Raw genomic sequence first — 133,731 nt, 5'->3', positions numbered from 1 at the left:
CCATTCCGGGATTTCGGGTTATTGAAGTAGACCTGATAGTTTCTGATGCTCCGCTTTGACCTTAGAATACGTCAAACATTCTCCTACATATTTAGCAACATCGGCTTTCATACCGGGCCACCAAAAATGTTTCTTGAGATCTTTGTACATCTTCCCCGTTCCAGGATGTATTGAGTATCTGGTTTTATGAGCTTCTTTAAGTATCATTTCTCTCATATCTCTAAATTTTGGTACCCAAATTCTTTCAGCCCTATACCGGGTTCTCATATCTCCGATCCTTTGGGTATTTCATCCTTTAAATTTCCCTATTTTAAAACTTCTTGTTGCGCCTCCTTTATTTGAGTAGTAAGGTTATTGTGAATCATTATATTCATAGCTTTTACTCGAATGGGTTCTCTGTCCTTTCTGCTCAAAGCGTCGGCTACCACATTCGCCTTCCCTGGGTGGTAACGAATCTCAAAGTCGTAATCATTCAACAATTCAATCCACCTGCGCTGCCTCATGTTCAGTTGTTTCTGATTAAATATGTGTTGAAGACTTTTATGGTCGGTATATATAATACTTTTGACCCCATATAAGTAGTGCCTCCATGTCTTTAATGCAAAAACAACCGCGCCTAATTCCAAATCATGTGTCGTATAATTCTGCTCGTGAATCTTCAATTATCTAGACGCATAAGCAATTACTTTCGTTCGTTGCATTAATACAAAACTGAAACCTTGCTTTGAGGCGTCACAAAATTTCACAAAATCATCATTCCCTTCAGGTAATGACAATATAGGTGTCGTAGTTAACTTTTTCTTTAACAATTGAAACGCTTTCTCTTGTTCATCTTTCCATTCAAATTTCTTCCCTTAATCGTTAATGCAGTCAAGGGTTTTGCTATTTTGGAAAAATCTTGGATGAATCTTCTGTAGTAACCAGCTAGTCCTAAAAATTGGCGTATATGTTTCGGAGTTTTCGGGATTTCCCACTTTTCAACGGTTTCAATCTTTGCTGGATCCACCTGAATACCTTCTTTGTTCACTATATGACCGAGGAATTGAACTTCTTCTAACCAAAATGCACACTTTGAAAACTTAGCATACAGTTTTTCTTTCCTTAACAACTCTAGCACTTTTCTCAAATGTTCTTCGTGCTCTTGGTCATTCTTTGAGTAAATAAGTATGTCATCGATGAAAACAATGACAAACTTGTCAAGGCATGGTCCACACACTCGGTTCATGAGGTCCATGAACACAGCTGGTGAGTTAGTCAACCCAAACAGCATAACCATAAACTCCTAATGACCGTAACGCGTCCTAAAAGGAGTCTTTGGAATATCATCCCCCTTCACCTGCATTTGATGATACCCAGAACGTAAATCAATCTTCGAATAAACCGACGAGCCTTGTAGTTGATCAAATAAGTCGTCAATTCTCGGTAGTGGGTACCGGTTCTTGATGGTAAGTTTGTTCAACTCTCGGTAGTCGATACACAACCTAAATGTACCATCCTTCTTCTTGACAAACAAAATAGGAGCTCCCCACGGTGATGTGCTTGGTCGAATGAAACCACGCTCTAAAAGTTCTTGTAATTAGCTCTGAAGTTCCTTCATTTCGCTGGGTGCGAGTCTGTATGGAGCACGAGCTATTGGTGCAGCTCCCGGTACAAGGTCTATTTGAAATTCAACGTATCGGTGTGGAGGTAGTCCCGGTAATTCTTTCGGAAATACATCGGGAAATTCTTTTGCGACGGGAACATCATTGATGTTCTTTTCTTTGGAATTGACTTTCTCGACGTGTGCTATCACAGCATAGCAACCTTTTCTTATTAGTTTTTGTGCCTTCAGGTTGCTAATAAGATTTAACTTCGCGTTGCTCTTTTCTCCGTACACCATTAAGGGTTTTCCTTTTTCTCGTATAATGCGAATTGCATTTTTGTAACAAACGATCTCTGTTTTCACTTCTTTCAACCAGTCCACACCGATTATCACATCAAAACTCCCTAACTCTACTGGTATCAAATCAATCTTAAATGTTTCACTAACCAGCTTAATTTCTCGATTCCGACATATATTATCTGCTGTAATTAATTTACCGTTTGCTAATTCGAGTAAAAATTTATTATCCAAAGGTGTCAGTGGACAACTTAATTTAGCACAAAAATCTCTACTCATATAGCTTCTATCCATACCCGAATCAAATAAAACATAAGAAGATGTATTGTCAATAAAAAACGTACCCGTAATAAGCTCCGGGTCTTCCTGCGCTTCTGCCGCATTAAAATTGAAAACTCTTTCGCGGCCTTGCCCATTAGTATTCCCTTGGTTTGTGTAATTTCTAATAATGTGTCCCGGTTTTTCACATTTATAACAAACTACGTCGGCATTATTTGTTCCGACCTTATTTGTTTCTTTATTTTTGTTGTTCTTTGGTCCGTAAACCTCATATTTTGCCGCGCCATGACCACTTCTCTTACACTTGGTGCAAACTGTTGAGCAAAACGCATTCGGATGGTACTCTGCACACCTGAAGCATGGTTGTTTCTGTTGTTTGTTGTTATTGGGATTGTTATTGTTATTGAAACGGTTGTTGTAGTTGTTGTTGTTGTTGGGACGTTTGTTGTACTTATTGTTAGGATTGCGGTTATTGTTGCGATTGTTGTTGCGGTTGTGGTTGTAATTGTTATTGTTGTTGTACTGGTGACTCTTGTCACCGTTTTCCTCCCATTTCCTCTTGAGTTGTTTCGTGTTGGCTTCTTCGGCCACCTGTTCTTTAATTCTCCCCTCAATCTGATTTATGAGTTTATGAGCCATTCGACTTGCCTTCTGTATGGAAGCGGGCTCGTGTGAACTCACATCTTCTTGAATCCTTACTGGTAACCCTTTTACAAACGCGTCGATCTTCTCTTCTTCATCTTCGAACGCTCCCGGACACAATAGGCACAACTCTGTGAATCGTCGTTCATATGTGGTAATGTCGAATCCTTGTGTTCGTAACTCTCTAAGTTCTTCCTTGAGCTTATTGACTTCGTTTCTAGGACGGTACTGCTCGTTCATCAATTGCTTGAATGCCGACCACAGTAGTGCGTAAGCAGCATTTTGTCCTACCTGTTCAAGATAGGTGTTCCACTACGTTAACGCAGTACCTGTGAAGGTATGCTTAGCGTATTTAACTTTGTCCTCTTCAGTACACTTACTTATGGCAAACACCGATTCGACCTTCTCGGTCCACCGTTTCAATCCAATTGGTCCTTCGGTTCCATCAAATTCCAAAGGTTTGCAGGCAGTGAATTCTTTGTAGGAGCATCCTACACGATTTCTTGTGAAATTAGTTCCACTGCTAGATCCAGAGTTATTGTTATTATTTTGCATTGCGGCCTGCACTGCGGCTATGTTCGCAGCAAGGAAAACACGGAAGTCTTCCTCACTCATGTTCAAGTTTTGACGAGTCGTCGGTGCCATTTCCTTCAAAAATCGCCCAAAAGAATTAAGTTAATCATATAGAATTTTAAGAGTAGTCAATAGTATTTCGTAGCATAGTATGAACAAATTTATAAAAGCTTTTTCTTCATATTAGCGTTTTATAGTTTTAATTCGGGTAGTACCTACCCGTTAAGTTCATACCTAGTAGCTAATATACAATTCAACTACTACAATTCTATATGAAAAAACTGATTATAATAAAATTTCGCGTTCAAATTTTATACAATATTTTATAAACTTACAATACCGCTATTATACATATAGGATGAAATATAGCACATAATAACTTTGCTACTCGGTAGCTATAAAGGCAATTCTAGTTAATACGCAAGTTGTTCAGCAAAAGAAATAAAGACACGTAATTCATAAGTCCAGAAACAAGTCATGCATTCTGGTTTTACTAAGACGACTTCCCATCCTTGGTCTTGTGCAAAGTAACCGTTATGACCATTGACTAGGCAGCATGTTGTAATGTCGTCAAAAGGATGAGGGTTTCGTAATGTCCAACAGCCCCGTAATAATCTAAAAACCTTGTTTCTCACCCCAATTACTGAATCCGTCACTTGTGGGAAGGTTTTATTTAAAAGTTGTAATCCGATGTTCTTCTTCTCACTTTGGTAAGAAGCGAACATCACTAATCCGTAAGTATAACATGCTTCTTTATGTTGCATGTTAGAAGCTCTTTCTAACTCATGAAATCCTATGTTGGGATATGTTGAGTCAAAATAGGTTCTTAACCCGTAGCGTAAAATTGCATTTGGGTTCCCCGCATTTAACGCTTTAAAGAAAACACGGCGTAACTTACGGTCTCCCCAATGTGATATACCCCACCTATCAAAGGAAAGCCTTTTATAAACTAAGGCATTTCTGGAAAGTCTTTCAAATGTTTAACAAGTTAATTTCACCATAACTAAATGTGCTGATGAATTCTGACCGACTCTAGACAAGATTTCCTCAATCATATCCTCTAGTAGGTCTTCTAAAATATTCGGTTGTCTACCCTTAATGTCCATTTTGTTTTTATACTGTAAAATAGACAAGGACTAGATTCGTGAAAGATAATTAACAAACAATACAAACAATTTTTACATAGAACATAAAAGTACAAGCACACTACAATACATATAATACACAACATGATTACAAACCTCTAATCTGAATCACTGGTTTCTTCTTCTTCGGACTTGGTTCGTTTTCTTAATTTTCTAGGGACATATGGTGTTCCTCTAATACGAGCCGTCGTTTTCCACAATGGTTTAGAAAAACCTAGTGGTTTAGAGGTTCCCGGTTTATTGTTACAATTTAGGAAATACGGACGTTGTCGATACATATAAAGTTCATCGGGGTTGGAATCATGTTTTTCTATTTTTATACCTTTTCCCTTATTATTTTCTTTTGCTTTATTAAATTGGGTCGAGGTAATTTCTATAACATCATCGGAATCCTCATCGGGATCCGATTCATCGGAAAATTGATAATCTTCCCAATATTTTGCTTCCTCGAAGGAAACACCATTGACCATTATTGACTTTGGTCCGTTGGTTGAGGATTTTCTTTTATTTAATCTATTTACAGTAGGTATCAATATTTCTTCCTCCGGAACCTCTTCTTCTTCCGGTTCCTCTTCTTCCAGTTCCTCCTCTTCCGGTTCCTCTTCGGGAATTTGTGAATCTTCCCAAAGTATATTCGACTCTTCATTATTATTAGGTGAGTCGATGAGATTTGTACTAGAGGTAGACATCTATCACACAATATCAAACACGTTAAGAGATTAATATATCACATAATATTTACATGTTAATAATATATAGTTTCCAACAAAAAAATGTTAAGCAATCGTTTTTGAAGAAAAACACGGTCGAAGTATAGACTCACTAATGCATCCTAACAAACTCGGTAACACACACTAATGAAATTTTCTGGTTCTCTAAGACCAACGCTCTGATACCAACTGAAATACAGTGGGGACAACTACCGTCCCACCCAGTGCCTTCCCAGCTAACCGCCTGGTGACCACTGAGTGTACCTCAGATACTGATTTTAGGGTCTGCCTCTCGGCTACTGCCAACCCTCGTAAGGGATCGCAAGGAGTAAGAGCCAATGCTTCGTCACAGGTAACACCGTGAAAACCTCCTTTACGACTAACCCGCCACACATAGATGGCGTTATACCAGCTCTGATACTAACTGAAATTTCCCGTTCATATTGATTATAAACGTTCCATATTAATTGATTTCGTTGCGAGGTTTTGACCTCTATATGAGACGTTTTTCAAAGACTGCATTCGTTTTTATAACAAACCATAACCTTTATTTTATCGACAAGGTTAAAAAGTCAACACCTAGATTATCCAGAAATGATAATCTAAAATATCACACTTACACACTACCAATACATATTGGTTTACAATATTAATATGTTACAACAAAGTAAATCTCGAATGCAGTTTTAAATAATATTATACAAGCATGCTGACACCAAATCTTGTCCATATTTTAGCATGCAACAGCGGAAGCTCTTAATAATCACCTGAGAATAAACATGCTTTAAACGTTAACAAAAATGTTGGTGAGTTATAGGTTTAACCTATATATTTATTAAATCTTAATAATAGACCACAAGATTTCATATTTTCAATATACATCCCATACATAGAGATAAAAATCATTCATATGGTGAACACCTGGTAACCGACCTTAACAAGATGCATATAGAATATCCCCTATCATTCCGGGACTCCCTTCGGACATGATGAATTCGAAGTACTAAAGCATCCGGTACTTTGGATGGGGCTCGTTGGGCCCAATAGATCTATTTTTAGGATTCACGTTAATTAGGGTGTCTGTTCCCTAATTCTTAGATTACCAGACTAAAAAGGGGCATATTCGGTTTAATAATCCAGCCATAGAATGTAGTTTCATTTACTTGTGTCTATTTTGTAAAACATTTATAAAACTGCATGTATTCTCATCCCAAATTATTAGATTTTAAAAGTGGGAGTGTGGGACTATAACTCACTTTCACAGATTTTTACTTCGTCGGGAAGTAAGACTTGGCCACTGGTCGATTCACGAACCTATAACAAATATGTACATATATATAAAAGTATGTTCAAAATATATTTACAATATTTTTAATACGTTTTGTTATTTTAAGTTTATTAAGTCAGCTGTCCTCGTTAGTAACCTACAACTAGTTGTCCACAGTTAGATGTACAGAAAATAAAGCAATATATATTATCTTGAATCAATCCACGACCTCGTGTATACAAGCCTCAGGCTAGATCACAACTCAAAGTATATATAATATTTTGGAATCAACCTCAACCCTGTATAGCTAACTCCAACATTACTGCATATAGAGTGTCTATGGTTGTTCCGAAATATATATATAGATGGGTCGATATGATATGTCAAAACATTGTATTCGTGTCTATGGTATCCCAAGATTACATAATATATTAGAATACATGTATAATACAATATGAGTTAGCTAGGATATGATTAATATAGATTTGTTACCAATTTTCACGTAGCTACAACAAGAAAAATTATCCAATCTTGTTTTATCCATAACTTCTTCGTTTCAAATCCGTTTTAAGTGATTCAAGTTGCTATAGTTTTATATTGAACTTAAGTTTATGAATCTAAACAGAAAAAGTATAAGTTTATAGTCAGAAATACAGGTTACGAGTCGTTTTTGTAAAGGTAGTCATTTCAGTCGAAAGAACGACGTCTAAATGACCATTTTGAAAAACATTCTTTCACTTTGAGTTTAACCATGATTTTAGGATATAGTTTCATGTTCATAATAAAAATCATTTTTCCAGAAGAACAACTTTTAAATCAAAGTTTATCATAGTTTTTAATTAACTAACCCAAAACAGCCCGCAGTGTTACTACGACGGCGTATATCCGGTTTTACGGTGTTTTTCGTGTTTTCAGATTTTAAATCAATAATTTAGCATATCATATAGATATAGAACATGTGTTTAGTTGATTTTAAAAGTCAAGTTAGAGGGATTAACTTTCGTTTGCGAACAAGTTTAGAATTAACTAAACTATGTTCTAGTGATTACAAGTTTAAACCTTCGAATAAGGTAGTTTTATATATATGAATCGAATGATGTTATGAACATTATTAATACCTCAGGTTTTGTGGATAAACCTACTGAAAATGAGAAAAATAGATCTAGCTTCAAAGGATCCTTGGATGGCTTGAAAGTTCTTGAAGTAGAATCATGACACGAAAACAAGTTCAAGTAAGATTTCCACTCGAAATAAGATTGTTAATGTTATACAAATTGAATCAAAGTTTGAATATGAGTATTACTTTGTATTAGAAAGATATCTTACTATAAATAAGAAAGATTTCTTGAGGTTGGATGATCACTCAAAGTGGATTTGCAAGATTGGAAGTAAGCTAGCAAACTTGGAAGTGTTGTTGGTGTGTTCTTGAGTAGTTGTTTTGTAACTTGGTTTATGTATGGATTTATGAACTAGATTGAGCTAGATTTTGATGAAGATGATGAAGAACACTTAGAACACTAAGAGAGTAATTGAGAGAGAGTAATTTGATTCAAGAAAATTGAAATGGAAATGTGTTTGTGAGTCTCCTACTTCACGTGAATATGTAAGTCCCATACAGGCTCCATTAGTTTGTAATTTTGTGAGATATTTCATGCTAGATGTTAAATAATGGTTCCCACATGGTTAGGTGACTCACATGGGCTGCTAAGAGCTAATCATTGGAGTGTATATACCAATAGTAAATACATTTAGAAGCTGTGTATTGTACGAGTACAAATACGAGTGCATACGAGTAGAATTGTTGATGAAAATGAATGAGGATGTAATTGTAAATACTTTGATAAGTGTCGGTACTTTGATAAGTGTATTGAAGTCTTTCAAAAGTGTATGAATACATATTAAAACGGTACATGTATATACATTTTAACTGAGTCGTTAAGTTATCGTTAGTCGTTACATGTAAGTGTTGTTTTGAAACCTTTAGGTTAACGATCTTATTAAATGTTGTTAACCCATTATTTATTATATCTAAAGAGATGTTAATTTATTACATTATCATGATATTATGATATATTAATATATCTTAGTATGATATATATACAGTTAAATGTTGTTACAACGATAATCGTTACATATATGTCTCGTTTCGAAATCCTTAAGTTGGTAGTCTTGTTTTTACATATGTAGTTCATTGTTAATATACTTAATGATATGTTTACTTATCATTTATCATATTTATATATAGTGTATCAATATCTTAAAATGATACATATGTAATTAGTAAGACGTTGTTATAACGATAATCGTTATATATATCGTTTTCAAGTTTCTTAATTCAATAGTCTCATTTTTATGTATATAACTCTTTGTTAAAATACCTAATGAGATACTTACTTATCATAATATCATGTCAACTATATATATATATATCCATATATATGTTATTATATAGTTTTTACAAGTTTTAACGTTCATGAATCACCGGTCAACTTGGGTGGTCAATTGTCTATATGAAACCTATTTCAATTAATCAAGTCTTAACATGTTTTATTGCTTAACATGTTGGAAACACTAAATCATGTAAATAACAATTTCATTTAATATATACAAGCATGGAAAAGTTCGGGTCACTACACCTAATGCATAAACAGAGCATCAGATTCAAGAAGTTTATGTCCTGGAATTTGCCTTGGAGCCGCGACGCGGCCCTTTCTAGGCGCGGCGCGGCTATGCCTGACGAGGAAGTTTCCAAAACGCGTTTTCTTGTTCCCACAGCTATTTTCTTGTTGAGGTTTTGCCTATTTAAGCATCTTATTGTAACCCATACATGTATCCACGAAATTTATCAATAAAAGAACTCTCTTTGGTGGCCGAGGATTAAAGTAATCATTCGTGATTACATATAACCTCGTTAAATTCTCTTGTCTTTATCGTTTTTGCTAGTTTCTTCATATACATCAATTATTTTCGTTTATTCTAAGTGGGTTTGATAACCTAGGTTTATCAAGTCTTGTTAGAACTCACGTACTTTATTCCTAACATCTTTATTTCAAAAATAAAACTCTAAAACACAGCCTTGAGCCCTATTGTTCCTACATTGTTTGAAAAAAAAAAGTATAACATAAATAAAGATATTGTGGTGAAATGACTTCTCTTTATTCTAGATTAGAGGAAGAATTGTCTACGTTTGAACTCTCTCATACTCCATATATGTGGGAATGAGATTAATAGCCAGTATGGGAGTTGATACCTCCAACAATGATTTTGATAGATCTACCAAAATTGACTAAACTACCATTAAAAATGTGTTACACAACTTTTAGTGTTATAATTTATTTGAGGGTATTACTGAAAACTAGTCACAAATGTTGGTTGATATATATCAAAAACTATGTTGGATATATCACTACCGGGTATTAGGTATTGTTTTATTTTATTTTTTTTAGGAAAAAACATAGAATTAAATTGATAACAATTTTTCACAGATATTGTGGGAGAAAATAAAATGAGGAGATGACAATGTCAAAGGACTAAAGACAAGCCGACAAGAAGGGGTCCAATAAAGTCTACTCCTAAGGCTGTATGTCTACAACTTCATTAAGACTCAACCTGACACAAGTAATTTTGTTATTTATCCTTTCTTTTTTTCTTTTTAAAAAAAGAATAAAATTAATATTAATACTTAATTATATTATATTATTATTATACCTATACACTAAAATGCGTGGAGAATGTGTAGTTTCCGTTATTTTAGATTGTCGTTTTGAGTTTGCGTTCACACTAACGACCCCTCAAATTCGGCTCAATTTTACACAACGGTCCCTCAACTTTACACTTTTGAGGGGTAGAAAGCGTAAATATATATTTTATTAAAATAAAAGAAACTAATTCCACCCGAATTTTTAACGGACCCTATCTTCTCGCTCGGTGCGAGTTAAATTTTTCCTAAATCACCGTTCAACTCGAAAAAATCTAGCGAACACAACGGAACTAACTACGCGCGAAATGGACATCGTTAAAAAAATACTAAATATTTCGAATTATATTTCATACATATACATACACAGAGGCGAAACTAGGATTATTTTTTATCGGGGGTAAAAAAAAAATTTTAAACCGTAGCAATTTTTTTTGGACAAAATTTGAAGATTTTGGGACAAAAATTGGAGATTTGGGGGCAAAATTTGAAAATTTTGGGGCAAAGTTGGAAAATTTGGGGCAAAATTTGTAGTTATGAGGGCGAAAAAAAAAAAAAATTCACCGGGAGCAAAGTCGAAAAATCCAAAATTTTTACATTGAAAAAAAAATCCACTGGGGACAGCCGCCCCCTCTGCCCCTACACACTTTCGCCCATGTACATACAAGTACAACAAACAACTCAACATATTAGACATATTAGATACCAAACAACATATATCCAAATTCAACCGCGCGTTGAATACAACCGCAGCAACGCGCGGTCGAATTTTTTTCTATTATTATTATTATTATTATTATTATTATTATTATTATTATTATTATTATTATTTTATTATTATTATTATTATTATTATTATTATTATTATTATTATTTTATTATTAATATTAATTAATATTAATTAATACTAATATTAATATTAATATTAATATTAATATTAATATTAATATTAATATTAATTAATATTAATTAATATTAATTTAATATTAATATTAATATTAATATTAATATTAAATATTTAATTTTTTACCATACTAATCCAACTGGCTTTCGATGTCATCCAAGGCAAAAAAATTGCCGCTTCCAACCTTGTGTTCACACCAACAATTTACGCCTTTCCTCCTCACAATTTCAACAAATACAACTTTTTTGGGGTTTAACATGTAATTTTTTTTTATTTAATTCAAAAAACATAACTCACCATTAATTTCAACGGATCTTATCTTCCTACCCGACGCGAGTTATTTTCCACCGCTACCACCATTAAACTTGAAATAATTTTTCGAACAAAATGAGACTAACTACGTTCGAAACGGACAACTTTCCAAAAACGTATAAGCACCTACATTTAAAACGGGTCTGATCTTCCAACCGACGCAAGTTATCTTTCACCGCTACCACCATTAAACTTAAAATAATTTTCCGAACAAAACGAGACTAACTACGTTCGGAACGAACAATTTTCCAAAAACGGTACGCGCATCTACATCTAAAACGGGTATTAACACATGGGTCGTTTCCCCTTCTGTACATACACAACGCTGCGTTAAATATGAATATGCAGGCCGAAAGCCCCAGCCGCATCGCGCGGGCCGAACCGGGCTAGTTAAATATAAAGGTAGACCAACAAAGTAATGGCCCAGCCCAATATTGAAAAAATAAAGAGTTTTCTAAGAGCACGATAACGGGTAAGGGGCCTTTTTCAGTGTTCGTTCAATCAGAAAAATATTAAAGGCGAAAAAGTAAATGAGTGAATGTTAATATTTTGATCCGATCAATGTTTAATGTCCAAGAGTTGAAACAAGATAAACGACACATAGTATGATGTAAAGTGATACAACTAATCGATCAAATGCCAAATCACATGTAATTTGGCTTTTCATAATTGTTCTCTTGCGATTTATAAAATTTTGAATTAAAAAAAAAAAAAAAAAAAACAAACAAACAAAAAAAACATGTAATTGTTTCATCAATTTGAAGCTTGAATTTGGTGCCAAAAACTGAACTGATTTTATTGGTTACATAACCATATTGTTTTTTTGAACCAACTACTCGTATGAAATATGTAATGTACGATTTTGACAAAGACCCTTAACCCAGGCCCGGCCCAATGACTGTGCAGGCTGCTCAACTGCACAGGCCCCATCAAAATTAGGGGCCCAAAAACGATTATCCAGCTTTCTTTTTATTGAGGCCCAAAAAATTCAAGGTGTATTTAGGTATATATTTTCACGGGAAAAAAATGAAAGGGAATATTTTATTTTTTAGAGGGGCCCACTTTTATGATTTATTCACAAATTTTTAGTGTACCAGTGAGGCCATTTTATCATGTAGTGATATATTTTTTATATATAGATATATAAATAGAGAATTTCTTAATTAAAGGGGCCTATTTTCATTTTTCGCACTGGGCCACTGAATTTCACGGGCCGGCCCTGCCTTAACCATATACCAACTGAAATCAACCAAAAGAAAGTGATCCATCGAACGCTGATAGACCTAAACTAGACAACAACCAAACTTAGTCTAGACCAAATTAAGTAAAACACTATACGTACGTGGTAGTTACAAATCACTACGCTTTCAAACACTTGAGTACAATAGAAAATGAAGCTACTCTTAACTTCAATTTCATTAACAGTGGCGGATCTAAGATTTATAGTCACTAGTGTCACCAGTTAAATCCCCCAAAAAATTTCTATTAGATGTCTTATTTCAATGGTGTCACTAAAAAATGTATACTATCCAGTGGTGTCACTAGTTAAAACTCAAAAAAATTTCCACTATATCGCGTATTTGAGTGGTGTCCCGTGCCAGCACTGGGTACTATATAGATCCGCCCCTGATTTCGTACTAATTCGAAACAAAGTGAATAACATACGTTGGATAGGGATATCATCAGTCTCAAAATAAATATAATGCGAATTTTTATTGTTTAATCTTCGGCGTTCGTGCAAATTAGATCGTGATTAAAATACGCTATGGTGTTAAACAATGAATCGATTAATCAACTCAATTAGATTGAGTAATTATATACCTATATCTAAAAGGCAAAGGCCAAATGAATAGTCCTATTCTTTTTTTCACTTTTCGCAAACTTAACCCCCAACTTTTATTAAAATACAAATCGCACCCCCACTTTATACTCTTATTAAAATACAAATCGCACCCCCACTTTATACGTATATTTTTTTCCCAAATTTCACAAACTAAACCCCCTAACTTTTATTAAAATACAAATCGAACCCCCACTTTACTAATTTTTTTTTTTTACTAAGATTCAATTTTCACAAACTTAACCCCCTAACTTTTATTAAAATAGAAATCGAACTCTCACTTTATACGTATATTTTTTTTTCAAATTTCACAAACTTAACCCCCTAACTTTTATTAAAATACAAATCGAACCCCCACTTTACTAACTTTTTTTTTAAATAAAACCCGAACGCTAAAAGAAGCAACTTTCACAAAAGGAACAACCCTTCAATGTAGATGTCGAAATTTTTTTTTTTTTACAAAATAGATCAAGACTTTTTTTTAACTCGCATTCAAAACGGAGCCCCGGCGCGAAGCGAGGGCTCCACAACTAGTTAATATCTAAGAATGTAGAGAGGAAAAGTAGATCTCTCATTGATAAATATGATCAGAGAAGAGAAAGTAGATCTCTCATTTCATTGCCTCATATATGTAAAATGTGAATAAGGGATATTAAGAACAATAGTAGATGACCTTATTTATAGGCAAATGTGGTACTACAAAGTGTAGTACATATGTGGATGACGTGCCACACACGTTCGTCTTGTCCAGATCATGGGGCTTACATGTAACACAACCTCGATATCGTCAAGTGTTTCTATCCAGCACGAGCTCTGTTCGGCATGACTCCTGCCCAACATGGATCCTGTTCGGCCCGAATCATATTGGGTCAGATCATATCTGACACGAGTCCTGTCCAGCTCAGTTCCTAGTTCCTATCCGGTCCAAATCCTCACCTGCCCAAATCCCATCCGACATGGATACTGGCCAGTCCAGATCCTATCCCGCCCAAATATGTGGAGACCCGTTTGGGGATACATCATTAGGGGGAAAACGACAGACATATGGAACTTATTATTATTTTCTCCATTTTTTCTTATTCTTTTCTTTTATGTGTATAATAAATGTATTATTGATAAGTGTATGTCCAAGGACAGTCCTTCGATCATCGAATTATTGACATTCATATAAAAATGTTTTTCATTAAACTAACGGGAAAAAAAAAAAAAAAAAAAAAAAAAAAAAAAGGCCATAAAATCTAACTCGATTATTACAACCAGATATTAGTCAATTCCAACCTCCCTTTTCTTGTCTTCAATCATTATCATTATAAGCTTCCACGCTCCCCACTTGAGCACATACCACTCACACTCACCTGGGGACATCTTTTGTGTCTAATTGTCAAGTTCCATGATTTCAATTTACTACTTTTATTTCATGCTTTTATTCTTATCATGAAACCAAGAAATGTTAGGATTACATAAAAAGGTTAGAGAATAACATATGAATTGCTCGGAACAAAGTTTATTTCCAACATAAAAGAAACTTCATGAGCCTAATTAGAAATTTATAGTGAAAGGTTCTTTCTCTAGTTGCTAAAAAAAAACACAAAAGAAAAAGAAACATATTAACACAAAGCATATATAAAGAAACTTCTTGTAATCTACACATTGTAGGTGCTAGCAAATATTTCTTTCACAGTTTCACATATCAAAAATATTTCTCTTGCACTACCATAATATCGTGTAGAGTATATATATATATATATATATATATATATATATATATATATATATATATATATATATATATATATATATATATATATATATATATATATGGGCATGATCAATGGGGAAGTAACCAATCGGGGGGAAGCAAATTTTTTTTTTTCATTTTTTTTCATTTTTTTCCCGGCATCAAGATCACACGAAAATATGAACATTTAGAAGAGACACTTCGTGATGAATGTTATTATTTAGGCGGGAAAACGATCGACAAAAATAACATTCAAGATAATATTGTTCGTGAAGAATATGAACGTTTTTTTTTCATGTTTTGTGAAGTAAAATTTAGCCCGATTTAGAGTTTAGGGTGTAGGGTTTAGGGTTTAGAGTTTGGTGTTTTGGGTTTATTCCATAAACCCAAAACACCAAACCCTAAACCCTAAACCCTAAACCCTAAACTCTAAACCGTTCGTGTTAAAAACTCAATCTAAATCCTAAATCTAAACCCTAAATCTAAACCCTAAACCCTAAATTTCTAAACCCTAATATCTAAACCCTATAAACCCTAATATCTAAACCCCAATAGCTAAAATCTCAAAATACGCTCGAAAAACACGATAATTGTTATATATTACTTCTTCGAGCGTTTTCCCGCCAAAATAAAAACATTTATCACAAAGTGTCTCTACTAAATGTTCATATTTTCATCTCATCTATAATGTTCGTGAATAAAGTTTTTTCAAAAAACGGAAAAAAAAAGTTTTTGCTTCCCCCCGCTTCCCCCGAATGGTTACTTCCCTCTTGATCCTGCCACTATATATATATATATATATATATATATATATATATATATATATATATATATATATATATATATATATATATATATATATATATATATATATATATAGTGTTGTTAAGGACATCAAACAAATAAACGCAAACGATAAAGTATAAACAATCCAAAGAACGTTATTAGTTGTATGTACTTGTATGAGATGCGTATTCTTAAGAAGCAAAATGTTGACTGAAAATAGAATCTGAACAAATAGTACCTAGTTTGTTTGATTTATGTGTAGAACATGCAAATAAGTGAATAACTAAGTTGCTTGAGGAAGTTCATTTTGAGAAGGATCTAGTTCATGAGTTCAAGTAACCTTACCTATTTGTAGAGGTCTTTGGCTAATTATGATTTATGTGCAATCATTTAAGTAGCTTCTTATCAGAGCTTTATAAAATCGGGTTATCGAAAATCACAGGTTTTGGTGTTTATCTATAACCAGATTGCTTAGTTGAGACCCTATGTGATTCGAGGTTATACATAAGAAAGAACAAAACGAAATATATTTTCATGCCACAAGCTTATCAAGAAAGGCAAAAATTCTCAATATAAAAAGGTATAAGGTTTTCTCCTGTTCGGGCTATCCGGGAGCGGGAGTAATGTACGCAGCCTAGCAGGATTACTCTCTGGTTGTTTCCAACCCTTCCCTGGCCACCACATGTAACGACCCGACCAAAACCGTTATTGACGGCGCCGTTAACTTAGGGTTTTGGTCGGGTCGTTACAAGTGGTATCAGAGCGTTGGTTGTAGAGAACTAGGATGCATTAGTGTGTCTAACAGAGTCGTTAGGACGCATTAGTGAGTCTAGACTACAACCGGATAGTTAGCCATTGCATTCTGACATACATTTGCTATAGATAGCACTTACTTGACTACTTGTGCATTATACTTGAATCATTCTTAGGCAAACTTTTTAATGGTACCCAACCTTCATCATACGAACTCGTATTCCGCCACTTTTTGGTAACACACGTAAATTCATGATTCATACACGTATGGATGACGACGACTTCATTAGTCACACTTGTTAGGGAACTCTGTCTCCCGGATTGTTATTTGCCACCGTTTCAACTTACTATCGGTTTCCCACTGGTGTTTCTTACTATCTACTTTTTGGTGTTACTACCATCACTACTCTAGGTGAGTATCGTCATCAACATTTATCACTACGGTTGCGTGCTACTCGTTATCATGACTCGTTACTCTTTTCATACCTAAATACATTATTGTTTGAATCGAACCGATTTGACGTTAACAATCATTTATACATTTCCCGCGGGGAAACGCTTCTTTAGAGTTGTAGAAACTATTTCGATTTAATACGAGTCACGTTTGAGACGTCGTTACATTTTGTTCATTTTAGATTTTCGCGATGACACGAACTTGAATCTATAGAGTGATGTGGGAATGGAGGTATGAGTTAGCGTAATATAACGACACTCGATCAACGTGGTTATATTACGGTAAGACATACCAAAGTTCTAGTGACACGTGATGGTGGTTAGACTCGATCAACCTAAACACCACCATGTGCCATGTACATGACTTCATCTTTTCATGTTTGGACATCCGAAAACTCCGAGAATATTGATAACAACCATACCGGGGACACCCCTTCGACTTTTGTCGAACTGTACTTATGCTTCCGAATGAATTACCGATTCCTCTCGACTTCAACCGTATGTTACACGTGTATACTATCTCGTCCTCGCACAGTCTTATTGACTAATTACGATTTACTCGTTATGCTCGCACCGAGGCGGAAACTTCTCTCTCATCACACTCGTACTTCCGGTTCAGGAAATCTTTACTCTAAACTCTCAATGGGGGGAGAGACTCTCCACGTTATACTAGTATTCACCTCGAGGGTGAATAGTTCCAACGAACGTTTTTTTTCTTTCAGAAACCGATGAGAACTTGCCCCGACGAACGTTTTTGGAAACTGATAAATCTTCCGCGACGCGAATTTTCTTGAGAAACTTGTCCTAACAAACTTGTGCAAATATACCTCACGGAATGTACTTTGTTTCGGATCGAGATCCTCGTTTCACTTCTAGATTTCGGAGTGCCTTACAAAAAGCCTCGGGACCACGTTTAGACATGAGTACCGCGTACCATCCGCAACCCGACGGACCGAACAAACATACGATTTAAGTCTTGAAAACTATAATACGAATTTGTATTACCAACTTCAAATTTACTTGAGGAAAGTATTTTCCTTTAGCTTAATCCTCGTACTACGATGATCTTCATTCGAGTTTTAACGTCACTCCTTTTGAAACCACATGTGACCGGAAACGTCATTCTCCTTTGTCGAACCAAGTAAACGATGATCAATTCATCGGGGCCGAGGTTATTCATGAGCAACCGAGAAAATTTATTCATATTCAGGTAAAACCCTACGCGACTCGTAATCACCAAGAGCTACGCCGATGTTAGACGTAAACATTTCAAATTCCACGTGGGAAACCGCGTCACGTTAAGAGTCGCACCTTGGAAAGGTGCAATCCGTTTCGGGAAACGTAGGAAGCTAAATCCGCGATATTTTGATCCTTTAAATTCTTGGGGTGTTTTGGACCCGTCGCTAGCCGTTTAGACTTTTCCGACTCATTTTGGGTCTCCGTTATCCTACATTCGATGTATCAACTCAAAGACGTGTTTTGCGAAACGAGAACTTGTTATCTTCTTTGATGAACTCACTATCGACGATAAACCTCACTTCCTAGGAGGACCGGAAACCATAAAATCATGGAACCAAACCTTAAAACGACATACGACCCCGACCTTCAGGTTCGTTGAAATACCCTAGAACGTACTTCTCCTTCATTCGTAGAATTGGCAACACAAAATCTCGAGGAAGATTCAACAACTACTACTTCCAACTAAATTTCGGGACGAAATTTCTTTTGAGACGTGGATAATGTAACATCCCGCGTTTTTCCATTAAATTTAATTTTAACACCGTCTTTTTTTTTTAAAACATAATCTTTCGTATTTAAATTAATAGTTTCCGTGAGTAACGTTCATTATATTCCCGCTATTTAATTTTGACATCACCCGTTTACTCGAGCGTTTTAAAAATATTCGTTTGGTTAATTACCGCACCCGCTTTGAAACTTGAGGGACCAATCTCGTCACTTGGCCAAATTGGGGCAACTAGTCACCACCTCCCCACCTTCCTCACCATTCAATCACCTCCATCTCTCTCTCTTTCTCTCTAGCAAGAACACACACAAACACCCAATTCAAACATTCATCATCTAAATTCGGATCGGGAAGCAAACTTCAAAACAAATTACATATTCGTGATCCTCTCTTCATCCTCTACAATTTGATACCAACTTCATCTCGTTTGGGTAACATTTCTAAAACTCCAGATTTCTCTAAATTCGTGTTTTTGACTTGAAATGGTGTTAGTTAGTGTCTATGGCTCGTGTATAACATGAATATATGTTTTGTTTGTTCGATTTGTTGTTTTGAGTAACTAGTTTGAACACTTGAAAATGGGTTTGCTTAATCTTTGATTTTGGAAGATTAAATGTTGTTAAATTGTTAAAGTTCATGTTTTAATTGTGTTACTAGTATCACTAGCTTCATTTTGATGTGTAGGTTGATTTGTAAAACTTCAAAAACATGATTAATGATTTTGTGATTCTTGATTAGGGTTTGATCGTTCTTGAGATGAACTTTTTTGATGCTTGAATACCATGAAATGTTAATTGTTAGTATTTAGTTGTAATGCATGTTTCATTACCTTCAAAACGGCATATCATATGTGTGAATTGAATTCCCGAAACTTAAAATGCATTTTGTGAACTTGAAACTTTGAAAATGGACTTTTAAATGATCACTTGACGAGAAATCGGTTATGGAAAATGTTGTTTTTGTTTGATGAAACATGTTTAGTTGTGTTCCTTGTCAAAAGAGCTTTCCAACGGTATAAGATACGCTTTCTAATTGTTTACGGTTTGAGTTTTGCGTTTGTTTGAAATTTTACCAAGCCTTGAACAAGTGAAACAGGCCTGGGACCAGGCCACGGCCATTGTCGCGGCGCGACAGGCCTGGCCGCGGCGCGACATAAGCCGCGTCCAGATTCTGTTTCCCTTGACCTTTTTACTAAAAATGTTTGACATGTTCTAGACCTCCAATCTACATGCAACTTGTTTTAACATGCTTATATATGAATAACTAGCATAGAAAAATAGTTCGGGACCCGACCCGAACGTGTTGACTTTTTCGTTGACTTTGACCAAGTTTGACTTTTAGTCAAACTTAACCAAACTTTTATACAATCGTTCTAACATGCTTTTATACTTGATTCTTGCATGAAACTTGACAACGTGATTCACATGCTATACTTAATCGAGTCGTAACGAGCCATAGGACTAATTGAACACATTTCACCCGACCTTGTGTCGTAACCGGTTAATTGATATAACTTACTTGTTTAGGTCAAGGCTAAGCAACTTTCATGCACACGTTTACTTGTTGAAGTACTTTTATACTCGTGCACTCGAGGTGAGATCATAGTCCCACCTTTTCAACAACTTTTATTCTTTTAAATCGTGGGCTGAGAAACATATACATTACATACTTATATACATTTCACATGTATATATACTTTTCATACTTTTATACTTTGAACACAAATACGAATACAAAGATACAGACGAGTTAGAACAAAAGTCCTCAATCCAATTATCATTAGTTCCACTTGCAGGGTGTAAGTGTAAGCGAGTGATTATGTTGTGTGGCCATACGGGTTTAACGAACCCTCATTCAGACGGTTCGCTACCGTTAGTGGATGAAATATAATTTCAACGTGCATAGTATATGTTCTAACACTATATTCAAAATTCAGAGGGAAGATTCAGTTAAGCTTTGGTAATTGGGTGCTCGCAATACAAACTACATTCTTCGGAATAAATACGATTTGGATAATCATCTATACAAACTATTGTGGTTCAAAAACAACGTTTACAAATACATCTATGATTTCACCAACGTTTTTCGTTGACAGTTTTCTATATGTTTCTCAGGTTCATACTTGGCTATTTGATACATGCTTCCGCGTACATTCATACTTGCTTGGGGTCAAGCATACATGCATACACTCTGATTTCATGCTTGGAGTCAAGCATACATACGTGCATACGCTAGTGATAGCACCTTTGGATTCAAACATATTGTTTACATACTTACGCTATTTATAGCAACTGTGTTTTTAAACTAATTATGTCGCAAGTTATTTCATTTATACTTTATGACTTTTGTAAACTTAGACTTGTTGTCGAATGGTTTTGTAAACTAAACTTGCAAGTCTTGTACCTTTCAAATGAATGCGACATAATTTTGGTCAAACGAGTCTCATATAGGGACTACGACCACGCAACGGGACCTAAGTTAACGGCGCCGTCAATAACGGTTTTGGTCGGGTCGTTACACCACAAAATATTCGTCTAAGACATGATTCAAACCTGAGACCTCTTGCAAGAAACTCTAGGCCCCAACCATCGGACTATCTCAATATGCATCAAGATAAGAACATTATTCGCAAAGTTAAAAACAGAATCAGAATTTGAAGATGATTTTTGAACCAAAATTATGATCCAACACCCAGAAACTGGTCAAGTTCATACTAGTAATTACGGTAGCCATTGCCCTTTCCATTAGTAACGCCACCATACTAGTAATTACGGTAGCCCACACCCAGAAACTGGCCACGTTCATACTAGTAAGTTTGATCAGCTAGCATAAGCTTATTGCCCTTCTAAAGTCTCCACATATATATTACGACGAGCAATAGCATTTTTCTTTACAGTTGATGACCTACTCTGTAAACACACATATCTAAAGGTGGTTTCTATTTCTTAATCAACCGGCCTTTTTCACTTTTGTCATAATTAAATTCTATTGTTGTAATTCATCAAAGAATCATTGAATATATCATGAGACGTATCGCATAGTTCTCTCGAAAGTTTGATGTTGTAGGAAAGTGCAGAAGAATCAATCGTCCTACCATTCCCTCCAAAAAAGTATAATCCCGATGTTCCCTGCATTCACTTCAATTATTTTGATGTTTTAGGTGTCTAAATCACAGATTTGAAAGCGATTTATTAGTTGATATTGAATAACTAGAATCATAAATTAGTGGTAATACTTAGATCAGTCTATCTAAATGATAGTTTATGTATGTGCTTTTTTGGATTACACTTATTATTATTCAAAACAAATTTATTAAGTTGTAAATAAATAAAAAGAGTTTAGAAAGTTGAAATGAGTTACCGAAGGGGCAAGGGCCGCGTCGAGAACTGAAGAGATACCAGCCTCGGGTGACTTTGTCAATGATGAAGATAAAAATTTTAAAGCACGTTTTTGGTTATAATGATGAAGTGAAGATAAAAACAGGAGGAATCTTTGTCAACCGAAATCAATTTTATTTTTATTTACGATTATTAAGTGAAAAACAAATAGAACCCGGAAAATTGGAAATACATACATTACTGAGATCGGTTTAGAAGATTCTTGTGTGAGGTTAACTTGTCGATGGAGTTCGTACGAGAAGAGAAGTATACATACTTAAGCAAAACAGTGTGTGTGTTAGACCACTCCCAACCATGACGCCGTCATGGGCATTTCCTCAGCGCCACATCAGCTTTCTCTCTCCTCCTTTCTCACCACTTCCTCCCATAACACTCCCATAACACACCATTGCCAACCATGACATACTTTCTCAATTTTTTTTTTATTTTTATTATTATTATTTATTATTTTATTATTATTAATTATATTTATATATTTATATTTATATTTATTAATTGTATTAGTTTTATAAATTATTAATTTTAATCAAAATTAGAAAATTTCTACGGAGTAAAATGTAAAACTGTATATTTTTTTTGTCTAGTTTTAAACACCATTCAATAGTCACCTACCTCACCTACCCACTATATATATTATATTATATATACTGAATATTGAATAATATTAATATAAATATATATAAAGATGCCAAATGTTCATCTTCAACCTTCCATTCCTTCATTTTATATTTTCTCAAACCTGCAACAAAAATTAACAAAAAAATTCGGAGGTAACAAAAAAGCAACAAAATTCGTTTAAACAGTCCAAAAAAGCAACAAAATTCGTCCTGGAATATGCTTGTGGAAGAAAACTTGCAGCACGAAATGGAGAGAGAAACATGAGGGCGGCCGAGGGCGGCAGGAATGCCATCGGCGCCCTCGGAGGGAGTTACCCATGACAAGGTGGAGGGCGGGCCGCTGGGAATGGTCTTAGTGCTAAAAGGGTGAAATATAAATTATTGTATTAACTTTAAAGATGTTTCACATTTTCTTACATTTCGAGTACTCGTAGATCTGAGCACAAGGGTAGTGGTTAAGTTCTGAAAAACATGTGCCAGAAATAATCTCATTTTTTGGCCGAAAGCCGCTAGTAACTGGAAATTAGATAAAGAAAATTCATTAACTCCTCATTATTATTATTTAAAATTAAAATTACTATATTAACTATTAGACAAAAATTATAAATAGTAATTAGAGATATTTTCGTTCTTTCACCTTTTTTTTTTCTTCTTATTTTAACTAAATTTTATTACACCAACAAAGCTTCATACACTTTTTTCAAAAATTCAAATCGACCCCTACACTTTTTCAAAAATTCAAATCGATCCCCCAAACAGGGGGTAACGTGTCAAATAACCATTTTCATAAAAAATCTTAAATAAATTCCACCCAAATATTCAACAGGTCATATCTTCTCTATAGCAACGAGTTAAATTTTCCCGACACCATCGTTAAACTCGAAATAATTTTAGGAATACAATGTCACTAACTATACGCAAAACGGAGGCTTTTAAAAAAACGCTAAATATTTAGGGTATGTTTTATACATGTTGATTTTGCGTTAAATTTTTAAAAGTCGACAATTCCATAGCGAAACGCGGAGATGCACATATATTGTTAATTTAAAATAACATTTAGATCTTTCACGGGTTATACCTTTTAGTTCGACTCGAGTTGCCCTTCAACGACATCATTATTAACCACGAAATAATTTTACAAAATTAACGCAATAAAATACATCGAAAACCAAACCCCCGGCGCGAAGCGAGTGTTCGAAAACTAGTTAAAACTATAGTAAGAAAACGAGCTTCAATTAGATCAATCAGTCATAAAAACTCACCATTGCGATGCGTAAATGATGTGAGATTAAGTATACGTGAAGGAACTGGACTTTCCTTTAGAAGGGGGAGTAAGAGATGGGTCAGAGAGAATGCACCGATGTAATTAGTCCCATCATCCTGTTAAAACAAACAACAAAATACTACATACTTTGCCTTTGTTTTATTATTTAATTTAAATAAATAATAACAAAAAAGGGTTACCGATCATGTCCTTCAGAAGTGAGACGACCTGCTGTTGCAAGTATCCCAGCATTATTTATGAGAAGCTGAACAGATGGATGAATTTTCGAGTCCGAAAGCCATTTTTCAAGAGATTCTTTGAATCTCATCATAGATGAGAAAGATGACAAGTCAACTTGAAATGCTTCTAAATGCGCCTCTTTGTTCTGTTTTCTGATGTCGGACATTGTCAAAAAAAGAAGCTGACAACGAGTGTATTTGAGTCAAATGACATAATTACCCTCTAGCAACAGGCAATATTGAAGATTTCCAGCCTACAATCTAGAAGCCCACCTTCTAGATATTCAAAATAGGCAACCTTGACAACTCATATGAAAGTAGCAAACTTGAACACGATGACGGCCGCCAACTTCCGCCAACCTTCTTCGTTCACACCATTCACCGCCATAGAATTTTTGCTATAAATAGAGATGCAAACTTTCATTGTAAATCATCCTAAATCACTCAGAGAAGTGTAATCACAACTTAGAGAGTGTGTGTGAGTTTTGAGAGTTTTTTTTGTAAGAGTTTTGTAATACTCTGTAAATCTATTCTTGTGAGTAATAGAGTTGTTTTTCTCTCAAATTTATATCTCCCAACGTCCAGGCGATCCCCTCTTCCTAACAAGTGGTATCAGAGCTTGGTTAGAGACGTTGGTTGAGTTTTTGAGTTTTCTGAAGTTTTCTCAAAATTCAATTTTTAGTGTACCATTGGATTCATCTCGTCGAACCGAGTCCAAGACAAAAAACGGCGACTTAAACGGAGTTATAACGAGCCCAGAAAACGCGGTCAAAGTTTGGTCAACTCGCTGGAATCTCGCCGGAGAAGACGTCCGGTGCCGGAATTTTTGCCGGAGAAGACGATCACTGTAGCAATTCACTGTAGCAGCTGGCGGCACTGTAGCAGCACTGTAGCAGTACTGTAGCGGTACTGTAGCAATTCTGAAATTTTACAATTTGGTCCCTGAAATTTTCAGAATTTCATTCTTGGTCCCTGAAGTTTATAAAAATTATAATTTTGCCCCGTAAGTGGAATTTAAGCCGCGAAGTGTCTATTCCACCATTTTCAACCGTTCCGGACGTAACGGTGATCTCTGTTTTCTACAATTCAACCCCGTTTGTGTTAAAAAATTATTTGTAAGGTGATAATGTTCACAGAAGAGTCAACATCATCTTCCGGAGCTATGATTATGCTCACAGCCAGAAACTACACGCTGTGGAAACCTCGGATGGAAGATCTCCTCAGCTGTTAGGATTTGTTCGATCCTATTGAATTGAAGGGTATAAACCCTGATTCTGCCAAAGAGAAAGAGTGGAAGAAATCAAACCGAAAAACTATTGGTCAGATCCGTCAATGGATTGATCATAGTGTCTTCCACCATGTTGCACAAGAGACAGACGCATATGTCCTCTAGAAAAAGTTGGAGGACATGTACCAGGCCAAGACTGCTCGGAATAAAGCCCTGCTGATGAGGCGTTTAGTCAACATAAAGCTCAAAAGTGGAACTTCAGTTGCCGAGCATACCAGTGAGTTCCAGAACTTGATCAACCAGTTATCGTCTGTAGAGATGCCGCTTGGCGATGAAGTTCAGGCGCTACTGCTACTTAGTTCCCTTCCCGATAGTTGGGAAACGCTGGTAGTAACACTCAGCAACTCAGCCCCAAATGGCAAACTTACCGTGTCAATGGTCAAGGATGCCCTATTTAGTGAAGAGGCAAGGAGAAAAGACATGGGCACAGATCAGACCCATGCCTTTGTCACAGAGAATCGGGGGAGACAGCGAATGAGTAGCAAAAATAAATGGAGAGGCAGAAGCAAGAGCAGGGGCAGGTCAGCTGATGGCAGAAAACCAACATATAAATGCCATCATTGTGGATTAGAGGGACATATGAAGAAGAACTGCTATAGATTGAAAGAGGAACAAGGTCAAAGTAGTTCACAGCCGAAGAATAAGGGTGGAGAAACATTAGTGACTATCTCTGGTGATGTAGCTTATTGTTCAACCCATGATGAGACATGCCTTCACGTCTCACGAGAAGAAGCGGAATGGGTGGTAGATACTGCAGCTTCCTACCACGTGACTCCATATAAAGAATACTTCACAACATACAAAGCTGGTGACTTTGGAGCTGTGAAGATGGGAAATTCCAGTTCCGCTGAGATTGTCGGAATTGGTGATGTCAAGATAAAGACAAGTTCCGGGAGTACAATCACTCTGAAGGATGTCCGCCATGTGCCAGATCTTCGGCTGAATTTACTTTCTGGGATAGCTCTCGACAAACAGGGCTATGATAGTCATTTCAGTAAAGGCACATGGAAATTGTCAAGAGGCGCTATGATAGTCGCTCGAGGACACATTTGTGGCACACTGTACAAGACTCATGTGAAGATCTGCACAGACAGTATTAATGTTGCAGAAAAGGAGGCTTCACAAAATTTATGGCACCAGAGACTCGGTCACATGAGTGAGAAAGGGTTGTCTACCCTAATAAAGAAGGAGCTTATCAATGTAGATAAGGATGCTGCACTAGATCCTTGCAATCATTGTCTGTTTGGTAAGCAGCATAGAGTCTCGTTTAATTCCTCTTCAACGAAAAAATCAGAGTTACTTAGTCTGGTACACTCTGATGTTTGTGGTCCCTTGGAGGTTGAATCAATTGGCGGCAATCGATACTTTCTGACATTTATCGATGATACTTCTCGAAAGGTGTGGGTATATTTCTTACGGACGAAGGACCAGGTGTTCGATTACTTCAAACAGTTCCATGTCATGGTAGAACGTGAGACAGGAAAGAAGTTAAAGTGTCTTCGATCCGACAATGGCGGTGAATACTCTTCCAGGCAGTTCAATGCCTATTGCAGATCATATGGCATCCGACATGAGAAGACGGTCCCACGTACCCCTCAACATAATGGTATAGCAGAAAGAATGAACCGAACAATCATGGAACGTGTTCGGAGCATGCTCAGTATGGCTAAGCTGCCAAAGCCATTCTGGGGAGAAGCAGTCAGAGCCGCTTGTTATTTGATCAACCGATCTCCATCAGTACCACTTAATTTTGAAGTTTCGGAGAAACTTTGGTCTGGAAAGGATCCATCATACTCTCACTTAAGAGTATTTGGATGTTTGGCGTACGCACATGTATCCAAGGAGCTCAGGCAGAAGCTGGATGCAAGGACCACTCCATGCATATTCATAGGCTATGGAGATGAAGAATTTGGATACAGACTATGGGATCCAAAGGAGAAAAAGGTGATCAGAAGTAGGGACGTGGTGTTCCATGAAAGCCAGACAATAGAAGATATTGAAAAACCCACAATATCTCAGAAGTCAAATGTTGCTGCTCAGGTGCCAGAGGCAACAACGGAATCATTCATGAGAAATGAATTTTCAGTGCAAGAAGAAATGCCAGAAGTAGAAGATAATGAGGAAAATGACGGTGCTGAGCAGGGGGAGCCACAACCCCATCTGCCAGACGTTCCAGCACCATCACAAGGTCAAGATGATGGTGGATCTCCTCAGAATGTTCCAGAAGTTTGTAGATCTGAACGAGGTCGGATTCCATCGAGTAGATATCCAGAATCCGAGTACCTTCTACTTACTGAAGATGGAGAACCGGAGAGTTTTCATGAAGCAGTAACTCATAAGGATAAAGAAAAATGGTTGCTCGCAATGCAGGATGAGATGGATTCTCTGCAGAAAAATCAAACTTATGAGATTGTAGAACTTCCACGCGGGAAGAAGGCACTGAAAAATAAATGGGTGTTCAAGCTGAAAAAGGATGGTAGTGGAAAAGTGGTGAAATACAAAGCACGACTTGTAGTCAAAGGATTCCAACAGAAGAAAGGGATTAATTTTGACGAGATATTTTCACCAGTAGTCAAGATGACTTCAATTAGAGTCATACTTGGATTGGCCGCAAGTATGAACTTGGAGCTTGAACAGATGGATGTAAAGACAGCTTTTCTTCATGGAGATTTACATGAAGAAATTTACATGGAGCAGCCAGAAGGTTTTGAGGTTTCAGGAGATAATCTCGTATGCAAGCTGAAGAAAAGTTTGCACGGTTTAAAGCAGGCACCTAGGCAGTGGTACAAGAAGTTTGACTCGTGCATGGTGAGTCACGGGTACAAGAAAACTGCAGCAGATGAGTGTGTCTACATTCAGAAGTTTTCTGAAGGAGATTTCGTTGCTCTTCTACTTTATGTAGATGATATTTTGATCGTAGGGAAAGACGTAACGAAGATCAACCAGCTGAAGAAGGAACTCTCTAAGTCTTTTGACATGAAAGACTTAGGACGGGTGAAATGTCCCGTTCTTATTGATTAAAAACGTTCCATATTAATTGGTTTCGTTGCGAGGTTTTGACCTCTATATGAGACGTTTTTCAAAGACTGCATTCATTTTAAAACAAACCATAACCTTTATTTCATCAATAAAGGTTTAAAAAGCTTTACGTAGATTATCAAATAATGATAATCTAAAATATCCTGTTTACACACGACCATTACATAATGGTTTACAATACAAATATGTTACAACAAAATAAGTTTCTTGAATGCAGTTTTTACACAATATCATACAAGCATGGGCTCCAAATCTCGTCCTTATTTAAATATGCAACTGCGGAAGCTCTTAATAATCACCTGAGAATAAACATGCTTAAAACATCAACAAAAATGTTGGTGAGTTATAGGTTTAACCTATATATATCAAATCATAATAATAGACCACAAGATTTCATATTTCAATACACATCCCATACATAGAGATAAAAATCATTCATATGGTGAACACCTGGTAACCGACATTAACAAGATGCATATATAAGAATATCCTCATCATTCCGGGACACCCTTCGGATATGATATAAATTTCGAAGTACTAAAGCATCCGGTACTTTGGATGGGGTTTGTTAGGCCCAATAGATCTATCTTTAGGATTCGCGTCAATTAGGGTGTCTGTTCCCTAATTCTTAGATTACCAGACTTAATAAAAAGGGGCATATTCGATTTCGATAATTCAACCATAGAATGTAGTTTCACGTACTTGTGTCTATTTTGTAAATCATTTATAAAACCTGCATGTATTCTCATCCCAAAAATATTAGATTTTAAAAGTGGGACTATAACTCACTTTCACAGATTTTTACTTCGTCGGGAAGTAAGACTTGGCCACTGGTTGATTCACGAACCTATAACAATATATACATATATATCAAAGTATGTTCAAAATATATTTACAACACTTTTAATATATTTTGATGTTTTAAGTTTATTAAGTCAGCTGTCCTCGTTAGTAACCTACAACTAGTTGTCCACAGTTAGATGTACAGAAATAAATCGATAAATATTATCTTGAATCAATCCACGACCCAGTGTATACGTATCTCAGTATTGATCATAACTCAAACTATATATATTTTGGAATCAACCTCAACCCTGTATAGCTAACTCCAATATTCACATATAGAGTGTCTATGGTTGTTCCGAAATATATATAGATGTGTCGACATGATAGGTCGAAACATTGTATACGTGTCTATGGTATCTCAAGATTACATAATATACAATACAAGTTGATTAAGTTATGGTTGGAATAGATTTGTTACCAATTTTCACGTAGCTAAAATGAGAAAAATTATCCAATCTTGTTTTACCCATAACTTCTTCATTTTAAATCCGTTTTGAGTGAATCAAATTGCTATGGTTTCATATTGAACTCTATTTTATGAATCTAAACAGAAAAAATATAGGTTTATAGTCAGAAAAATAAGTTACAAGTCGTTTTTGTAAAGGTAGTCATTTCAGTCGAAAGAACGACGTCTAGATGACCATTTTAGAAAACATACTTTCACTTTGAGTTTAACCATAATTTTTGGATATAGTTTCATGTTCATAATAAAACTCATTTTCTCAGAATAACAACTTTTAAATCAAAGTTTATCATAGTTTTTAATTAACTAACCCAAAACAGCCCGCGGTGTTACTACGACGGCGTAAATCCGGTTTTACGGTGTTTTTCGTGTTTCCAGGTTTTAAATCATTAAGTTAGCATATCATATAGATATAGAACATGTGTTTAGTTGATTTTAAAAGTCAAGTTAGAAGGATTAACTTTTGTTTGCGAACAAGTTTAGAATTAACTAAACTATGTTCTAGTGATTACAAGTTTAAACCTTCGAATAAGATAGCTTTATATGTATGAATCGAATGATGTTATGAACATCATTACTACCTTAAGTTCCTTGGATAAACCTACTGGAAAAGATAAAAATATATCTAGCTTCAACGGATCCTTGGATGGCTCGAAGTTCTTGAAGCAGAATCATGACACGAAAACAAGTTCAAGTAAGATCATCACTTGAAATAAGATTGTTATAGTTATAGAAATTGAACCAAAGTTTGAATATGATTATTATCTTGTATTAGAATGATAACCTACTGTAAGAAACAAAGATTTCTTGAGGTTGGATGATCACCTTACAAGATTGGAAGTGAGCTAGCAAACTTGAAAGTATTCTTGATTTTATGTAACTAGAACTTGTAGAATTTATGAAGAACACTTAGAACTTGAAGATAGAACTTGAGAGAGATCAATTAGATGAAGAAAATTGAAGAATGAAAGTGTTTGTAGGTGTTTTTGGTCGTTGGTGTATGGATTAGATATAAAGGATATGTAATTTTGTTTTCATGTAAATAAGTCATGAATGATTACTCATATTTTTGTAATTTTATGAGATATTTCATGCTAGTTGCCAAATGATGGTTCCCACATGTGTTAGGTGACTCACATGGGCTGCTAAGAGCTGATCATTGGAGTGTATATACCAATAGTACATACATCTAAAAGTTGTGTATTGTACGAGTACGAATACGGGTGCATACGAGTAGAATTGTTGATGAAACTGAACGAGGATGTAATTGTAAGCATTTTTGTTAAGTAGAAGTATTTTGATAAGTGTATTGAAGTCTTTCAAAAGTGTATAAATACATATTAAAACACTACATGTATATACATTTTAACTGAGTCGTTAAGTCATCGTTAGTGGTTACATGTAAGTGTTGTTTTGAAACCTTTAGGTTAACGATCTTGTTAAATGTTGTTAACCCAATGTTTATAATATCAAATGAGATTTTAAATTATTATATTATCATGATATTATCATGTATGAATATCTCTTAATATGATATATATACATTAAATGTCTTTACAACGATAATCGTTACATATATGTCTCGTTTAAAAATCATTAAGTTAGTAGTCTTGTTTTTACATATGTAGTTCATTGTTAATATACTTAATGATATGTTTACTTATCATAGTATCATGTTAACTATATATATATATCCATATATATGTCATCATATAGTTTTTACAAGTTTTAACGTTCGTGAATCACCGGTCAACTTGGGTGGTCAATTGTCTATATGAAACATATTTCAATTAATCAAGTCTTAACAAGTTTGATTGCTTAACATGTTGGAAACATTTAATCATGTAAATATCAATCTCAATTAATATATATAAACATGGAAAAGTTCGGGTCACTACAGTACCTACCCGTTAAATAAATTTCGTCCCGAAATTTTAAGCTGTTGAAGGTGTTGACGAATCTTCTGGAAATAGATGCGGGTATTTATTCTTCATCTGATATTCACGCTCCCAGGTGAACTCGGGTCCTCTACGAGCATTCCATCGAACCTTAACAATTGGTATCTTGTTTTGCTTAAGTCTTTTAACCTCACGATCCATTATTTCGACGGGTTCTTCGATGAATTGGAGTTTTTCGTTGATTTGGATTTCATCTAAGGGAATAGTGAGATCTTCTTTAGCAAAACATTTCTTCAAATTCGAGACGTGGAAAGTGTTATGTACAGCCGCGAGTTGTTGAGGTAACTCAAGTCGGTAAGCTACTGGTCCGACACGATCAATAATCTTGAATGGTCCAATATACCTTGGATTTAATTTCCCTCGTTTACCAAATCGAACAAAGCCTTTCCAAGGTGCAACTTTAAGCATGACCATCTCTCCAATTTCAAATTCTATATCTTTTCTTTTAATGTCAGCGTAGCTCTTTTGTCGACTTTGGGCGGTTTTCAACCGTTGTTGAATTTGGATGATCTTCTCGGTAGTTTCTTGTATAATCTCCGGACCCGTAATCTGTCTATCCCCCACTTCACTCCAATAAATCGGAGACCTGCACTTTCTACCATAAAGTGCTTCAAACGGCGCCATCTCAATGCTTGAATGGTAGCTGTTGTTGTAGAAAAATTCTGCTAACGGTAGATGTCGATCCCAACTGTTTCCGAAATCAATAACACATGCTCGTAGCATGTCTTCAAGCGTTTGTATCGTCCTTTCGCTCTGCCCATCAGTTTGTGGATGATAGGTAGTACTCATGTCTAGACGAGTTCCTAATGCTTGTTGTAATGTCTGCCAGAATCTTGAAATAAATCTGCCATCCCTATCAGAGATAATAGAGATTGGTATTCCATGTCTGGAGACGACTTCCTTCAAATACAGTCGTGCTAACTTCTCCATCTTGTCATCTTCTCTTATTGGCAGGAAGTGTGCTGATTTGGTGAGACGATCAACTATTACCCAAATAGTATCAAAACCACTTGCAGTCCTTGGGAATTTAGTGATGAAATCCATGGTAATGTTTTCCCATTTCCATTCCGGGATTTCGGGTTGTTGAAGTAGACCTGATGGTTTTTGATGCTCAGCTTTGACCTTAGAACACGTCAAACATTCTCCTACGTATTTAGCAACATCGACTTTCATACCCTGCCACCAAAAATGTTTCTTGAGATCCTTGTACATCTTCCCCGTTCCAGGATGTATTGAGTATCTGGTTTTATGAGCTTCTCTAAGTACCATTTCTCTCATATCTTCAAATTTTGGTACCCAAATCCTTTCAGCCCTATACCGGGTTCCGTCTTCCCGAATATTAAGATGCTTCTCCGATCCTTTGGGTATTTCATCCTTTAAATTTCCCTCTTTTAAAACTCCTTGTTGCGCCTCCTTTATTTGAGTAGTAAGGTTATTATGAATCATTATATTCATAGATTTTACTCGAATGGGTTCTCTGTCCTTCCTGCTCAAGGCATCGGCTACCACATTTGCCTTCCCCGGGTGGTAACGAATCTCAAAGTCGTAATCATTCAATAATTCAATCCACCTACGCTGCCTCATATTCAGTTGTTTCTGATTAAATATGTGTTGAAGACTTTTGTGGTCGGTATATATAATACTTTTGACCCCATATAAGTAGTGCCTCCAAGTCTTTAATGCAAAAACAACCGCGCCTAATTCCAAATCATGCGTTGTATAATTTTGTTCGTGAATCTTCAATTGTCTAGACGCATAAGCAATCACCTTCGTTCGTTGCATTAATACACAACCGAGACCTTGCTTTGATGCGTCACAATAAATCACAAAATCATCATTCCCTTCAGGTAATGACAATATAGGTGCCGTAGTTAGCTTTTTCTTCAAAAACTGAAACGCTTTCTCTTGTTCATCATTCCATTCAAATTTCTTCCCTTTATGCGTTAATGCAGTCAAGGGTTTTGCTATTCTGGAAAAGTCTTGGATGAACCTTCTGTAGTAACCAGCTAGTCCTAAAAATTGGCGTATGTGTTTCGGAGTTTTCGGGGTTTCCCACTTTTCAACAGTTTCTATCTTTGCCGGATCCACCTTAATACCTTCTTTGTTCACTATGTGACCGAGGAATTGAACTTCTTCCAACCAAAATGCACACTTTGAAAACTTAGCGTACAATTCTTCCTTCCTCAATACTTCTAACACCTTTCTCAAATGTTCACCGTGTTCTTGGTCATTCTTTGAGTAAATAAGTATGTCATCAATGAAAATAATGACAAACTTGTCAAGGTATGGTCCACACACTCGGTTCATAAGGTCCATGAACACAGCTGGTGCATTAGTTAAACCAAACGGCATGACCATAAACTCGTAATGACCGTAACGTGTTCTGAAAGCAGTCTTTGGAACATCATCTTCTTTCACCCGCATTTGATGATACCCGGAACGTAAGTCAATCTTTGAATAAACAGACGAGCCTTGTAGTTGATCAAATAAGTCATCGATTCTCGGTAGTGGGTAGCGGTTCTTGATGGTAAGTTTGTTCAACTCTCGGTAGTCGATACACAACCTGAAAGTACCATCTTTCTTCTTGACAAACAAAACAGGAGCTCCCCACGATGATGTGCTTGGTCGAATGAAACCACACTCTAAAAGTTCTTGTAATTGGCTTTGCAGTTCTTTCATCTCGCTGGGTGCGAGTCTGTAAGGAGCACGAGCTATTGGTGCAGCTCCTGGTACAAGATCTATTTGAAATTCAACGGATCGATGTGGGGGTAATCCCGGTAATTCTTTCGGAAATACATCGGGAAATTCTTTTGCAATGGGAACATCATTGATGCTCTTTTTTCAGTTTGTACTTTCTCGACGTGTGCTAGAACAGCATAGCAACCTTTTCTTATTAGTTTTTGTGCCTTCAAATTACTAATAAGATGTAGCTTCGTGTTGCCCTTTTCTCCGTACACCATTAAGGGTTTTCCTTTTTCTCGTATAATGCGAATTGCATTTTTGTAACAAACGATCTCTGCTTTCACTTCTTTCAACCAGTCCATACCGATTATCACATCAAAACTCCCTAACTCTACTGGTATCAAATCAATCTTAAATGTTTCGCTAACCAGTTTAATTTCTCGATTCCGACATATATTATCTGCTGAAATTAATTTACCATTTGCTAATTCGAGTAAAAATTTACTATCCAAAGGCGTCAATGGACAACTTAATTTAGCACAAAAATCTCTACTCATATAGCTTCTATCCGCACCCGAATCAAATAAAACGTAAGCAGATTTATTGTCAATAAGAAACGTACCCGTAACAAGCTCCGGGTCTTCCTGTGCCTCTGCCGCATTAATATTGAAAACTCTTCCGCGGCCTTGTCCATTCGTGTTCTCCTGGTTCGGGCAATTTCTAATAATGTGGCCCGGTTTTCCACATTTATAACAAACTACATTGGCATAACTTGCTCCGACACTACTTGCTCCGCCATTACTCGTTCCGACACCATTTGTTCCTTTCGTTCTATTAACCCCTGGTCCGTAGACCTCACACTTCGCCGCGCTATGACCATTTCTTTTACACTTGTTGCAAAATTTGGTGCAGAACCCCGAGTGATACTTTTCACACCTTTGGCATAGCTGCTTCTGATTGTTGTTGTTGCGGTTATTATTGTTGTTGGGATGATTATTGTAGTTGCTGTTGTTATTGTTGTTGTTGTTGTTGGGCCGTTTGTTGTAGTTGCGATTGATGTTGCGATTGTTGGGATAATTGTTGCGATTATTGTTGTAATTACTGTTGTTGTTGTATTGGTGATTCTTATCACCGTTTTCCTCCCACTTTCTTTTGACTTGCTTCACATTAGCCTCTTCAGCAGTCTGTTCTTTAATTCTTTCTTCAATCTGGTTCACTAGTTTGTGAGCCATTCTACATGCCTGTTGTATGGAGGCGGGCTCGTGTGAACTTATATCTTCTTGGATTCTTTCCGGTAATCCTTTCACAAACGCGTCGATCTTCTCTTCCTCATCTTCGAATGCTCCCGGACACAATAGGCACAATTCTGTGAATCGTCTTTCGTACGTGGTAATATCAAATCCTTGGGTTCGTAACCCTCTAAGTTCTGTCTTGAGCTTATTGACCTCGGTTCTGGGACGGTACTTCTCGTTCATCAAGTGCTTGAATGCTGACCACGGTAGTGCGTACGCATCGTCTTGTCCCACTTGCTCTAGATAGGTATTCCACCATGTTAACGCAGAACCTGTGAAGGTATGCGTAGAGTACTTCACTTTGTCCTCTTCAGTACACTTACTTATGGCAAACACCGATTCGACCTTCTCGGTCCACCGTTTCAATCCGATCGGTCCTTCGGTTCCATCAAATTCCAAAGGTTTGCAGGCAGTGAATTCTTTGTAGGTGCATCCTACACGATTTCCTGTACTGCTAGATCCAAGGTTATTGTTAGTATGTAGCGCAGCCTGTACTGCGGCTATGTTTGAAGCTAGAAAAGTACGGAATTCCTCTTCATTCATATTCACGGTGTGTCGAGTAGTCGGTGCCATTTCCTTCAAAATAGTCAAATGGAACAAGTTAATCATACAGAATATTAAGAGTAGTTAATAGTATTTCGTAGCATAATATGAACTCATTTATAAAAGCTTTTTCTTCATATTAGCATTTTATAAGTTTAAATTCGGGTAGTACCTACCCGTTAAGTTCATACTTAGTAGCTAATATACAATTCAACTACTACAATTCTATATGAAAAACTGATTATAATAATATTTCGCGTTCAAACTTTTACACAATATTTTACAAACTTACAATACCGCTTATTTTACATATAGCATGAAATATAGCACACAATAAATTTGATACAATATGGTTGTGAAGATAATTCTAGCTAGTACACAAGTCGTTCAGCAAAGGCAATAAAGACACGTAATTCATACGTCCAGAAACAAGTCATGCATTCTGGTTTTACTAGGATTACTTCCCATCCTTGGTCTTGTGGAACATAACCATTATGGCCGTTGATAAGACAGCGTGTTGTAACGTCGTCAAAGGGACGAGGGTTACGTAATGTCCAACAGTCCCGTAACAATCTAAAAACCTCATTTCTTACCCCAATTACCGACTCCGTCACTTGTGGGAACGTTTTGTTTAATAGTTGTAGCCCGATGTTCTTGTTCTCACTTTGGTGAGAAGCGAACATTACTAATCCGTAAGCATAACATGCTTCTTTATGTTGCATGTTAGCCGCTTTTTCTAAATCACGAAGTCCAATATTCGGATATATTGAGTCAAAATAATTTCTTAACCCATTGCGTAAAATAGCATTTGGGTTCCCCGCAATATATGCGTCAAAGTAAACACATCGTAACTTATGGATTTCCCAATGTGATATCCCCCATCTTTCGAACGAAAGCCTTTTATAAACCAAGGCATTCTTGGAACGTTCTTCGAATGTCTTACAAACTGATCTCGCCTTAAATAGTTGTGCCGAAGAGTTCTGACCGACTCTAGACAAGATTTCATAAATCATGTCTCCGGGTAGGTCTCTTAAAATATTGAGTTGTCTATCCATTTTGTGTTTTTATACTGTAAAATAGACAAGAGTTAGATTCATAAAAAAAAATACTTATTAATACAAGCAATTTTTACATATATCATAAAGCATAAGCACACTATATTACATATATTACACCACACGAATACAACTATCTTATTCCGACTCGCTTGTTTCTTCTTCTTCGGTTTTGGTTCGTTTTGCCAAGTTTCTAGGGATATATGATGTTCCCCTAATACGAGCCGTAATTTTCCACATTGGTTTAGAAAAACCTGGTGGTTTAGAGGTTCCCGGGTCATTGTTACAACTTAAGGACTTCGGGGGTTGACGATACATATAAAGTTCATCGGGGTTGGAATTAGATTTCTCTATTTTTATGCCCTTTCCCTTATTATTTTCTTTTGCCTTTTTAAATTCAGTTGGGGTAATTTCTATAACATCATCGGAATTCTCGTCGGAATCCGATTCATCGGAGAATTGGTAATCCTCCCAATATTTTGCTTCCTTGGCGGAAACACCATTGACCATAATTAACCTTGGTCGGTTGGTTGAGGATTTTCTTTTTCTTAACCGTTTTATTATTTCCCCCACCGGTTCTATTTCTTCATCCGGTTCCGATTCTTCTTCCGGTTCCGATTCTTCTTCCGGTTCCGACTCTTCTTCCGGTTCCTCTTCGGGAACTTGTGAATCAGTCCACGAATCATTCCAATTTACATTTGACTCTTCATTATTATTAGGTGAGTCAATGGGACTTGTTCTAGAGGTAGACATCTATCACATAATATCAAACGCGTTAAGAGATTAATATATCACATAATATTCACATGTTAAAAATATATAGTTTCCAACAAAATTTGTTAAGCAATCATTTTTCAAGTAAACACGGTCGAAGTCCAGACTCACTAATGCATCCTAACAAACTCGATAAGACACACTAATGCAAAATTCTGGTTCTCTAAGACCAACGCTCGGATACCAACTGAAATGTCTCGTTCTTATTGATTAAAAACGTTCCATATTAATTGGTTTCGTTGCGAGGTTTTGACCTCTATATGAGACGTTTTTCAAAGACTGCATTCATTTTAAAACAAACCATAACCTTTATTTCATCAATAAAGGTTTAAAAAGCTTTACGTAGATTATCAAATAATGATAATCTAAAATATCCTGTTTACACACGACCATTACATAATGGTTTACAATACAAATATGTTACAACAAAATAAGTTTCTTGAATGCAGTTTTTACACAATATCATACAAGCATGGACTCCAAATCTCGTCCTTATTTAAATATGCGACAGCGGAAGCTCTTAATAATCACCTGAGAATAAACATGCTTAAAACGTCAACAAAAATGTTGGTGAGTTATAGGTTTAACCTATATATATCAAATCATAATAATAGACCACAAGATTTCATATTTCAATACACATCCCCTACATAGAGATAAAAATCATTCATATGGTGAACACCTGGTAACCGACATTAACAAGATGCATATATAAGAATATCCCCATCATTCCGGGACACCCTTCGGATATGATATAAATTTCGAAGTACTAAAGCATCCGGTACTTTGGATGGGGTTTGTTAGGCCCAATAGATCTATCTTTAGGATTCGCGTCAATTAGGGTGTCTGTTCCCTAATTCTTAGATTACCAGACTTAATAAAAAGGGGCATATTCGATTTCGATAATTCAACCATAGAATGTAGTTTCACGTACTTGTGTCTATTTTGTAAATCATTTATAAAACCTGCATGTATTCTCATCCCAAAAATATTAGATTTTAAAAGTGGGACTATAACTCACTTTCACAGATTTTTACTTCGTCGGGAAGTAAGACTTGGCCACTGGTTGATTCACGAACCTATAACAATATATACATATATATCAAAGTATGTTCAAAATATATTTACAACACTTTTAATATATTTTGATGTTTTAAGTTTATTAAGTCAGCTGTCCTCGTTAGTAACCTACAACTAGTTGTCCACAGTTAGATGTACAGAAATAAATCGATAAATATTATCTTGAATCAATCCACGACCCAGTGTATACGTATCTCAGTATTGATCACAACTCAAACTATATATATTTTGGAATCAACCTCAACCCTGTATAGCTAACTCCAACATTCACATATAGAGTGTCTATGGTTGTTCCGAAATATATATAGATGTGTCGACATGATAGGTCGAAACATTGTATACGTGTCTATGGTATCTCAAGATTACATAATATACAATACAAGTTGATTAAGTTATGGTTGGAATAGATTTGTTACCAATTTTCACGTAGCTAAAATGAGAAAAATTATCCAATCTTGTTTTACCCATAACTTCTTCATTTTAAATCCGTTTTGAGTGAATCAAATTGCTATGGTTTCATATTGAACTCTATTTTATGAATCTAAACAGAAAAAGTATAGGTTTATAGTCAGAAAAATAAGTTACAAGTCGTTTTTGTAAAGGTAGTCATTTCAGTCGAAAGAACGACGTCTAGATGACCATTTTAGAAAACATACTTCCACTTTGAGTTTAACCATAATTTTTGGATATAGTTTCATGTTCATAATAAAACTCATTTTCTCAAAATAACAACTTTTAAATCAAAGTTTATCATAGTTTTTAATTAACTAACCCAAAACAGCCCGCGGTGTTACTACGACGGCGTAAATCCGGTTTTACGGTGTTTTTCGTGTTTCCAGGTTTTAAATCATTAAGTTAGCATATCATATAGATATAGAACATGTGTTTAGTTGATTTTAAAAGTCAAGTTAGAAGGATTAACTTTTGTTTGCGAACAAGTTTAGAATTAACTAAACTATGTTCTAGTGATTACAAGTTTAAACCTTCGAATAAGATAGCTTTATATGTATGAATCGAATGATGTTATGAACATCATTACTACCTTAAGTTCCTTGGATAAACCTACTGGAAAAGATAAAAATATATCTAGCTTCAACGGATCCTTGGATGGCTCGAAGTTCTTGAAGCAGAATCATGACACGAAAACAAGTTCAAGTAAGATCATCACTTGAAATAAGATTGTTATAGTTATAGAAATTGAACCAAAGTTTGAATATGATTATTACCTTGTATTAGAATGATAACCTACTGTAAGAAACAAAGATTTCTTGAGGTTGGATGATCACCTTACAAGATTGGAAGTGAGCTAGCAAACTTGAAAGTATTCTTGATTTTATGTAACTAGAACTTGTAGAATTTATGAAGAACACTTAGAACTTGAAGATAGAACTTGAGAGAGATCAATTAGATGAAGAAAATTGAAGAATGAAAGTGTTTGTAGGTTTTTTTGGTCGTTGGTGTATGGATTAGATATAAAGGATATGTAATTTTGTTTTCATGTAAATAAGTCATGAATGATTACTCATATTTTTGTAATTTTATGAGATATTTCATGCTAGTTGCCAAATGATGGTTCCCACATGTGTTAGGTGACTCACATGGCCTGCTAATAGCTGATCATTGGAGTGTATATACCAATAGTACATACATCTAAAAGCTGTGTATTGTACGAGTACGAATACGGGTGCATACGAGTAGAATTGTTGATGAAACTGAACGAGGATGTAATTGTAAGCATTTTTGTTAAGTAGAAGTATTTTGATAAGTGTATTGAAGTCTTTCAAAAGTGTATAAATACATATTAAAACACTACATGTATATACATTTTAACTGAGTCGTTAAGTCATCGTTAGTGGTTACATGTAAGTGTTGTTTTGAAACCTTTAGGTTAACGATCTTGTTAAATGTTGTTAACCCAATGTTTATAATATAAAATGAGATTTTAAATTATTATATTATCATGATATTATCATGTATGAATATCTCTTAATATGATATATATACATTAAATGTCTTTACAACGATAATCGTTACATATATGTCTCGTTTAAAAATCATTAAGTTAGTAGTCTTGTTTTTACATATGTAGTTCATTGTTAATATACTTAATGATATGTTTACTTATCATAGTATCATGTTAACTATATATATATATCCATATATATGTCATCATATAGTTTTTACAAGTTTTAACGTTCGTGAATCACCGGTCAACTTGGGTGGTCAATTGTCTATATGAAACATATTTCAATTAATCAAGTCTTAACAAGTTTGATTGCTTAACATATTGGAAACATTTAATCATGTAAATATCAATCTCAATTAATATATATAAACATGGAAAAGTTCGGGTCACTACAACGGGCTCAACAGATTTTGAGAATACAGATAACCCGAGATAGGAAGAATAAAAGGTTATGGCTATCTCAGGAGAAGTATATTGAACGAGTGCTTTCACGTTTCAATATGAACAATGCCAAACCTGTTAGCATTCCATTAGCTAACCATTTCAAGTTAAGCAAGAGTTCTTGTCCCTCATCCAAGAAAGAGATCGGGGAGATGTCGTCAGTACCATATTCCTCAGCAGTTGGAAGTTTGATGTATGCGATGGTGTGTACAAGGCCCGATATTGCTCATGCAGTGGGAACGGTGAGTCGTTTTCTCTCGAACACCGGGAAAGAGCATTGGGATGCAGTAAAATGGATTCTCAGATATCTTAAAGGTACAAAGAATCTATGTCTTTGTTACGGGGGAGCTGATCCAATCTTGGAAGGCTATACAGATGCGGATATGGCCGGAGATCCTGATAGTAGGAAATCTACTTCAGGATTCATTTACACTTTTGCAGGAGGAGCTGTTTCATGGCAGTCAAGACTACAGAGGTGTGTTGCATTATCCACAACTGAAGCAGAGTATATTGCTGCCGCAGAAGCTGAAAAATAAATGTTGTGGTTAAAGCGTTATCTCCAAGAATTTGGAATCAAGCAAAAGGAGTACAAGGTACATTGTGACAGTCAGAGTGCTCTAGATTTGAGCAAGAACTCCATGTACCATTCCCGTACAAAATATATTGATATTCGCTATCACTGGATACGCGAGGTAATTGATCGACAACTGTTGAGACTAGTGAAGATCCATACAAAGGAGAATCCTGCGGATATGTTAACAAAGGTGGTGACTCGAGAGAAGTTGGAGTTATGCAGAGACATAACTGGAATGTTTGTGGATTCGGCTGGAGGGGGAGAATTGAAGATTTCCAGCCTACAATCTAGAAGCCCACCTTCTAGATATTCAAAGTAGGCAACCTTGACAACTCATATGGAAGTAGCAAACTTGAACACGATGACGGCCGCCAACTTCCGCCAACCTTCTTCGTTCACACCATTCACCGCCATAGAATTTTTGCTATAAATAGAGATGCAAACTTTCATTGTAAATCATCCTAAATCACTCAGAGAAGTGTAATCACAACCTAGAGAGTGTGTGTGAGTTTTGAGAGTTTTTTTTGTAAAAGTTTTGTAATACTCTGTAAATCTATTCTTGTGAGTAATAGAGTTGTTTTTCTCTCAAATTTATATCTCCCAACTTCCAGGCGATCCCCTCTTCCTAACAAATATACTACCTTCGATAATTTTGAAGGTTTTTCGTATGCCCGAGAGGCATATTAATTTAATGTGGCTAATATGTTATGATCCAAGTCGGGTCATACCCAATAACAAGCTTACCGACACCCTAAACATATTCAAGCTTAACGATTAAATCATTAAGTAAATACGCGACACTTGGATTTTAGAAAAATCGGTTTTCTAAAATATTATCACTTGAGATAAATTATTTGGATAATTTATATATAATTGTTTATAAGTTTTAAATGATTATATTGTGTTATATTTTATAAAAGGTTTATAAAATATGAAAGTAACATAAAAATATACATGTTTTATATATATATATATATCAAGTTTATATATATATGTAAAGACATTATTATATAAAATATATGGTGGCAGATTTTGGGTCTCCAAGACTCATAGGCATGCCATGTTATTGTTACTTTTAAGAACATAAAAAGTCCATATAAGCATGGGGAACTCTTGGACCAAAGCTAGACTTATTCTCTCAAGTGTAACTAGTGTTTCAAAGCTTGAAAAAAAACTGATTTTCAGCATCCTGCTGCTGTCCAAAACCGTGAGGTTTTATACATCAAAGGAGGTTCCAAGTTTGATTTTCAAGCTCACATTAAGTGTCTAATTAAATCCTAACTAAAGGCTAGGGATTTGGTCATAAGTTTGGGGTATAATCTCTTGAGGTTTCATTGCTTTGAAGCTCCATTTTCGCATCATCTTCATCCACATTCTGCTGTCCATTTTCAGCCCTCAATCTACATTGAGGAGGTAAATTCTTATTCCCTCTTTTAGTTTGTAAGTATATGTTCAAGGCTTGATAACACATAATGGAATTCACTTAAAAGGGTTTAACATATACACTTGTTTATAAATAATATAATGCTTCCGCTTGTCTTAATATTCATGAAATCGGTTTTGTGATTATATACACATATGAATTTGTTGTTATGTTGAATTCCATCAATGGTATCTAGAGCCGAAGTCTTGAAATATGCTTCGAGATGGTTTTTTGAACTCACCATAACTTTGTATTTTATGTACATGCATGAAAATAGAATGCAAATATTATTGGTTTTGGGTGGGTTAATCTATGTGCCGAATTGTTTGGGGCTCCAAATATGGTTTTGGTTTGCCATTTGGTTCATATTTTGTTCATATGTTGTTGTTCACAATCATAGCCAAGACCTTGTGATTGAATGCATGTGTGTTTGAATGATTTGTATTATTCATTTGGTATGTAATAATTAATTCATTCATTTGGTTGTAATATTCATTCATTTGGTTATGTAATTTATTTTATATTTGGTATGTAAAATAGATTAGGTTGTAATTTCATTTTTAGACAAAATGTATTAGGATATATTTTTTGTAAAAATGAAGATACAAGATGAAGACTTGGAAGATGCATTTGGATGCAAGATTAAGTGGGAGATTTTGAAATCTCCTACTTAGTGTTATAACCCTTAACTGGTGACATTTGTTTTCGGCTAAACAAATGTCTACCAAATCGGCTTGATTGTGAACACATTTGTTTGCATGCGTAGTTGTTTTATTTCTTGTATGATTGTGGATTGTGTATGTTACTACAACAAGTTATCACACAAGTTAACAACAAGCACAACTACAATTTAATTGGTTAAAATTATTAACGACATGCAAAACGTCAATTTAAATGGTTAAATTAAAAAACGGCTAAAAGGACATTAATAAACGGTTATTAAGAACATGATAAGGATCATATATATAAAATGGTTTATATCAAGTAATTGGTTAAAATTATTAGACTTGAAAATGGATTTCAAATAAATCATACACTAAATGCATGTTGGTGTATGGCATATATGTTTTCTTAAACTAGAATAAAGAAAGCCCAAAATCCCTTTAAAACTAAAACAAGGCAAACAAGTTTAACGCCATCCTTTTGTGGGACACTTAAACATAGTAGGGAACTCATAACGGGATAAAGGTCACCTAACCGTTATGAGCTAACTAATATAGTTAAGGTAAAATTCGCATGCTTGTGGGATAAAGGTCACCTAACCACTTGTATGTTAATTTTACATGTTTACACAAGTAGGACGACTTGATTTAGGAATCATGAACTTAGGGTCACCGAAGCATGAGGAACAAATAGGCGTTGATGGGATAAATATGCCATGCAAAAGGATTGCATGATCCCATAATTTAGAAGTTGCAAAAGGATTGCAATTGTCATATAAATGACTACCTAGCTAAATCAAATAACGGGATAAAGGTCACCTAACCGAAATTTGATTTACCGTTGGATTCTAATATTTAATAAGTCAATTAAAATTTAAAAGGGTATTGTTTATTAAATTTAAAATCGATACTTAAATGAACTTTGTTAAATTTTGTAGATGGCCGCCAACAACAACAACATGCAAAACGCACCTATTAACTTGAACAACCTATCATTAAGGTCTCTCCTCGAGAAAGACAAACTCAACCATACGAACTTTATGGATTGGTTCCGCAATCTTAGGATTGTCCTCAAACTTGAGGATAAGGCGTATGTGTTGGAAGACCCCATTCCCGATCAACCCGACGAGGATGATACGGAAGGCATGGCTTATTGGGATAAGTATTGCGCCGATTCGGTGCAAGTCGCTTGCCTAATGCTTGGGACTATGATACCCGAACTCCAAAAGGATTTCGAGCATCATACTGCATACGACATGATCACGCAGTTGAAGGAGATGTTCCTTCAACAAACACGTGTCGAGCGCTTCGAGACCGTTCTAGCGCTTCATGCATGTCGTATGGACGACTCCCAATCCGTTTCGTCTTATGTCCTTAAGATGAAAAGTCTCATTGATCGCGCAAACCGTCTTAATCTCAACATATCTAATGAGCTAGCCACGGATCTTATCCTAAACTCCTTGTCAAAGAGGTTTGACCAATTTGTAATTAATTACAATATGAATGGGATGGATAAGACCATTGGCGAACTTCATGGCATGCTTAGGACGGCGGAAACTAGCATGGGTAAGAGGGCTTCACCCGTGCTAATGATCAATGATGGTGGGTCCAAAGGTAATAACACCTCCAAGCCAAAGGCGGCTAAGAGGAAAGGACCCGCCCATAAAGGCAAGGGAAAGGGGAGGATGGTTACCCCAACCAAAAACAAGAACAAGAAGCAAAAGGTTGCCGGACAAGCAAACCCCAAGGAAGACCCGTGCTTCGGTTGCGGTGAAATGGGTCACTGGAAACGCAACTGCCCGGTCTACCTTAAGGAGTTGAAGGAAAAGAGGGATGCGGGGCAAACCTCAGGTAATATATATATGGTATATATAGAGCTTAGTATTACTTCTTCTAATACCTGGGTATTAGACACTGGATGTGGAACTCACATTTGCAATTCTTTGCAGGGATTCAAAAGAAGTAACAAACAAACGGGAACATCAAGTCTCTTTATGGGTAATGGAGCCAAAGTGCAAGTGAAGGCTCAAGGAGACTTTGTATTAAAGCTTCCAAGCGGTTTGGAACTTATTTTGAACAATGTTTTGTATGCACCGGATTTATGTCGAAACATTATTTCAGTTTCCCGTTTAAAACAATGTGGTTTTTATCTTAATTTTGTTAATAATGATATCCACGTTTATTTTGATAATGTATTCTATTTTAAGGCTTCGCCTTCAAATGGAATTTATGAATTGGTTCATGATGATACATCATCTAGTAGCTCAATATACCATACTAGCACGAAGAAACTCAAAAGAGATTTGAGTGATTCCTACTTATGGCATTGTCGCCTTGGTCACATAAACAAGAACCGAATGCATACACTTCAAAAGAATGGACTTTTGAAATCAAATGAGATGGACTCGTTTGATGTATGTGAATCTTGTTTACAAGGCAAAATGACTAAAGCACCTTTCAAAGGGACCTATGAAAGGGCTAAAGACTTATTGGGATTAATACATTCGGATGTATGTGGACCTTTTAAGCCCATGACTAGGAATGGTGAAAGATACTTTGTTACATTCATTGATGACTTCAGTCGTTTCGGATATGTCTACTTGTTAAGGCATAAGGATGAAACTTTTGAAGCATTCAAAGAATATCAAAACGAAGTACAAAATCAACTCAACAAAACAATCAAGGTACTGCGTACCGATAGAGGAGGTGAATACCTAAGCGATGCTTTCCAAGATCATCTTAGGAGTTGTGGGATTATCTCACAACTTACTCCACCAGGAACACCCCAACTTAATGGAGTTTCCGAAAGGAGGAACCGAACCCTAATGGATATGGTTCGATCTATGATGGCAAGAAGCTCGTTACCTCTATCATTTTGGGGTTATTGTCTATGCTCCGCGGCTCGTATTTTAAATATGGCCCCAACCAAGAAAGTGGAACGAACTCCTCATGAGATGTGGTTTGGAAAACCTCCATCTCTATCATACTTAAAGGTATGGGGATGTGAAGCTTATCCTAAGCGTTATGTCCCTAATAAGTTGAATGCTCGATCCACGAAGTGTATCTTCATAGGATATCCCAAGGATGATATGGGATACTATTTCTATTATCGAACCGAGCAAAATGTATTTGTTGCTCGAAAGGCTGAATTCCTTGAAACTAAATTCCTATTGGAAGGAAATAGTGAAAGGAAGATAGATCTTGAAGAGGTTCAAGATCAAGTAGATGATACACAATTGGTTAACACTAGCACTCAACATGAAAATGTTGAGAATGATCAAATGGATGATCAAAGTATACAAGACATTCGCAGATCTGGTAGGATTAGTAATCCTCCTGAGAGATATGGGTTTCTCATGGATGGTTGCTATGTGGTTGATTTGGACGAACCAACAAACTACCAAGATGCTTTATCAAGGATTGATAAAGATAAATGGCAGGAAGCCATGAACGCTGAGATGCAATCCATGTATGACAACCAAGTTTGGGAACTAGTTGTACAACCTGCTAACTCCAAGTTAGTTGATTGTAAATGGATTTTCAAGATGAAAACCGACATGCATGGAAACTTAAATATATATAAAGCTAGACTTGTAGCAAAAGGTTTCACTCAAACTCAAGGGGTTGACTATGATGAAACCTTTTCGCCTGTGGCAATGCTAAAGTCTATTAGGATATTATTTGCCATTGCTGCTCATTATGATTATGAAATATGGCAAATGGATGTCAAGACCGCTTTCCTAAATGGATATCTTGAGGAAGATGTCTATATGGTTCAGCCTGAAGGTTTTGTCGATCCGAAACATCCTAACAAAGTATGTAAGTTAAAGAAGTCAATCTACGGATTGAAACAAGCATCTAGAATGTGGAATCATCGTTTTAATGAGGAAGCCAAGAAGTTTGGCTTCATTAAAAATGGTGATGAAGCTTGTGTATACAAGAAAGCTAGTGGGAGCACTATCATGTTCCTTGTATTATATGTGGATGATATATTGTTATTTGGAAACGATATTCCGACAATGCAAGGTGTTAAGACTTGGCTAAAAAGCTGCTTCTCCATTAAGGATCTTGAAGAAGCACAATACATTTTGGGGATTAGGATCTACAGGGATAGATCCAAGAAATTGATAGGTTTGAATCAAAGTGCATACATTGAAAAGATCTTGAAAAGGTTCAAGATGGAAAACTCTAAGAAAGGTTTGGTGCCTATTCAAAGAGGAACGCTCCTTAGTTCATCTCAGTGCCCCACCACGAAAGATGAACAAGAGAAAATGAAGAAAGTCCCATATGCGTCTGCCATTGGGTCAATCATGTATGCAATGATATGCACTAGACCGGATGTGTCATGCGCTCTTAGCCTGACAAGCAGATACCATAATAACCCAGGAAACAGTCATTGGATTGCTGTTAAAAGTATATTGAAATACCTTAGGAGGACTAAGGATATGTTTCTAATATATGGGTCTGGTGAGGAGGAACTCGCTGTAAGAGGTTACGTGGACGCGAGTTTCCAAACTGATCGTGATGATTCTCGATCACAATCCGGTTATGTCTTCACATTAAATGGAGGTGCGGTCTCTTGGAAGAGTTCAAAACAAGATGTTGTTGCATTATCCACTACAGCGTCGGAGTACATTGCCGCCTCATTGGCAGCTCAGGAAGCTGCATGGATGAAGAAATTCATCGACGACTTAGGAGTAGTCCCTTCCATTCAGGACCCTCTTGAGATCTTTTGTGACAACGTGGGTGCGATTGCTCAAATCAAGGAACCTCGTGCTCACCAAAAGACCCGTCACATTGAGCGGAGATTCAACTACATAAGGGATGAAGTTGAAAAGGGAAAGATATGTATTCGCAAAGTTCACACAGATCTTAATATAGCGGATCCACTCACGAAGCTCTTACATGGTGCGAAACATCAAGGGCATGTTAGCGCATTAGGGCTTCGATATTCTAGTGATTGGTTGTGATCTGTTTTAAGTATTGTAACGGAACGAAATTGTTCAAACTCATCAATATAATTATGGTATTAATTTATTTTGAGTCAAGTTCCTATTTTGCATATTTTATCCATGAATAAGTAATTATTCTAAATTTCGTAGTCGATCACATTTGTGGGAACAAGTGTTAGGTTTAGACTATTATGAACTTGGATTGGTATACATTCAAGGGATGAATGTAGGGCAAGGTTGCAACCAAGGTTCATAGATATTTGTGGGATACAAATATTGAAAGACCCGCCCTCAAGATTTACTAAATGGAGCCTTTGTGGTTGATCACATGTAATCTTGAGTAAAGGCGAATATCATTGTATCCTCTGACCTGAGATACATATTGGGTTCGGATATTTACCAAGTATCGTGCCTTGATTCTTTCCTTCGCTATTCTGAAATATGGTAGTTCACAAGGAAGAGCTCAGGCATAATGCAAGGTACATATTTAGGACGTATGTAGTCAAGATGGAATTTGTCCCTATTATTCGTTGAGAGTCAGATGTCTAAGGCCTGATAAAGTTAAATCTAAAAGAGAGTGATCATTCTGTGTCTCTTGGGTTTAACATGACATCTAGGACGAAAGGACATAATGAAAAGATTCACCTATTCATATTCGAGATGGGAACTCGAAAAGGATGATGTTATTGAATGGCACAAAGTCATAACATATTGGGGGTGATGGACGGTCGTTAGGTGATATCCATCACTTGCATTAATTTCTTATGTTTCTCGTGCAAGTGGGAGATTGAAGGTTTTTCGTATGCCCGAGAGGCATATTAATTTAATGTGGCTAATATGTTATGATCCAAGTCGGGTCATACCCAATAACAAGCTTACCGACACCCTAAACGTATTCAAGCTTAACGATTAAATCATTAAGTAAATACGCGACACTTGGATTTTAGAAAAATCGGTTTTCTAAAATGTTATCACTTGAGATAAATTATTTGAATAATTTATATATAATTGTTTATAAGTTTTAAATGATTATATTGTGTTATATTTTATAAAAGGTTTATAAAATATGAAAGTAACATAAAAATATACATGTTTTATATATATATATATATATATATATATATATATATATATATATATATATATATATATATATATATATATATATATATATATATATATATATATATATATATATATATATATATATATATATCAAGTTTATATATATATGTAAAGACATTATTATATAAAATATATGGTGGCAGATTTTGGGTCTCCAAGACTCATAGCCATGCTATGTTATTGTTACTTTTAAGAACATAAAAAGTCCATATAAGCATGGGGAACTCTTGGACCAAAGCTAGACTTGTTCTCTCAAGTGTAACTAGTGTTTCAAAGCTTGAAAAAAAACTGATTTTCAGCATCCTGCTGCTGTCCAAAACCGTGAGGTTTTATACTTCAAAGGAGGTTCCAAGTTTGATTTTCAAGCTCACATTAAGTGTCTAATTAAATCCTAACTAAAGGCTAGGGTGTTGGTCATAAGTTTGGAGTATAATCTCTTGAGGTTTCATTGCTTTGAAGCTCCATTTTCGCATCATCTTCATCCACATTCTGCTGTCCATTTTCAGCCCTCAATCTATATTGAGGAGGTAAATTCTTATTCCCTCTTTTAGTTTGTAAGTATATGTTCAAGGCTTGATAACACATAATGGAATTCACTTAAAAGGGTTTAACATATACATTTGTTTATAAATAATATAATGCTTCCGCTTGTCTTAATATTCATGAAATCGGTTTTGTGATTATATACACATATGAATTTGTTGTTATGTTGAATTCCATCAAATTTGTCACAAGATCTTCCAGCTGCAGGCCATGCAATGAAAACTATCTCATTATACATCTCTGGCTGGGTATAATTTATAGACAAAATTACGCGGTTGGTCCCTGATATTTTTGTCGGATATTGCATAGGTGAGCTTTTATTTCAATATTGATCTCAAATCTCAATGACCTTAATGTTTGCAATTGTAACATGGATGACCCGTACACTGATGATCGTTAGTGTTTTTCCGTTAAGTACGATCATGTGTGTGGCACATGAGGGCATTTTCGTCAATCACATCATTTTTCCAACAATGTCATTCAGTTTCGTCCCAGTAATTTCTTCAAACAAAATCTTAAAAGATAGGTAGGTCATAGGTGTACACTAATTCCGTATACTAATGCTCCTAAGATACTAAATCGTTATCTCAGATTACAAATACTCCATAGCAGAACCAAAAAATGCATTCATTTGTAGCTAATATAGTATGAGGAAGATAACATACCAAGAATAACAAAGAAACCTTCTTTTGAAAGAGCCAAAACCGCTGCAGCACCCAACCCAGACGTTGTCTTCAATCAGTGACCCGTATACACATAAAAACATACACTAAAATCAGATGCCTTTTGACAAATAAAATTCTATATAAGTGGCAAGAATGGAAGGTTCGGGCACAATGAGTAACGAATTAAAGTGCTGTTAGTTTGAAACAGTTAAATTTAGTATGGGTTAAAACAGGTTGGGTCGGGCTGGGTTGACCTGCAAACTAGATACGTTGCATTTGATAAAACTTAACAACGATACTTTCATAATAACAATTTAATTAATGCTTTAAATATTCAACAGGTTGTATGCATTATACTTGGATTATATTCATATTCTCAATTTATATTTATTTGGCCTATCTGGTATAAAAGAAGACCAAATTCGACAATAGCTTGACGTTGCAGCTTGTAAAAATTAAACTTCAAACATTCTAAAAGAACAAAATAAAAACAAATCAACTTTTTTTTCTTCGAGTTCATCTTTTTCTAATGATATCTTGATAAGAATTGTGTCAAATTTTCTTACCATTAACTAAATTATTATTATTATTATGAGTTAATGTATCTCTCCATCCACTTTTCTTTTTTCGAAAAAGTGTACCGATCGTAATTTAAAAAAAAAAAAATCAATCAAGTACTTACACAGTTACACCAGTGATGATGCAGATTGGTAGCTGTCTGAAAGATGTTGTTGGAGGCAAAGGTAAAACAGCTCAACGATTATATATCGGTTTCTTGGAAAAAATACTTTGATTGAGCAGCTTTATATAAGAAATTATAAGGGAAAATGTCCATAAAAAGACCATTCTCTGTTAAAATACAATGCAAATTTAGAATAATATGAAATTAGTAAATGTATATGGGTAAAATATCTAGATATTAATATGTATAAGAAAATATCTAGATATTAGAATATGAGAGAAAAATCTAGAAATTGAAATGTAAAAGAAAAATCTAGATATTTATAGATTTTAGAAATATCTAGATATTTATATATTCATGTAAATATCTAGGTTCTAGAATGTTCCATGGAGTAGTATAAATATGGGAGGAGATTTCATTTGTGTTGTGTGAAGTTGTGAGAGTGAAATAAGAAGTGAGTTGTGAAGAAGAGAAGAAGAGTGTGAGTTAGCGAAAGTAGAGAAGAGAAAGCTTGTAAGTAATATTGTAATTGTAATTTAATATAAGTGTTTTTGTTAAGTTTCCCGATCAAGCCTTAGTTTGTGTTTAAGTTCTTAGTGCACTTTTGTTGTTCTTATTATATGGTCGGCTCTGTCGCCTAAGTAATACATGGTCAGTTATACCGCCTAAAGATATATGGTCGACAATGTCGCCTAAGTACATTGTGCACTAAGGATTTATAAAATTAAAGGCTAACCAACGTCAAAGTGTTGGTGTAGTGAGTCTAGTATAGTCTAGATCCTCTATAGTGGGTGTGTTGGGCTCGTCGAAGCTTCCAACAATTGGTATCAGAGCAGGTCGTTGGGGATCATTTCTAGTGGAGGAAATCGGTAAACGTTGGACGTTTACATCGACTTGTTAACACCAAGGCTTTAAGGGAGATTCTGTCGGAGCACAGTTAGGAACTGTGAAAGCTCATCGGTCTGGGACCAAGCTTATTGGACGTTGGACGTCATAATGGCAGATCTTGCAAGTACGAGCAGTGGAATCAAGAGTCTCAATAACCACAACTATGGTTATTGGTGGACTTGTATAGAATCTTACCTACAAGGACAAGATTTATGGGAAATAGTTGTTGGTAGTGACACAACGCCTCCACCGAAAGAAAATGCTGAAGCCTTGAGAAAATGGAACATCAAGGCCGGGAAGGCTTTATTTATATTGAAGACTACAATCGAGGAGGATCTATTGGAGCACATCCGTGACGAGAATACACCAAAGGCAGCTTGGGAAACTTTTGAAAAATTATTTTCAAAGAAGAATGAAGCACGCCTCCAGCTCTTGGAAAATGAGCTCGCGGGTATCTCACAAAGAAGTCTGTCTATTTCTCAGTATTTCACCAAGGTGAAATCTATCTGCCGTGAGATATCTCAACTTGCTCCTGAAGAGAAAGTGAGTGAATCAAGGATGAAGAGAATTATCATCCACGGCCTAAGATCCGGGTATAATGGATTTATAGCCGCTGTGAGAGGATGGCCTACTCAACCATCATTAATAGAGCTGGAGAATTTATTGGCTAACCAAGAGGCATTAGCCAAGCAGATGAATGAAGTGAGCATAAAAGGCGAAGAAGAAGCACTCTTCACCAATAAGAAGAAAGCAACATCTCGAAGACAAGAGGCGATGAAAGAAAGTAAGACATATGGGTGGAAGGGTCACCCAAAATCAAAAGGCAACGCTTCAGGGGGAGCTCAACAAGGAAGAAGAGATCGTCGCCAACAATACGGGGAAAATGATAAGAGAAGGAATGGTGAATGCTTCAATTGTGGCAAGAAGGGTCATTTTGCTCAAGATTGTAAATTCTCCAAAAGGCGAACTTTCGAATGAAATGTGGCTGCCGCAAGAGATGAGAAAAAAGATGTCACATTCGAAGCAACCATTAATGAGGAAACATGGGATGCAGAAGCTGGACTCTCTGTTGAAGCTGACATAGATGATCAAGCTCTTACAACAACTTTGAAGTCAAAAATAAACTACAAAGATGATTGGATCATCGATTCTGGGTGCTCAAATCATATGACCAACGATGGGACGAAGCTGCAAGAAATGGAGGATTACAAAGGAAAGAGAGTCGTGTTGACAGCCAACAATTCAAGGTTGTCTATTTCTCACATTAGAAAGACAATAATTCCAAATGAAGGCGACTCTCATAAGCTCCAACTCGAGAAGGTGTATCTTGTCCCTGGCCTAAAGAAGAATTTATTGTCAGTACCACAATTAACAGCAGAAGGGAACTATGTGCTCTTTGGACCAGAAGATGTGTCCGTATTCAAGAGAGTGAAGGTGGTTGGCAATCCAATTATGCAAGAAAGAAGAATAGAGTCAGTCTATGTACTATCTGCTGAAACAGCATATGTGGATAAGACTCGGAAAAATGAGACGGCTGATCTTTGGCATGAACGTCTTGGGCATGTGGGCTACAACAAGTTAAAGGAGATGATGGTAAAACACATAGTAAATGGGCTTCCTCAAATTGATATCCGAACATATACAATATGTGCTGAATGTCAATTTAGAAAAGCTCACCAATTGCCATTCAAGGAGTCACAACATCAGTCCAAGACACCACTAGAGCTCATACACTCAGACGTCTTTAGCCCAGTGAAACAAACATCACTTGGAGGTATGAAGTATATGGTGACATTCATTGATGACTTCTCAAGGTATGTGTGGGTTTACTTCATGAAGGAGAAGTCAGAGACTTTTCTGAAGTTTAAAGAGTTTAAGAAGAAGATAGAAAGTGAGCTCAATTATAAGATTCGGTGCTTACGCACAGATAATGGAAGAGAATATCTATCGACTGAGTTCAATATCTATCTTGAGAAGCACAAGATCAGAAGGTAATTAACTTGCCCCAATACTCCACAACAGAATGGAGTGGCAGAACGCAAGAATCGTCACCTTGCTGAAACTTGTCGAAGTATGCTTCATGGTAAGAATGTACCAGGAAGATTTTGGACCGAATGTATGAGGACGGCATCGTACGTGATTAACAGACTCCCACAAACAAAGTTGGGGTATATTTCACCTTATGAAAAATTATGGAAGATCAAGCCAACCGTCAACCATCTCAAGGTTTTTGGATGTGTATGCTACGTTTTCGTGCCAGATCATCTACGAAGCAAATTTGATAAGAAAGCAATTCGGTGCATTTTTGTCGGTTATGATGAATCAAGAAAAGGATGGAGATGTTGTGATCCAAATACTGAAAAGTGTCATACTTCAAGAAATGTGGTATTTGATGAAACTTCTTCATGGTGGTCACCTCAAAAGATAGAGCTTCCAGAATCTCATGGATTAGAAGAAGTTCCAGAAGAGAAAGAAGAACATAAAGAGCACATATCGGATCCAATTAAAGAAGGAGATGGATCGTACTCTAAGAAAACGAGACCATGGAAAACTGGGGTACATCAATCTACATCCGAAGAGGTTCGTCCAAGCCAAATGGATGCCGAGGAGCATGTGCAAGAATTACGGAGATCAATAAGGCCGAGACTGTAGTGACCCGAACTTTTCCATGTTTATATATATTAATTGAGATTGATATTTACATGATTAAATGTTTCCAACATGTTAAGCAATCAAACTTGTTAAGACTTGATTAATTGAAATAGGTTTCATATAGACAATTGACCACCCGAGTTGACCGGTGATTCACGAACGTTAAAACTTGTAAAAACTATATGATAACATATATAAGGTTATATATATAGTTAACATGATATTATGATAAGTAAACATATCATTAAGTATATTAACAATGAACTACATATGTAAAAACAAGACTACTAACTTAATGATTTTGAAACGAGACATATATGTAACGATTATCGTTGTAACGACATTTAATGTATATATATCATATTAAGAGATATTCGTACATCATAATATCATGATAATATAATAATTTAAAATCTCTTTTGATATTATAAACATTGGGTTAACAACATTTAACAAGATCGTTAACCTAAAGGTTTCAAAACAACATTTACATGTAACGACTAACGATGACTTAACGACTCAGTTAAAATGTATATACATGTAGTGTTTTAATATGTATTCATACACTTTTTAAAGACTTCAAGACACTTATCAAAATACTTCTACTTAACAAAAATGCTTACAATTACATTCTCGTTCAGTTTCATCAACAATTCTACTCGTATGCACCCGTATTCGTACTCGTACAATACACAGCTTTTAGATGTATGTACTATTGGTATATACACTCCAATGATCAGCTCTTAGCAGCCCATGTGAGTCACCTAACACATGTGGGAACCATCATTTGGCAACTAGCATGAAATATCTCATAAAATTACAAAAATATGAGTAATCATTCATGACTTATTTACATGAAAACAAAATTACATATCCTTTATATCTAATCCATACACCAACGACCAAAAACACCTACAAACACTTTAATTCTTCAATTTTCTTCATCTAATTGATCTCTCTCAAGTTCTATCTTCAAGTTCTAAGTGTTCTTCATAAATTCCAAAAGTTCTAGTTTCATAAAATCAAGAATACTTTCAAGTTTGCTAGCTCACTTCCAATCTTGTAAGGTGATCATCCAACCTCAAGAAATCTTTGTTTCTTACAGTAGGTTATCATTCTAATACAAGGTAATAATCATATTCAAACTTTGATTCAATTTCTATAACTATAACAATCTTATTTCAAGTGATGATCTTACTTGAACTTGTTTTCGTGTCATGATTTTGCTTTAAGAACTTCGAGCCATCCAAGGATCCATTGAAGCTAGATCCATTTTTCTCTTTTCCAGTAGGTTTATCCAAGGAACTTAATGTAGTAATGATGTTCATAACATCATTCGATTCATACATATAAAGCTATCTTATTCGAAGGTTTAAACTTGTAATCACTAGAACATAGTTTAGTTAATTCTAAACTTGTTCGCAAACAAAAGTTAATCCTTCTAACTTGACTTTTAAAATCAACTAAACACATGTTCTATATCTATATGATATGCTAACTTAATGATTTAAAACCTGGAAACACGAAAAACACCGTAAAACCGGATTTACGCCGTCGTAGTAACACCGCGGGCTGTTTTGGGTTAGTTAATTAAAAACTATGATAAACTTTGATTTAAAAGTTGTTATTCTGAGAAAATGATTTTTATTATGAACATGAAACTATATCCAAAAATTATAGTTAAACTCAAAGTGGAAGTATGTTTTCTAAAATGGTCATCTAGACGTCGTTCTTTCGACTGAAATGACTACCTTTACAAAAATGACTTGTAACTTATTTTTCCGACTATAAACCAATACTTTTCTGTTTAGATTCATAAAATAGAGTTCAATATGAAACCATAGCAATTTGATTCACTCAAAACGGATTTAAAATGAAGAAGTTATGGGTAAAACAAGATTGGATAATTTTTCTCATTTTAGCTACGTGAAAATTTGTAACAAATCTATTCCAACCATAACTTAATCAACTTGTATTGTATATTATGTAATCTTGAGATACCATAGACACGTATACAATGTTTCGACATATCATGTCGACACATCTATATATATTTCAGAACAACCATAGACACTCTATATGTGAATGTTGGAGTTAGCTATACAGGGTTGAGGTTGATTCCAAAATATATATAGTTTGAGTTGTGATCAATACTGAGATACGTATACACTGGGTCGTGGATTGATTCAAGATAATATTTATCGATTTAATTCTGTACATCTAACTGTGGACAACTAGTTGTAGGTTACTAACGAGGACAGCTGACTTAATAAATCTAAAACATCAAAATATATTAAAAGTGTTGTAAATATATTTTGAACATACTTTGATATATATGTATATATTGTTATAGGTTCGTGAATCAACCAGTGGCCAAGTCTTACTTCCCGACGAAGTAAAAATCTGTGAAAGTGAGTTATAGTCCCACTTTTAAAATCTAATATTTTTGGGATGAGAATACATGCAGGTTTTATAAATGATTTACAAAATAGACACAAGTACGTGAAACTACATTCTATGGTTGAATTATCGAAATCGAATATGCCCCTTTTTATTAAGTCTGGTAATCTAAGAATTAGGGAACAGACACCCTAATTGACGCGAATCCTAAAGATAGATCTATCGGGCCCAACAAGCCCCATCCAAAGTACCGGATGCTTTAGTACTTCGAAATTTATATCATGTCCGAAGGGTGTCCCGGAATGATGGGGATATTCTTATATATGCATCTTGTTAATGTCGGTTACCAGGTGTTCACCATATGAATGATTTTTATCTCTATGTATGGGATGTGTATTGAAATATGAAATCTTGTGGTCTATTATTATGATTTGATATATATAGGTTAAACCTATAACTCACCAACATTTTTGTTGACGTTTTAAGCATGTTTATTCTCAGGTGATTATTAAGAGCTTCCGCTGTCGCATACTTAAATAAGGACGAGATTTGGAGTCCATGCTTGTATGATATTGTGTAAAAACTGCATTCAAGAAACTTATTTTGTTGTAACATATTTGTATTGTAAACCATTATGTAATGGTCGTGTGTAAACAGGATATTTTAGATTATCATTATTTGATAATCTACGTAAAGCTTTTTAAACCTTTATTGATGAAATAAAGGTTATGGTTTGTTTTAAAATGAATGCAGTCTTTGAAAAACGTCTCATATAGAGGTCAAAACCTCGCAACGAAATCAATTAATATGGAACGTTTTTAATCAATAAGAACGGGACATTTCAGTTGGTATCCGAGCGTTGGTCTTAGAGAACCAGAATTTTGCATTAGTGTGTCTTATCGAGTTTGTTAGGATGCATTAGTGAGTCTGGACTTCGACCGTGTTTACTTGAAAAATGATTGCTTAACAAATTTTGTTGGAAACTATATATTTTTAACATGTGAATATTATGTGATATATTAATCTCTTAACGCGTTTGATATTATGTGATAGATGTCTACCTCTAGAACAAGTCCCATTGACTCACCTAATAATAATGAAGAGTCAAATGTAAATTGGAATGATTCGTGGACTGATTCACAAGTTCCCGAAGAGGAACCGGAAGAAGAGTCGGAACCGGAAGAAGAATCGGAACCGGAAGAAGAATCGGAACCGGATGAAGAAATAGAACCGGTGGGGGAAATAATAAAACGGTTAAGAAAAAGAAAATCCTCAACCAACCGACCAAGGTTAATTATGGTCAATGGTGTTTCCGCCAAGGAAGCAAAATATTGGGAGGATTACCAATTCTCCGATGAATCGGAATCCGACGAGAATTCCGATGATGTTATAGAAATTACCCCAACTGAATTTAAAAAAGCAAAAGATAATAATAAGGGAAAGGGCATAAAAATAGAGAAATCGAATTCCAACCCCGATGAACTTTATATGTATCGTCAACCCCCGAAGTCCTTAAGTTGTAACAATGACCCGGGAACCTCTAAACCACCAGGTTTTTCTAAACCAATGTGGAAAACGACGGCTCGTATTAGGGGAACATCATATATCCCTAGAAACTTGGCAAAACGAACCAAAACCAAAGAAGAAGAAACAAGCGAGTCGGAATAAGATAGTTGTATTCGTATGGTGTAATATATGTAATATAGTGTGCTTATGCTTTATGATATATGTAGAAATTGCTTGTAAGAATAAGTATTTTTTTTATGAATCTAACTCTTGTCTATTTTACAGTTTAAAAACACAAAATGGATAGACAACCCAATATTTTAAGAGACCTACCCGGAGACATGATTGATGAAATCTTGTCTAGAGTCGGTCAGAATTCCTCGGCACAACTATTTAAGGCGAGATCAGTTTGTAAGACATTCGAAGAACGTTCCAAGAATGCCTTGGTTTATAAAAGGCTTTCGTTCGAAAGATGGGGGATATCACATTGGGAAATCCATAAGTTACGATGTGTTTACTTTGACGCATATATTGCGGGGAACCCAAATGCTATTTTACGCAATGGGTTAAGAAATTATTTTGACTCAATATATCCGAATATTGGACTTCGTGATTTAGAAAAAGCGGCTAACATGCAACATAAAGAAGCATGTTATGCTTACGGATTAGTAATGTTCGCTTCTCACCAAAGTGAGAACAAGAACATCGGGCTACAACTATTAAACAAAACGTTTCCACAAGTGATGGAGTCGGTAATTGGGGTAAGAAATGAGGTTTTTAGATTGTTACGGGACTGTTGGACATTACGTAACCCTCGTCCCTTTGACGACGTTACAACACGCTGTCTTATCAACGGCCATAACGGTTATGTTCCACAAGACCAAGGATGGGAAGTAATCCTAGTAAAACCAGAATGCATGACTTATTTCTGGACGTATGAATTACGTGTTTTTATTGCCTTTGCTGAACGACTTGTGTACTAGCTAGAATTATCTTCACAACCATCTTGTATCAAATTTATTGTGTGCTATATTTCATGCTATATGTAAAATAAGCGGTATTGTAAGTTTGTAAAATATTGTGTAAAAGTTTGAACGCGAAATATTATTATAATCAGTTTTTCATATAGAATTGTAGTAGTTGAATTGTATATTAGCTACTAAGTATGAACTTAACGGGTAGGTACTACCCGAATTTAAACTTATAAAACGCTAATATGAAGAAAAAGCTTTTATAAATGAGTTCATATTATGCTACGAAATACTATTAACTACTCTTAATATTCTGTATGATTAACTTGTTCCATTTGACTACTTTGAAGGAAATGGCACCGACTACTCGACACACCGTGAATATGAATGAAGAGGAATTCCGTACTTTTCTAGCTTCAAACATAGCCGCAGTACAGGCTGCGCTACATACCAACAATAACCTTGGATCTAGCAGTACAGGAAATCGTGTAGGATGCACCTACAAAGAATTCACTGCCTGCAAACCTTTGGAATTTGATGGAACCGAAGGACCGATCAGATTGAAACGGTGGACCGAGAAGGTCGAATCGGTGTTTGCCATAAGTAAGTGTACTGAAGAGGACAAAGTGAAGTACGCTACGCATACCTTCACAGGTTCTGCGTTAACATGGTGGAATACCTATCTAGAGCAAGTGGGACATGACGATGCGTACGCACTACCGTGGTCAGCATTCAAGCACTTGATGAACGAGAAGTACCGTCCCAGAATCGAGGTCAATAAGCTCAAGACAGAACTTAGAGGGTTACGAACCCAAGGATTTGATATTACCACGTACGAAAGACGATTCACAGAATTGTGCCTATTGTGTCCGAGAGCATTCGAAGATGAGGAAGAGAAGATCGACGCGTTTGTGAAAGGATTACCGAAAAGAATCCAAGAAGATATAAGTTCACACGAGCCCGCCTCTATACAACAGGCATGTAGAATGGCTCACAAACTAGTGAACCAGATTGAAGAAAGAATTAAAGAACAGACTGCTGAAGAGGCCAATGTGAAGCAAGTCAAAAGAAAGTGGGAGGAAAACGGTGATAAGAATCACCAATACAACAACAACAGCAATTACAACAATTATCCCAACAATCGCAACATCAATCGCAACTACAACAAACGGCCCAACAACAACAACAACAACAACAACAACAACAACAACAACAACTACAACAATCATCCCAACAACAATAATAACCGCAACAACAACAACAATCAGAAGCAGCTATGCCAAAGGTGTGAAAAGTATCACTCGGGGTTCTGCACCAAATTTTGCAACAAGTGTAAAAGAAATGGTCATAGCGCGGCGAAGTGTGAGGTCTACGGACCAGGGGTTAACAGAACCAAAGGAACAAATGGTGTCGGAACGAGTAATGGCGGAGCAAGTAGTGTCGGAGCAAGTTATGCCAATGTAGTTTGTTATAAATGTGGAAAACCGGGCCACATTATTAGAAATTGCCCGAACCAGGAGAACACGAATGGACAAGGCCGCGGAAGAGTTTTCAATATTAATGCGGCAGAGGCACAGGAAGACCCGGAGCTTGTTACGGGTACGTTTCTTATTGACAATAAATCTGCTTACGTTTTATTTGATTCGGGTGCGGATAGAAGCTATATGAGTAGAGATTTTTGTGCTAAATTAAGTTGTCCATTGACGCCTTTGGATAGTAAATTTTTACTCGAATTAGTAAATGGTAAATTAATTTCAGCAGATAATATATGTCGGAATCGAGAAATTAAACTGGTTAGCGAAACATTTAAGATTGATTTGATACCAGTAGAGTTAGGGAGTTTTGATGTGATAATCGGTATGGACTGGTTGAAAGAAGTGAAAGCAGAGATTGTCTGTTACAAAAATGTAATTCGCATTATACGAGAAAAAGGAAAACCCTTAATGGTGTACGGAGAAAAGGGCAACACGAAGCTACATCTTATTAGTAATTTGAAGGCATAAAAACTAATAAGAAAAGGTTGCTATGCTGTACTAGCACACGTCGAGAAAGTACAAACTGAAGAAAAGAGCATCAATGATGTTCCCATTGCAAAAGAATTTCCCGATGTATTTCCGAAAGAATTACCGGGATTACCCCCACATTTATCTGTTGAATTTCAAATAGATCTTGTACCAGGAGCTGCACCAATAGCTCGTGCTCCTTACAGACTCGCACCCAGCGAGATGAAAGAACTGAAAAGCCAATTACAAGAACTTTTAGAGCGTGGTTTCATTCGACCAAGCACATCACCGTGGGGAGCTCCTGTTTTGTTTGTCAAGAAGAAAGATGGTACATTCAGGTTGTGTATCGACTACCGAGAGTTGAACAAACTTACCATCAAGAACCGCTACCCACTACCGAGAATCGACGACTTATTTGATCAACTACAAGGCTCATCTGTTTATTCAAAGATTGACTTACGTTCCGGGTATCATCAAATGCGGGTGAAAGAAGATGATATTCCAAAGACTGCATTCAGAACATGTTACGGTCATTACGAGTTTATGGTCATGCCATTTGGTTTAACTAATGCACCAGCTGTGTTCATGGACCTTATGAACCGAGTGTGTGGACCATACCTTGACAAGTTTGTCATTGTTTTCATTGATGACATACTTATTTACTCAAAGAATGACCAAGAACACGGTGAACATTTGAGAAAGGTGTTAGAAGTATTGAGGAAGGAAGAATTGTACGCTAAGTTTTCAAAGTGTGCATTTTGGTTGGAAGAAGTTCAATTCCTCGGTCACATAGTGAACAAAGAAGGTATTAAGGTGGATCCGGCAAAGATAGAAACTGTTGAAAAGTGGAAAACCCCAAAAACTCCGAAACACATACGCCAGTTTTTAGGACTAGCTGGTTACTGCAGAAGGTTCATCCAAGATTTTTCCAGAATAGCAAAACCCTTGACTGCATTAACGCATAAAGGGAAGAAATTTGAATGGAATGATGAACAAGAGAAAGCGTTTCAGTTATTGAAGAAAAAGCTAACTACGGCACCTATATTGTCATTGCCTGAAGGGAATGATGATTTTGTGATTTATTGTGACGCATCAAAGCAAGGTCTCGGTTGTGTATTAATGCAACGAACGAAGGTGATTGCTTATGCATCTAGACAATTGAAGATTCACGAACAAAATTATACGACGCATGATTTGGAATTAGGAGCGGTTGTTTTTGCATTAAAGACTTGGAGGCACTACTTATATGGGGTCAAAAGTATTATATATACCGACCACAAAAGTCTTCAGCATATATTTAATCAGAAACAACTGAATATGAGGCAGCGTAGGTGGATTGAATTGTTGAATGATTACGACTTTGAGATTCGTTACCACCCGGGGAAGGCAAATGTGGTAGCCGATGCCTTGAGCAGGAAGGACAGAGAACCCATTCGAGTAAAATCTATGAATATAATGATTCATAATAACCTTACTACTCAAATAAAGGAGGCGCAACAAGGAGTTTTAAAAGAGGGAAATTTAAAGGATGAAATACCCAAAGGATCGGAGAAGCATCTTAATATTCAGGAAGACGGAACCCGGTATAGGGCTAAAAGGATTTGGGTACCAAAATTTGGAGATATGAGAGAAATGGTACTTAGAGAAGCTCATAAAACCAGATACTCAATACATCCTGGAACGGGGAAGATGTACAAGGATCTCAAGAAACATTTTTGGTGGCCGGGTATGAAAGCCGATGTTGCTAAATACGTAGGAGAATGTTTAACGTGTTCTAAGGTCAAAGCTGAGCATCAGAAACCATCAGGTCTACTTCAACAACCTGAAATCCCGGAATGGAAATGAGAAAACATTACCATGGATTTCATCACTAAATTGCCAAGGACTGCAAGTGGTTTTGATACTATTTGGGTAATAGTTGATCGTCTCACCAAATCAGCACACTTCCTGCCAATAAGAGAAGATGACAAGATGGAGAAGTTAGCACGACTGTATTTGAAGGAAGTCGTCTCCAGACATGGAATACCAATCTCTATTATCTCTGATAGGGATGGCAGATTTATTTCAAGATTCTGGCAGACATTACAGCAAGCATTAGGAACTCGTCTAGACATGAGTACTGCCTATCATCCACAAACTGATGGGCAGAGCGAAAGGACGATACAAACGCTTGAAGACTTGCTACGAGCATGTGTTATTGATTTCGAAAACAGTTGGGATCGACATCTACTGTTAGCAGAATTTTCCTACAACAACAGCTACCATTCAAGCATTGATATGGCGCCGTTTGAAGCACTTTATGGTAGAAAGTGCAGGTCTCCGATTTGTTGGAGTGAAGTGGGGGATAGACAGATTACGGGTCCGGAGATTATACAAGAAACTACCGAGAAGATCATCCAAATTCAACAACGGTTGAAAACCGCCCAAAGTCGACAAAAGAGCTACGCTGACATTAAAAGAAAAGATATAGAATTTGAAATTGGAGAGATGGTCATGCTTAAAGTTGCACCTTGGAAAGGCGTTGTTCGATTTGGTAAACGAGGGAAATTAAATCCAAGGTATATTGGACCATTCAAGATTATTGATCGTGTCAGATCAGTAGCTTACCGACTTGAGTTACCTCAACAACTCGTGGCTGTACATAACACTTTCCACATCTCGAATTTGAAGAAATGTTTTGCTAAAGAAGATCTCACTATTCCATTAGATGAAATCCAAATCAACGAAAAACTTCAATTCATCGAAGAACCCGTCGAAATAATGGATCGTGAGGTTAAAAGACTTAAGCAAAACAAGATACCAATTGTTAAGGTTCGATGGAATGCTCGTAGAGGACCCGAGTTCACCTGGGAGTGTGAAGATCAGATGAAGAAGAAATACCCGCATCTATTTCCAGAAGATTCGTCAACACCTTCAACAGCTTAAAATTTCGGGACGAAATTTATTCAACGGGTAGGTACTGTAGTGACCCGAACTTTTCCATGTTTATATATATTAATTGAGATTGATATTTACATGATTAAATGTTTCCAACATGTTAAGCAATCAAACTTATTAAGACTTGATTAATTGAAATAGGTTTCATATAGACAATTGACCACCCGAGTTGACCGGTGATTCACGAACGTTAAAACTTGTAAAAACTATATGATAACATATATAAGGTTATATATATAGTTAACATGATATTATGATAAGTAAACATATCATTAAGTATATTAACAATGAACTACATATGTAAAAACAAGACTACTAACTTAATAATTTTGAAACGAGACATATATGTAACGATTATCGTTGTAACGACATTTAATGTATATATATCATATTAAGAGATATTCGTACATCATAATATCATGATAATATAATAATTTAAAATCTCTTTTGATATTATAAACATTGGGTTACCAACATTTAACAAGATCGTTAACCTAAAGGTTTCAAAACAACATTTACATGTAACGACTAACGATGACTTAACGACTCAGTTAAAATGTATATACATGTAGTGTTTTAATATGTATTCATACACTTTTTAAAGACTTCAAGACACTTATCAAAATACTTCTACTTAATAAAAATGCTTACAATTACATCCTCGTTCAGTTTCATCAACAATTCTACTCGTATGCACCCGTATTCGTACTCGTACAATACACAGCTTTTAGATGTATGTACTATTGGTATATACACTCCAATGATCAGCTCTTAGCAGCCCATGTGAGTCACCTAACACATGTGGGAACCATCATTTGGCAACTAGCATGAAATATCTCATAAAATTACAAAAATATGAGTAATCATTCATGACTTATTTACATGAAAACAAAATTACATATCCTTTATATCTAATCCATACACCAACGACCAAAAACACCTACAAACACTTTAATTCTTCAATTTTCTTCATCTAATTGATCTCTCTCAAGTTCTATCTTCAAGTTCTAAGTGTTCTTCATAAATTCCAAAAGTTCTAGTTTCATAAAATCAAGAATACTTTCAAGTTTGCTAGCTCACTTCCAATCTTGTAAGGTGATCATCCAACCTCAAGAAATATTTGTTTCTTACAGTAGGTTATCATTCTAATACAAGGTAATAATCATATTCAAACTTTGATTCAATTTCTATAACTATAACAATCTTATTTCAAGTGATGATCTTACTTGAACTTGTTTTCGTGTCATGATTTTGCTTCAAGAACTTCGAGCCATTCAAGGATCCATTGAAGCTAGATCCATTTTTCTCTTTTCCAGTAGGTTTATCCAAGGAACTTAAGGTAGTAATGATGTTCATAACATCATTCGATTCATACATATAAAGCTATCTTATTCGAAGGTTTAAACTTGTAATCACTAGAACATAGTTTAGTTAATTCTAAACTTGTTCGCAAACAAAAGTTAATCCTTCTAACTTGACTTTTAAAATCAACTAAACACATGTTCTATATCTATATGATATGCTAACTTAATGATTTAAAACCTGGAAACACGAAAAATACCGTAAAACCGGATTTACGCCGTCGTAGTAACACCGCGGGCTGTTTTGGGTTAGTTAATTAAAAACTATGATAAACTTTGATTTAAAAGTTGTTATTCTGAGAAAATGATTTTTATTATGAACATGAAACTATATCCAAAAATTATAGTTAAACTCAAAGTGGAAGTATGTTTTCTAAAATGGTCATCTAGACGTCGTTCTTTCGACTGAAATGACTACCTTTACAAAAATGACTTGTAACTTATTTTTCCGACTATAAACCAATACTTTTCTGTTTATATTCATAAAATAGAGTTCAATATGAAACCATAGCAATTTGATTCACTCAAAACGGATTTAAAATGAAGAAGTTATGGGTAAAACAAGATTGGATAATTTTTCTCATTTTAGCTACGTGAAAATTTGTAACAAATCTATTCCAACCATAACTTAATCAACTTGTATTGTATATTATGTAATCTTGAGATACCATAGACACGTATACAATGTTTCGACCTATCATGTTGACACATCTATATATATTTCGGAACAACCATAGACACTCTATATGTGAATGTTGGAGTTAGCTATACAGGGTTGAGGTTGATTCCAAAATATATATAGTTTGAGTTGTGATCAATACTGAGATACGTATACACTGGGTCGTGGATTGATTCAAGATAATATTTATCGATTTAATTCTGTACATCTAACTGTGGACAACTAGTTGTAGGTTACTAACGAGGACAGCTGACTTAATAAACCTAAAACATCAAAATATATTAAAAGTGTTGTAAATATATTTTGAACATACTTTGATATATATGTATATATTGTTATAGGTTCGTGAATCAACCAGTGGCCAAGTCTTACTTCCCGACGAAGTAAAAATCTGTGAAAGTGAGTTATAGTCCCACTTTTAAAATCTAATATTTTTGGGATGAGAATACATGCAGGTTTTATAAATGATTTACAAAATAGACACAAGTACGTGAAACTACATTCTATGGTTGAATTATCGAAATCGAATATGCCCCTTTTTATTAAGTCTGGTAATCTAAGAATTAGGGAACAGACACCCTAATTGACGCGAATCCTAAAGATAGATCTATCGGGCCCAACAAGCCCCATCCAAAGTACCGGATGCTTTAGTACTTCGAAATTTATATCATGTCCGAAGGGTGTCCCGGAATGATGGGGATATTCTTATATATGCATCTTGTTAATGTCGGTTACTAGGTGTTCACCATATGAATGATTTTTATCTCTATGTATGGGATGTGTATTGAAATATGAAATCTTGTGGTCTATTATTATGATTTGATATATATATAGGTTAAACCTATAACTCACCAACATTTTTGTTGATGTTTTAAGCATGTTTATTCTCAGGTGATTATTAAGAGCTTCCGCTGTCGCATACTTAAATAAGGACGAGATTTGGAGTCCATGCTTGTATGATATTGTGTAAAAACTGCATTCAAGAAACTTATTTTGTTGTAACATATTTGTATTGTAAACCATTATGTAATGGTCGTGTGTAAACAGGATATTTTAGATTATCATTATTTGATAATCTACGTAAAGCTTTTTAAACCTTTATTGATGAAATAAAGGTTATGGTTTGTTTTAAAATGAATGCAGTCTTTGAAAAACGTCTCATATAGAGGTCAAAACCTCGCAACGAAATCAATTAATATGGAACGTTTTTAATCAATAAGAACGGGACATTTCAGAGACAACCTAATCCAAGGTATGCCAATGCTGCTCATGTGGATGAATCAATACCTATTCAGCCTTCTACTTATGAAGAAGCAGCGCAAAGTCGAGAATGGCAGAAAGCGATGGAAGAAGAAATTAATGCACTAAAAGAAAACCAGACATGGAGTTTAGTTCCAAAGCCAAAAGATGTAAAACCAATATCTTGTAAATGGGTTTACAAGGTGAAGACTCGATCAGATGGCTCCATTGAAAGGTATAAAGCTCGACTTGTTGCTAGAGGTTTTTCTCAACAATATGGGCTGGATTATGAAGAAACGTTTAGTCCAGTGGCGAAGATCACAACAATTCGAGCTCTACTAGCTTTAGCCGCTAGCAAATCTTGGAAGCTGTGGCAGATGGATGTCAAGAACGCTTTCTTACATGGAGAACTTGACAAAAACATTTATATGGAGCAACCAAGAGGCTTTGAGAACAAGATCCATCCTGAGCATGTCTGCAAATTAAATAAGGCACTATATGGCTTGAAGCAGGCTCCAAGAGCTTGGTACGGAAAGATTGGCGAGTTCTTGGTACAAAGTAGTTTCACAGTTGCTCCTTCAGATTCTAGTTTATTTGTGAAACAAGAATAAGGAAAACTAGCCATAGTGCTAGTATATGTGGATGACTTAATCATCACGGGAGATCACTATGAGGAGATCCAAAGGACAAGAGAGAATTTGTCTATAAGATTTCATATGAAGGAGCTTGGAGAACTCAAACATTTTCTTGAACTCGAAATAGAGCAGAAAAGAGAAGGGTTATTTCTGGGACAACAGAAATATGCGCGAGATCTTTTACAAAAGTACGGAATGCTTAATTACAAACCTATCTCAACTCCGATGGATCCGAATGCAAAACTACGAGCAGATGAAGGAAAAAGTCTTCAAGATGTTACCATGTATCGAAAGATGGTCGGAAGTCTTATTTATCTCACACTAAGCCGGCCAGACATATCTTATGCAGTTGGAGTGGTTAGTCGATACATGAGCAATCCGAAGAAGCCTCACCTTGATGTTGTACGACGCATCTTAAGGTATGTTAAAGGCACTATTAACTTTGGTATTTTATACAAGAAAACAAAAGAATGTCCCGTGACTGGATATTGTGACGCCGATTACGCTGGAGACTATGATACACGACGGTCAACAACTGGATACATGTTTAGTCTTGGATCAGGAGTAATATCATGGTGCAGCAAGAGACAACCAACAGTATCCTTGTCAAGCACTGAAGCAGAATATCGATCGGCATCGTCAGCAACACAAGAAATTACATGGTTGAAACAACTAATGGAAGATCTTCAACAATCAACAGACTATCAAGTAGAGCTTTTCTGCGATAACCTATCAGCTATACGTCTAGCAGAGAATCCAGTCTTTCACGCAAGAACAAAACATATAGAAGTACACTATCACTATGTTCGCGAGAAGGTCCTTGAAGGGGAGATCAAGATGGTGCCAACAAAGACAGATGAACAGGTAGCAGATATATTCACCAAGAGCCTAAGTAAACCGAAGTTTACAAAATTCAGAGAAGCACTTGGAATGGTCTGCAAGACATCGTTGAAAGAAAATTTGCATTGAGGGGGAGTGTTAAAATACAATGCAAATTTAGAATAATATGTAATTAGTAAATGTATATGGGTAAAATATCTAGATATTAGAATATGAGAGAAAAATCTAAAAATTGAAATGTAAAAGAAAAATCTAGATATTTGTAGGTTGTAGAAATATCTAGATATTTATATATCCATGGAAATATCTAGGTTCTAGAATGTTCCATGGAGTAGTATAAATATGGGAGGAGATTTCATTTGTGTTGTGTGAAGTTGTGAGAGTGAAATAAGAAGTGAGTTGAAAAGAAGAGAAGAAGAGTGTGAGTTAGCGAAAGTAGAGAAGAGAAAGCTTGTAAGTAATATTGTAATTGTAATTTAATATAAGTGTTTTTGTTAAGTTTCCCGATCAAGCCTTAGTTTGTGTTTAAGTTCTTAGTGCACTTTTGTTGTTCTTATTATATGGTCGGCTCTGCCGCCTAAGTAATACATGGTCGGTTATACCGCCTAAAGATATATGGTCGACACTGTCGCCTAAGTACATTGTGCACTAAGGATTTATAAAATTAAAGGCTAACCAACGTCAAAGTGTTGGTGTAGTGAGTCTAGTATAGTCTAGATCCTCTATAGTGGGTGTGTTGGGCTCGTCGAAGCTTCCAACATTCTCCAAAATGTAACGGTGCAAACGAAACGCAAAGCTTCCATTAACTTCTCTAGTTCCATCTTCTATATGTACTGCAATTTCAAAAGATTAAAACTTTAGCGCAAACATAACCTAAATTTGTTGGTTAAAATATTTATAACTCCATTTGAGTACACCAACTGTTCCACAATAGCAAAAGTTTGAAGCTAACAAACAAACAAAATATAAATAAATAAATGCTAAACTCGACATAAACTACTCCGTATTACAAATACTGACTACTTAGGGTGGTGCGTTTGTTTGCTTATGGTTCAGCACTTAATACTGAACCATTCAGCATTCAATGCATTTATTTCTGACCTCTGAATGACATATGGTGCTGAATGGTTCAGAATTCAGCTCTGAACCATTCAGAGATGAAACACTCTCTTAACCATATGAGCCTAAATTATCTATAATATTCTTCTCAAATCATAATCTAATCACCTAACTAACAAGTATATTGAATTTTTTATTCATGTCACACGTTATTAAGGTAGTTTTAGTCAGTTCATATCGGTAATTCTAAATGATTATCAAACAAATTATTTTCATTCAGAGCAAACCTTATTCAAAGGCTTTGAACCATTTAGATTCTGAATCATTCAGTACTAAATAATTCAGTTTTATCAAACGCACCCTTAATATAAGAAACATAATCATAACAATTAAACTGCATCAAAACATCATATTGGATCACCAAAAATCTGATAACAAATAGCATCAAAACAGCTCAAATATGCACAAAAACCACCCAAAAGAGCATTAAAATAGCCTGAATGTGCACAAAATCTGCCCAATAACAGTTTAAAATGTCACAAAAATAAAGCCAAAAAAAATGCACAACTAATTAAATCCTAAAGTTATTCTCATGTTTTGGAAACGTTGGAATTACATCTTTATCATTAAATTGGCGAGAACTTGTACCACACAAACATCCAAAAACTCCTCAACAATTAAAAATATATTATCTTATTAAGAGTAATCCAGTAAAAAAGTTCTTGTCCAATTGACTATTTAATCCAAAATAAGAAAATATATGAGTAATTAATACAGAGTATGCAAAACGAATCAAGATAGCATAATTTATTTGAAGTTTAACTTTTATGTACATACATGACCAAACTTTGAGTAAACGATGATTACTTTTCACATTAGACTCGTTGCGCATCAGACATACACCAAAAGTTAAATTTTTAACATCTATAGTTTCTATTATATTGCTAAAATGATAATGTCATTATTAGGCTGATTCATTTGTTAAGAAAAAATCAAAAAATAAAAAATAAAAAAATCTAAGCATTGTGGGTGATGTCATTAATCTAAATAATTTTGAAATAAAATTAAATCTTATTAATTAATTATAATTATTAAATCTTTTTAATAATTATTTTAATTATTAAAATTAAATAATTTTAATTAATTATTTTGAATTAAGTACGAGAAGGTATAAAAGTTAGGTAGAAGAAAAATCAATTCTACATTTATTTTTTGATTTACACTTTAAGATAAAATGACAACCAATATTATCTCTTATGATTGGATGTGGATGGTTAAATATGAATTTTAGGTGTTTGATGAAATGTTCAGCTGACGAATTTCTTAGTCGGACTATGTGGTTCCACGGGTCATAAAGTTAAATAACTTTAGCATTTACGTTCACTTAATATCTATCATTAAACTGTTTCGTTTAAACAAACCCGTGATTCCACGGGTCATTTCACTAGCTTATATTGCAAACCCTAACTTAACCATTGGTTGACGGTTCAAAATTTAATTTTTTGGTCAAAGATGAATTTTTGGGGTTATAAAATGTCAAAGTGAAAATGGTCATTTTAATATAAATTTAAGAAAAAATTACGTCGTTGGTACATGTGGTTTGTTCACATTTGCATCATAACACCTAAACTAATTTTTTTGCGTAGTTGGTACCTCAACTTTGCTTAACTATCGTGGTTGGCACCCCAACTTAACTGCCGTCAATGTTTATTGATTAACCTCTAACATTATAGAGTGATAAATGCACAAGGAGTACTAGTGTAATACAGTAAAAATTTAAGGACTATCCTTATAAATTTGAATAAATCACATGTACTTTGCCCAGTAGCCTCAATCCAAATATATGTTTACTGTTTGCTTAGAACATACAGTCAATTTTAAAGTAATCTAATTTTACTTCCAACTCTATTGTACTTTGTACTTATCCTACATTATAACTTGTTATCTTTCAATTATGGTTACTTACTCTTCGGACGTGGCAAAATAGATAAACACAGTTTATACATATATTATTTTTTTTGGAAAGGCAAATTTATTATATACAAGTAAGAATTTACAATGCATGAAGCACACTACATGATTCTCACTTCACACTTACAATTAACAGTATGTGTAAGTGCCAAAACTATCCTAAGAATACAGTAGGAATATTGTGTCACTTGACACTCACTGATCTCACAGTAGCAACACTAAAACTGACTCATTGACAAGTAGGCAATGAATCTACCATTTGCAATACACACTAGATGAAAATTTGTGGATTATGTATCCAATTGTGCCAGTCGATTACCTTGTCCTTGCACCTTTTCGCAATCCACTCGAAACTTGTAACTTGGATTTCGTTTAAAGCGACTGGTGTGTTCCAACATTTATTTGTAAACACCTTTTGATTTCGGTTTTTCCAAATTAAGTAGGAACACGTCCACACAACCGCTTGCCAAATAACTTTCCCCATCAATGAGTTTGCTTGACCCGAATCAATGAAAAGGTCCCCGACGTTAATAAATGGGATCTCACCTCGCCCCCACCAATCAAAGACTTTGCACCAAACTTCAAAGGCATGTTTACAATGGATTAGTGAGTAGTTTACCGATTCAATATCGTCATCACATAATGGACAACGAACCGAATTGAGGTCAACCCCCTCTTTTGTCAAGTTCGGATAAAACCGGAAGACGCATTTTTCTTGCTCTCCATACAAATACCTCCACTTTTTTTGGGAACAAGTTTATTGTGTAGAGTCTCAAAATTTGAATCACTCGAGTTTAAAATTCTCGAGTTAAGCACGATCGTAAGAGCTTTTGTTGTGAAGATCCCGTTGCTAGCCGGTGCCCACTTCCATGTATCCTTCTTTTCCGGGGTTAAAGCCACACCCAAGATCAATTCGGACAAACTTTGTAGTTCTCCTCCTGTACGTCCGGTTGGTTCTCTTGCCCAATGCCAATTACACACCCAATTTGAACCGTTCCAAATGATCCGATCTTTGACCGAAGCATTAGTTTCGGTTTCAAGTCTCCAAAGCCTTTTGAATTTGTCTTTTAGTACCTCGTTTTCTATCCATGAATCGTTCCAAAATGAAGTCGAGCCGCCATCACCTAGTTCTTTCACAAACAAGTTTCGAAAAGGAATACCAATCTCAATAATATTATAACCGGTTTTGATAATGTCATTCCATACCGATTTATAGGTCTCGATATTTAATGGATTATCAACCAAGAGTCCGCCCGATGGTCCATAGATACTCGAAATGACCTTGACCCACAATGAGGTGGTTTCGGTTTTAAACCTCCACCACCACTTGCCAATCAAAGCCAAGTTTTTGCCTTTTAAACATCACAAATTTAACCCACCCTCCCCATACGGTAATTGTGTGACCTCCCATTTGACCCACGAGATTTTTGATTTATTTCCCCCCGACCCGCCCCAAAAAAAAGAACGCCTTACACACTCTAGTTTTTTGATCACACATGGCGGGGCACGGAAGAGCGAGAAGTAGTACAACGAAAGACTATTCAACACCGATTTAACAAGAGTCAAACGCCCACCAAACGACACCGTTCTAGCTTTCCAATCCGAAAGACGTTTCTCAAATTTATCTACTACCGGTTTCCAAGTATCTTCTTTTTTCATATTGCCCCCAACGGGGAGGCCAAGGTAAATAAAAGGTAGCGAACCAACTTTGCAACCAAATGAGCTCGCCATGTTTTCAACTTCAATTTTTTCCACACCCACTCAAATTAAACTACTTTTATGATAGTTAACCTTTAACCCAGAAGTAAGTTCAAAACATTTGAGGAGCTTCATAAGATTTCGAACATTTCCCTCACTCCATGAACCAAAGAAATCGTATCATCCGCGTATTGTAGGTGTGAAATGGGAACTTTTGCATGACCAACTTCCACCCCCAAGAAAGATTTGTTATCAACCGCATTCTTTGTTAGAACATTTAGACCTTCCGCCGCCAAAATAAAGAGAAAAGGTGAAAGTGGATCACCTTGTCTTACACCCCTTTCTAAATAAAACTCACTAGTGGGAGATCCATTCACAAGAATCGAAATAGAAGCCGATTTGAAACATGATAATCTCCATTTTACCCCAAATCCCACAATTTCCATTATTTCTAGCAAAAAATCCCATTCTAAGCAATCAAAAGCTTTCTCGAAATCAACCTTGAAAATTAGACTTTTAGCCCGTTTGTTTTTTAAATACGAGAGTGTTTCGTTTGCAACAAGTGCCCCATCTAAAATATTTCTCCCCTTTATAAACGCACTTTGTTCAAACCCGATTAAGTTAGGGATAACCTTTTTTAACCGAGTAGCAAGAATTTTCGCAATGACCTTGTAGTAACTCCCTATCAAACTAATCGGGCGAAAATCATTCAAATCAATTGGATCCACCTTTTTTGGGACTAAAGTGATGAATGACGCATTACATCCTTTAGAGATTTCACCTTTTTCCCAAAACTCAATCAATGCTACCCTAAGATCCTCCTTAATAATGTTCCAGTATTTCTTATAAAATCCCATATTGAACCCATCCGGACCCGGTGCTTTTGAACTCCAACACTCCTTGATCGCTTCCCAAATTTCGGTTTCACAAAATTGTACCTCGAGTTCCTGAGCTTCAATTTTTTTTAATTTCTTTAAACCGTTTACTGATTGACATATGAACTTAGGCCTGTATTTGTTTTTCGAACCAAATCGCGCCCGGAAGTGTTCCAACACCGCCTCCTTTACAACCTTTGGGTCTTCATTCCATGATCCGTTGATATTTTAACCCCGAATATTACACTTATTGTACCGCCTACGGATAGATGAGTGAAAATATTTAGAGTTTTCGTCACCCTCAAGAACCCAACGAATACGCGCTTTTTGTTTCAGCATACTCGATTTAATTTTTTCTTTTTCTATCCACGCCTTTCGATATTCCAACCATCGAGTTCGATCATCATCACTAATTGAACCGGATTCAGCAAGTAACTCTAGTTTAGTAGCTTCGTCTTTTAGTACAACTATTTCGTCATCCAAACTACCAAATTCTTTTTTGCTCCAACCTCTCAACTCATTTTTCACATTTTTTAACCGGTCTCGAAATAAACAATCCTTTTTCCAACTAACCACGCTTTTAGCCCATGAGTCATGAATTACTTGATCCACCCCCTCCTTTTTGAACCACTCATCAAAGATTTTAAAGGGTTTAGGTCCAAAGTCGATGATCTTATCCCTAAGCATTAACGGGCAATGATCCGACTCTCTACGTTCTAAGGCGACAACCGAAAGGTCATTCCAAAGGTTAATGTACTTATCATTTACGAAGAAACGGTCTAGCTTACTAAATTTCGTTCCATCATCACTAATGCGAGTGAACCTTTTCCCATTATTTGGGATCTCAATCAAGTTATTCATTGTAATGAAATCGTTAAACCGTGTAGCCCGACATTGGTGAAAGTCACAATTTAACCTATCTGATTGGTTTCTAACCTCATTAAAGTCACCACATACCACCCAAGCCGAGTCAATACTCCGTAAAAGACTATCACTTCCAATACATATATTTGTGTTACTTGTAAGAACTGAGAACTGAGATTCCAATACAGAATAAGTATCAGGTGCTTATTAATTACTCGTATCTTTTACCAATTAATTACTTGTAAGGCAGTGTATATGTGTACATATATTTGTGTAACTACCTTTCGATTAAGAAGAAGAATGAGAGCTTGTGTAACAGTAACACGAAGTGATGATGGAAGCACAATAGCAGATGACGTAAGAAATTCCACTAGCTCGTTGGGATAACCTGATAGCTGGTTAGGGTAAAAAGGAGTAACGTGAGCCAAAAACATGGCGCGGTCACCGAGGTCTTTAGCAACGGTAGGATCACTTCCAACGCCACCGCTGACGACGGAAGTGAAATTTAAAGCCGCCTGCTGTTGAAATAATTCGACGGACGACTTAAATTGACTGTAAATAATCAATCAATCACACTCTCATTGATTTCTTGATTTTAAAAAGTCCCAATTTTTATATTCGGGTTTTAATTTCAATCACACCCACAATCATATCTATCGATCATACCCTTGTTTTAAGTTCAAGCAATATTCCAGTTCATCCTCTATTTCTTGTTTATGGCTTAATCCTTCTATTTTTAATCTTAACGAGAATGGGAATTTGGTAGCTTTAAGATGGTTTAAATTTGTTAGATTATATACTGAACTTAGATTTAACATCAAATTTAAATATTTATTTATCTTGTAAAGCAAAGTTAAAATGCATGGATCAGTTGTGGTTCTGAACAAATATAAAAAATGCAAATTAAACCATAAAGAAAGCATTACTGAAGTGATTGATTTGTAAAATTTGTTAATATCATGCCAAGTATTAATGATATTTAATTTCGTTGGAAGATAAGGTACACCACATGTGATTTGTTCAAATTTGTGAGGACAGTCCCTATATTTTTACTGTATTACACTGTAGTCCTTGAGCTTTTATGACTGTATAATGCGAGAGATTAACCGTTAAACTTTAACGGCAGTTAGGTTGGGGTGCTAACTACGATAATTAAGCAAAATTGAGGTACCAACTACGCAAAAAAATAGTTTAGGTGCTATGATGCAAATGTGAACAAACCACAGGTACTAACGGCGTAATTTTTTCTAAATTTAAACTAGATAGATACAAGTTTTGAGTTTCTGAATAAATGAATGATTATGTTTACGTTTCTGAACAATTATGTAAAAATTTATGTATATGACTTTCATATGTATTTGCACATAAAATTGCATTATACAAATGTAATTTACCGTGTCTTATCTAAATAAATGTATAAAGGTCCCGATTACTGTCTTCAAAATCCTGACCGAGTAGCGAGCTTTTCTCTTTGTTTACTCCTATCCCACAATAAAAAAAAACTAGTAATATATAAAGAAACTTCATCTAATCTACACCTTGTAAATGCAAGCAAATATTTCTTTCACAGTTTCATATATCAGAATACTTATCTTGCACTGCCAGAATATGTGTAGAGCATGTATAGTCCTTGAAGACATTGAACCAATAAAGGATTAAATGATAAACAATTCAAAGAACGTCATTAGTAATATGAGAGGATATAATTAAGAAGCAAAATATCTACTGAGAATTAGTGAATGACTCGTGGAACCACGAGTTTGTTTAAACAAAACAGTTTAATGATATGTTTTAGGTATTAAGTGAACGTAAATGCTAAAGTCATTTAATTTAATGACCCGTGAAATCACAGAGTCCGATTAAGAAACTCGTCAGCTGAACATTTCATCAAACACCTAAAATGCATATTAAACAATCCACATCCAATCATAAGAGATAATATTGGTTGTCATTTTATTTTAAAAGTGTAAATTAATATATTAATTTAGAATTGGTTTCCTTCTGCCTAACTTTTATACATTCTCGTACTCAATTCAAATAATTAATTAAAATAATTCAAAATTATTTAATTTAATAATGAAAATAATTATTAATAAGATTTAATAATAATTAATTAATTAATAAGATTTAACTTTAATTCAAAATTATTTAGATTAAAGACATCACCCACAATGCTTGAATTTTTTTCTTTTATTTTTTGATTGTTTTTTAACAAAAGAATTAGCTTAATAATGACATTATCATTATAGGATTTTAATAGAAACTATAGATAGATAGCACCTGAACGATAATACTTAGTTTGTATGATTTACGTGTAAAACTTGAAAATAACAAAGTGGCTTGAGGAACTTTGTTTTTAAGAGCATCTGGTTCCTGAGTAATGAGTTCAACTAATATTGACCGACTGTTTGTAGAGGTATTTGGCTCATTATGTGCAATCAATTTCAGTAACTTCGTATCAGAGCTTTATAAGCTTTATTGGTCATCGAAAGTCACAGGTTATGGTTATTTTTTCATAAAACACAAATACACGATTGCTTAATCGAGATCCTATATGATTAGAGGCTTAACCAGAAAAAGCAATGGAAAGATACATGCCACAAGCTGATTAAAAAGGACAAAAATCCTCAATATGAATCAAGATAGGAACAACATTCGCGCAAAGTTAAAAACAAAATCACAAGTCAAAGATACTTTTGGAACCAAAATTAAGATCTAACCACCGAAAACTGGTCATGTTCATACTAGTAATCACGGTAGCCATTGCCCCTTCCATTAGAAACGCCACCATAGCGTCCACCTCTTGATGAGTCGTAACTTCCTCTGCCTCTCCCCGTTCCTCTTCCTCCTCCTGCTCAAACCAACCATATTTCAAAACATATGCCACTCGACTTCTCAAAATTTTGTAACATTTAAAAGCTCTGATAGAAATTAGGTTAACCTTAAACAATTTTTGTACTATCATTTATATTGGTAATGATCAACTAAGGTGTAACCTATGATTACAAACACTCTTCCATCCAGCCCGAGATAATATAAACCATTGATACCACTCTTTACATTTAGGTACCAAACTACCAATACAAGGGTAATTCAGTAAAACTAGTGCTCACTACTACTACTATATACTAAAAGACACTTGTTTGGGTGTCGTTTGCATACTCAAAACGACAAGGTGGTCGGTGTCTACAGTAATTCGTCGCTGATGTCATCATGCTAAGGTCAGCATGATGCAATAATTCTATTTTTTAGAAAATTAGTCTTTTTTTTAGGTTTAAGATATAGATGTGAATCCATTCCTTTTTTGTTACCAACAGAAACAGTATTCTTCTATCAAATTTGCCACCTCTACCAAAAAAGAATCATCTGGTATGCCTTTCTAGAAAGAAAAAAAATGGTATAGATGTGTTTTTTTTGAGATCACTGGTTTAAAAAAAATTAAAAAGAGCTCTTAAAGATAAATGTATAACATAAGAAGCACTAGGGTACGTACTTCCTCCACGAGAACTGCTGCTACTGCTGTTTGCTCTTCTTTCTTCAACATATACTTGCCTTCCTGCTAGTTGTATTGGTGAAGCCTGAAAATATAGATACAAATAATTCATACAACTTACATTTTAATGATCTAAATACGATCAAAACCATAGCTAATAAAATTAGCAAAAAGACAAGATTAGCGAAAGTGAGAAAAAACATGGAGGTCAAACCTGAATAGCTTTCTGAACACCACTGACATCCTCAAACTCTACAAAGGCAAAGCAAATAGCAATGTCCTGTACAGCTTACAAGTTATTAGATGCTACACTAATTAACACTTATAAGATAATGTAGATGTTAGAACATTAAAGAAAAAACCTTGCGATTCTTTAAAAATACACCATCTTCTTTGATTCTCCCAAAGTTCTTGAACTCTTCAAGAATATCCAGAGTAGTAGCAGTAGTGGGCAAATTCCTCACATAAACAGACTTCGATTCACCTATAAATATAAATAGTACACGAATATTTATAGGTACTTTTCACCATTCTTGATGGTTGTGCAAAATATATTCAAACGACGCGACACGAATAAAACACACACACACCTTAATCCAAACAATTTAGCTATAGAAGAAATGGGTTAAAAGTTGTTTCGAGTAGGTTTCTTTTAAGAATAAATATAGTCGCATTGGTCCTTATATTCAAAATAAAAAACTATTGTAAAATAAGAGTACATTTTTGACGTATATTGTAAACTAAATAGTTTCAAAGATTATAGAATAATATTGACTAGTGCTACGGGTCAAGTCAAACAGCAGGTTTCGACCTTAACCTATTTGACCCATTACCAGAGATGCCCATTTTACCATAGATAACCAAAAGAAAGACATAATATAGTTAGAATGATGACCTTCTTCATTAACTAAAGCTTCCTCTGGAACTTGATAAGTAGTTTCAGGCACGTATGAAGACACTGGTTCTGGTGGCTGATCCCAACTTCTTGTAGTAGTTGATGGGACACTCTTAATGACTGTTGCTGGAACTGACGGTACAGATTTTCCCTTAGCTTGCAACTATTTAACCAACACAGTAAAAATGTAAAAAAAATGTTAGGCAGATATACTATATTAAAGGTGATATATTGGGTAGGTTGGCATTGTAAAAATAATAACAATAATAAAAAATAATAAATAATAAAAAAAATCCAATCATGGCCACCAATGCCTATTCTCCAAGGTTCTCTAGCATTTATAGAAGAGATTCATATCTAGCTACAAATATTGAATTTAATGATTATCCTTAATAAACTAAAGATGTTAACTTTAACTTGCGCCTTAAAGAAACATACAATCTATAACATACAATAGTTAACTTTTTAGCTTATCCTTAATAATAGTTCTCTTTTTAGCTTAAATTTTAGATCTTTTTACCTGAGTGACAGTCTATAACATACAACACTTAGCCCAAGTCAATGTAAACGGTTCAAACTCACCAATTTTACACTAATTCAATGCTTTATACAACGATAAAATTTACTTACTATAGAAGCGTAAGTGAATTTCATGGGTTCTGATGCAGGCACTTGCACAGATTGAATTGGTTCTTGAACATATTCCACTGTGTTGTATTGCAATGGCTGCTCTTGAACATACTCTTGTACAGTGTTTTGATGTGAAGGCTCTTGAACATGATCCACATTGTTATAAGAAGGCTCATTTACTGGTTGTTCTTCCTCGTAATCTTCACTATATTCATCTTCTTGTTGCTGCTGATAATGGTGTTGTTCAGAAGTGTTGTAGTAGTTACCTTCATTTTCTCCTTCTAAATCTAAAGATTTGATATTCTCCCTTACTTGAATCTCTAATGCATCTTCACCAACTGTATATAAAATCAACCATCACTTTTTAGTGAAATAATATCAAAAAAGTTATCGCTCTTAAAACCTAATTCATTTTTAGCCAGACGTTTGAAACTTAGTCGCACTAATCAATTTCTAATGTTTGAGCTACCCGTCCATGATCATAACATGCCAAATATTTACATTCCATATAGCCAAACTTGGCCAAAAAAAGAATGAGACAAATCGCAAAATACGTGGATGACATAGGTGCAAAATTACCAAACAAAACTTCAGTGAATATGCGATACCTAATAACATTGGAGAAGTAGAGTTTAACGGTTGGAAATCATTTTTATGTCTAGCAGCAACCAGTCCGAGATGATGGTTAATGACGTCATCACCGACAAAATGAAAGATGTCGTTCATAACAAAGTATCCCTTCTCCTGGGGAGCAAGAAAAAACGTCTGAAAAAACTTCCGCCTACCACTGAAGCACTTTGACTTAACCGAACCAGAAAGCACCACCGTAATTCCTTCACCCCATGATTCAAGAGAGTTTAAGGTCTTGATCTCAATCCCGGTAAACTGTAATGATTGAATAAGTGTATGGATTTCCTGCAACAAACCAATAACATGATCCATTGTTAACTTACTGAAGATATAAACCAGCACAAAGGGGAAGAGAAATATAACTTATAAGATACATGTATTGCAGTATATATGGCAAACAGGATGGACAATGGTTAAAAATGCGTCGAGTCAAAACAGGTAAAGCTTAGTACTGATCAGTTTGGGTTAACCTACGAACTACCAACACATTATGTCCATTAAAAGATAAGATTACAAAATCTAACATGTTGGATATTAATATAAAAACCCAAATATTATATTTGAACGCGGTTCTTTAGTAGTTGTAAACAAAAAATAGACTGATATATTCGAAAGAATGAGCCGCTTCTAATTAACTAAAAATTTTAGTATCTTTTTAAAATAGAAGTTTTAACTTGTTTGCAAAATTTATGATCAACTTTTAAACTGTTTAATTGGCTTCCATTTTAATAACATATAGACGTGTGGTCAGGTTTAACCTGTTTGACACGTTTCTTAATAGCTAAAATCAATATAAAAAAAAACATATTTCAAACAAAGTGAAACCTAAATCTTCCGCAACAGGACAATAAAAGCTCTTCCACAATGCAGAAATCTAAGAAAATAGAGGAAGCGAACTAAACTTAAACCCCTTATATTCGTGGAATTAAAAATAAAATAAAACTGTAAAGGGGCAGAAAAGTTGGCACAATTCCAGATTTAAAAAAAGACTTGACGACTTAACGAATGTGCATGAACTATCAAAAGAAATGAACTGGCATCCTCGTACTTTTTACTGTAGTTAAAAAATAATGGTGCAACTTAGGAAACATGTGAGTTTTATGTCCCTACAAGTAATTCATATATAGAGTATACCACTAGTTTGATAACACTTAACCCAAGTGGTGTAACAATGTAGGACACAATGCAGATAGTACTCTTACAGGTTCTACCCATTAAACAACATACACCTAAAAGCATTATAAACGCATTGCAAGATTGAATCTAACCAGGGTGTGGTTACGAATATCAAAACCGACCATCGCAACTCAAGGAACCAAAACCATACAAATGTTTACTATATAGATATGCAAGTAATTGTACAATTATTGTCAATAAATGAACAACGTAAAACAATATCCAACCGCATTCAATACACAAAATTTACGCGACTATCATAAGCAAACGAGTCAAGAAAAGAATACACTCACAAATACAGCAGATGCTTTCACTGTTGATTCGCCATCAACGCGAACCATAGTACTAGAATCAGTATAGAACTGATGAGCGAATTCGGGTTGCTGTTGAAGCACCTGATAATACTGTTGAACAAAGTATGACCCAACCTACCCAAAATCAACAAATAAACAAACTATTTAATCCTTCATTATTATCATTATCATTATCATTATAATCATACAAAACACAACATTAATACATATATGTACACACACATGAATCATTATCTAAGCATAAATCATATTAATTTGATGCAAGCACAAAACATATACAGACACACATATAACAAGACGTACATATATATGCAGATGTATATGTATATACCTGTGAGGCAGTAACGGAAGATGAGTATGGACTGGCCATTGCAAAAACTATTTAATAAAAACCCTAATTTGGTAAAACACTATGAAGTGAGCGATAACAAGTAATATTTAGGGTTTCAGTAACTAAAACCCTAATTTAGTAAATGGAGCATGTGTATATGATCAAGATCTGTAGAGAAACAATGGAAGATTTTGAAAACTTAATTTTGGGAATCTTAAGGGTTTTAATTTATGATTATAACCGTTGGATCGAGATATGCCAATGAGTCAGCTGGACGGTGGAGATGGGCTCGTGGTAATGGTGGTGAGGGAATATTACTAGTTGGACCATACACTTTCAACTTTTGACAAATTTAACATTATCTCAAATAAAATGTACATCTACAATTTAGTGGTTAGATGGTTTTTTAACTGCGGTTAGGAGTAACTGACGGAATTTGAACGTGATGTCGGAACTCATTCGTCCGATCATTTTTTAAAACGGACATTACAGTTCACCGTCCCTTAGGAGGAAACCCTCACCCATACGGGCATCGAGTGTGGGAAAACTCCTCGGGTGAGGCTCGAACGCAAGGCGTCTATAACCTCCGAGACCCATAAAATGGGGTGGCTAACCTCAAGAAAAATATTTTTCCAACTCATGTAGATTGAATCTCTGACCTCCCTAATGAAAAATCTAGTCATAACCAATACAACAATACCTTAAGATATGTTAGACCGTTTGTTATGAACCCAACTAACAACGCGACTAGCTAATTTGGCAAAAAGTCACCCTCCACTTCCACGTTACGGTGCTTAAGAAATGGCCGCCAAAAGTGGGTGTGGCAAGTAGGGGTGTTCATTTTCGGATATCCGAAATTCGGATATCCGAATTTTCGGATATCCGAAAATTCGGATATCCAAAAACCCCATCCGAAATCCGAATCCGAAATTTCGGATATCCGAAAAACCCCACTGGCAAGGGCGTGAATTGGAATTCCCACTGAGAAGGCAACGTACATTTATGCCACATGGAGCATTTTGATTAGTTCGGTTCAATTTCTATTGGTTTCTATATGCATATTTTACAAACAAACAAAAAAAATCATTGTTTATCAATAAATAATCTATCGCACAGTTAATTTATAACACACGATATACATTATACTTTCAAAATTACACTACAAATTTCTCTCAAATTATAAACAATATTTACTTCGCAAAGGATAAAATTTACAAAATGCTCGATTTTCTCCTCGAGTTCGATTCCGAAGATGAGGATATTGTACAAATTATTTATCTAGTGACTCAAAAAGTAGGTGTTACACAATGAAATCCCGTGATTATTATTAAGTACTCGTACGCTATTTATAATACAATGAAACCCTAATGACTTTAAACCCTAACGGACCCAAACCCACATATTGGACTTAGGCCTAACCTATTATCTAACACTCCCCCGCTGTCTGAACGATAAAATCGCGAAAGTTCGGACTGGAGTTACAAAAATTATAAAAACTAACAAATAAATAAAAGTAACATTTTTTTTTTTCTTTGTTGCACCGAATAGAATGATATTCGCGGATTTGATTGCAATTGCTTGACTGCTTATTCCTTTTCAGTAGCGTTTTTTCTTTTCTTTTACGTCGTGACTTGCTTTGCCTAAGGATTGAGCAGAACTTGGTCATAGAACTTTTGTCCACGATAACAGTCATCTTCAACGCTGCAAAAGAAAGTTTTTTTTTTTTTTGTATATATTCCTCTTTTTTTCGGGGTTTGGAACCTAGTCAAGCTAGGCTGCTCAGCCTCACGCCAATGATTATTATTATTGCATCTGGCCAGGTGCGCATCATTTGTAGATGAAAAGCTCGTACATAGAAGCAAAGGTCAAGACAAAATCTAAAAACAATAATAATAACTTTTTCTTTTATTAAATCAGAGACGAGATATGATGCGCAAGAAGCTACGGACATAAATTTTTTTTTCGATGCGGCTAATACGATATTGAAGGTTTAAGGAAGAAAATAAAATAATAATTATCAAAAGCAATGAAAAAAAAAAGAAATAACTAGATAGAGGAAGACAGGAATTGACGGGAACATCTAGATTGATGGAGAGAAATTAATAGTAGGCTAGTAGCGGTGGGTTGGAATCCCTCCGGATCATCAACAAGTAGTCGATGACCGGAGGATTTTTTATGGTAGTAGGCGGAAGCGGTATTTATAATACAATGAAACCCTAATGACTTTAAACCCTAGCGGACCCAAGCCCACATATTAGACTTAGGCCTAACCTATTATCTAACAGTAGTTACTTCAATACTACGAGTCCCTCGAACTAATCCCGCGATTATTATTAAGTACTCGTACGCTATTTATAATACAATGAAACCCTAATGACTTTAAACCCTAACGGACCCAAGCCCACATATTGGACTTAGGCCTAACCTGTTATCTAACAGTAGTTACTTCAATACTACAAGTCCCTCGAACCTGAACATATATTCTAAGAGAGCACAATTGTGATCGATATTTGGATTGAAGAGGTTGAAGATCTTTAGGTCAGGGTTCAATGGAGCTGAGTTTTCTTTCAACATGATTACAAGCTCTAATCGGGAAGTGTTACTTGAAAGTCATTCAACAAATTGTTGATGAGGTGAGGTCAAGATCTTCGGTTTGGATAAGGATTTTGGCATCGATTCTACTCCGATTTCGAAAGTGTACACCAGCCAAAACAATTTGATTCAAGAAGCTTTAGCCATTACAATTGGTGGAGGATCGGGGGCAAGTGACGATGTGGATGGTTCGAGTAGTGATGATGTCGTTGCAAATGGGTTTGCGGACTTGTAAGCTTCTAATCTGGGTAAGGATCATGGTGTTTCAGCAGCAAACGTTTTCAGTGATGGTATGTTATGTCTGTGTATCGGTAAGAGTGAAAAGACTCTTGTTTAGAAGCATGGAATAATATCCAAAGGCTCAAGATTTCTTCCTCGAAAGTTTCAGGTTCCGTAAGTGTTAGCGATTGTGACGCCCCGTACAGAATTAACGTGTACGGATCATCAACAACAGGATCATTACAAGGTCAAACACTATATGCTGTTTTAAAAGAAGTTTGCATTCATAAAAATGGTGATGTCTTAACCAACATCAAATGTTTAACATACGATATTGTGCTTCTACGAATAGAAGGTAATAATAATAGTACGTGACCCATAGGTCGTTACAAATTCATTGTTTCAAAAGTAACATAGTTTGAATGCAAAGTAAATGTTTCATGCGAAGACATCTCTAACACAAGCAGCGGGTGTCTACAGCAAGACAACTACAGCGGGAGCAACCAAATCTCTAAACACCTGAGAAAACATGCTTAAAAACGTCAACACGAATGTTGGTGAGCTATAGTTTAAGTATAACAGTAATGTAAGGTAGGCCACGAGATTTCAGTGTTTCAAAACAGTATGAAAAGTATATGTATAACCGTGGGCACTTGGTAACTAACTTAACGTAAATAACACCCCCTAAAAGTACACTTGGCGAGTGCGTAAGTTTACGAAGTATTAAACACCCGTTAAATGCTAGCGCGACTAGCCCGAGTGGGGATGTCAAACCCTATGGATCCATATCTAAGATTCGCGTTCACCGGTTCAAAGACCAATGACTAAACGTTATCGAGCTAAGGGGAAAGTTTATGCCGTTGTATAACCCACACATATATAAAGTTTAAGTACTCGTGCCTAGTATGTAAAACGTAAAATACGCATGTATTCTCAGTTCCCAAAAATAGTTAAAGTAAAAAGGGATGCTATAACTCACAGTGAAAAGTAGTAAAGTTGATTCGGGAAAGTAAGCAAGTAATTGGTCCGGAAAGTCCTCAACCTAAGTCAAAAGTTACTAAGTCAGTAAATCGTTCGCAAAGGTTTAAAAGTATGTAAATTAGGTCTTAAGTATCATCATCATTCATCATTAATCAAAAAGTGTAAAGTAAGTTTCAATCAAGAATAGAGTTTGAAATAAAAGCTGACTTCGTTAAGTCGCCACGACCTATATACAAAATCAAATGAGGTGAGACCAGTGGCCATGGCTCCGTATATGAGTCCCCTAGAGGCTGACAAATTCCCAGAACCAAACGCATCTTCGTTTGACCGTGGCGACGGTTTAAGTGCGAGTAGGTCAGAAATTTCAACACAACGTTAAAAGGGCGTAGTGACTTTTGGAAGGCTATAAATCCTAAACCGTAACTCGGATTAAGACGAGGCCCAAACGGAAAATCATATACTCGAACTGAACTAGCTGAAAATCAACTTTTCTAGTAGCCCATGTTACTGATCAGACCCGGAAAACAGTAGGTAAGGTGCGCCGGTGGGTTCTTGGTGCTTGATGCTCATCACGGTTCTCATCCTTGATGCTTATCGCTTCAAGTGTACAACTCGTTGATGTTTTTGCATCATCTTAACCAAGTTTTGACCATCATAACACTAGTGTAAGTCTAAGATATGTAGCACAACTCAATTAAGGGTTGTAAGTAGTTTGATGAACCAAAGTTACATCAAGATCTTAGATCTGACACATACATGAGTTCTAATAGTAATATTAAGCTACAAACTTGAAAGTAAACTAAATAAACAAGATCTTAAGTTGTAGAACTTAGATCTTAGTTAGATCTTAAAGATCCTAGACTGGAAAGTCTAGATCTAGTGTTCTTAAGTTAGATCCTAAGTTATAGAACTTGGATCTTCACTTTAATGAAACCATAAGTTATGAAACTTAGATTTTCATCTTGTAAAATGTATATAAGCTTATAAGCTCTTGTTTACAACAAAATTAGAAGACCATAAGCTATAAAAACTTAGATCCAACATAAGTGTGTGAAGTTATAACTAGAGAGTTATACTTTCATGTTCTTGAACTTATAAAGTTAACTTTAGTTTCAAGAAATATGAGATCAAGTTTAACTAGTAATACTTGACCAAATTAACAATGTTACAACTTTAAAGTACTTACAAAAGAAAGAAATAAACTAAAGTTACAAGTGTTATGTTTATGTTTGTTTCATACTTGAGAAGATTCAAATCAAAGTTTGGATCTTAAGGAAATAAACTTCAAGTCTACAAAACATGAACACAAGTATGATTATAAAGTTTATGAACTTTAAATCTTATAACATTTAAGTGTAGAACCATAAACTAACAAGTTTAGATTCTTGTTCTTGGTTCTTCATCAAACAAAAGATGGAAGTAACCAAGATTACATGAAGATACAAGTTATAGAACTTGATCTTTAACAACAACAAACAACAATAAACTACAAACTAGTAAATGATGATGATGTATAATAGGTTTTTCAAATGAGAAAAAGAAGAAAGAAAATGATATGTTACTTACAATATTGAGAGAAAAAGATGAGAGAAAGAGAAGTGTAAAATGAAGTGTGTGTGGAATGAAAGAATACTTGCAAATAAGTAACAAAAAAAATGAAAATGGAACCTCCTCCCTCCTAGCTTAGCCGACGGTTCTAGGAGCTTAAAGGGGAAAGGTCAAATGCTACTTTCAAGTGTTGGGAGATGGTGTAAGATCAAAATAGATTAAGGTTAAATTGCATGGGAGTTTGGTGCTAGCATGCTTGTGACAAGTCTCCTCATTCACTTAATTAATCCTAGTTCTTAACCTTAATGAGTCATTAGCATAATAGTGGGCTTACTAGTAGTCCATTAAGAAAAGTAGGGTGGGCTTCCAAGTCCAAATCCATTAACAAAAGCCCATGTGTAAGTATGTAACAAATAAATAAACAAAGCCCAAGTAATTAACTACTTGCATTAGTTAATTAAAAATAATTAATAATAATTAATTATGAATGTAAATAATATTCGAAATATTATTCGTGAAAAGTACGTGTGTCACAAAGACAAGTCGGGACATGTAAAGTCAAATTCGGTAACAAATAAATGTATAAGAATACATTTATTAAAGCGCAAGTGTTAATAATAAATATTAATATAAGATGGAAAATCCAGGGTCGTTACATTACCCACCTGTTAAAAAAAATTTCGTCCCGAAATTTTAAGCTGAGGGAGATGTAGGAGTTAGGAAAAGGTGAGGATACTTCTGCATCATTTGATCCTCTCGTTCCCATGTAAACTCAGGTCCTCGTTTGGCATTCCATCAGACTCGGACGATTGGAATCCTGTTGTGTTTCAAAGTTTTGACCTCACGGTCCATAATTTCGACAGGCTCTTCCACGAAGTGGAGTTTGTCATCAATTGTGAGTTCCTCCAATGGTATGACATGTTCTGGTACAGCAAGACACTTCTTGAAATTCGATACATGAAAGGTAGGATGAACTGAGCTCAATTGAGTTGGAAGATCCAAACGGTAAGCAACGGGTCCAACACGCTCCAAGATTTCAAAAGGACCAATGTATCGCGGGTTGAGCTTCCCATGTTTTTCAAAACGAATTACACCTTTCCAAGGTGCGACTTTCAACATTACACGGTCACCCACGTTGAATTCAAAGTCTTTACGTTTAAGGTCTGCATAACTCTTTTGGCGATCACGGGCCGTCTTAAGTCTCGCTTGAATTTGGACAATCTTCTCAGTGGTTTCATGGACTACCTCGGGTCCGGTGATTTGCTTTTCGCCTACTTCGGCCCAACAAATAGGAGATCGGCACTTGCGGCCATACAAAGCTTCAAAAGGTGCGGCATTAATACTCGAATGATAACTGTTGTTGTAAGAGAATTCGGCTAGCGGCAAATGCCTTTCCCAAGCCTTTCCAAAATCAATAACACAAGCACGCAACATGTCCTCCAAAGTCTGAATTGTGCATTCGCTTTGTCCGTCGGTCTGCGGGTGATACGCAGTGCTCATGTCGAGACTTGCAAAGAACGCCAAAATCTGAAAGCAAAACAGGGATCGCGATCTGAGATGATCGATAAGGGCACACCATGACGAGATACAACCTCTTTTATGTATAGTTGAGTGAGTCTTTCCATCGTATCCGTTTCCTTCATGGCTAAGAAGTGTGCAGATTTGGTAAGACGATCAACGATAACCCAGATGGTATCGTATCCGCCCACCGTCTTTGATAACTTCGTAATGAAATCCATTGTTATCCTTTCCCACTTCCATTGCGGGATTTCCGGTCATTGAAGTAACCCATAAGGCCCCTGATGTTCGGCCTTAACTTTCGAGCAAGTCAAACACTTTCCAACATAAGTTGCAACGTCCTTCTTAAGATTAGGCCACCGGTACTATTCCTTAAGATCGTGGTACATTTTACCGGCTCCTGGGTGAATCGAATATCTCGAATTATGGGCTTCATCTAATATAAGGCTCCGTAAATCTCCATAACGAGGTACCCAAATTCTTTCGGCATAGCATCGGAGTCCAGTTTCCTTAACTTCAAATCGAGAAGCGAGAATGTTCAAGTATTCATGAGATATATTCTCCTCCTTGAGAGCCTCATCTTGGGCTGCTCAGATCTAGTTATTGAGGTTCAAATGAATGGTGATGTTCAAGGCTCGGACACGAAGAGGTGACATCCTCTCCTTTCGGCTCAAGGCGTCGGCTACAACATTGGCCTTGCTAGGATGGTAACGAAGTTCACAATCATAGTCGTTCAGCATCTCGATCCATCGTCGCTGTCTCATGTTCAGTTGTTTCTGATCGAATATGTGCTGGAGACTTTTGTGGTCGGTGAAGATAGTACTTTTAGTTCCATAAAGATAGTGCCTCCACAGCTTTAATGTAAAGACAACGGCTCCAAGCTCGAGATCGTGCGTTGTGTAATTTTGCTCGTGAATCTTCAGTTGACGAGAGGCGTAAGCGATAATCTTTGTTCGTTGCATCAGTACACAACCAAAACCACTTTTCGAAGCATCGCAATAAATGACGAAATCGTCACTGCCTTCAGGAAGTGATAAGATAGGTGCGGTGGTTAACTTCTTTTTCAAGGTTTGAAATGCTGATTCCTGTTCGGGTTCCCAAATGAACTTCTTCCCTTTGCGAGTCAGCGCGGTCAAAGGACGCGCAATCAGAGAGAAACCTTCAATAAATCTTCGGTAGTAACCGGTGAGGCCTAAAAATTGGCGGATATGAGTCGGAGTCGTGGGGGTTTCCCACTTGCTGATAGCTTCGATCTTTGTGGGATCAACTTTGATACCTTGATCGCTCACAATATGGCCCAGAAATTGGACTTCCTTCAACCAAAACTCACACTTCGAGAATTTTGCATAAAGTTGCTCTTGTCTTAAGAGTTCCAACACTAGACGAAGATGTTGCTCATGTTCTTCTTCACTTTTGGAGTAGATGAGGATATCATCTACGAAGACGATAACGAACTTATCCAGGTATGGCTTGCATACACGATTCATGAGGTCCATAAACACAGCAGGTGCATTGGTTAAACCGAATGGCATCATGAGAAACTCATAGTGACCATAACGGGTTCTGAACGCAGTTTTCATCACATCACTCTCCTTCACCCTCGGCTGGTGATAACCTGATCACAAATCGATCTTGGAGTAAACGCTTGATCCTTGCAGGTGATCGAAGAGATCGTCAATTCGGGGAAGGGGATACCGATTCTTGATCGTCAATTTGTTGAGTTTACTGTAGTCGATACACATGCGGAATGATCCGTCCTTCTTTTTCACAAACAAAACAGGTGCGCCCCAAGGCGAAAAACTTGGTTGGATAAATCCAAGGTCTAACAGTTCTTGTAGTTGACTCTGCAACTCTTGCATTTCGGAAGGTGCGAGTCGATAAGGTGCGCGAGCTACAGGTGCAGCTCCTGGCACTAAATAGATCTGAAACTCCACTGCTCTTGATGGCGGTAATCCAGGCAATTCTTCTGGAAAGACATTGGGAAATTCATTCACAATTCTTACATCATCCACGCTCTTCACTTCGGTTTCTAATGTTTTCACATGTGCTAGAACAGCAAGACGTCCTTTCTTCATGATCTTTTGTGCTTTCATGCAACTAATGAGATTCAGTTTCGAGCTACATCTCTCTCCGTAAATAATCAGTGGCTCACCATCTTCGTGTGGTATACGAAGAGCTTTATTTCCACAGAAAATTTCAGCCCTTATCTTGGTCAACCAGTCCATACCAACAATAACATCAAAGATTCCCAATTTAATGGGTATCAAGTCAATCTTGAAATCCACACTAGCTATGTTTATAATTGTAACGACCCTGGATTTTTCAACGTTTAATTATTAATAATTTATTATTAATGCTTGCGTTTTAATAAACGTGTTCTTATACGTGTTACTTGTTACCGTATTTAACTTTACATGCCCGATTTGTCTTTGTGACACGTACTTCACACGAATAATATTTTCGAATATTATTTACATTCATGATTATTTATTATTAATCATTTTTAATTAACTAAGGTTACTAGTTAATTACTTGGGCTTTATTTGATTAATTGTTACATTCTTGGACTTGGGCCTTTTATTATTTGAACATGGACTTGGAAGCCCACCTTACACACTTAATGGACTAGTTAGCCCATCATTAAGCTAATGAATTATTAAGATTAAGAACAAGGATTAATTAGTTCATGGGAATCTAGTTACAAGTATACTTACACCATTTTCCAACACCATTTAACTTTAATACCACTTCAAGCTCACACCATTCTCTGATGTTGAAAGTGCATTTGATTCCTTCCTCTTTGAGCTTGAAAACCGACAGCTTCAAGGGTGGTAATGGGGAGTTCAAACTTTTTTTGTGTTACTTATTACTTGTATTATCTTCATTTCTCACACACACACACTTACTTGCATTTCATTTTACTCTCCATTTTCTCTCAAACTTGTAAGTAACAAGGCTTCATTCTCTCTTCTTTTCTTGTTCTAAAACCGAAACATAAACCTAAACATCATCATCATTTGCTTGTTTTGTTACTTGTTCTTTGTTGTTGTTGTTTACTTACTAGTTGTAAGAAATCAAACTCTCTAGTTTTATTCTTCATATTATCTTGTTATTTCAAGAACAAACATGAACCAAGTGAGGATCAAGTTTATAGTTTGATTCCTCCATAACACTTGTTAAAAGAAAGTTCATGAGTTTTAAAAATCATACTTGTGTTCATGTTTGTAAACTTAAGGTTTACTTTCTTAAAGATCAAAGCGTTGGCTTGAATCTTTCAAAGTATGAATAACCATGAACTTTTACTTGTATATATTTAGTTTATTTCTTCCTTTTATTAGTACTTTAAAGTTGTGATGTTGTTAAATTGATCAAGTATTACTAGTTAATCTTGATCTTATATTTCTTGAAACTAAAAGTTAACTTTGTAAGTTCAAGAACATGGACGTATAACTTTCTAGTTATAACTTCATATACTTATGTTGGATCTAAGTTTATATAACTTATGGTCTTCTAATTTTGTTGTAAATAAGAGCTTACAAGCTTACATACATTTTTCAAGTTGAAAATCTAAGTTTCATAACTTATGGTTTCATTAAAGTGAAGATCCAAGTTTTATAACTTAGGATCTAACTTAAGAACACTAGATCTAGACTTTCTAGTCCAGGATCTTTAAGATCTAGCTAAGATCTAAGTTTTACAACTTAAGATCTTGATTATTTAGTTTACTTTCAAGTTTATAGCTTAATATTACTTTTGTAACTCATGTATGTGTCGGATCTAAGATCTTTGATGTAACTTTGGTTCATCAAACTACATACAACTCTTAAGTGAGTTGTGCAACTTATCTTAGACTTACACTAGTGTTATGATAGTCAAACCTTGGTTAAGATGATACAAACCCATCAACGAGTTGTACACTTGAAGCTATACGCATCAAGGATGAGAACCGTGATGAGCATCAAGCACCAAGAACCCACCGAAACACCTTTACTTACTGTTTATGGAACTGATCATACTACCAGTGAAATGTCCCGTTCTTATTGATTAAAAACGTTCCATATTAATTGATTTCGTTGCGAGGTTTTGACCTCTATATGAGACGTTTTTCAAAGACTGCATTCATTTTAAAACAAACCATAACCTTTATTTCATCAATAAAGGTTTAAAAAGCTTTACGTAGATTATCAAATAATGATAATCTAAAATATCTTGTTTACACACGACCATTACATAATGGTTTACAATACAAATATGTTACAACAAAATAAGTTTCTTGAATGCAGTTTTTACACAATATCATACAAGCATGGACTCCAAATCTCGTCCTTATTTAAGTATGCGACAGCGGAAGCTCTTAATAATCACCTGAGAATAAACATGCTTAAAACGCCAACAAAAATGTTGGTGAGTTATAGGTTTAACCTATATATATCAAATCATAATAATAGACCACAAGATTTCATATTTCAATACACATCCCATACATAGAGATAAAAATCATTCATATGGTGAACACCTGGTAACCGACATTAACAAGATGCATATATAAGAATATCCCCATCATTCCGGGACACCCTTCGGATATGATATAAATTTCGAAGTACTAAAGCATCCGGTACTTTGGATGGGGTTTGTTAGGCCCAATAGATCTATCTTTAGGATTCGCGTCAATTAGGGTGTCTGTTCCCTAATTCTTAGATTACCAGACTTAATAAAAAGGGGCATATTCGATTTCGATAATTCAACCATAGAATGTAGTTTCACGTACTTGTGTCTATTTTGTAAATTATTTATAAAACCTGCATGTATTCTCATCCCAAAAATATTAGATTTTAAAAGTGGGACTATAACTCACTTTTACAGATTTTTACTTCGTTGGGAAGTAAGACTTGGCCACTGGTTGATTCACGAACCTATAACAATATATACATATATATCAAAGTATGTTCAAAATATATTTACAACACTTTTAATATATTTTGATGTTTTAAGTTTATTAAGTCAGCTGTCTTCGTTAGTAACCTACAACTAGTTGTCCACAGTTAGATGTACAGAAATAAATTGATAAATATTATCTTGAATCAATCCACGACCCAGTGTATATGTATATCAGTATTGATCACAACTCAAACTATATATATTTTGGAATCAACCTCAACCCTGTATAGCTAACTCCAACATTCACATATAGAGTGTCTATGGTTGTTCCGAAATATATATAGATGTGTCGACATGATAGGTCGAAACATTGTATACGTGTATATGGTATCTCAAGATTACATAATATACAATACAAGTTGATTAAGTTATGGTTGGAATAGATTTGTTACCAATTTTCACGTAGCTAAAATGAGAAAAATTATCCAATCTTGTTTTACCCATAACTTCTTCATTTTAAATCCGTTTTGAGTGAATCAAATTGTTATGGCTTCATATTGAACTCTATTTTATGAATCTAAACAGAAAAAGTAAAGGTTTATAGTCGGAAAAATAAGTTACAAGTCGTTTTTGTAAAGGTAGTCATTTCAGTCGAAAGAACGACGTCTAGATGACCATTTTAGAAAACATACTTCCACTTTGAGTTTAACCATAATTTTTGGATATAGTTTCATGTTCATAATAAAAATTATTTTCTCAGAATAACAACTTTTAAATCAAAGTTTATCATAGTTTTTAATTAACTAACCCAAAATAGCCCGCGGTGTTACTACGACGGCGTAAATCCGGTTTTACGGTGTTTTTCGTGTCTCCAGGTTTTAAATCATTAAGTTAGCATATCATATAGATATAGAACATATGTTTAGTTGATTTTAAAAGTTAAGTTAGAAGGATTAACTTTTGTTTGCGAACAAGTTTAGAATTAACTAAACTATGTTCTAGTGATTACAAGTTTAAACCTTCGAATAAGATAGCTTTATATGTATGAATCGAATGATGTTATGAACATCATTACTACCTTAAGTTCCTTGGATAAACCTACTGGAAAAGAGAAAAATGGATCTAGCTTCAACGGATCCTTGGATGGCTCGAAGTTCTTGAAGCAGAATCATGACACGAAAACAAGTTCAAGTAAGATCATCACTTGAAATAAGATTGTTATAGTTATAGAAATTGAACCAAAGTTTGAATATGATTATTACCTTGTATTAGAATGATAACCTACTGTAATAAACAAAGATTTCTTGAGGTTGGATGATCACCTTACAAGATTGGAAGTGAGCTAGCAAACTTGAAAGTATTCTTGATTTTATGTAACTAGAACTTGTAGAATATATGAAGAACACTTAGAACTTGAAGATAGAACTTGAGAGAGATCAATTAGATGAAGAAAATTGAAGAATAAAAGTGTTTGTAGGTGTTTTTGGTCGTTGGTGCTTGGATTAGATATAAAGGATATGTAATTTTGTTTTCTTGTAAATAACTCATGAATGATTACTCATATTTTTGTAATTTTATGAGATATTTCATGCTAGTTGCCAAATGATGGTTCCCACATGTGTTAGGTGACTCACATGGGCTGCTAAGAGCTGATCATTGGAGTGTATATACCAATAGTACATACATCTAAAAGCTGTGTATTGTACGAGTACTAATACGGGTGCATACGAGTAGAATTGTTGATGAAACTGAACGAGGATGTAATTGTAAGCATTTTTGTTAAGTAGAAGTATTTTGATAAGTGTATTGAAGTCTTTCAAAAGTGTATAAATACATATTAAAACACTACATGTATATACATTTTAACTGAGTCGTTAAGTCATCGTTAGTCGTTACATGTAAATGTTGTTTTGAAACCTTTAGGTTAACGATCTTGTTGAATGTTGTTAACCCATTGTTTATTATAACAAATGAGATGTTAAATTGTTATATTATCATGATATTATGATATATAATATATCTTAGTATGATATATATACAGTTAAATGTCGTTACAACGATAATCGTTACATATATGTCTCGTTTCGAAATCATTAAGTTAATAGTCTTATTTTTACATATGTATTTCATTGTTAATACACTTAATAATATATTTAATTATCATTTAACATAATTAACCAAGTGTATCAATATCTTAATATGATTCATATGTACCTAGTAAGACGTTGTTATAACGATAATCGTTATATATATCGTTTTCGAGTTTCTTAAATTAATAGTCTCATTTTTATGTATATAACTCATTGTTAAAATACCAAATGAGATACATAATTATAATAAAATCATATTAACTATATATATAACCATATATATGTCATCGTATAGTTTTTACAAGTTTTAACGTTCGTGAATCACCGGTCAACTTGGGTGGTCAATTGTCTATATGAAACCTATTTCAATTAATCAAGTCTTAACAAGTTTGATTGCTTAACATGTTGGAAACATTTAATCATGTAAATATCAATCTCAATTAATATATATAAACATGGAAAAGTTCGGGTCACTACAGTACCTACCCGTTAAATAAATTTCGTCCCGAAATTTTAAGCTGTTGAAGGTGTTGACGAATCTTCTGGAAATAGATGCGGGTATTTCTTCTTCATCTGATCTTCACGCTCCCAGGTGAACTCGGGTCCTCTACGAGCATTCCATCGAACCTTAACAATTGGTATCTTGTTTTGCTTAAGTCTTTTAACCTCACGATCCATTATTTCGACGGGTTCTTCGATGAATTGAAGTTTTTCGTTGATTTGGATTTCATCTAACGGAATAGTGAGATCTTCTTTAGCAAAACATTTCTTCAAATTCGAGACGTGGAAAGTGTTATGTACAGCCGCGAGTTGTTGAGGTAACTCAAGTCAGTAAGCTACTGGTCCGACACGATCAATAATCTTGAATGGTCCAATATACCTTGGATTTAATTTCCCTCGTTTACCAAATCGAACAACGCCTTTCCAAGGTGCAACTTTAAGCATGACCATCTCTCCAATTTCAAATTCTATATCTTTTCTTTTAATGTCAGCGTAGCTCTTTTGTCGACTTTGGGCGGTTTTCAACAGTTGTTGAATTTGGATGATCTTCTCGGTAGTTTCTTGTATAATCTCCGGACCCGTAATCTGTCTATCCCCCACTTCACTCCAACAAATCGGAGACCTGAACTTTCTACCATAAAGTGCTTCAAACGGCGCCATCTCAATGCTTGAATGGTAGCTGTTGTTGTAGGAAAATTCTGCTAACGGTAGATGTCGATCCCAATTGTTTCCGAAATCAATAACACATGCTCGTAGCATGTCTTCAAGCGTTTGTATCATCCTTTCACTCTGCCCATCAGTTTGTGGATGATAGGCAGTACTCATGTCTAGACGAGTTCCTAATGCTTGCTGTAATGTCTGCCAGAATCTTGAAATAAATCTGCCATCCCTATAAGAGATAATAGAGATTGGTATTCCATGTCTGGAGACGACTTCCTTCAAATACAGTCGTGCTAACTTCTCCATCTTGTCATCTTCTCTTATTGACAGGAAGTGTGCTGATTTGGTGAGACGATCAACTATTACCCAAATAGTATCAAAACCACTTGCAGTCCTTGGCAATTTAGTGATGAAATCCATGGTAATGTTTTCCCATTTCCATTCCGGGATTTCGGGTTGTTGAAGTAGACCTGATGGTTTCTGATGCTCAGCTTTGACCTTAGAACACGTCAAACATTCTTCTACGTATTTAGCAACATCGGCTTTCATACCCGGCCACCAAAAATGTTTCTTGAGATCCTTGTACATCTTCCCCGTTCCAGGATGTATTGAGTATCTGGTTTTATGAGCTTCTCTAAGTACCATTTCTCTCATATCTCCAAATTTTGGTACCCAAATCCTTTCAGCCCTATACCGGGTTCCATCTTCCCGAATATTAAGATGTTTCTCCGATCCTTTGGGTATTTCATCCTTTAAATTTCCCTCTTTTAAAACTCCTTGTTGGGCCTCCTTTATTTGAGTAGTAAGGTTATTATGAATCATTATATTCATAGATTTTACTCGAATGGGTTCTCTGTCCTTCCTGCTCAAGGCATCGGCTACCACATTTGCCTTCCCCGGGTGGTAACGAATCTCAAAGTCATAATCATTCAATAATTCAATCCACCTACGCTGCCTCATATTCAGTTGTTTCTGATTAAATATGTGTTGAAGACTTTTGTGGTCGGTATATATAATACTTTTGACCCCATATAAGTAGTGTCTCCAAGTCTTTAATGCAAAAACAACCGCGCCTAATTCCAAATCATGCGTCGTATAATTTTGTTCGTGAATCTTCAATTGTCTAGACGCATAAGCAATCACCTTCGTTCGTTGCATTAATACACAACCGAGACCTTGCTTTGATGCATCACAATAAATCACAAAATCATCATTCCCTTCAGGCAATGACAATATAGGTGCCGTAGTTAGCTTTTTCTTCAATAACTGAAACGCTTTCTCTTGTTCATCATTCCATTCAAATTTCTTCCCTTTATGCGTTAATGCGGTCAAGGGTTTTGCTATTCTGGAAAAGTCTTGGATGAACCTTCTGTAGTAACCAGCTAGTCCTAAAAACTGGCGTATGTGTTTCGGAGTTTTCGGGGTTTCCCACTTTTCAACAGATTCTATTTTTGCCGGATCCACCTTAATACCTTCTTTGTTCACTATGTGACCGAGGAATTGAACTTCTTCCAACCAAAATGCACACTTTGAAAACTTAGCGTACAATTCTTCCTTCCTCAATACTTCTAACACCTTTCTCAAATGTTCACCGTGTTCTTGGTCATTCTTTGAGTAAATAAGTATGTCATCAATGAAAACAATGACAAACTTGTCAAGGTATGGTCCACACACTCGGTTCATAAGGTCCATGAACACAGCTGGTGCATTAGTTAAACCAAACGGCATGACCATAAACTCGTAATGACCGTAACGTGTTCTGAAAGCAGTCTTTGGAATATCATCTTCTTTCACCCGCATTTGATGATACCCGGAACGTAAGTCAATCTTTGAATAAACAGACGAGCCTTGTAGTTGATCAAATAAGTCGTCGATTCTCGGTAGTGGGTAGCGGTTCTTGATGGTAAGTTTGTTCAACTCTCGGTAGTCGATACACAACCTGAATGTACCATCTTTCTTCTTGACAAACAAAACAGGAGCTCCCCACGGTGATGTGCTTGGTCGAATGAAACCACGCTCTAAAAGTTCTTGTAATTGGCTTTGCAGTTCTTTCATTTCGCTGGGTGCGAGTCTGTAAGGAGCACGAGCTATTGGTGCAGCTCCTGGTACAAGATCTATTTGAAATTCAACGGATCGATGTGGGGGTAATCCCGGTAATTCTTTCGGAAATACATCGGGAAATTCTTTTGCAATGAGAACATCATTGATGCTCTTTTCTTCAGTTTGTACTTTCTCGACGTGTGCTAGAACAGCATAGCAACCTTTTCTTATTAGTTTTTGTGCCTTCAAATTACTAATAAGATGTAGCTTCGTGTTGCCCTTTTCTCCGTACACCATTAAGGGTTTTCCTTTTTCTCGTATAATGCGAATTGCATTTTTGTAACAGACGATCTCTGCTTTCACTTCTTTCAACCAGTCCATACCGATTATCACATCAAAACTCCCTAACTCTACTGGTATCAAATCAATCTTAAATGTTTCGCTAACCAGTTTAATTTCTCGATTCCGACATATATTATCTGCTGAAATTAATTTACCATTTGCTAATTCGAGTAAAAATTTACTATCCAAAGGCGTCAATGGACAACTTAATTTAGCACAAAAATCTCTACTCATATAGCTTCTATCCGCACCCGAATCAAATAAAACGTAAGCAGATTTATTGTCAATAAGAAACGTACTCGTAACAAGCTCCGAGTCTTCCTGTGCCTCTGCCGCATTAATATTGAAAACTCTTCCGTGGCCTTGTCCATTCGTGTTCTCCTGGTTCGGGCAATTTCTAATAATGTGGCCCGGTTTTCCACATTTATAACAAACTACATTGGCATAACTTGCTCCGACACTACTTGCTCCGCCATTACTCGTTCCGACACCGTTTGTTCCTTTCATTCTATTAACCCCTGGTCCGTAGACCTCACACTTCGCCGCGCTATGACCATTTCTTTTACACTTGTTGCAAAATTTGGTGCAGAACCCCGAGTGATACTTTTCACACCTTTGGCATAGCTGCTTCTGATTGTTGTTGTTGTTGCGGTTATTATTGTTGTTGGGATGATTGTTGTAGTTGTTGTTGTTGTTGTTGTTGTTGTTGTTGTTGGGCCGTTTGTTGTAGTTGCGATTGATGTTGCGATTGTTGGGATAATTGTTGCGATTATTGTTGTAATTGCTGTTGTTGTTGTATTGGTGATTCTTATCACCGTTTTCCTCCCACTTTCTTTTGACTTGCTTCACATTGGCCTCTTCAGCAGTCTGTTCTTTAATTCTTTCTTCAATCTGGTTCACTAGTTTGTGAGCCATTCTACATGCCTGTTGTATAGAGGTGGGCTCATGTGAACTTATATCTTCTTGGATTCTTTCCGGTAATCCTTTCACAAACGCGTCGATCTTCTCTTCCTCATCTTCGAATGCTCCCGGACACAATAGGCACAATTCTGTGAACCGTCTTTCGTACGTGGTAATATCAAATCCTTGGGTTCGTAACCCTCTAAGTTCTGTCTTGAGCTTATTGACCTCGGTTCTGGGACGGTACTTCTCGTTCATCAAGTGCTTGAATGCTGATCACGGTAGTGCGTACGCATCGTCTTGTCCCACTTGTTCTAGATAGGTATTCCACCATGTTAACGCAGAACCTGTGAAGGTATGCGTAGCGTACTTCACTTTGTCCTCTTCAGTACACTTACTTATGGCAAACACCGATTCGACCTTCTCGGTCCACCGTTTCAATCCGATCGGTCCTTCGGTTCCATCAAATTCCAAAGGTTTGCAGGCAGTGAATTCTTTGTAGGTGCATCCTACACGATTTCCTGTACTGCTAGATCCAAGGTTATTGTTGGTATGTAGCGCAGCCTGTACTGCGGCTATGTTTGAAGCTAGAAAAGTACGGAATTCCTCTTCATTCATATTCACGGTGTGTCGAGTAGTCGGTGCCATTTCCTTCAAAATAGTCAAATGGAACAAGTTAATCATACAGAATATTAAGAGTAGTTAATAGTATTTCGTAGCATAATATGAACTCATTTATAAAAGCTTTTTCTTCATATTAGCGTTTTATAAGTTTAAATTCGGGTAGTACCTACCCGTTAAGTTCATACTTAGTAGCTAATATACAATTCAACTACTACAATTCTATATGAAAAACTGATTATAATAATATTTCTCGTTCAAACTTTTATACAATATTTTACAAACTTACAATACCGCTTATGTTACATAAAGCATGAAATATAGCACACAATAACTTTGATACAAGATAGTTGTGAAGATAATTCTAGTTAGTACACGAGTCGTTCAGCAAAGGCAATAAAGACACGTAATTCATACGTCCAGAAACAAGTCATGCATTCTGGTTTTACTAGGACTACTTCCCATCCTTGGTCTTGTGGAACATAACCATTATGACCGTTGATAAGACAGCGTGTTGTAACGTCGTCAAAGGGACGAGGGTTATGTAATGTCCAACAGTCCCGTAACAATCTAAAAACCTCATTTCTTACCCCAATTACCGACTCCGTCACTTGTGGAAACATTTTGTTTAATAGTTGTAGCCCGATGTTCTTGTTCTCACTTTGGTGAGAAGCGAACATTACTAATCCGTAAGCATAACATGCTTCTTTATGTTGCATGTTAGCCGCTTTTTCTAAATCACGAAGTCCAATATTCGGATATATTGAGTCAAAATAATTTCTTAACCCGTTGCGTAAAATAGCATTTGGGTTCCCCGCAATATATGCGTCAAAGTAAACACATCGTAACTTATGGGTTTCCCAATGTGATATCCCCCATCTTTCAAACGAAAGTCTCTTATAAACCAAGACATTCTTGGAACGTTCTTCGAATGTCTTACAAACTGATCTCGCCTTAAATAGTTGTGCCGAGGAATTCTGACCGACTCTAGACAAGATTTCATCAATCATGTCTCCGGGTAGGTCTCTTAAAATATTGAGTTGTCTATCCATTTTGTGTTTTTATACTGTAAAATAGACAAGAGTTAGATTCATAAAAAAAAAATACTTATTAATACAAGCAATTTTTACATATATCATAAAGCATAAGCACACTATATTACATATATTACACCACACGAATACAACTACCTTATTCCGACTCGCTTGTTTCTTCTTCTTCGGTTTTGGTTCGTTTTGCCAAGTTTCTAGGGATATATGATGTTCCCCTAATACGAGCCATCGTTTTCCACATTGGTTTAGAAAAACCTGGTGGTTTAGAGGTTCCCGGGTCATTGTTACAACTTAAGGACTTCGGGGGTTGACGATACATATAAAGTTCATCGGGGTTGGAATTCGATTTCTTTATTTTTATGCCCTTTCCCTTATTATTTTCTTTTGCCTTTTTAAATTCAGTTGGGGTAATTTCTATAACATCATCGGAATTCTCGTCGGAATCCGATTCATCGGAGAATTGGTAATCCTCCCAATATTTTGCTTCTTTGGCGGAAACACCATCGACCATAATTAACCTTGGTCCGTTGGTTGAGGATTTTCTTTTACTTAACCGTTTTATTATTTCCCCCACCGGTTCTATTTCTTCATCCGGTTCCGATTCTTCTTCCGGTTCCGATTCTTCTTCCGGTTCCGACTCTTCTTCCGGTTCCTCTTCGAGAACTTGTGAATCAGTCCACGAATCATTCCAATTTACATTTGACTCTTCATTATTATTAGGTGAGTCAATGAGACTTGTTCTAAAGGTAGACATCTATCACATAATATCAAACGCGTTAAGAGATTAATATATCACATAATATTTACATGTTAAAAATATATAGTTTCCAACAAAATTTGTTAAGCAATCATTTTTCAAGTAAACACGGTCGAAGTCCAGACTCACTAATGCATCCTAACAAACTCGATAAGACACACTAATGCAAAATTCTGGTTCTCTAAGACGAACGCTCGGATACCAACTGAAATGTCCCGTTCTTATTGATTAAAAACGTTCCATATTAATTGATTTCGTTGCGAGGTTTTGAGCTCTATATGAGACGTTTTTCAAAGACTGCATTCATTTGAAAACAAACCATAACCTTTATTTCATCAATAAAGGTTTAAAAAGCTTTACGTAGATTATCAAATAATGATAATCTAAAATATCTTGTTTACACACGACCATTACATAATGGTTTACAATACAAATATGTTACAACAAAATAAGTTTCTTGAATGCAGTTTTTACACAATATCATACAAGCATGGACTCCAAATCTCGTCCTTATTTAAGTATGCGACAGCGGAAGCTCTTAATAATCACCTGAGAATAAACATGCTTAAAACGTCTAGAAAAATGTTGGTGAGTTATAGGTTTAACCTATATATATCAAATCATAATAATAGACCACAAGATTTCATATTTCAATACACATCCCATACATAGAGATAAAAATCATTCATATGGTGAACACCTGGTAACCGACATTAACAAGATGCATATATAAGAATATCCCCATCATTCCGGGACACCCTTCGGATATGATATAAATTTCGAAGTACTAAAGCATCCGGTACTTTGGATGGGGTTTGTTAGGCCCAATAGATCTATCTTTAGGATTCGCGTCAATTAGGGTGTCTGTTCCCTAATTCTTAGATTACCAGACTTAATAAAAAGGGGCATATTCGATTTCGATAATTCAACCATAGAATGTAGTTTCACGTACTTGTGTCTATTTTGTAAATTATTTATAAAACCTGCATGTATTCTCATCCCAAAAATATTAGATTTTAAAAGTGGGACTATAACTCACTTTTACAGATTTTTACTTCGTCGGGAAGTAAGACTTGGCCACTGGTTGATTCACGAACCTATAACAATATATACATATATATCAAAGTATGTTCAAAATATATTTACAACACTTTTAATATATTTTGATGTTTTAAGTTTATTAAGTCAGCTGTCCTCGTTAGTAACCTACAACTAGTTGTCCACAGTTAGATGTACAGAAATAAATCGATAAATATTATCTTGAATCAATCCACGACCCAGTGTATATGTATCTCAGTATTGATCACAACTCAAACTATATATATTTTGGAATCAACCTCAACCCTGTATAGCTAACTCCAACATTCACATATAGAGTGTCTATGGTTGTTCCGAAATATATATAGATATGTCACCAATTTTCACGTAGCTAAAATGAGAAAAATTATCCAATCTTGTTTTACCCATAACTTCTTCATTTTAAATCCGTTTTGAGTGAATCAAATTGCTATGGTTTCATATTGAACTCTATTTTATGAATCTAAACAGAAAAAGTATAGGTTTATAGTCGGAAAAATAAGTTACAAGTCGTTTTTGTAAAGGTAGTCATTTCAGTCGAAAGAACGACGTCTAGATGACCATTTTAGAAAACACACTTCCACTTTGAGTTTAACCATAATTTTTGGATATAGTTTCATGTTCATAATAAAAATCATTTTCTCAGAATAACAACTTTTAAATCAAAGTTTATCATAGTTTTTAATTAACTAACCCAAAACAGCCCGCGGTGTTACTACGACGGCGTAAATCCGGTTTTACGGTGTTTTTCGTGTCTCCAGGTTTTAAATCATTAAGTTAGCATATCATATAGATATAGAATATGTGTTTAGTTGATTTTAAAAGTTAAGTTAGAAGGATTAACTTTTGTTTGCGAACAAGTTTAGAATTAACTAAACTATGTTCTAGTGATTACAAGTTTAAACCTTCGAATAAGATAGCTTTATATGTATGAATCGAATGATGTTATGAACATCATTACTACCTTAAGTTCCTTGGATAAACCTACTGGAAAAGGGAAAAATGGATCTAGCTTCAACGGATCCTTGGATGGCTCGAAGTTCTTGAAGCAGAATCATGACACGAAAACAAGTTCAAGTAAGATCATCACTTGAAATAAGATTGTTATAGTTATAGAAATTGAACCAAAGTTTGAATATGATTATTACCTTATATTAGAATGATAACCTACTGTAAGAAACAAAGATTTCTTGAGGTTGGATGATCACCTTACAAGATTGGAAGTGAGCTAGCAAACTTGAAAGTATTCTTGATTTTATGTAACTAGAACTTGTAGAATATATGAAGAACACTTAGAACTTGAAGATAGAACTTGAGAGAGATCAATTAGATGAAGAAAATTGAAGAATAAAAGTGTTTTTAGGTGTTTTTGGTCGTTGGTGTATGGATTAGATATAAAGGATATGTAATTTTGTTTTCATGTAAATAAGTCATGAATGATTACTCATATTTTTGTAATTTTATGAGATATTTCATGCTAGTTGCCAAATGATGGTTCCCACATGTGTTAGGTGACTCACATGGGCTGCTAAGAGCTGATCATTGGAGTGTATATACCAATAGTACATACATCTAAAAGCTGTGTATTGTACGAGTACGAATACGGGTGCATACGAGTAGAATTGTTGATGAAACTGAACGAGGATGTAATTGTAAGCATTTTTGTTAAGTAGAAGTATTTTGATAAGTGTATTGAAGTCTTTCAAAAGTGTATAAATACATATTAAAACACTACATGTATATACATTTTAACTGAGTCGTTAAGTCATCGTTAGTCGTTACATGTAAATGTTGTTTTGAAACCTTTAGGTTAACGATCTTGTTGAATGTTGTTAACCCATTGTTTATTATAACAAATGAGATGTTAAATTGTTATATTATCATGATATTATAATATATAATATATCTTAGTATGATATATATACAGTTAAATGTCGTTACAACGATAATCGTTACATATATGTCTCGTTTCGAAATCATTAAGTTAGTAGTCTTATTTTTACATATGTATTTCATTGTTAATACACTTAATAATATATTTAATTATCATTTAACATAATTAACCAAGTGTATCAATATCTTAATATGATTCATATGTACCTAGTAAGACGTTGTTATAACGATAATCGTTATATATATCGTTTTCGAGTTTCTTAAATTAATAGACTCATTTTTATGTATATAACTCATTGTTAAAATACCAAATGAGATACATACTTATAATAAAATCATATTAACTATATATATAACCATATATATGTCATCGTATAGTTTTTACAAGTTTTAACGTTCGTGAATCACCGGTCAACTTGGGTGGTCAATTGTCTATATGAAACCTATTTCAATTAATCAAGTCTTAACAAGTTTGATTGCTTAACATGTTGGAAACATTTAATCATGTAAATATCAATCTCAATTAATATATATAAACATGGAAAAGTTCGGGTCATTACAACCAGGGCTACTGTAAAGTTTATTTTCAGTTATTTCAGTTCGAGTAGATGATTTTCCGTTTAGACCTCGTCTTAATCCGAGTTACGGTTTAGGATCTATGGCCTCCAGAAAGTCATTACACCCTTTTAACGTTGTGCTGAAATTTCTGACCTACTCGCACTTAAACCATCACCACGGTCAAACGAATACGAGTTTGGTTCTGGAAATTGGTAAGCCTCTAGGGAACTCATATACGGAGCCATGACCACTGGTCTCACCTCATTTCAGTTTGTATAGAGGTCGTGGCGACTGAATGAAATCAGCCTTTATTTCAAACCCTAGTCTTGACTTAAAACTTACATTACACTTTTTGTTTAAAACTTACATGTTTAATGATGATACTTAATGATGAATGATGATGACACTTTTTAAACCTTTGGGAACGATTTACTGACTTATTAACTTTTGACTTAGGTTGAGGACCTTCCAGACCAAACTACTTGCTTACTTTTTCCGCGTATCGACTTTTACTACTTTCCACTGTGAGTTATAGCATCCCTTTTTACTTTAATTATTTTAGGAACTGAGAATACATGCGCATTTTACGTTTTACATACTAGGCACAAGTACTTAAACTTATTATATGTGTGGGTTATACAACGGCATAAACTTTCCCCTTAGCTCGGTAACGTTTAGTCATTGGTCTTTGAACCGGTGAACGTGAATCTTAGATATGGATCCATAAGGTTTGACATCCCCACTCGGGCTAGTAGCGCTAGCATTTAACAGGTGTTTAATACTTCGTAAATATACGCACTCGCCAAGTGTACTTTTAAGGGGTTATAAACGTTAAGTTAGTTACCAAGTGCCCACGGTTGAACATATACTTTTCATACTGTTTTGAAACACTGTTGAAGCACTGAAATCTCGTAGCCTACCTTACATTACTGTTATACTTAAACTATATCTCACCAACCTTTGTGTTGACATTTTTAAGCATGTTTTTCTCATGTGCTTAAGGTTTGCTTGCTTCCGCTGTACTAGTCATGCTTTGTAGACACCCGCTGCGCTTATTAGAGATGTCACCACATGAAACGTTTATTTTGTATTCAAACTATGTTACTTTTGAAACAATGTATTTGTAACGACCTATGGGTCACGTACTATTATTTTTGCTTGCTATTCGTAGAAGCATACTTTCGGATGTTAAACATTTGACGTTGGTTAAAACGTCACCTTTATTCATGAATGCAAACTTATTTTGAAACATCATATAGTATTTGACCTTGTAATGATCCTGTTGTTGATGATTCGTACACGATGGTTTTGTACGGGGCATCACATTTGGTATCAGAGCATTGGTTGTAGGGAATTAGGTTGCATTATTGAGTCTGGACCGACCCGAGTAGGATTCACTAGTAGGACTAATCTACAACCTGCTAGTTTACTTGTTTTTGCGGAAATTGCTGCATGCTGCTGCTTACTTTTACTGCTATATGCCGTATGCTACTACATGATTTCACTACTGCATGCTATTATCTATTTTCAATTGCATGATACTTGTCGTTATTGCCATGCTACTTACTGTTATAGATGATCTAGACTGTCGTAGTTACTTTGCCTAATACGTGCTTGCTTTATGACTTACTGACATGGAAAAAGTTATTTTTCCTTGTTCAGATGTCGGATATTCCACCTGTTATCATTTTGGAGAGTGACTTGGACTCATCCGCCACCTCGCCTGCCATTGTTGTCGATTCTCAGATCCTGTCGTCGACACCTTCCAGTGACTCTGGCGCTTTATCCTCTGGAGCCAGTAACCATGCACCCGACCCAGTGGTCACCTCTGATGGAGCCGAGGACCTACAGGAGATTCCAACTCCACTTGCCCCAGGACCCTTGGAGCCACAGCACCATTCCGGTGGTGATGTGATTCCCGCAGAACTTGGGGAAGGTCCGTTCCGTAATGAGCATAACCATTGGTACCGACGCCTTCCTGATGGATGTCTCGTGCCGATCCCACCTTTCAGATACCTACTGATGATGGCCGGCCGAGCAGAGCTACCCGTGCAGCCACCCCCAGATGATTCTGACGACTCATCATCCGACGACTCATCCTCTGATGACTCCAGTGACGAGGATTCCGACGAGGATCCCGAGGAAGCACCCGTGCAGCCACCCTCTACCTCACCGAAGAAGCGGTATCGTTTCGACGGTACTGTTATTCCTGGGGTTAACGGAGGGAGATCGTCCGTTAACGCACATGGACTGAGGACTAGAGTTACAGCCTGTAAGCAGCTTGTGCCGTATCCTGCTGATCCATTCATACGTAAGGCTCCCCGATACGCAGCATCTACTTCTGGTGCCAGACCGTCTGCACCACCCGCACCACCAGCACCACTCATACGGACTACACCGCCTGCCCCACCATCTCCCTCTGTCGAGGAACTGACAAGGGAAGTGGAGATCCTCCGTGCTCGGGTAACTGAGCTCGAGGACCAGATGTCCCACATAATGGACATCCTTCACCCACCGTCACCGTAGGACATTTGTAGTAGATTTCATTATGTAATCTCATTTGTAGTATTATGTTTTACTTATGTATTGTACGAACCTATGTGGATGTATGCAACTTCTTATTAATGAATGGAACTTTGTGTTGTTTAATCTTTGTACGGTGTTCTATTTACGTTACAGTGTGATGACTTTGTGGTATCTGAATCTATTTGTGTTACTTAATTAACATGTGATGTGTTGATTCCATGTTGGTTACCATATACTGTATTACTATTATTTGAATACTGAATTTTGACTTGAGTCAAAATTTTTGTTTAGAACATCAATGGCCAACGGAAGATCAACGCCAACCGCAGCACAGATCGAGGAAATGATATCTGAACATGTGGCCGCAGCTTTAGCGGAAAGGAACCCTCAAGCTCCACCGGTTAACTAGCCCATTCGTAATGGGTGCACATACAAAGAGTTTCAAAGCTGCAAGCCCCACAACTTTAGTGGTACTGAGGAGCCGGTTGGTCTCAATAGGTGGTTTGAGAAATTAGAATCTGTGTTCCGTGTTAGTAACTGCTCAGAGACGGACAAAACCAAGTATGCCTCGTGTACGCTGTCAGACGGCGCACTAACCTGGTGGAACACACTGGCTCAAGCAAAGGGTATTGACGAGGCGTATGCTACGCCGTGAGAAGAATTCAAGGGGGCCATGATTGAAGATTACTGTCCCCGAACAGAGATCCAGAATATGGAGATTGAGTTTGGGCAGTTGAAGGTTGTGGGAAACGATCTCGATGTTTACAACCGTAGGTATCTGGAATTAACCCTGATGTGTCCTACCATGGTTACCCCGGAGTTTAGGCGCATTGAAAGGTACTTGTGGGGACTTCCTAAGTCCATTAAGGGAAATGTCACCTCATCTAAGCCACCAAATGTCCCGGAAGCAATGCACATGGCGCACACCTTAATGAACCAAATTATCAGCGATGAACCGGAGAAGGCAAAATCCGAAGCGGGTAGTAGTGATAAGCATAAGTGGGACAATAACAAGGGGAGAGCCTATGATCAAACCCCCGCAAAGAGGTACAACGATGGGAGGAACCCCAACCCGAACACTGGCTCAAACCCCAACTACAAGAGTACTCTACCACAGTGCAAAAGGTGCTATAAGCACCATACCGGGTACTGTAATGTTGTCTGTGAAAAGTGCAAAAGGACCGGGCATATTAGCAAGGACTGCAAGATCACCACCATGACTGGGAAGTCGAACCCTACTGGACCGAGAAAGTGTTATGAGTGCGGACAGATGGGCCACTTCAGAAATGAGTGTCCCAACAAGCGAAAGGAAGGTGGACCACTGCGTGGCAGAGCTTTCAACGTAAATGTAAGGGATGCTCGTGAGAACCCCGACTTGGTGACAGGTATATTCACTATCAACAATCTATTAGCTTTTGTCCTATTTGATACTGGTGCCGATAGAAGTTATGTATGTAGACACTTTTGCTCTAAGATATATTGGTCGTTAGTTCCTTTAAAGGAGAGTATGCTTGTAGAGGTAGCCAATAGAAAACTTGAGAAAGTTGACCAAATTAGCCGAGGAGCTATTATCAACATAGCTGGTGTGGATTTCGATATTGACTTGATACCCATTAAATTGGGAAGCTTTGATGTTATTGTCAGTATGGACTGGTTGACCAAGATAAGGGCTGACATTATCTGTGGAGATAAAGGTCTTCGTATACCCCACGGAGACGGTGAGCCACTGATTATTTACGGAGAGAGATGTAGCTCGAAATTGAATCTCATTAGTTGCATGAAAGCGCAAAAGATCATGAAGAAAGGATGTCTTGCTATTTTGGCACATGTGAAAACTTTAGAAACCGAAGAGAAGAGCGTGGATGATGTACGAATTGTGAACGAATTTCCCGACATCTTCCCAGAGGAGTTACCTGTATTACCGCCACCGAGAACAGTAGAGTTTCAGATTGATTTAGTGCCAGGAGCTACACCTGTAGCTCGCGCACCTTATCAACTCGCACCTTCCGAAATGCAAGAGCTGCAGAGCCAATTACAAGAACTGCTAGACCGTGGATTTATCCAACCAAGTTTCTCGCCTTGGGGCGCACCTGTTTTGTTTATGAAGAAGAAGGACGGATCATTCCGCATGAAACGTTTATTTTGTATTCAAACTATGTTACTTTTGAAACAATGTATTTGTAACGACCTATGGGTCACGTACTATTATTTTTGCTTGCTATTCGTAGAAGCATACTTTCGGATGTTAAACATTTGACGTTGGTTAAAACGTCGCCTTTATTCATGAATACAAACTTATTTTGAAACAGTATATAGTATTTGACCTTGTAATGATCCTGTTGTTGATGATTCGTACACGATGGTTTTGTACGGGGCATCACATTTGGTATCAGAGCTCAACAAATTGGTATCCGCATGTGTATCGACTACCGTGAACTTAACAAATTGACGATCAAGAATCGGTATCCTCTTCCCCGAATTGACGATCTTTTTGATCAACTACAAGTATCAAGCGTTTACTCTAAGATCGATTTGCGATCCGATTATCACCAGTTGAGGGTGAAAGAGAGCGATGTGATGAAGACTGCATTCAGAACCCGTTATGGTCATTATGAGTTTCTCGTGATGCCATTCGGTTTCACCAACGCACCTGTCTTGTTTATGGATCTCATGAATAGTATATGCAAGCCATACCTGGATAAGTTCGTTATCTTCTTTATAGATGATATTCTCATCTACTCCAAAAGTGAAGAAGAACATGAGTAACATCTTCGTCTAGTGTTGGAACTCTTGAGACAAGAGCAACTTTACGCCAAATTCTCCAAGTGTTAATTTTGGTTGAAGGAAGTCCAATTTCTGGGTCACGTTGTAAGTGATCAAGGTATCAAAGTAGATCCCGCAAAGATCGAAGCTATCAGCAAGTGGAAAACCCCCACTACTCCAACTCACATCCGCCAATTTTTAGGTCTCGCCGGTTACTACTGAAGATTTATTGAAGGTTTCTCTCTGATTGCGCGTCCTTTGACCGCGCTGACTCACAAAGGGAAGAAGTTCATTTGGGAACCCGAACAGGAATCAGCATTTCAAACTTTGAAAAAGAAGTTAACCACCGCACCTATCTTATCACTTCCTGAAGGCAGTGACGATTTCGTCGTTTATTGCGATGTTTTGAAAAGTGGTTTTGGTTGTGTACTGATGCAACGCACAAAGGTTATCGCTTACGCCTCTCGTCAACTGAAGATTCACGAACGAAATTACACTACGCACGATCTCGAGCTTGGAGTCGTTGTCTTTGCATTAAAGCTGTGGAGACACTATCTTTATGGAACTAAGAGCACCATTTTCACCGATCATAAAAGCCTCCAACACATCTTCGATAAGAAGCAAATTGAATATGAGACAGCGTCGATGGATCGAGATGCTGAACGACTATGATTGTGAACTTCGTTATCACCCTGGCAAGGCCAATGTTGTAGCTGACGCTTTGAGCCGAAAGGAGAGGATGGCACCTCTTCGTGTTCGGGCACTGAACATCACCATTCATTCGAACCTCAATAGCCAGATCCGAGCAGCCCAAGATGAGGCTCTCAAGGAGGAGAATATATCTCATGAATACTTGAACATTCTCTTCTCCCGATTCGAAGTTAAGGAAACTGGACTTCGATGCTATGCCGGAAGGATTTGGGTACCTCGTTATGGAGATCTACAGAACCTTATACTAGATGAAGCCCACAAGTCTAGATATTCGATTCATCCCGGAGCAAGTAAAATGTACTACGATCTTAAGGAACAGTATTGGTGGCCTAATCTTAAGAAGGACGTTGCAACTTATGTTGTTAAGTGTTTGACTTGTTCGAAAGTTAAGGCCGAACATCAGAGGCCTTCTGGGTTACTTTAACAACCGGAAATACCGCAATGGAAGTGGGAAAGGATAACAATGGATTTCATTACGAAGTTACTAAAGACGGTAGGCGGATACGATACCATCTGGGTTATTGTTGACCGTCTTACCAAATCTGCACACTTCTTAGCCATGAAGGAAACTGATACCATGGAGAGACTCGCTCAGCTATATATCAAAGAGGTTGTATCTCGTCATGGTGTACCCTTATCGATCATTTCAGATCGCGATCCCCATTTTGCTTCCAGATTTTAGCGTTCTTTGCAAGAAGCCTTGGGAACTCGTCTCGACATGAGCACTGCGTATCACCCACAGACCGACAGACAAAGTGAATGCATGATTCAGACTTTGGAGGACATGTTGCATGCTTGTGTTATTGACTTTGGAAAGGCTTGGGAAAGGCATTTGCCGCTAGCTGAATTCTCTTACAACAACAGTTATCATTCGAGTATTAATGTCGCACCTTTTGAAGCGTTGTATGGCCGCAAATATCGATCTCCTATTTGTTGGGCCGAAGTAGGCGAAACGCAAATCACCGGACCCGAGATAGTCCATGAAACAACTGAGAAGATTGTCCAAATTCAAGCGAGACTTAAGACGGCCCGTGATCGCCAAAAGAGTTATGCAGACCTTAAACGTAAGGACTTCGAATTCAACGTGGGTGACCGTGTAATGTTGAAGGTTGCACCTTAGAAGGGTGTAATTAGTTTTGGAAAACGTGGAAAGTTAAACCCGCGATACATTGGTCCTTTCGAAATCTTGGAGTGTGTTGGACCCGGTGCTTACCGTTTAGATCTTCCAACACAATTGAGCTCAGTTCATCCTACCTTTCATGTATCGAATTTGAAGAAGTGTCTTACTGAACCGGAACATGTCATATCATTGGAGGAACTTACGATTGATGACAAACTCCACTTCGTGGAAGAGCCTGTTGAAATTATGGACCGTGAGGTCAAAACTTTGAAGCACAACAAGATTTCGATCGTCCGAGTACAATGGAATGCCAAACGAGGACCTGAGTTTACCTGGGAACTAGAGGATCAAATGATGCGGAAGTATCCTCACCTTTTTCCGACTCCTCCATCTACCTCAGCTTAAAATTTCGGGACGAAATTTTCTTTAACAGGTGGGTAATGTAACCACCCTGGATTTTCCAACGTTTAATTATTAATAATTTATTATTAATGCTTGCGTTTTAATAAACGTGTTCTTATACGTGTTACTTGTTACCGTATTTAACTTTACATGCCTGATTTGTCTTTGTGACACACGTTTTTCACACCAATAATATTTTCGAATATTATTTACAATATTGATTATTTATTATTAATTATTTTTAATTAACTAAGGTTACTAGTTAATTACTTGGACTTTATTTGATTAATTGTTACATACTTGGACTTGGGGCTTTTATTATTTGAACATGGACTTGAAAGCCCACCCTACACACTTAATGGACTAGTTAGCCCATTATTAAGCTAATGAATTATTAAGATTAAGAACAAGGATTAATTAGTTCATGGGAATCTAGTTACAAGTATACTTACACCATTTTCCAACACCATTTAACTTTAATACCACTTCAAGCTCACACCATTCTCCCATGTTGAAAGTGCATTTGATTCCTTCCTCTTTGAGCTTGAAAACCGACGGCTTCAAGGGTGGTAATGGGGAGTTCAAACTTTTTTTGTGTTACTTATTACTTGAATTATCTTCATTTCTCACACACACACTTACTTGCATTTCATTTTACTCTCCATTTTCTCTCAAACTTGTAAGTAACAAGGCTTCATTCTCTCTTCTTTTCTTGTTCTAAAACCGAAACATAAGCCTAAACATCATCATCATTTGCTTGTTTTGTTACTTGTTCTTTGTTGTTGTTGTTTACTTACTAGTTGTAAGAATCAAACTCTCTAGTTTTATTCTTCATATTATCTTGTTATTTCAAGAACAAACATGAACCAAGTGAGGATCAAGTTTATAGTTTGATTCCTCCATAACACTTGTTAAAAGAAAGTTCATGAGTTTTAAAAATCATACTTGTGTTCATGTTTGTAAACTTAAGGTTTACTTTCTTAAAGATCAAAGCGTTGGCTTAAATCTTTCAAAGTATGAATAACCATGAACCTTTACTTGTATATTTAGTTTATTTCTTCCTTTTATTAGTACCTTAAAGTTGTGATGTTATTAAATTGATCAAGTATTACTAGTTAATCTTGATCTTATATTTCTTGAAACTAAAAGTTAACTTTGTAAGTTCAAGAACATGGAAGTATAACTTTCTAGTTATAACTTCATATACTTATGTTGGATCTAAGTTTATATAACTTATGGTCTTCTAATTTTGTTGTAAATAAGAGCTTACAAACTTACATACATTTTTCAAGTTGAAAATCTAAGTTTCATAACTTATGGTTTCATTAAAGTGAAGATCCAAGTTTTATAACTTAGGATCTAACTTAAGAACACTAGATCTAGACTTTCTAGTCCAGGATCTTTAAGATCTAGCTAAGATCTAAGTTCTACAACTTAAGATCTTGATTATTTAGTTTACTTTCAAGTTTATAGCTTAATATTACTTTTGTAACTCATGTATGTGTCGGATCTAAGATCTTTGATGTAACTTTGGTTCATCAAACTACATACAACTCTTAAGTGAGTTGTGCAACTTATCTTAGACTTACACTAGTGTTATGATGGTCAAACCTTGGTTAATATGATACAAACCCATCAACGAGTTGTACACTTGAAGCTATACGCATCAAGGATGAGAACCATGATGAGCATCAAGCACCAAGAACCCACCGGAACACCTTTACTTACTATTTCTGGAACTGATCATACTACTTGGGCTACTGTAAAGTTTATTTTTAGTTATTTCGGTTCGAGTAGATGATTTTCCGTTTAGACCTCGTCTTAATCCGAGTTACGGTTTAGGATCTATGGCCTCCCGAAAGTCATTACACCCTTTTAACGTTGTGCTGAAATTTCTGACCTACTCGCACTAAAACCGTCACCACGGTCAAACGAAGATGAGTTTGGTTCTGGAAATTGGACAGCCTCTAGGGGACTCATATACGGAGCCATGGCCACTGGTCTCACCTCATTTCAGTTTGTATATAGGTCGTGGCTACTGAACGAATTCAGCCTTTATTTCAAACCCTAGTCTTGACTTAAAACTTACTTTACACTTTTTGTTTAATGATGAATGATGATGATACTTAAGACCTAATTTACATACTTTTAAAAATTTGGGAACGATTTACTGACGTAGTAACTTTTGACTTAGGTTGAGGACCTTCCGGACCAAACTACTTGCTTACTTTTCCCGCGTATCGACTTTTACTACTTTCCAATGTGAGTTATAGCATCCCTTTTTTACTTTAACTATTTTAGGAACTGAGAATACATGCGCATTTTATGTTTTACATACTAGGCATGAGTACTTAAACTTATTATATGTGTGGGTTATACAACGGCATAAACTTTCCCCTTAGCTCGGTAACGTTTAGTCATTGGTCTTTGAACCGGTGAACGCGAATCTTAGATATGGATCCATAGGGTTTGACATCCCCACTCGGGCTAGTAGCGCTAGCATTTAACGGGTGTTTAAAACTTCGTAAACATACGCACTCGCCAAGTGTACTTTTAGGGGGTTATAAACGTTAAGTTAGTTACCAAGTGCCCACGGTTGAACATATACTTTTCATACTGTTTTGAAACGCTGTTGAAGCACTGAAATCTCGTGGCCTACCTTACATTACTGTTATACTTAAACTATAGCTCACCAACCTTTGTGTTGACGTTTTTAAGCATGTATTTCTCAGGTGCTTAAGGTTTGCTTGCTTCCGATGTACTAGTCATGCTTTGTAGACACCCGCTGCGCTTATTAGAGATGTCACCGCATGAAACGTTTATTTTGCATTCAAACTATGTTACTTTTGAAACAATGTATTTGTAACGACCTATGGGTCACGTACTATTATTTTTGCTTGCTATTCGTAGAAGCATACTTCCGGATGTTAAACATTTGAAGTTGGTTAAAACGTCACCTTTATTCATGAATGTGAACTTATTTTGAAACAGCATATAGTATTTGACCTTGTAATGATCCTGTTGTTGATGATTCATACACGATGGTTTTGTACGGGGCATCACAATAATAGCTCCTCGGCTAATTTGGTCAACTTTCTCAAGTTTTCCATTGGCTACCTCAACAAGCATACTCTCTTTTAAAGGAACTAACGACCAATTTATCTTAGAGCAAAAGTGTCTACATACGTTACTCATATCGGCACCAGTATCAAATAGGACAGAAGCTAATAGATTGTTGATAGTGAATATACCTGTAACCAAGTCGGGGTTCTCACGGGCATCCCTTGCGTTTACGTTGAAAGCTCTTCCACGCGGTGGACCGCCGTCCTTTCTCTTGTTGGGACATTCATTTCTGAAGTGGCCCATCTGTCCGCATTCATAGCACTTCCTCGGTCCAGTAGGGTTTGTTTTCACATTCAGGATGGTGATCTTGCAGTCTTTGCTAATATGCCCAGTCTTTTTACATTTTTCGCAGACCACGTTGCAGTACCCGGTGTGATGCTTGTAGCATCTCTTGCACTGTGGCAGACTACCCTTGTAGTTAGAGTTCGAGCTAGTGTTCGGATTAGGGTTCCTCTCATCGTTGTTTCCCTTGAAACCCTCATGTCGCTTAGCTGGGTTTTGATCAAAGACTCTCCCCTTGTTGTTGTCCCACTTACGCTTTTCACTGCTGGCCCCTGATTCGGATTTCACCTTTCCTGGTTCTTTGCTGGTAATCTGGTTCATCAGTGTATACGCCATGCGCATAGCTTACGGGACACTGGTTGGTTTAGAAGAGGTGACATTCCCCTGAATGGTCTTGGGAAGTCCCCATAAATACCGTTCCATACGCTTAAATTCCGGGGTAACCATCGTGGGACACATCAGAGCTAATTCCAGGTACCTACGGTTATAACCATCGAGATCGGTTCCTACAACCTTCAAATCCCAGAACTCAACCTCCATTTTCTGTATCTCTGTCCTGGGGCAATACTCTTCAATCATGGCCCCCTTAAATTCCTCCCATGGGGTAGCATACGCCTCATCAATGCCCTTAGCTTGATCAAGTGTGTTCCACCAGGGTAGGGCGCCGTCCGACAGTGTACAGGAGGCATACTTAGTTTTGTTCATTTCTGAACAGTTGCTTACACGGAACACAGCTTCTAATTTCTCAAACCACCTTGTAAGTCCAACTGGCCCCTCAGTACCACTAAAATTGTGGGGCTTGCAGCTTTGGAATTCCTTGTATGTGCACCCGTTATGATTATGATGGATAATCGGTGGAGCTTGGGGGTTCGTTTCCGCTATAGCTGCGGCTACCCGTTCGGCTATCATTTCTTCAATCTGTGCTGCTGTGGGCGTTGATCTTCCATTGGCCATTGATCTTCTAAACAAAATTTTTGACTCAAGTCAAAATCCAGCATTCAAATAAATAATAATTCGGTATACGGTAACCAATCATGGTATCAACACAACACATGCTAATTAAGTAATGCAAATAGATTCAGATACCACAAAATCATCATACAGTAACGTAAATAGAACACCGTACAAAAATTAAACAACACTAAATTCCATTTATTAATAAAAAGTTGCATACATCCGCATAAAGTTCATACAATACATGAGTGAAACATGAAACTACAAATGGGATTACATAAAGAAATCTAATACAAAGCCCTATGGTGACGGTGGGTAAAGGATGTCCATTATGTGGGACACCTGGTCCTCAAGCTCAGTTACCCGAGCACGGAGGATATGCAGTTCCCTCGTCAGTTCCCCGACGACGGGGGATGCTGGTGGGGCAGGCGGTGCAGGCGGTACATGTGGAGCTGGTGGTGCAGACGGTCCAGCACCAAAAGTAGATGCTGCGTATCGGGAAGCCTTACGCACGAAGGGATCAGCAGGGTAAGGGCGTAAGGCACAACTCGCTTGCGGGCGGTGACCCTAACCTTCAGTCCATGTGGTTTAACGAACGACCTACCTCCATTAACCCCCAGAATAACAGTACCATCGAACCGATACCGCTTCTTCGGCGGGGTAGAGGGCGGCTGCACGGGTGTCTCCTCAGGGTCCTCGTCGGAATCCTCGTCGGAATCATCCTCGCTGAAGTCATCGGATGATGAGTCGTCTGAACTATCTGAGGGTGGCTCTGCTCGACCGATGGTCATCAGTCGGTATCTGCAAGGCGGGATTGGCACGACACGTCCATCAGGAAGGCGTCTGACCCAATGGTTACGCTCATTACGTAAAGGACCTTCCCCATTTTCCCCAGGAATCACAGCACCACCGGAACGGTGTTGTGGCTCAGGGAGTCCTGGGATGAGTGGAGCTGGAATTTCCGGTGGATCCTCGTGTCTGTCTGAGATAATCACTGGGTTGGGTGTGTGGCTACTGTCTCTAGAGGACGAAGCGCCAGAGTCGCTGGAGGGTAGAGAGGACGGGATCTGTGAATCGGCAACAATGGCAGGTGATGTGGCAGATGAGTCTGAGTCGCTCTCCAAAATGATAACGGGCGGGATATCTGACATCTGAACAAGGAAAAATAACTTTTTCCATGTCAGTAAGTCATAAAGCAAGCACGTATTAGGCAAAGTAACTACGACAGTCTAGATCATCTATAACCGTAAATAACTTGGCAATAATAACGAATCTTACAGAAGTATCATGCAATCAAAAGAAGATAGTATCATGCAGTAGTGAAATCATGTAGTAGCATACGGCATATAGCAGTAAAAGTAAGTAGCAGCATGCAGCAAGTTCCGCAGAAACAAGTAAACTAGCAAGTTGTAGATTAGTCCTATTAGTGAATCCTACTCGGTACGGTCTAGACTCACTAATGTAACCTAATTCCCTACAACCAATGCTCTGATACCAAATGTGACGCCCCGTACAGAATTAACGTGTACGGATCATCAACAACAGGATCATTACAAGGTCAAACACTATATGCTGTTTTAAAAGAAGTTTGCATTCATAAAAAGGGTGATGTCTTAACCAACATCAAACATTTAACATACGATAGTGTGCTTCTACGAATAGAAGGCAATAATAATAGTACGTGACCCATAGGTCGTTACAAATTCATTGTTTCAAAAGTAACATAGTTTGAATGCAAAGTAAATGTTTCATGCGAAGACATCTCTAACACAAGCAGCGGGTGTCTACAGCAAGACAACTACAGCGGGAGCAACCAAATCTCTAAGCACCTGAGAAAACATGCTTAAAAATGTCAACACAAATGTTGGTGAGCTATAGTTTAAGTATAACAGTAATGTAAGGTAGGCCACGAGATTTCAGTGTTTCAAAACAGTATGAAAAGTATATGTATAACCGTGGGCACTTGGTAACTAACTTAACGTAAATAACACCCCCTAAAAGTACACTCAGCGAGTGCGTAAGTTTACGAAGTATTAAACACCCATTAAATGCTAGCGCGACTAGCCCGAGTGGGGATGTCAAACCCTATGGATCCATATCTAAGATTCGCGTTCACCGGTTCAAAGACCAATGACTAAACGTTACCGAGCTAAGGGGAAAGTTTATGCCGTTGTATAACCCACACATATATAAAGTTTAAGTACTCATGCCTAGTATGTAAAACGTAAAATGCGCATGTATTCTCAGTTCCCAAAAATAGTTAAAGTAAAATGGGATGCTATAACTCACAGTGAAAAGTAGTAAAGTTGATTCGGGAAAGTAAGCAAGTAGTTGGTCCGGAAGGTCCTCAACCTAAGTCAAAAGTTACTAATTCAGTAAATCGTTCCTAAAAGTTTAAAAGTATGTAAATTAGGTCTTAAGTATCATCATCATTCATCATTAAACAAAAAGTGTAAAGTAAGTTTTAAGTCAAGACTAGGGTTTGAAATAAAGGCTGACTTCGTTCAGTAGGTACGACCTATATACAAACTGAAATGAGGTGAGACCAGTGGCCATGGCTCCGTATATGAGTCCCCTAGAGGCTGTCCAATTTCCAGAACCAAACTCGTCTTCGTTTGACCGTGGTGACGGTTTAAGTGCGAGTAGGTCAGAAATTTCAACACAACGTTAAAAGGGCGTAGTGACTTTCGGAAGGCTATAAATCCTAAACCGTAACTCGGATTAAGACGAGGCCCAAACGGAAAATCATATACTCGAACCAAACTAGCTGAAAATTAACTTTTCCAGTAGCCCAGGTTACTGATCAGACCCGGAAAACAGTAGGTAAGGTGCTCCGGTGGGTTCTTGGTGCTTGATGCTCATCACGGTTCTCATCCTTGATGCTTATAGCTTCAAGTGTACAACTCGTTGATGTTTTTACATCATCTTAACCAATTTTTGACCATCATAACACTAGTGTAAGTCTAAGATATGTAGCACAACTCAATTAAGGGTTGTAAGTAGTTTGATGAACCAAAGTTACATCAAGATCTTAGATCTGACACATACATGAGTTCTAATAGTAATATTAAGCTACAAACTTGAAAGTAAACTAAATAAACAAGATCTTAAGATGTAGAACTTAGATCTTAGTTAGATCTTAAAGATCTTAGACTGGAAAGTCTAGATCTAGTGTTCTTAAGTTAGATCCTGAGTTATAGAACTTGGATCTTCACTTTAATGAAACCATAAGTTATGAAACTTAGATTTTCATCTTGTAAAATGTATATAAGCTTATAAGCTCTTGTTTACAACAAAATTAGAAGACCATAAGCTATAAAAACTTAGATCCAACATAAGTGTGTGAAGTTATAACTAGAAAGTTATACTTCCATGTTCTTGAACTTATAAAGTTAACTTTAGTTTCAAGAAATATGAGATCAAGTTTAACTAGTAATACTTGACCAAATTAACAATATTACAACTTTAAAGTACTTACAAAAGAAAGAAATAAACTAAAGTTACAAGTGTTATGTTTATGTTTGTTTCATACTTGAGAAGATTCAAATCAAAGTTTGGATCTTAAGGAAATAAACTTCAAGTCTACAAAACATGAACACAGCTATGATTATAAAGTTTATGAACTTTAAATCTTATAACATTTAAGTGTAGAACCATAAACTAACAAGTTTAGATTCTTGTTCTTGGTTCTTCATCAAACAAAAGATGGAAGTAACCAAGATTGCATGAAGATACAAGTTATCGAACTTGATCTTTAACAACAACAAACAACAATAAACTACAAACTAGTAAATGATGATGATGTATAATCGGTTTTTCAAAGGAGAAAAAGAAGAAAGAAAATGATATGTTACTTACAATATTGAGAGAAAAAGATGAGAGAAAGAAAAGTGTAAAATGAAGTGTGTGTGGAATGAAAGAATACTTGCAAATAAGTAACAAAACAAAAATGAAAATGGAACCTCCTCCCTCCTAGCTTGGCCGACGGTTCTAGGAGCTCAAAGGGGAAAGGTCAAATGCTACTTTCAAGTGTTGGGAGATGGTGTAAGCTCAAAATAGATTAAAGTTAAATTGCATGGGAGCTTGGTGCTAGCATGCTTGTGACAAGTCTCCCCATTCACTTAATTAATCCTAGTTCTTAACCTTAATGAGTCATTAGCATAATAGTGGGCTTACTAGTAGTCCATTAAGAAAAGTAGGGTGGGCTTCCAAGTCCAAATCCATTAACAAAAGCCCATGTGTAAGTATGTAACAAATAAATAAACAAAGCCCAAGTAATTAACTACTTGCATTAGTTAATTAAAAATAATTAATAATAATTAATGATGAATGTAAATAATATTCGAAATATTATTCGTGAAAAGTACGTGTGTCACAAAGACAAGTCGGGACATGTAAAGTCAAATTCGGTAACAAGTAAATGTATAAGAATACATTTAGTAAAGCGCAAGTGTTAATAATAAATATTAATATAAGTTGGAAAATCCAGGGTCGTTACAGCGATTATGTGTCAAGGTTGAAGACTAAGAAGTGTAAAAATAAGTAATCGTTCGTCACTGATTCTTTTGTCCTTTGTGACCAAGTCGAAAGTGATGTGGGATTCAAGTGGTATTGTTCAGGAAGAAGGCTCGTTGTTTGGGTCTTTAATTGACTTGGTTTCTTGTGCAGAAAAGAATGTTTTGTCTTCCTCCGATCAACCAAAATTGTGTGTTTATTCCTCTTGCACTCTTGGTCCAGTTTGAGCAAGTCGAAGGAAAACTCTTTAAGCCGAGCTCGAAAGGTAAAAAGACTTCTATCGCGACAATTTTGCATTGTTTGATCAGTGTTATCTTGTCTAGCATTCGGTTTGTTTCTAGGAGGTGCTTGTATCCTTCTTGGTTTGTTTTTTTGGCACATTTGTTTATAGTCGTTTGTTTTAACGTTTTGTTTCTTTGATTTCTTGACTGTATAGTTGCTAGTTGTGTAGTGCTTATTCTCTTTTGTGTGGTTTGATTAGGCTCGCCTTTAGATAGTTGGTATGTTTTGTTGTTGTTCGCTCTCTAACTTCGAGACTCGTCGGTTTGCATCTCTTGCTTTTTGGTCCTTTTCATCCTTTGATAAAAGTTCTTTCGTGATATATTATTTTAGTTTTTTGAAAGAAAAAAAATAATGATCGTATTTGTTTTTTGACAAAATTATTTAATTTTAAGGTAACAATAATACAACATTACAACAACCATTAATAATGATATAGTGTCACAACATAATACAGAGTATTATACACTAGTTATAGTATTATTATTTTTTTCAAGAAAATCGCTTTAGAAAAATACTAACATATTAAATTGAAATATACTTAAAGATTTATGTTTGGTGGTGTGTTTTTTTTGTCTTAGGGTGCGTTTTTTTACCTTTTAATAGAATGGTTCAGCATTGAATGATGAACCATTTCATTGCGTTTGTTTCTGACCTCTGAATGAGATATGGTGCTGAATGGTTCAGTATTCAGTGCTGAACCATTCAGAGTCAAAACACTCTCTTAACCATTAAGAGGCTAAATTTTATGTAATATTCTTCTTAAATCGTATCCAGAACACTTATCATATAAGTATATGGAAGTTTTTGTTAATGTTAAACGATAACAAGTTGATTTAATTGATTCATATTGTTTATTCAAAATGATTATCAAACAGCTTATTGTCATTCAGAACTAAATTCATTCAGATTATGAACCATTCAGCGCTAAATCATTCAGTTTTATCAAACGCACCCTTAATGCGGGTTGAGCTCAGTGGTGTTTTTTTTTTTGTTGTCCATCTATTAAGTTTTGTCTCGTAGACGTGTAAACTCGCTGTTTTATTCGTTACGCTATAATATATTTATCGGGTATATGCTACTTACTAAAAAAAGTTTTATGTTTAGTTTTTGAAACATGACCCTCGAAATTAATGAAGTTGCCCTTCTCCTACTCAAAAACAAAAACAGTGCAGTCATTTTATTCTTTTAGAACTTCTCCCATCTCTGCTTCCGCATGTTCCTCTATGACTCTATGCATTTCTATAATGGGTAAGGATCTCGTGTCAATAGTCACATGGAATCACTTAAAGGTTTAGTTCCATGAGACTGAAATGCAATCCATCTATTGACTCTAATAGAAACGACTCACATCTCTAACAGGAAAAGCAAGCAAAGACTACTCCATTGGTTTGGTGGCCTCTTGATAAGACCATGTGAAATCCCTTGATTGGTACAGAGGGCATCCAGCGAAAGAGTCACCCTAGCCCTTTTTTCACCAAGAACGTTTTATATAACTTTTTTACTCCCAAATTTGGAGTATTGTTTGCTTGTTGCGTGCTTTCTAATTGTGAGCCTGGCCGATTTTGTAATCCCGTTGTGGGAACGGGCTCTTTCATTTTTTAATGAAAGAACCAAGTTTAAAAAAGTTGGTTTTTTCGCGAAAAAAAAACTCATTCGGGCAACAAAAACATATGGATACCCCTGCACATGTATATATATTTTTTGTTGTAATTATATTTTGTAAATTGTATATATTGCATTCTGTTCTTTATATATATATGAACAAAAAAGAGACAAAATCACAGCTCATGTGTAAATGGACATGCACTGATGCACATGTCTATTGGAACTTAACAACATATCACAAATTACATACAAATTTAAAAATTTAAACCAAGCCAACATAACAGATCGGGCAACCCAAATATATCTTTGTTTTTCGTCTTGTTGATAGAGTAATTGGGTCGGGCCGCGTACATTAACTACAGGGTCGGAATACTCTTCCTCTCATATAACCCGAATAGGAACATGAAAAATACTTATAACTTTACCTTTTGTAGTGTAAGCTTGGTTTTCACCATATAAGTTTTGCATATATGATTAACACTAATATTTCTTCATATCCAAATATCCGAAAAAGATACAAACATCTTTTTGGAATATTCTTCTTTTCAGATAAGCTTTCAGCCCTAAATGAACATAAATATCGTGTCTCCTATTTTTGTTTGGTGACACATGGTTTGTCCTTTAAAATGGAGCATCTCGAGTAGCCGTCTCTTATTTTCGGACGAGTTTGCTTGTCAAATGTTGGACTGATATCACGAACCTTTATGCGCGCATGATCTACATCAACTCGGCCCAATCTAACTCTACCTGAAGTCTCCATTTTTGGAGTAGAACCACGTTTCAATGCCTTCTTGTTCATCTTTCCAATCAGATCATCATTATCTGCAAGCATAAAAAAATGAATCGTGTTGTGCAAATAAATACTTTTTGTAGTACAAAAAAACCCGATGCTTTATATAGAAGAATGCAATTGCAATGGTCATACCAGGACTAGATAGTACTGCACGAGGACGTTGAAGTACGCAGTCAACGTCCTTGATGTGAGGATTCTTCATCTGTTCTGACTCTAAGTTAACAGAACACAATCATTTTTAATTTTTAAGAATAATGATAATAAATTGAAAATATGACTTAACTGTGTATCGACATCATTCATAAACCATTGGAAAAATTTGTAACCTTTTGACGCAGGAGTAATTGGCATTGTCTTCTTTGACATACAAATCCGTCCCGCCTTTGTATCTGAGTCATCGGGGGCTAATTTATCTGCTTCAAACTGAATAAGGTAACGGAGACCTGGTAACATGTTATATAAATTACGGAGTAATAATTATACATTTTAAAAAGATAAATATTTGGAAAATAGAACGGAAAAACGAGACAAGATTGATAATTACAGGAATGTAAACTTACCAAGAGAATCAGAAGGATAAAATAAACGTCCATCACGATCTTGGATTCGTGCCTTAATAATCATCTTGGAATACGCCTTTCAGTTGTGAAGAACAAAAAAGAAACACAGCCCAGTTTCAAATAAAATTTCTCGATTTTCTAATGAATTAACACAAATTATATAAAAATATAAATGTTAGGAACTTACTTGATCGATGAAAGCAGGGTTTGGGAAACAATATATAGAGGAAAGTGAAGACAGAAGAATTGAAAATGCAATGATTATGAGGTTTATGTTCATTGCTTGACTTAAAAGCCAAGAGGAACTGATTCTCCATGCAGGTAGCATGTGCTTATATGACAAGCAGTTAGTTAGTTGACTTGAATCCAAAGACATTTAATTTCATTAGAAACATGAAAATATGGAATACGGATTTATTTTTGTGCAAGGGTGGCAAAATGAGCGGGTCGGGTTGGATAACAGGTCGAAAAGAACTTTGTACCTCAACCATGCCTCAGATAACTCTGCCCAAACACTACCACAAGTCAGCCGTGATATCTGTCTCAAAAAACTGTCGAAAACAAATCCAAATGAAAAAATAAAGTGCACCTGTGTAACGATCACGTGAATATGAATGAGGGAGCCTTTTAAAACGGTCGCATTAAGTCGGTTAGTCATTTTGGAAGAGAAAACTCAGATCAAGGGTTTAAGAACATAACGGTCAACTGGATATAAAAAAACAGAATTACAAAAAAATATGAGACGATTACCATTTTACCTGCACAAGTACTAGTTTTTACCACTAAAAATGCAACAGTAAACTTTTTTATCCAGTAGATGTCAATTATTGAATATAATTTCACTTCTCTTTCTACCAACAAAACTGCTTTTTCTCATTCGAGTCATTGTACGACCATCATATACTCGTATAAACCAAATAAAGGGAGGGGAAAGAAAAAGATAAACTCGTATAAATAAACTCGTTGTATATATATAGAACAAAAATAATACAAAACGGTAAATATGAAAATAAGATAAACAATAAAAGAAAAGTAAGTGTCTTTGTCTTTACATCGTCCACTTAGAAAGCTCCAAAAATAATAATTCACCATTATCTTCTCCTTTATTATCAATAACCTACAGTTTTAAACAAACCACACTCTTAGACAATACTTAATGCTATACAATCGACTATATTTTTCCTATAAAACTCCGCTAAACATACCGCCTTTTTTTCTTACCATATTAACAATTAATAATTAATAGATTCACGCTCTAGCGACTGTTATAATATGTTGAGAGGAGTATAAGTTTCATCTTATAAAAGTAATAACAGAAACTATGTCACGAAAACTGAGACAACTCTAGATAACCGATTATTTCATTCTTAATTACCCGATAATTATAAACAAAAAATAAGGTCTCAAACACTAAAGTAGTCAATTTTTGTTACGGCAATATCAATTCTAAAGGCATACACAAAACATCCATAATCTCACAACTATGTTATAGTAAGTACTCATAATCAAACATGTTATACTTTGGATCTAGAAGTTATTGGAAAAAATCAATATAATTAATTTGAATTAATCTATATATATAAAAAAAAATATAGTGTTACTAATTAAGATATAATCATATCATGATTCAAAAGAAAACTTTAGTGTCACATCTTTAAGTTTAAGCCACCATGAATGTGTGTAAATAACAAAAAAGTAAGTTGACTAACCCGAATAGTGTTTCTCTTTTTTCTTCATAAAAGCCGACTTTAAAACTAACAAAAAAGCGATCCCTAAAAACAATCCCGCTAATCCACCGATAATAATCGCCACCGTCTTTTGCGTGTTATGCCCTCCACTACCGCCACCCGCTTCAGTCGCCCCTGTTTGTATCCCGCCTCCACCAGCAGTCCCTATCAACAAACCAAACGCACATCCACTTGTTATTATTACTTTTAATCCAAAGTTTCAATAATAAAACAAAAAGTCCATACCATGAATCATATATCATAGATCCTACTTTTGATTGCTTATGTGTCAGGTGCTTATCGATACGATCGTTTTCACTTTTACAATCTTTTTGTTTCCGTGACATAATAAAACACACTTTTTCCAGAAGCAAAAAGTTTGCCATCAATGTATATACATACAATAAAATTTTGGTGTATACAAATAAATCACACCACTTTTTAACTTGTACAACACAAATATTTTCGCTACAATAGTACAACTTCACCCACAACTAGTGAACAACATTTTATATATTGTTTCTAACTATGAGTAATATACAAGTAATAACAACAAAATGAATTAAGTTATCACTAAAAAAATATTAAATTTTCCAATACCAATGTTGTTTCAGTTATAAAACTTGATCAATAATATAAATTCTATATCATGCGTCAGATAACAGTAACTTATGTGCCACCATAGTTAGGCTCCGTTTGTTTAGAACTTAAGGGACTTAATTGAACTTAATGATATAAAATTAAACAAGTCGTACGGTGTTTGTTTTTTACTTAATGAAAATATAATGTCTGGATATTTTAAGTCATGAAAATGTGAATTTTCATATTCGCCCCTACTCTCCCAAAACTGCTAACATAACTGCAAATAACTATCATATATACATGGTTGAATTTGTAATTTTAATTATTTAGTCCGTTATTCAGCGCATAAAATAAACAATAACTATTTATTATCAATTATTGTGCATTCAGACCATAGAACATAATAAAAATTAAAAACACACAGGGCCTTAGAATATTATATATGAAAATTACATATATAAACTTTTGTAAATACAGATAAACCCCCTCTCTCATTTGTTCCTTACTACAAGTCTAACATGTAAAAAGTTAAGTTTTTTCATATTTACCATAACTAACTCATGCAATATAACTATTTACCAAATTAACCCATCTAAATTTGGCCGTGAACAGAGTCTCCGGTAAGAGCTCCGGCTAGATTAACTACATGACACATAACTCCGTTTGAGGTAAACAATTAACCTATTTCGAAATCCATATCCAATTAAACAAATATAGTTCTATTATATTATAAATCAAAGATAAAAACAAAATTAATTACCTGATCCAGGAACTCCATTAGGGTAATAAGTATAACTGATATAACATTTCTGCAAATAAATCTGACCCGAAAGCGAACTCCCACACGCACTTTGTGCATTTTGTTCAGCAGATTTCACACAATTCACACAATCTGAACTACCCAAATCACCCTCACACTGTCCCAAAACATAAACTGATTCATACACACCTGAATAATACCCTTTACCATTCCCAACCCCCTTTTCAATTTGCCCAAAAGCTGATTCCAATCTGGTATCAAACCCGGACCCGCTCGCCCGATTCGACCCACACTGTTTATACAACAATTCAGTAGTCGAATCAGGCGGGAACCCAACAACTTCATATTTCAAGTAACAACCGTTGAGTTGTACACGTGCGGCGATTGTATCGCCACCGCATACTTTGTTGATGACGTCAGGTATCTTTTTTACACACGTGGCGCAATCTTGGCCGGTTAAATCACCTCGGCACTGGTACAGACCGGTGACTGAAGTGGGTAACTGGTCATTTCCAACGGTTTGATTGTAAAAATTTGAACTTGATGATTGGGTGATTAGGTTTGAGTATAAAGATTGGAGGTTTTGTGATGAGATGCCAGATGGGTCTTGAAATTTTTGATTAGCACAGCCTTTGTATACTAGTGATGTGAGGTCATCTGCTGAGACTGAGGATTTATAGATTGATGAAGTGATTGTGAGGAATATGAGGATGATGTGTGAATTTGATGGGGCCATGTGAGAGGGTTTGATTCTGTAAAAAGAATTTGGGAATTTGGGGAAGAATGAATGAAGATGAGACAAATTTGATAGTGGGGGAGAGGTATGAAAAAGGGTGTTTTTTTTTTTATTGGATTATTATTGTGGTGATTCATTACATAAACTCGAATTCATTTTCACATTTGAATTTTTTATGTGTTTGGAGTTGTGGTTTAATTAAAAAATTGTACCGACTGTATTTTGTTTTCGAAGAAAACTATGAACCCGAGATTGGAGTTAGGGTGTGTTTGATAAAACTGAATGATTTAGCGCTGAATGGTTCAGAATCTGAATTATTCAAATTTTCTGAATAAAATTTGTTCTGAATAAAAATAAGCTGTTTCATAATCAGTTTGAATGAACGATATTAATTGATTAAAATTATCTTAATAACGTGTTACATGAATAAAAAATTCAATATTCATGTTGGTTAAGTGTTCTGGCTTGAGAAAAACATCACTAAATTTTTAGGCTCTTAATGGTTAAGAGAGTGTTTTAGCTCTGAATGGTTCAGCACTGAATTCTGAACCATTCAGCACCATATGTCATTCAGAGATAAAAAACAAACGCAATGAATGCTGAATGGTTCAACATTCAGCGCTGAATCATTCCATTAAGAGGCAAACAAACGCACCCTTAGAGTCAGTATAAAATTACAGTATATGTCACACCCCCAGTTAGGGCCTGGGTGAAATGTGACTTAATATCAAAATATACCAACATATTATAATAAACGAGAACAATACTAAATGATGAATTTAACTTTAATGAGTACGCAGCGGAAAATGAAATGTAGTTACAATGACAGGAATAACAATAATGGAAATGTTCACATGCAGAAGTAATAAATGCGATATCTCTTGATCCTATGTCCAAGTAGCATCACATAAGCAGTAAGTATAAGAGCTTGAATCAAACAGCACCTGAGACAAAACATGCTAAAGTGTCAACCAAAAAGGTTGAGTGAAGTTCATAGGTTTAACAAAAAGTTTGACCGTTGTTTTAGACCACAAGATTTAGTTTGTAAAGTTGATCTCGAAAGATCGAAAGAAATAGTTATGCCAATTCGTGATATTTAAACTAAACGATAGTATGCCTCATGACAAGTTAGTTCTACTTGTCGGTTTAATTTCATTATCAAGTAATACAAAGACATAGTCAAATGTATCGGGGACGTTACTCCAGATAGGCCAACCCCCAATAACCTAGCATGCCGAGCACTTAAAAATATCACTGTAGGGACTTTAGCCGAACAAAGCCGGGTATAGCATAGTTTAAGCAGTTTGGTACTTGTGTCTAAAGTGTAAAAAGTAAAAAAAAAAAAAAAAACAGCATGTGTCTCACCCCAAAAGTAAGTAAGTTTTGCTAGCAATAAAGAGGGGCTATGAATTCACCTTAAATAGCAGTTGAAGTATTCCACGCAATAAAGGAAAGTAAAGCAAATAAGTGACCGGGATATCAACTAGAAGTAGTTCTTCAAGAGAGAAATGAGAGATTAAGGTGCAAGTTTGAAATGAGAAATGTATGTGGTATTTATAGTTGAAAATGTTAGGTAAAAAAAATAAAATAAGTAAAAGAAATAAAAAAAAAATATATATTAAATCTTAAAATAATAAAAGTAGTTTGTATTTTATTAAAAGTAATTCTTAAAAGTTAAAATAAGAAAAAGTAGTTTGTATTTTTATTAAAAGTAAATCTTAAA

The 133,731-nt window shown here is 35.9% G+C and overlaps 2 protein-coding genes and 1 pseudogene across 5 annotated transcripts; all 3 read right to left on the bottom strand.

Annotated features, from left to right (window-relative positions):
* Window positions 1–21,506: 21,506 nt before the first annotated feature.
* On the bottom strand, window positions 21,507–74,025 carry LOC139870116 (uncharacterized; annotated as a pseudogene).
* Window positions 74,026–79,456: 5,431 nt separating this feature from the next.
* On the bottom strand, window positions 79,457–84,511 carry LOC139872399 (nuclear transport factor 2-like). Of its 2 annotated transcripts, none has more exons than XM_071860266.1 (9): window positions 84,341–84,511; window positions 83,989–84,123; window positions 82,498–82,804; window positions 81,890–82,227; window positions 81,260–81,422; window positions 80,727–80,848; window positions 80,579–80,644; window positions 80,365–80,449; window positions 79,457–79,722 (listed from the first exon to the last, which is right to left on the bottom strand). In XM_071860266.1, exons 1-9 carry the CDS (start codon window positions 84,377–84,379, stop codon window positions 79,616–79,618), a joined length of 1,362 nt encoding a protein of 453 aa, XP_071716367.1. In that variant the 5' UTR covers window positions 84,380–84,511; the 3' UTR covers window positions 79,457–79,615. The 2 variants fall into 2 exon arrangements, with proteins under 2 accessions (XP_071716367.1, XP_071716368.1); XM_071860267.1 differs by having other exon boundaries at window positions 79,457–79,719.
* Window positions 84,512–127,035: 42,524 nt separating this feature from the next.
* LOC139871757 (plasmodesmata-located protein 3-like) lies at window positions 127,036–132,080 on the bottom strand. 3 transcript variants are annotated; one of them, XM_071859490.1, is made up of 8 exons: window positions 131,273–132,080; window positions 129,913–130,095; window positions 128,962–129,320; window positions 128,391–128,707; window positions 128,204–128,279; window positions 127,970–128,086; window positions 127,776–127,856; window positions 127,036–127,672 (listed from the first exon to the last, which is right to left on the bottom strand). In XM_071859490.1, the coding sequence occupies exons 1-3, from the start codon at window positions 132,006–132,008 to the stop codon at window positions 129,313–129,315; spliced, it is 927 nt and encodes a 308-aa protein (XP_071715591.1). In that variant the 5' UTR covers window positions 132,009–132,080; the 3' UTR covers window positions 127,036–127,672; window positions 127,776–127,856; window positions 127,970–128,086; window positions 128,204–128,279; window positions 128,391–128,707; window positions 128,962–129,312. The 3 variants fall into 3 exon arrangements, with proteins under 3 accessions (XP_071715591.1, XP_071715590.1, XP_071715592.1); XM_071859489.1 differs by having other exon boundaries at window positions 128,391–129,320; XM_071859491.1 differs by having other exon boundaries at window positions 127,970–128,066; window positions 128,391–129,320.
* Window positions 132,081–133,731: the final 1,651 nt, after the last annotated feature.

This window comes from Rutidosis leptorrhynchoides, chromosome 10 (assembly GCF_046630445.1).
Source record: "Rutidosis leptorrhynchoides isolate AG116_Rl617_1_P2 chromosome 10, CSIRO_AGI_Rlap_v1, whole genome shotgun sequence".
Classification (NCBI taxonomy): domain Eukaryota; kingdom Viridiplantae; phylum Streptophyta; class Magnoliopsida; order Asterales; family Asteraceae; genus Rutidosis; species Rutidosis leptorrhynchoides.
The sequence above is the reverse complement of the archived record's forward strand: the minus strand, read 5'-3'. Positions and strand labels throughout refer to the sequence as shown.

Bases quoted from the DNA above. Each gene is read 5' to 3' on its own strand.
- LOC139872399 (XM_071860266.1), bottom strand. From the start codon at position 84,379: ATGGCCAGTCCATACTCATCTTCCGTTACTGCCTCACAG. The intron at 82,805-83,988 runs GTGAGTGTATTC...GGTTTGTTGCAG, and splicing joins TGAAAGCATCTGCTGTATTT to GAAATCCATACACTTATTCA. The intron at 81,423-81,889 runs GTAAGTAAATTT...TTGGTTAAATAG, and splicing joins AATTCACTTACGCTTCTATA to TTGCAAGCTAAGGGAAAATC.
- LOC139871757 (XM_071859489.1), bottom strand. From the start codon at position 132,008: ATGGCCCCATCAAATTCACACATCATCCTCATATTCCTCACAATCACT. The intron at 130,096-131,272 runs GTAATTAATTTT...GTTTGTTGATAG, and splicing joins TAATGGAGTTCCTGGATCAG to GGACTGCTGGTGGAGGCGGG.